General features: G+C 43.1%; 4 protein-coding genes across 7 annotated transcripts; 1 reads left to right on the top strand and 3 right to left on the bottom strand.

Annotated features, from left to right (window-relative positions):
- Window positions 1-6,259: 6,259 nt before the first annotated feature.
- Cstl1 (cystatin like 1) lies at window positions 6,260-12,165 on the bottom strand. The gene is made up of 3 exons (XM_034496501.2): window positions 11,826-12,165; window positions 6,912-7,022; window positions 6,260-6,374 (listed from the first exon to the last, which is right to left on the bottom strand). The coding sequence occupies exons 1-3, from the start codon at window positions 12,051-12,053 to the stop codon at window positions 6,291-6,293; spliced, it is 423 nt and encodes a 140-aa protein (XP_034352392.1). The 5' UTR covers window positions 12,054-12,165; the 3' UTR covers window positions 6,260-6,290.
- Window positions 12,166-30,571: 18,406 nt separating this feature from the next.
- On the top strand, window positions 30,572-77,648 carry Napb (NSF attachment protein beta). Of its 2 annotated transcripts, XM_034493743.1 has the most exons (11): window positions 30,572-30,813; window positions 51,874-51,953; window positions 55,734-55,850; window positions 57,915-57,961; window positions 58,096-58,173; window positions 67,089-67,144; window positions 67,281-67,365; window positions 70,148-70,252; window positions 71,900-71,968; window positions 72,652-72,702; window positions 74,002-77,648. In XM_034493743.1, exons 1-11 carry the CDS (start codon window positions 30,716-30,718, stop codon window positions 74,110-74,112), a joined length of 897 nt encoding a protein of 298 aa, XP_034349634.1. In that variant the 5' UTR covers window positions 30,572-30,715; the 3' UTR covers window positions 74,113-77,648. The 2 variants fall into 2 exon arrangements, with proteins under 2 accessions (XP_034349634.1, XP_076786039.1); XM_076929924.1 differs by lacking the exons at window positions 30,572-30,813; window positions 57,915-57,961.
- Window positions 77,649-78,691: 1,043 nt separating this feature from the next.
- Gzf1 (GDNF inducible zinc finger protein 1) lies at window positions 78,692-91,170 on the bottom strand. 3 transcript variants are annotated; one of them, XM_034493742.2, is made up of 6 exons: window positions 91,070-91,170; window positions 87,387-88,761; window positions 84,935-85,029; window positions 83,345-83,512; window positions 81,431-81,588; window positions 78,692-80,911 (listed from the first exon to the last, which is right to left on the bottom strand). In XM_034493742.2, exons 2-6 carry the CDS (start codon window positions 88,742-88,744, stop codon window positions 80,570-80,572), a joined length of 2,121 nt encoding a protein of 706 aa, XP_034349633.1. In that variant the 5' UTR covers window positions 88,745-88,761; window positions 91,070-91,170; the 3' UTR covers window positions 78,692-80,569. The 3 variants fall into 3 exon arrangements, with proteins under 3 accessions (XP_034349633.1, XP_076786037.1, XP_076786038.1); XM_076929922.1 differs by lacking the exon at window positions 91,070-91,170 and adding an exon at window positions 90,992-91,067 and having other exon boundaries at window positions 80,433-80,911; XM_076929923.1 differs by lacking the exon at window positions 91,070-91,170 and adding an exon at window positions 90,652-90,765 and having other exon boundaries at window positions 80,433-80,911.
- A 7,303-nt stretch (window positions 91,171-98,473) lies between these two features.
- Window positions 98,474-101,821, bottom strand: Nxt1 (nuclear transport factor 2 like export factor 1). The gene is made up of 2 exons (XM_034495304.2): window positions 101,671-101,821; window positions 98,474-99,210 (listed from the first exon to the last, which is right to left on the bottom strand). The coding sequence occupies exon 2, from the start codon at window positions 99,150-99,152 to the stop codon at window positions 98,727-98,729; it is 426 nt and encodes a 141-aa protein (XP_034351195.1). The 5' UTR covers window positions 99,153-99,210; window positions 101,671-101,821; the 3' UTR covers window positions 98,474-98,726.
- Window positions 101,822-143,592: the final 41,771 nt, after the last annotated feature.

The raw sequence follows: 143,592 nt of genomic DNA, 5'->3' as shown, positions 1-143,592 counted from the left end.
AGAAGACCATTTGTAGGAGGAATCAAGAAATGAGGTTGTTGTTAGCCACTACCTTGTAGAAAAAGGACATTTGGATGGAGACTGTTAAGAGTTACTACATCAGTTTCTTCACTTCTTACTACAAATGACAAAAACTTCTATCAAATTCTAGAATTTCTACTCTAACAAAGGTATTTTCCACTTAAATAGGATTTAAGTGTAGTTTTAAAATACATGTTCATTAATTCTCTGGGAATTTTATACATTCATCCAATATATTTTGGTCATATTCACCTCTCCTCATAACTCCTAAGAACCCACATGCCTTCCCAACATCATGTTCTCTTTATGAGTGTGGCTGTTCTTGGGACCACCACACTCCAGTGGATGTTGTCACACCCGTGAGTATATGGCAACAGAAACACAACTGGACTCTGTAGGTTATAAAATAAATAGACTGGTCAATTATAAAGAGAACTTTATTTGGACTCATGGTTCTGGTGTAAGGTTAAAGAGCACCATCTAGTGATATTTTCCTTTTTGACAGAGTCCTGAGGCAGGGAGTGGCAGAACCCTATCTAAATTGGCTTTTATAACTGACCAGCTCTCAAGATAATGCAGTAAGTCATTTAACCCATTAACTTATTTCTCACACAAGTTCATTCACTGATGTGTACAGAGACTCAGTAACCTCTCAAAAGTCCCCATAGGTCCTACCTTTTTCATGATGTAGATTTATGTCTCCACTGGAGTTTGGAAGCATTTTTCATGGTGGCACATTAACAGTGGAGCCACTACAACTCAGTGTTTCCAGGTTCCTTCCACATAACTTCCTCCTTGTTCTGCCCTAGAGCTACCTCAACTCAGAGGAGCCAGGAAAATCATGATTCTTACAGCCATCCTTAGCAAATCCTAACTGAATACCTCAACTCTATCTGCTGCACCAGCTTCTCTCTCTCTCTCTCTCTCTCTCTCTCTCTCTCTCTCTCTCTCTCTCTCTCCTCTCCTCTCCTCTCCTCTCCCTCCCTCCCTTTCTCTCTCTTTCTGTTTCTCTCCCCCACCTCCTCTGTGTGTATGTGTGTGTGCGTGTGCATGTGCGTGTGTGTGTGTGTTCTACAATATACAATGTCAGCGGGTTCTACTGATGGTATTAAGCCCTGGACTTTTGCTGAAATTTTTTGTTAATTTTAAATAATTTTTGCTTATATGTCTACATTCCCCTGTGTTAAGTATGCATGCCAATGTCCATGAAGCCCAGAAGAGGGTGTTGGATCTCCTGAAGCTAGAGAGTGACTGTTTTGAGCTTGGAATTAAACTCTGGTGCTCTGGAAGAGCACAAATGCACTCATACTCACAGGTTACACACACACACACACACACACACACACACACACACATACCACAACAAATAAAATTAAAATAAAAAGGAATGGTGTCAATATGAAATCACATAAAGTAGAAAACAGAAACTGAACATAAGTTCCACCATGTAAACATGAAATGAGTAAGAAGGTAGCAGCTGAACATGAAAGACCCAGGCCTCAGGTCTTTCACTCTGAGAGACCCCCGTCAAAGACACCGAGACCAGGTATTCGGATGCAACAGCAAGAGGCTTTATTTCTCCAAACGGGTACCGAGCAACAGCGTCTCCCTGGAGGACTGCTGCACCGCACCATGGTCTAGGGGGTTGGGGTTTTTATAGAGGTTCAGAGCAGGAAGCGAGGTTTACAGAAGCGAGAAGCATGGTTACAGGGCTCTAATTGGACAATTCAAATAAGGCCAGGTTCAACCTAGGGTCAACATCCTGTTCCAGGAACGAGGTGCTGGGGGCAGTCTCTATTGTTCTTTGGATCACCTGGTGTTTTTCTGGGGCCAGGTGCACTGCTTTGGCACTATCTTTGACCTGCTCAGGGGCCCAGTATTTTTCCAGCCTTGCAAAACAACTCTGCTGAGCAAAATAACTCTGCTGAACCAAACAACTCTGCTGAACCAAACAACTCTGCTAAGCTGGGGTCTTTCAAACATAGCTCAGATCAATACCATTGTTTATTTACTTAGTATGTATTTATTCATTAATTTTGAGACACACACTCTCTCTATAGCCCAAAGTAGTCTCTCTAACTCATGGCAACTCAACCTTCTGAATGCTGAGATTATCGGTCTGAACTGCCATGCCCATGCCTGAAGTAAGTAACAATAGAAAGTCAGAGTAAGTTGGGAAAAGTGAAAACAAGTTCAGAACCAAAGTAGCTTATGCTGTGCAAAGGCACTCCCCATGGCCTCAGTGAACACCAGACACACATGTGCGTGTCTGCCTTTTAAGTACTGAAAGATATAGAAAACTTATGAAAAGTATAGAAAGTTTTTATGGCCCCTAGACCAAAAATGTAGGCCAGCCGATTCACTAGTTCCACAAAGAAAGCAGAACTAAGCCGGGCAGTGATGGGAGGCAGCACATGGGAGGCAGAGGCAGGCAGATTTCTAAATTCAAGGCCAGCCTGGTCTTCAGAGTGAGTTCCAGGACAGCCAGGGCTACACAGAGTAACCTTGTCTTGGAAAAAAAAAAAAGCAGAACTAAATGTGAGATTTTTAGGTCTTGGAATTCACTGCCTTGGGATACATTCTGTATTCTGGGAGAGTACATTATTCCTGAGTCAGAGGACACACTTGCTGAATTAACGTTTAGGAGAGGAAGGGAGAGGCTGATTAACATTCCTCAGACCTCAAGGACAAGAACCCACCTCCACCTGTGGGTGGGGAAGGCCCAAAGCAGGGAGACACATTCCACAAGGTGAATAGTACAAAGAAAGATGCAAGTCATCTGGGTGGTTCCAGAGACTAGCTTATCACAAGAATGGTTGAACAAGATTGCATTCTTGATGTTCCCTTGGTTACCCCCTCACCCTCCCTGGTTTGTGGTTTTACCCTTTAAAAGTTCCCCTCTCCCAAGCCGCTTTGTCAATTCTTCTGCTCCTGCATGAGTTATGGATTGACCATCAGCCGTTGATCCCAAAATATACCTCTTGCTGACTGCATCTAGATCGGTGTCTTGTGAATTATTGGGTGGCTGTGACATCCTGAGACTTGAGTGAGGGACTCCCCTCTCGGGGGTCTTTCGGTAGGTTCACACATGCTTATTGCTAAAAGATATTATTAGAAACTGAAAACTAGATGGGCATGGTGGTGTGTGCCTGTAATTTCAGTACTCAGGAGACTGGGACAGGAGGATCTCAAATTCAAAACCAACTTGAACCTAGACACTACCTTAAAAAATCAAAATTAAAAAATCCTGAAAACCACTCACAGGTTCATTATTAAAGAGTAGGCAAGAAAGAATGGTGTGTTTAAAGACTAAAGAGCTGAGTCAGTGTACAGGGAGACAGTGGAAGGCTATGTGGGGCTTCAGAGGCCTCTCTGGCACTGGATTTGCATGGTTATGGTGCTTTGGGCTCTCTGTACAAATGTATCATCTTCCACTCTTTCCCTGTGTAGCCTTCTCCAGGCATCTTGGTTAACATGAGGCTCTTACTTAGGGATCTACATTCTTTTACCCTAAGTGTCTCTAGTTGCCCTCTGATTGAGACAGTGCAGATTCAGAGAGGAGGCCAAGCATCACATGGTACACTCAATATGCTCTCAGCTCAAAGCTGTGCTCTCTCTACTGAGCTGTGAGTCATGGGGCTGAGGTAGCTGTAGGGAAGTGAGAATACAAGCTCACTGAATCTGGAGACCTAGAGGGTAACTGTATTCACATTGATGGAATTTCTACCAAAGGGTCTCTGGATGTCCACACTACACACTCTACACAGTCAAGTGAGACCTGTGCCTGGCACCCCTCTCCTTCTAGAGTCTGGAACTTGCCACATGCCAATAGGATCAGCCCCAAACAACATGAGCTCTGAGTCTCTGACATTGGTCCCTGGCAGACAGTGAAGACCCCCAAACTCGGGAGACCCTTACTCAAGTCTCAGGAAGTCAAGACCACCCACAAACTCCAAGACACCATACCTGGATGCAATCAGCAGAGGTTTATTAGGGAAGAGAGCTGGCAGCCAGCGGCCAAACTGCACACTCGCGCAGGAGTAGAGTTTGACAAAGCCAGTCAGTTTGAGGAGGGTTTTTAAAGGAGTAAACCACAAACCAGGGGAGTGGGAAGGAGGGTGAGGGGTTGTCAAGGATATATAACATAAAAATTGTGGAACATTTCAGAGGAACTCACTCTAAATGATTTAGAGTCATGTGAAAATCACTCTACACACTCATTCTTCTCAAAAATGTAGTTTTACCATGTCACTGTGCCCTACCCTGTCATTACCAACTATTTCAGGTTAACTATTTTTCACTTGTTCCAGCTATAGCCCCACCTAGATGACTTGCATCTTTCTGTCTGGTCAGGAATGTGTCTTCTTGCTTTGGGCTTTCCCCACCCTGAGGCTTAAGAATGTTAATCCAGCAAGTGTCCTCTGATTCAGGGATAATGTCCTCCACCCGGAATGTGTCCTGGAGCAGTGAAGGCTTGAAATCTTACATTCAGTTCCGTGTTCTGGAACCTGCACTTTTTCTGCTCAGGTCTAAGGGTAAAGAGAAAGTCTACATATATTTCATTAAATGGTTTTATAATTTTTCACTCTACAACAATATGTCATAGATGCCCTCATAGCTTGATGCTGGGGATTAAATGCACCCTGTGGCTGCAATGACAAGGACTCTGAGAGTTTCTGTCTTACCTTGGACTCCATTCTATACCTTTTTGTGGTGGTTTGAATGAAAAGTCTGCATAGGATCATAGGGAGTAGCACTCTTAGGAGGTGCGGCCTTGTTGGAGTAGGAGTGGCCTAGTTGGAGAAAGTGCGTCTCTGGGGGTGCGATTTGAGGTTTCAGATGCTTGGGCCAGGCTTTGTTGCCTGAGGATCTGGGTGTAGAAGTCTAAGCTACTTCTCCAGCACCATGTCTGCCTGCGTGTCGCCATGCTTTCTGCCATAACAATTGTCAGAACACAGTCAAAAGAATGTGAATGATGCCTTAGGGAGCTGTGAGAGGGACTCCAGAAAAAAGGCAGCAGGTCTTCTAGCTCAAGTGCATTTTGTTCCCTGAATTGTTCTTGGATGTGATTCCATGCCTCCTGCAACAAACATTTGCATTCAATTTATAAGACATGCTTATCCCTATTGAATATTGGAGCATAGTTGTAGAACCCGATCAGGTGAAAGGGAATGCTGAGGGCTGTTCACAGTGTGACCTAAATCTGGAAATGGCCTCCTACTTTGCTTTCATGCTCTCTCAGATAAAATCTATAAAATATATCAGGAGTTGTATTTAAATTGGTCTGTCCTGAGAAAGTTCTGGGAAAGGGCTGTCCTGTTAATATTTAATATGTGCTTACTGGTGTTTATTTACATGTTTTGCTGAACTCAGACAACTTTCCTTGGACTGTTACTTTCTTTGTTACATCCATGTATAAAAGTACACTGAAATAAAGTATAGTTGTCTACAACATTAGACTGTAGTCCACTCCATTCCTTACGGTCTTCAAATCCCAGGACCTGAAGACAGATCTGCACAGGTCGATGAAAGTAGACAGACAAAGGAGTAAACCTCTGAACTGTAAGTCAGCCCGAATTCAATGTTTTCCTTTGTAAGAATTGCTGTGGTCATGGTGTCTCTTCACAGCAATAGAAACCATAACTAAGACACCCCTGCTGCTACTGCTGCTACTACTACTGCCTCTTGTCCTTTTGTCATTTAAGTTACAGCCTTGCTAAAATTGTACTGAATCTATGCTGGCTACTCAGCCTCGTTTGGTCATGGGACTTCAGACATACTCACTGTGACACGTGTGAGTCATAGTGTTGTGTGTGCTGGCAGGGTATAAAGCTCCCCCTCCCAAACCCAGAGAAAGCAGAAGCATGGGGTTGAGGTAGAAAGAACAGTGAGACTCCCTAAAGGGATATCAGCATCCTATTCAAAGTACAGCAGTCCCTGGTGACCACTAAGTTTCTATGAGGTGTGTATGAGCTGCAAGTGGAGGAAGACACAGGGGTTCATGTGTGGGAATGTTTGCGTAAGTTTGTGTGTGGGGGTTCATGTTAAGTATATGATGGCAGGCAGGTGGTGTGTGTGTGTGTGTGTGTGTGTGTGTATAAAGTACAATAAAGGGACTGTTACTATTCATGTTGTTGAGTGTCAGTGTTTTTGTGGGCATGTGTGTGTGTAGAAACATCCCAGCGAGGGACATAAGTCCTCTTACAACTTTACAAAAACCACTACACACACAGGCAACTGGGTGTCAGCAGAGCTCTTTGCATAGACACTCAGATCTCCTGGCAGGAATTGTTCCAGAGCTGGTAGCAGTTTGTCCAGGGTACAGAGTATATCAATGATGTGCAAATCAGGCTCTGTGGAAGAAGAAAAAAAACAAGATAATCAGCTTTGGGGAAAATAGTTTTCCTAAGGTGTGAAAAAGGGCTCCTGCTTCTCAGGTCCTGGGGCAACCAGAAAGGAACTGTCCCTCTGAGACCCAAGGCAGGTGACTCTGGAACCCTCAGTTTCAGGAGGGGGTACTGAGTTTCCTCCTCTCCTCCCACTCCTGCACCTGCACCCTGGGATAGGAAGAGGCCCTCTTTATGTACTATCTGCCCAAAGAAGGACCAGGCAACATAGAAAGGGACAATGAGGGACAGCAGAACTGAGAAGATGCAGGTGAGGAGACAGTCCTTAGTGAGCTAGACCTAGAGAAAAAGAGCAAGAGCATAACAAGAGCCCCAATGAGCAGCAAATAACACAGCCTGGGCTCTGTGGGTAGGAACAGATGCACCAGGAAGTGTCAGCTAGCCCTATGGCTGGGCATTTGCTGGCCCCGACTCCCACATTTTGAGAATATTTGCTCCCCATCCTTGGCCTTCAGGCAGTCTCAGAGAACTCCCTCCACATACCTTTTTCAGCTTGCTGCCTTGCAGGGGACAGGAGGCTTTCTTCGTCTCATTTTTCTTACATTTGGTCCTGCCAATCTTCACAGTAACCAAATACTCCACTCCTGTGGTCAACTGCAGAGAAGTAATTAATCTCACTTCTAATTTCCACTTTGAGTGTCTAGTGGCTGACCTTCTCCAGGAGGAACTAAGTCATGACTCCTGTTCCCTGAAATCATGCACCAAAACTCAATTCCTTCCTCCCCTCCCAGTAAGTGAGTCTCAATGGAAATTGGCCACAATCTTGTGCCCTCAACTTTACTGTGGTAGCCACATAGTGCCTCTATTTTGTCTCCCACTCATCCCCATGATAAGAAAAGCTAGGTTGCCTGGTAACTACAAACCACCATGGTTCTCATATTGCAGTGAAGTACATGGCCCTATTTCTTCCCAGTCTGTGCATCATCCACTCCTTCCTTACTCTCCAGGCAATCTAAAGGAAGACAATTTAGCAACACATATAAATATGGATCAGAGAGATGATGGCTCAGCAGTTAAAAGCACTTGTAGCTCTTGCAGAGGACTGAGTTTTGGTTCCCAGAACCCACATAGCAGTTCACAACCATCTGTAACTCCAGTTCCTGGGGATCCAATGCCCTCTATCAGTCTGTGCAAGCACTGTGTGGATGTGCTGCACTTCTATACAAACACTTGAAGGCAGAACACTGACACACAAAAAAATATAAGTCTTTAAAAATTGATAGTTTAGGAGTCAAATTGACTCTAGGCATTCACTCTCCATGTATTAGCTCTAAAACCTTGAGAAAATAACCTAGCAGCCTCCATTTGCAGGGCCCACATAAGCATTCAAGCTGTTTGTGGAGTCTGTGGGCAAAACAGAAGCACTTCCACTAATGCATTAAAAAACAATCTATTGTGTAGATATTTCCTCTCATTTGAAACATTCCCTCCAGAGAGTGGAGGCTGGCTTATAAGATTCAGGAATCTAATGAAACAAGATCATAAGACCTCCTACCCAAGATGGTTAAGGAGAGTTTTGGGCTAGGTGAGTCACCTTGGCCACCTGCAGGAACTTCTGAGATACCACTATCATCCAGAGCCATCACTCTTACTGGAGTAGGCTTTTTGGTGATACAGCTGCTATTGAGTCAGCCATTTTCCATTTAAGCATACCCCATAAACTCACTGGTAAACTATGCTAGACTTGCTTGGAATCCTTGCTTTAGTCTGTTGTTGCTGCCCTAGCTGTAGTAAGTAGACATTTGTTGTTCTGGTTTCCCCAGAAAAGCCACACCAGGGCATCCTAAGGATTTTTAAGTTATTAAATGTTTCTGCCACAGTGTGGAGCAGCTATGACACCAGGAGAGCCAAGGACAGAAGAATGGCCTGGGCTGAAGACCTTGCTTTCTCTCCCAGGAGCTTTCCCTTGTTCCCTGAATCTGTTTCCTCCTGGGGCAGTGGACAGTGCAAGATGATGAAGTGCTGACCAGGTAAGGCAGAGAGAACACCAGCCAGGGCCAGCTCCCAGGGGTACATCTGTCTTCTCTTACTCATGGCCAGACCTAAGGCTGTGAAGACTAAGAAGGGAGTGAGGAGGAAGAGGAGGAGGTGGTGGTGAAGGAGGGACTGGGAAAGCTTTTGTGGAAAAGAAACCCTACACATGGAGTGTCGGGAGCCATAATGGGACAAGCTAATAATGAGCAGATGATCATCCTGAAATGCTTGCCTCGGATTATTATATAATCTGCGACGAGTGTGCCCCATTAGCAAGGCTGTGGTGGACGTGATTTTAGGAAAGATTCCTGCTATTAATATGCTTTTCCCATTATTATTATTATTAAACATATACAACTATCACTAAGCAATAGCACACCCCTTTGTAGCAGATCTCTGCAGATCCACGAAGATGTACTGTCTTGTAGTGATACTATATAGACAAATAGATGACTTCTTAAGTCTTAATGATGATCCTATAAGAATTCCTAAAATTATATCAGTGATTATTAAGTTCTTTTATATCAGGACTGCTATTAAGTCCCTTAGGCATAGTCAAACTGCATGAGAACTCTGCCAGTCTCCTGAGTGTTATCAGTTAATTGCCCCAAGAGTGATAGTAACTGGATCTTCTCCTGCTCAGAGCACATTCCAAGAGGTCATAAAACCATTAGCCTAGGTTACTAGAGGGAATCCAAAATTTATTATAGGTACCAGGACAGAAGAGAAAATATTGCCTGGGTTTATCTATACAAAACTTCACTAATTTCTTAAGTTATAGTTTCAAACTTTCTGCGAACCTGTGGAGCTAGACAGGTGATGAATGTCTAGCTAGATAATTACTCCTAATGGATATTCATGTAAACATTCTGTGTTGTAAACTTCTATTTCAATTTATGAGTTGAAATTTGGTGTGAACTTGTGATGAACCTTGTAACATGTGACCATGTACTCTGAAAGATGTATAAGTTCTGAGGACAAAGAGATGAGAGGGCAGTTAGAATGGTGAGTTAGAATAGTCAGTTAGTTAGACCCCATCGCCCTTTCCTTTCCCCCTGCCTAGAATTTTTCTCCCTTAGAATTTTACTTTGTTAGAATCTTTTCTTCTTCCCCACTCAGGACCTTTCCACGCTTCCTCTCAGATAGCTTTCATAGGATACTTTTTACACTTAATAAACTCTATAGTAACTTTTCTAAAGTATCTTTTCTTCCTGCAAGTTAGAGCCCAGCAGTTCCTGCTGAGATAGAACAAAGGCCAAGTTGCCTAATCCTCTGCTGTTAGGCTACAGGTGTTAATCACCCTAGCCTGCAGTCCCATTACCCTCAGAAGAAGTTTTTAGGATAACACAGGGCTATTTACTTAACACCTTGCTGGTCTTAGGGCCAGGATGCTGACTGCAGGTCAGCTACAGTAGCATAGGGGCTGCCTGGAGAAGAACCAGACGGTGGGAGGAGGAGAAGAAAGAAGCAGCTGCATCTCTCTCTCCCCTTCTCTCACCCCCAAGCCGGGGGCGAGGGGGTTGGCTCCCGGCAATGGAGTAAAACACTAAGGAAATATGGTGGCTATTGACCTAGGTCTGGCTCCGCAGAAGAATGTGTGGATTAGAGAGATATACATGTAGTGGAAAGAAGCTCTTGGGAGCCTTCTGATTCTTGTGCCCAAATGCCTGTGGTTCAATCTAATGAGCTAGTAAGTCTGTCTAGGAGTGATGCAGGCAGAAAATTCACCTCCATCCTGGTTGAATGATTCCCATAAAAAAATGTAAGGCCAGGCTCCAGGGCAATTACTCCTGGCTGCACTGCTAAGACAATCTCAGTACTAGCCTGGCATTCCCTAGAGTGCAGGTGCTCCTCTGCTATCATCAAGGGGCCATTCTACTTATGCACCGGGATGTTGTAGAACTGTGCCAACCACTGTCACACTGCCTGGTCATCGTAAGGTTGTATGTAGGAGAAAACTAAAACATGCATGCACATTAAACTCCTTACTCACTATTAATCTCCATTGTTCACTATACAGCCATATTAGTAAATGTTTCGACAAGTTCAACTAGGTGGCAGCATTGTGCTGAATTGTTACTGTTCTGACTCATTTTTGCCACTGAAGAAGCAGCCCCGAAAGAGTCTAGATAACGCCTAGCCACGATCCCATAGCTGGGAACAGCTGAAAGGTGTAACCAGGCCCACAACTTACCATGCTTGTCTACTACCCACTCTTCGCAGTATTGAGACTTTTGAAGTCACATTGAGATATTATGTCTGGAAATCTGCGTCCATGAGCATCCCTTTCCAACTGGCAGGCCCATATTGTCCGCTTATCACTTTAAATAACTTCACCTTTGCACATAACATTTTAAAAGCTATTGCCTAGTTAACGGTTCACGGTAGAAAGTTGATTTCACAGGTTATCTTGGGATCTCAACTGTAGCTTAAGGAAACTGATCAAGAGAAGACAAATGAGAACAGCACCACCTTGTGGTCATAGTACAAAATACCAAAGAATCCTCTGGAATGTCTGTGTCAGGATTAAGGAATCCATTGACCTGGTTATCAAACATACATTGCCCACCTCGCCCCATGCTTCGCCCTTTTGCTGTTAACTCCTATTCCATCTGTCTCCCATCCTTTCTGACTAGTAGTCTTTTCTCATAGAGAACTATTCTCAAACCTGTCTTGCTAGGATACAGTATTGTTTCTGACAGATTTACATAGTTTACTATCTGACCTTGAGGAAACTTTGGATCAACAGTTTTCAAGCAAATGCTTTCCTCTACCACCTTTCAACTGATAGGATTCACAAGATTGTTGTGTGTAAAACAAAAGAGAAGGCGCAATGACACACATGTGGGATCCTAGCACTCACATGACAAGAGGGACTCTGCCTCAACACGGGTAGAACTGATCTGACTGAAGCTGCTCGCCCATTCCCTGTCCCCACCGCTCTCACCAAAGACTTCATGTCTCCCACACAAAATTCAATCCTAATTTACAGTCCTGAACACTGAAGAAAAAAATGCTGTTGGAAGTAAGGAATCTACATATTGGAAGAGCATGTTCATGGTTTTTCCAGATAATATCATTTAGAAACAAAAAAAAAAAAAAAAAAAAAAAAAAGCAAAGACAACCCCATGCTGCTCTTTGGCAGGCAGAACAAAATGCAATTTCTCCCACAGAACAATGGAGAATGGCTCCATATCAGCTTTTGGGCAAGGAGAAGGGAGTTAAGGATTAGCTTCCAGCCTGAGGCCGCTTAGGTCATGTGACTGTGGTGACCAAATGAGCTGCTTAACTCAGAGATATCATGTGCACCCATTGCACGTGAAGCTACCCGGGGAGTTTCCAGTTCTTGATTATAGAAAATCCCCATATATCTCAAGAAACAGGATGGGGCTTGTGTTGATGTCTGGGAAACAAAACACAAACCTGCATCTGACTTTGGATTAGCTTCTGAACTCGAAACAAGTAGGTGTCGTTGCTTGCATTGTTGTAAGACTGGATGAAGAAATGGAGTGTAGAGTTGATGTTTTTCTTGCTCGTGGCCTTCTCCTTGAAACCCCCCCATCTCTGGATGTGATTCACCTTAGCCATTACAACCACAGTCACCAGCAGTAGCAGCAAGGGGGTCTTCAAGCCTCTCGCCTTCATCTCCATGGCTTCAGAAGGCGCTTATCTGTAGTGTTCTGAGCTTGAGAGTACAGCAACAGTCTCTCAGTCTTCCACAGCAGTCTTTCTGGCATTGGCTTCCTGGGAGACAGCTTCATGCACACTAAAGCAGAGATTAAGACACCAAGTTCATTCTTCCAAAGCGCTAAGGACACTATCCATGGAAAGCTTCCCAAGGGCCGCAGCAGTGTTCTTCCCACTTGCAATGGCCATTCCGTTCTTTAGCAATCCAGGTTAAAGAATTTTCTCCGCATACATGCTAAGCCACAAGAGAGTTCCTAGCCTTGCCTGCACATGTAGTGTGATCCCAAGAACAGACTTCAGAGCTACACACACACAAATGCTGTAGCAGACAGAGGACACTATGTATGGGAGTGGATGAAAGTCGATGGAATAAATCATATTTAAAGTGAGACAAAGGAATCGACCATGTGGAACCTGGAGTCATACATTCCAACTGCCCTACCAAGCCACCAGCATCCCCTGTGCTTCCTCATCAAGTCCCCTTACTCACCTACCTTCACCTGCCACAGATTTCTCCCTGCTGTTTGCCACTGTGCTGGCTGGTTCCCAGGCTATCCCTTGTAATCCTGTTGTGACCCAGCAGAGCTTTGTGAGGTAACCCCAAGCTCCCCATGTGAAATCAGCCAGGAGTCTTACTCAGAAATTATCGCTGCAGGGTGCAACCTGTATGTAGAAACTCATTCCAGTACCCTAATTTTTGCCCCATAAAAAGAATTAATAGTAAAAGAATCAACAAAATCTTGGACTAGAGAGGTGGTTCAGTGCCAGCATAAAGATCTGAGCATAGATCCTAAGCGCTCACATAAAAGTCAGATTTGGCAGCGAACACTAGTAGCCATGGTGCTGGAAAGCAAATACAAATACGGGTGGGTCCCAGGGCCTCACCTGTCAATCATTGTAGCCAAAATGCTAAGTCTAGGTTCAATGAGAAACCTAGTCTCAAAAATAAGACAGAGAGTAAGGCCATAAGACATTCTAATGGCAACCTCTTGCCTTCATACACACCTACCTGCACACACACACACACACACGCACGCACGCACGCACGCACGCACAGCATGCATGCATGCACACACATGCACATACACCAGGATCTGAATGTAGTGCAGTGATTGTACTGTAAAATGCTAAGTTCTTAAGTGTTTTAGTTAGGATAGATGACAGAGGTTCTGGTTAGTCAACAAAATGATGGACTGGGTATTAGGACTATCTTGTACCTCACTGGTCCAAATTGGCATAATTATGCTCTAATTGTATTTTGAGAGAAAAGTTTAATTTTAACAGGAAGGGTGATATGTAGGAGGAGCTAAGGAGTACTGAGAGGAAGAGAAGGAGTAAGGAGAGGAGGAGAAGGAGAGGAGAAGCTAGGTGATGAGAGAGAGAAAGAGGGGGGAGACAGGGAGGCAGACGTTCATGTATCTCCACCAGTCAAAGATCGTTGATATATTTAGGTTGGGTAGTGGGTTACACCTCTGATTGAACAATACCAAACTTATAAAGCCTTTGATTAACATTTTTTTTAAATGTAAGTGCAAAAAGGAAAAGGGGGCATGGGATAGGGGTTTTCTAGGGGGGGGGGGAATGGGGAAAGGGGATGGCATCTGAAGTGTAAATAAAATATCCAATAAAAAATGGAAAAAAACACTAAGTTCTTAGTTTTACACTTATACTGGGTTTATGTCAATGCTTCAGGATGTTAAAAGCCTAGGAGAGGTTATGTGAGCTTTTTGTTTGTTTGGGATCTTTTCAGCCTTTTCGTAAGTCTCATATTATTTCAAAATTAAAGTGTTAAAAACTAAAACTAGTCATTCAGAAGCAGAATGATATGGCAAACAACACACATGTCTTATTATCCAGCTGTATTCTGGAGATTCTGGGCTAGTTAATCTCCCTGAGCCTAGATTTTTCATCTCCCTTTTTGAAGCAGAGTCTCATTGTTTGGCTGGAACTCACAGAGATCTGCCTGGAACTCACAGAGATCTGCCTCCTTCATACAGGGATTAAAGGTGCATTCCCCACCTCTAACATCTCTATATATGAAAATGGATAGAGGCAAAGAATTTGCTCCTGTGTCTAACACTGGAGATTTCTCAAAACCATCTGTGTGATTTTTCCCTGATTCCCAGTCTGATTCACATGCTGGATCCACTGTCTGATGAGCCACTAGCCCTAGTCCAAGCTCCGTTGTGTCCCTCTATTGTGACAGTTTTTAGTACTGTTAGGATACATCACAGCATCCATATTGTGCTCCAGAGAGTACTAGAATCTGTCAGGCTCCAGACATGGGAGCTTTGGAACACTCTAAGTTGGATCAGCGTAGATGTCTCATCTATACCTTAATTCCTACCTTTCAGCTCTGTATTACAAATGACTTGCTAAGTAAACTCTGCTACTTGGGTGGGAGAAGAATTCTGCTTATTGGCAATTCAACAAACTCTATTAATTAAGCTAAATATAACCAATAAAATTGGATTGCTATGTGTCAGCAGAAGAACAGAAGGCGTATGAAACATTCTGTTTAACTGAACTTGGGGTTCAGTTCTTTCTTTCCTTCTTTCTTTCTTCCTTCCGTTCTTTCTTTCTTCCTTTCTTTCTTTCTTTCTTCCTTCCTTCCTTCCTTTCTTTCTTTCTGTTAGATATTTAAATTTTTATTTTATGTATATTAATGTTTTACCTGAATGTACATGTGTATTCCATTTGTGTGCTTGATGTCTGACCAAGTCAGAAAAAAGTTTCAGAGTCCCATGAGCTGGAGTTACAGATGGTTGTGGACCACCAATGTGGGTTCTGGGAGTTGGATACAGGGCTTCTCTGCAAAAGCAACAAGTACTCTTAACTAATGAGCCATCTCTCCAGCCCCAGGGCTCAGCTTTTTAAACAGTCCTCTGCTGAGCCTGTGTGTGTGTCAAAACTGCACAATAAAACTGCTTCCTGCCTCTTGTCAGTGTGAGCAACTTGTTTTCTAAATCAGTTTCCCCCAAACAATACCAGAAAAATCCATGGTATGGAGGAGAAAATAAATATTTATTTAAGCAATGGAATAAAAGAGAAATAACTGGCCTACTTGCATCAATGGAATATAGAATAGATGGGCAGTGTTTTAATGTCCAAGAACTAAGTGGATCCATTGTCTGATGGGCCTCTAGCCCTAGTCCAACCCCTTTGTGGAATAAAGATAAAAATAGAAACCCTGGTCACAATCACAAATATTAGAAATATAGTATCAGGAACCTGCCCTTGAAGTAAAGAAAAAATAAGGAGCCAGGGATACAATGCCATGAGGAATGAGGATGAAAGGAGGAAGTAAAGGGCCTGATTGTGTTCTTAGAACAATGGCACAGAAGGAACTTGCTTATCTTCACAGAATTGGAAAACTGGATTCCTGGTTATAGCTCTGAAATAGGAGGAGTATGACGGCTGGTTCCACTCAGGAATAAAAAGAAACACACAAACTGGTCCAAGCAGTTGCGGAGATTGTTTAAGAAGATTGGCCGTTCACCAAGGAAAGGGAAAAATAAGGCTCTCCTCATGCTGTGAAAATGGAAGTAAAATGCTTTAAAATTTTAGAGGACATAGGGAAGGCAGGGAATTGGGAATTTGATAGACTAAGAAGAACGTAAAGAGTCTCCTTGTCCATAGCAAAGAGAAAATGGACTTTAGCTGGGTCCTGTAAGGAGGCAATTACAGAGACCTCGGTCTTGTCCGTAAAACAAGTGATGGATGAGTCTGCAAGTGAGCACTTAAAATTTCAAATTGTTCACTGTAAAGACATGGGATTATTTGTCAACTGCACTTCACAATGTGGTTTGGATGCATGGATGGGGGTGTATAAATAAATGGGTGCATGATAGATAAATGGATAGATTTGGGGATGCATAGGTAGGTAAATAGCAAGGTGGATAGATAAAAGGCATGGGACACTACCCAGAGTACTTCGTATGAAATAGCCAGTCAGTCCAATGATTTTTCTGTCACCATATGCTCCTAGTCATGACCTGTGCCTATGACACTGAGGGAAAATGGACAGACAGCCCTTGACCAAAGCCACAAGGAACAGGCTGAAACAATGAGCCTTGCACCATAGCCCTTCTTACCTACCTGTACCCAAGACATCTTGCCATTTGCACCATAAGACAGGCAGCTTCTGTGGTGATTCTCTCTCTCTCTCTCTCTCTCTCTCTCTCTCTCTCTCTCTCTCTCTCTCTCTCTCTCATCTTTTCCATGTGCTCAGAAACTCTGGCCTCCTGTTTGATAAACTAAATTTGGTATCCTGGCCCCTGATGGATCAGTCAGGGGCCTGCCCTGCTGGTAGATAGGATTCATCTGAGATCTGCCTACGGCTGAGTGATGTTTGGGTCCCTGGAAGTCCTTGCATGAGCTGCACTACTTCCTGGTTTTTCCTATTGACATCTAGGCCTGAGATTTGCCAGTCCAGCTCTCAGAAGATAGCAGAAAATAGACAGAAAAATAACACGCTTTATCGCCACAGGCAGTATGCTCGCCTGTGTGGACTGAGCAGTCTTTGGGCAAGGATGTTTCCTGGCTGTAACTTCTAGTCATCCCTCCTCTGTCCTTGTCATTGCTGCTCTTCCCTCACTGTGCCCCACTCCTGTAGATAGATCACTCATCGCCTGGTCCAAAGGCATTGCTCACGGTATTCCAGCTTCACTGGAAACCCGAAGTGGAATTGCCCTTGCTCCTGAACGAGGTCACTAGCAAATGTCAAGGATGCTGCCAAGGATGCTGAACATGCTCCAGGCTAGGCAACAGAAAAGACCGTATCCTGACCAGGCAGCCCTTCCTCAATATTCAGGCTTGTTGGTTCTCATGTCAGTTGTGGGGACCCTGGAGTGTGCAGGAAAGCCCCTGAAAATGGCATACAAGTAAGAAAAAAGTAGTCATTTCATTGCTACTTGGCCAGTTGATTCACCTTCATAGCTTAACTTTTCTTTTCTTTTTTCTTTTTCTTTTCTTTTTTCTTTTTTTTTTTTTTTTTTGGTTTTTCGAGACAGGGTTTTTCTGTGTAGCCCTTGGCTGTCCTGGAACTCACTCTGTAGACCAGGCTGGCCTCAAACTTAGAAATCCGCCTGCCTCTGCCTCCCAAGTGTTGGGATTAAAGGCATGCGCCACCACTGCCCGGCATTAGCTTAACTTTTCTTACCTGAAATTCTAGTATATAATCATAAAAATAAACCTTTCATAGGATGCTAGGCAGCTTTTCATTACTATGATTAAATATCTCATGGGAGCCAGAACACAGACAAAGCAGCAGATCAGGTGCCAGGACAAAATATACTCCTCTAGGGGACTCCCCTCCCCCAATCTACTTTCTCTAATTAGACTCCACCTAGTTTCCATCACTTCCCAATCATGCCATCTAGTTATTAGTTCACCCACAGAATACTCTGATGAACTTGCAGCCTTCAAGTCCCATCCGCTGGCAACAAAGCCTTTAACATACAAGCTTTTGCTGGGTTACATTTCATATCCAATGTATTATAGATGCTTGGGAAAATTAAATTATGAATCGCACAGATACCCAGCAGGTGTAGCTTAAAGGACGAGGGTTCATATTGACATTAGTTGTATTGGCTATTTCAATTTAAAAAACAAACAAACAAACTTTCACTGAGGAGTGATAAAGACGGAACTCTTCCAGGGTTCCAAGCTGTTTCCTGAGAACTTAATTCTACCTGTGAGTTTGGCATGTATGGATTCAGCCAACTGTGAATAGACAACTCCTGAAGAACAATTAGGTCTGGACTAAGCTTGTCCCTGAAGAAATAGAGACTAAAGAATGTTTACATAGAGATTTGTATTTTATTAGGTATTTTAAGAGATGCAGGGCCGGTGAAGGGATAGAGGAGAATCGCAGGTCTTATACAAACACTATTCTGTTTTATAAAAAGGCTAGAACATTCACAGATTTTGGTATCTGCGGGAGTCCCAGGAAGCAATCCCCATGGATACCAAGGAACATCTGTTTTTAACTAATAGATACAGTGTCAGAGCTATGAGAAGAGTCACAATGTGCCACTCTTTTAAAAAGCCTATACCTATACCTGATGTCTGAATCTTCTCTTCCCACAGAGTAAAGAAAATGACTCCTTACAGAGAAGGCTGGTATCATTTTGTTTCTTTTCAAGACTTTTGAAAAAGGTATTTCTGTACCCTGAATAGTCCTGCTCTAGGCAGGATTCTGACCTGGATATAGCACAGACATGAAGTAAATCTACTTAAGACCCACCAGGTTGCCAGGCACCCTTCCAAGATGGCTCTGAAAGAAACAGTTGGCAGTCTGCTACCTACTCAAGTCTGCCAGGCTTGACGGTCAAGCAGCTCCACCATGCTGCCATCAGCAATCCCCAAAGCAGCCCTGGACTCTCACCTCTGGAGCTACCACAAATGGAAATGGCTGACCTTGGCTTGGAAATGCCCTGTGGTCCTGAGGAGCAGGCCTGCAGCAGGCACACAGAACGGCAGAGGGACAAGGTGGTGGTACAGATGGCTCAAGTTGGCATTGCCTCAAAAGATCCTGTACATTTTCTCCTCTAGACTAAGAAACCCGAGAAATCACAAGGCCAAGAAGATCATTCTCACAGTTACACAGTGCTTCCCCCCACCCCCACCCTGGGAGCTAAAAGCTGGATAAGGACACTGGAGTGGAATGGCTGGTGGTGCCTGTGCTCTTCACCCAAACCTAAGTCTTTTTTTTTCTTCATGTGTTTTCCATATTAAAAATAATTTATCAGCCCCTAAACAGACTTCCCATCTAAAGAAACAGCAGGCTTCTCCTTTTTATTCTTTTTACATTTTATTTTTGAAATTTTTAACTGACATAATTATACAAATGATATTTTGATACATGTATATAATTTCTACAAATCAGAGTAACTGACATTACCTCTGCGATGACTCCGCTTGGTAGTCAACTTGACTCTATCTAGAATTAACTAAAATCCTAAAATGTAGGGCAGGGCACATCTGTGAGAGATTTTTGCTTAATTTGAAATAGGAAGATCCACTTCTAATCCAGACCTTGAAGAGGGAAGGCATAGTTTTAATCTGGATCACATTTTCCGCTGGAAGTCTATATAAGGACATGGAAGAAGGAAGCTTTTGTTCTTTGCTGCTTGCTTCAGCCTCACTAGCAAGCCCACTCCTTCACTGGCGTTAGAGCCTACTTCTGTGGGATTCCAGTATCTGTTGAAGACCAACTGATACATCCAGACTGTGCACTGAGCAACTTCTGGATTCTTGAACTTTCTGTTCATAACCAACCATTGTGAGATTAGCTGGACCATAGCCTAAGTCTTTCTAATAAATTTCCTTTATAGAGAGAGAAAGAAAGAGTCATTTTCTAAATTCTACTACTCTAGACCCTACAATCTAGGTAATTCTTACTAATACAACCTCAAATTTCATTTCTCTGTGTTGGGAATATTTAGAATTCAGAAAGCAGGGCTGAGGGTATAGTTCAGTGGTAGACACACTTGACAAGCATGTGTGAGGCCTTAGGTTCAATCCCTAGTACAGGCAGAGCCACACACAAAAAAAATCCTGCCTAAACAAACAAACAAACAAACAAACTTTAGATGAAATTCTGTTATGTGAAATAGACCTGGTACAAGCCACAAAGATGCATGATCTTATTTAAATACTAAATTCATATAAGAAGTGGAGTAAGGGCACAAGGGGCTGGGAGTGGGCAGAGGATAGAGCAATAGAGAAAAGTTTGATAACTGACATCAAAATACAGGTAAATTAAACAAATAGCAAGTAGAGCACAGGTGAAACAAAGCAAACTCAGAATGTAAAGCCATGTGGAGAGTGGTGTGAAAGTTTCAGAAAAATAGATCTAGCCTGTTATCCTACTATCCTATCTCTGGGTAGATACAAAAGAAATTAAGTCAACATATGGGAGACATGCCTATGTTCATGTGTGGTACAGCATTATCTTCTAGAGCTCAGATACACAGAGTCAGCCCAGGTGCTCAACTACAAATGGACTGATGTACTAATTAGACTTTTCTGCAGGGACCTAAGACACCATCCATAAATAACATAGAGAGGAAGGATTTATTCTGGTTTAAACTGCAGATAATATGATCCATGGATACCTGAAGTAGAAATTTCTAGTTTTGTTTGAGACTCGGTTTTTGTTGTGTGATGTTTTTCTCGAAACTCTTCTGAGAAGATGTTTTGCTGAGAACAGACACAAGGTGTTTTTCTGGAAACTGCCTGATAAACTCGCATGTGATGTTTTGCTCAAGTGGATGCTTGAGAGGACACATGATGTTTGGAAAGAGTATAAGTATAACCCAACAGACAGACAGTGGATGCTCTGGCATTGGTTCGCCTTGCCACTATTTGGTAGTCTTTGTTGGGCTTCACTGTGAAAGACCCCCGAAAGGGGACCCTCACCCAAGTCCGGACCTGTACGCCCCAAGGACACACGAGAGACCTTCTTGATGCAATTGCAGAGGAGGTTTAATGACGAGGGCCTTCGGGCCGGAACATATCTCACGCAGGAGATAGAGGTTCCGACCCAGAACCCAGGAAACGGGATATTTATGGGTAGGGGTTGGGGAGAGCGGGAAAATTTGGTGCGGTTACATATGATTGGATATTTCAAATATCAGCAACTTGCAGAAGCAGCTATGTGTGAGCTGGCAGGATGACTAGTTACTTTTGACCATGAAACCTTGGACTTCTCAAAAAGGGGGAGAGAAAAGTAAACGCCAGATGGCCCATTACTCACTTGGGCTTGTTTGGACTTGTCTGGGCACGTCCTTGCATGCCTTTTCATTTTTGGTCACCCTGCCCCTGGAGGGACTTAATATTTTATTATGACTATATTTAACAAATTGTTGGTGGTCTTTGCTGACCATGAATTTTTGTTATGGTTACAATGCTGCTTTCAAATTTTGTTCTCACAGCTGATGCTGGTCTTCACTGCAACATGCATGCATTGGTTCACCTTGCTTTCCTCCCTGATCTTCACTTGTCATGACTGTGTAGAGATAAGCACACCAAAAAACTTCCAGTAGTATTCAGGCTGCTTCTTGCCACTTCCACAAACTTGAGCCAATCAGTGAAGCCTCAAAGTTTCTTCTGGATCAAGCTGCTACTACTGATTCATATTTGGTGTCTGCCAAGTGAACTGGACTGCTGCTGGTAGTCTGTGTTTGTTGTTTTGCTAGTGCACTGGACTGCTGACAACAAAGACCAGAAATTGCCCCCAAAGAACTATTTCTAAACAGGTCCATAACCCCCATTTTCTATTAACCTTTCTTTTCCTGTCTGGTGGGTGGTAGGCTAGAAGGAAGATTGAAGTATTAAAGAATCATAATTAAAATAGGTTTTGAAAAATCTAAGTCTACAGTTACCTGATCCTGTGAGTTTGGACAGAACATCATAGTGTAGAGTGAAAAATTATAAAGGCCATTTTATGAAATATATGTAGATTTCTTTGACCTTAGACCTGAGCAGGAAAAGTGCAGATTCCAGAACGAGGAACTGAAAATAAGATTTCAGGCTTTCACTTCCCCGGAGCACATTCCGGGTGGAGGACATTATTCCCTGAATCAAGCCTCAGGCAGTAGGCCCGCCTATGGGTGGAAGAGGCCCAAGGCAGGAAGACACATTCCTGACTACAGATAAAGATGCTGCCACCTAGGTGGGGCTATAGCCGGAAAAAGTAAAGATAGTTAATCTGAAATAGTTGGTAAATGACAGGGTGGGACACAGTGACATGGCTATTAACCTTTCAGGGTGGGTTTCTCTGGAATGTTTCGCTATTCTTATGTATCCTTGGCAACCCCTCCCCCCTCCCCCACTCCCCTGGTTTGTGGTTTTGCTCTTTAAAAGACCCCTTACCCATCACTCTGGGCCAAACCTTGCTCTTCAGGGAGAGAGCTTGTGGTTTGACCGCAGGCCAATTTCCCTAATAAAGCCTCTGCTGATTGCATCCAGGTATGGTTTCTTGTGATCTTTGGGTGGTCGTGATTTCCTGAGACTTGAGGAAGGGTCTCCCGACTATGGGGGTCTTCAATAGCAATGTGTGAGTGTGGGGGGGGGGAAGGTTGAGGGGGGTTGTATAACAGAGGAGCCTCTTCACCTTTTAATACACAGGAAACAGAAGAGTCTGAAAACCAGGTGTTGCCTTTGAAGGCATGTCTCCAGGGACCTACTTCTTCCACCTAGGCCTGACTAGAAGTTTCCAAAATCTTCTAAAATGGTGCTTCTAATTGGGGACCAAACATTGAATATGTGATCCTGTCCTCAAACTATGTGTATAGAGAACCTAGTACATGGAAAGAGAGATGGTTCAACAGGGAAAGCATTTGTCACTCAAATCTAAGGATTTGAGTTCTGATCCCCAAACCCCATGTAAATACCAGACAGTAGCACAAGCATCTGTGATCCCAGTACATCTCCATTAGAGCATGGAATGCAAAACATGAGACTCACAGAAACCTGTGGGCCAGTCAGCCTGGCTCATTTAGTAGAAAAAAGAGAGAAAGATTCTGTTTGAAACAAGGTGAAAGGTGAGGACGAACACTTGAGGTTATCCTCTGACATCCATGTGGACATTCAGGAACACATACAGAGTTAGGGGAGGCATAGAATGTAATATACATATATATGGATATTATTTACCTATTAAAAAGCTTAATATTCTCCCAGGTATAGTAGGGCCCACACTGCCCCAAGCTGCTCTGGTCCACGGGTCGGGGTTCAGCAAGAGAGAGAGTGAGGATGAACGAAAAGAATGGAGACCAGACAGAGTGTGATTCAATCATGTTTATTCTTCAGTCTCTCTTCTTCTCTCCAAGTCCCAAGTCTTGAGTTCCTAGTCCCTAGTGCCTCCAAGTTCTTTCTCCAAGTAATATGCCTATACTCCTAGTAATATGGGCTCTAAGAGTAGGAGAGTCATGAATTCAAGGCCAGTGAAGGAAGCACAATAAGGACCTATCTTGAAATAGAACAAAAGAAATGATATTCAGGCTTGGGGAGATGGCTTAAGAGCACTTGTTGCTCTTCCAGAGCACCAAAGTTCAGTTCCCAGAACCTTCATCAGACAAGTCACAATCATTTGTACCTCCAGCTCTGGGGGATCTGATGCCTCTGGCCTCCTTGAGTACCTGAATTCTTGTGCACAAACCTGCTGCAGCCCGAGCTGCCCCATGGTTGGGGCCAAAATGCCGGGGACCGCTCTATCAGTGTTGGAACCCGCACTGCCAAAAGCCTTGGGGGCTAAATTGTTAGAGCCCACACTGCCCCAAGCTGCTCTGGTCCACGGGTCGGGGTTCAGCAAGAGAGAGAGTGAGGATGAACAAAAAGAATGGAGACCAGACAGAGTGTGATTCAATCATGTTTATTCTTTAGTCTCTCTTCTTCTCTCCAAGTCCCAAGTCTTGAGTTCCTAGTCCCTAGTGCCTCCAAGTTCTTTCTCCAAGTTACTTCTTCCAAGTGCTAAGTGCCTAATTTCTAATAACTAACTCCAAGTTGTTCTGAACTCTTCTGTCTGCCTCTAGCTTTTTATATGTCTCACTTCTAAGCCATGCCTCTAAGTCATGCCTTTAAGTCATGCCCTTAGGCCTTGTCTCTAAATCTGATCTCTAAGTTACACCCTTAAGTCACACACCTTTAAGTCTCACACACCCAAGGGAAAATCCTGGGTATCTAAACCAAGATGTTATCAGAGTGTGCTCAGCTGTTGTAGGCTATTGTAATCAAATTTCTTGTCAGGGTATATGGCTCAAGATGACTGCAAGGATGATAGCTGCTTTCTGACGGCTCCCCACCAAACCCCCACCTCACACCTGCACAATTAAAAATAATAAAAAATAATAAAATTATATCCTACCATATACATCAAAACTACTAGAAGACAACACAACAAATGAAATAAGCCAAACACAAAGGAGCAGGTATCTTGTATTCTTCCTCATGCATTGATTCATTTTTTAATTAAAAATCCTGAGGCTGAGGAGAGAGCTCACTGGCTACAGTGTTTGCTGTATAAGCATCAGAACTCAAGTTGGATCCCATTACCTACCTAAAGCTGGGCATGACGTTACACACACATAGGATAAAGGAGACAGGCAGATAGCAAGGACTCAGTCCCATCAGTATTGGTAAAACAGCAATTTACAGATTTAGTAACATCTTTTCTCCAAAATTAAGATGAAAAATAATAGAAGAGTATGCTGACCTCTGGCTTCCATACATGCATGCACAGGCATGCACAGCCGATGCACAAATACAGACATATGCATCCCATGCACACGCACACGCACACGCACACCACTTAACCTCAGTGTGGAATAGTAATAAAGGAAAAGTGAGAAATGGATAGCAAGCACTAAAACACCAGGAGTGAAAAATAGTAAATCGATAACACAGTGGGTGTCTGTAGTCACAATAACCTATTATACATTTTATAAATAAATCTGAGAGGAATTTAACACAATGATAAGGGGACTGAAATTCACTGCCATGGATTAACCATCACATGTCATATACATGTATTGAATTATCACACTGTGTGCATTAAATATGTACAATTAAAATGATGATCAACCAAAACTTTCTTACTGGGTGTGGTAACACATGCCTGTAATCACAGCATTCAGAAGGCTGAGGCGGGACTGGGAGTTAAAGGCTAACCTAGCTTCACAGTGAGATCTTGTCTCAAAACACAAAACAAAACCTAAAAAAAACAAAACCAAGTAAAGTTCTGTAGCTGAATAGTAGGGTGAGTGCAGCTTACCACAGCGTGTTGTAGAGTCCACAATAGTTCCTATCAGGTCCTACTCTGAAATTAGATGAAAACCAAATAGCTTCTGGAGCCTGCTTCTGCTTTCTGCCTTCCTGCTTTTCTATAAGCAGCCAACAAGCTCCCCACCATAAAAACACCAAGTTAAAGATGGCAATGCATGTGTTGAAGTTCTCTAAATCTGAAACTTCAAGGCCTCTGCCCCACTGTCTATTTGGTTGTTTGTGCCCACTGATTTGGAAGCTTTCCTTACCCTTCATAATTCTTTTCTTTACTTTGATTTGGGTATACATGTCGCAAATATCTTTTTCTGGGTTGTGGCTTGCCTTTCCATTTTATTTATGGTACATTGGAGGAGAGAAATTCTTAACCTTAATGGGGTGAATGTATTGATTTTTTTTTTCTCTTCTGGTTTGCATTTTTGATGTCTTACTTAGGAAGTCAAGGTCAGAAAGCTACTTGAACATTTTAATAATGCTACTTTCTTCCATGTTCTCCCAAACATTTTAAATTTCAACATTTCCATTTATGTCAGCAATCCACCTGGATTTGGTTCTTGGTATGTTTGCCAGTGCTTGGTTCATACTCTGTGTCTACACTCATTAATGAGACTGCCCTGTGTTTCTCCCTTTCCATAATGTCCTCTTCTGGTTTGGGGTTCAGGATCATACTGGCCTTATACATTGAGTTGTGAACAAGTCAGTCAGGGTCTTTACAGTGAACAGAGGCATGAGATCAATTAAAATTTTAAAAAAGCTGGGTAGTGGTGGTGCATGCCTTTAATCTCAACACTAGGGGAAGCAAGGGAGGGCAGATCTCTGAGCTCAAGGTCATCCTTGTCCACAGATTTCTGGTGGTGAGCTTGTCCTAGTGAGTGAGTTCTAGGATAGCCAGGGCTACACAGACAAACCTTGTCTTGAAAATAAAAGAAAGGAAAGAAATAAAATTCAAGAAGATTGATCTATGCATAATGTCTACACATTGATGAAGATGCAAAGAACCATGGTACATAGTGGGGGTGGGGCAAGAGGGAGGGACAGTGACAAGGAAGTCTTCTGCAGGTAACAGTACCCATGTCAGCACTTATAAGCAAGAACAATGAGAAGGGAACAATCCAGAAAGAGCAGGGAGTGTCAAGTGGCCACTTTGTGAAGGAACTTTGAAACAATGCTATAGTCTCACTCATCCCTTGATCTCTACTTTATGATTGATTGGCTACATTCAAGCAGAAGCCACAGGTACAGGACCCTCATTGATGGAATCCCTGCAGGCCTCTAAGAAAGGGAAGCAAAAAGTAGGTGGATTGGAAGATACAGAATCATAAGAACATAAATATACATACATACACATATTTATATATACATATAGAGAGATTCGTTATGCAAGATTGGCTCATGTAGTTACAGAGGCTGGAAGTCAACAACCTGCCATTTGCAAGTTGGAGATCCATAAAAATCTCTCAACATAAAGATGACTAAAATGAAAAGCTATGGGACTACAGAGGGTATGAAAAGGAAGCTTATTGATAGAGATGGACCCAGAAGTCAGAGGTCACTGTATTTAACCCTAGCTGGAATATATATGTCAGTCCATTTTCATTTTTCACCAATCTCAATGTGTTCAGAATGGCTGCAGAAACATCATATGTTAACAAGTAAGTGAATTTATAAAGATGGAATCCAGGCTGCATCTTCAAAGCCAATTACTATAATGCAGAGCAAGTCCGTGAAAACTCAGCTCTTCCCCACTGATAATAAAATACTGCTAGCATTCTCTTAATTCAGCTGGGTGCAGGTTGTTCCATATAAAAGCAATTTCCTTCATTTGCAAGACAGATGTGAATATTTTCACAAGAGCCCAATTTCATATAACTCAACTATGCTCCATGGGAAAGAGTTATATAAATCTAATGTGCTCAACTATTGGTAGTTAACAATTACAGTCATGCCTCCTGAGTGCTTTGCATCAGAAATGTTCTCTCTAAGTTGATGTCTTAAAAGCTTAGCACAATATGTATATCAAATCTACACCTTGAAGACGTCTATTTAGACTAGAATGCATACGTTAAAAGTGAAAGAGGAATTGGGGGATGTCTCTATGGATCAGAAGCTTGTGATAGAAGCAGAAGGATAAGTTTGGATCTGCAGAACCCATATCAAAGTCAGGCACAATGCTGTGTATATTGTCTTGGTGCTATGGAGAGAGAGAGTAAGGGATAGACAGGACAGGCATATCCCAGCAGCTCATTGGCCAGCCAGCCTACATTCTAGCTTAAACCATGGGTTCTAGATCAATGAGATGTTGCCTCAAAAAAATAAGATGAAGAACAACATCTAGTCAGTATCAACTTTTGCCATCCAAATGCACACACACACACACACACACACACACACTCACACACTTAGAGTGAAAACTGTCTTTTCTCCAAATTTATTTTAATGTAATATTATTATATACCATTTCAGAAAGTCAGAGGCTTGGGGAGTGTAAAGCCTTTCCACTCAGTAGTTATGTCTGCAATTCAGAACTGTGATCTTCAGATGTCTTATTTTAAGCAAGGATGATGAGATGGATCTTAGCCTATAACCTATTTTTATTTTTCACATAAATTCATCTGTTTAAATTTATCTGTTTAAATTTTTTGCCTTTGTGTATTAAAGTGCATCACATGTGTGCAGTATTGACAGAGGCCAGAAGGGGCATCAGACCGTCTGGAAACAAAGTTACAGCTGGAATGTGGGTGTTAGAAACTGAACCCAGATTTCTGCAAGGGTAGTGAGTGTTCTCCTAACCACAGAATCTCCTCTCCAGCCCCTCAAGTTGTCGTCTTTGTTGTTTATCCACTTCCCATATTGAAAGCAACAAGTGTGGCTAGGGTTATAGCTCGGTTGCTAGAGTGTGGGCTTAGATTTTTCAAAAACTGGTTTAATAAGGTTTCTTAAATGCTCCAACCTCCCTTCTAGACTATCAGCAGTAGTAGTGTGAAAGAAAGGTCAATAGGAAACAGGGGTTATGGATCTGTTTAGAACAGGGTGATTCTAATCTTCATCGTCATCAGTCCAACCCTCTAGCAAAACACCAACATGAATCAACAACTGCAGTCCAGTCCACTTGGCACTCATGAATCAGCAAAGGCAGTTTGATCCATAAGAAATTTCGAGATTCCACCAATTGTTTCTGAGTCCTCAGAGGCAGCAAAACTGCCAGAATATCACCAGAAGTTTCTTGGCAAGTTATTTTCTATGAAATCATGACAAGCGAAAATCAGCAATGTGATGTAAGGTGAACCAATGCCAGAGCATCCTCAGCATAAGATTAGCAAGGTGGAGCAAGGAGAATTAGTGCCAGAGCTCTCTCCCACTGTCTGAAGGTCATATTTATATTCTTGCTAAACATCATGCATTTATTTATTAAGGAAACTGTTAAATCATATCTATAAAATCCTTTGGGTGGATATTTATAGCATGTGTGACTTAGCAGGAAAAGTTACTTCCTCCCAACACATACACAAACACACACACACAACACACACACACAACACATACATACACACCTCTCCCACAAACTCATGTTGCTTTGAATGTCTTTTGAAAATTAATAAAAAGGCATCATTAATTGATTTCCAGTTATGAGTACATTGCTTTAATGATTAACAGATAAAAAGCTTTCTGAATAGGCTCTGTTTTTTCCTGCCTATTAAAGTAAAACACAATGTTTTAGGAGTGGTGAGACCTAAACGGGGTTATCTTGATCATGCCAATTAAAATGGAAGACTCATCCCTTGTAGGTAGCACCATTCTGCAGATGGGAGAGTGGACTATAGGAGAAGCAGAGGGAGAGGGACAGGGAATGCTGGAGCAGCATATAATTTATTGTCTCTGTTTATTATTATTATTATTATTATTATTATTATTATTATTATTATTATTATTATTGTAGATACTGTGACCAGCTGCTTGGAGCTCCTCCACCCTAGTTTTCCTACTGTGATAGACCAAGACCTTGAACTATGGGGTCAGGATTCTTTTCTCCCTTAAGTTGCTGTTGTCAGAGTATTTTCTCAAAGTAAAAGAGAAATTAAGATAAATGTCCTGGAAGAGGGAGCTGACGCCCCAGCTGACTCCTTAGGGTAGGAAGAAGGGTCACTAGAGATGATTCTATTCCCTAGCCTGGGGCCTCCAGATATACAACATGGTCATCACTACCAGTGTGGACCAAGCTGTAGACTGACTTCCACTAACCTACCTGTGGTGGTTTAAAACTGTCTAAAAGAAATGTTGAGTTCTAAACTGGGCATGGTAGTAAACATCTTTAGTCCCAGCACTTGGAAGGCAGAAACAGAAGGATCTCTGTAAGTTCGAAGCCAGCCTGGCTTATGTAGCAAGCTCTAGGACAACCACGATTACACTGAGAGACCCTATCCCAGAAAAAAAAAAAAGTAAGGTTGAGTCCCTTTCATCAAGAAATATCATCCAATTCCCCTCCCTGTACATAGGCTAGCTTTCCCTCATTGCTTAGGTGTAGAAAAGCATCATATCACACAAAACCAGCCAGTACAAATGGTATGATGCCAACGTTGCTTCAGTTTTTGCAATTTTTCTCTCTTCAATCCAACATCCAGCCACCTCCAATCTCCTACCTCCATCTACCCTCCTGCTCCAAACATGCAAATCAGTTTTCCAAAGAGAGGAAAATGCTCACAGTAGTTGTAAATAAAACTGTGCACCGGGAGCTGATATTCTCCTCTGTCTTGAGAGAATCCTGCTATGGATAGATCCTGTGATACTGTGACATCAGTTTCTGTAACTTGTTTCCAGAAGTTTTAACGCTCTTGCAATGTTCTCTGAAAATAGGCTTCATTTTCTTAGGTAAGTTCTGCTTGCCAGTTCCCACAGCGTATTCATGAAGAGTTTTAAATCATCAGAAACTCTCATTTGGCAGTGATTCTATTTGCCCCACCACCTCTGAGTTAGCACTGCCAAGCATAAATGGTCTAGACATTGTATTAAAAAACACCTCCCTCTGGGACAGGCCTAGAAGTCATTGGCACAGGATTGCATCTATCTATGGATATTAGTAGATTAGAAGTCTTCCTGGCAGACAGGAATTTTGTCAAGATCCACCTACTATAGCCAGCATTATGTAAAGCATAAGAGAGTTCACTGGCTTATAGCCATTTAATAGAATCAGTCAATAAAAAGAGTGGATTGTGTCTACATGAAAGATAGGCAATTCATTTTTAAACAAGAGGACCAAATAGAAAGTTGTAGTTCGGGGACGTTTAAAATCAACCCTGAATTTATATTGGGGATGATGATGCATTTTTAATGTCTTGCTGTCAGAAATTAAAAATAGCTCTTTCGGCCAGCTGTTGCTCCTTTTCTGGGAGAGTTGGGAGGTGGGGCACCACATGATTTGACTAAATTGAGCTGAACTGCTGCATTAGATTCTGTTTTGCAGTATTGCTTGTAGAGTGTCTGTCTCTCTGTCTCTGTCGCCCCCCACCCCCAAACACACACAATGTACATTCCTTAAAACCTTGAGGTCCACCTTGGCCCAAGACCCCTCCAGGAGGTCACGCCCCTTCTCCCTCCTCCCAGGAGTCCGGGAGCATTCGGGGTCTCCCCCAACACACAGAAGCTCTCGCCCAGCCCTGCCCAGCAGCCTTCTGGGAACTGTAGTTGTGGCCTCTGACAAGCTGCCATTAAGGTGGAGTGTAGGACTACAGATCCCGAAAGGCCACGCGTGCAGCGCCTGCGTGTCCGCACCTGCTAGAGGGAGGGCTAAGTCGTCCCGGGAGCCTCGCAAGTCAGCAGAGGAGCCTTTGGCTGCAGCCGGTGACATGGACAACGCAGGGAAGGAGCGAGAAGCTGTCCAGCTTATGGCGGAGGCCGAGAAGCGAGTGAAAGCCTCCCACTCCTTCCTCCGAGGGTTGTTCGGGTGAGCTCCGGAGGTCTTGCCCTTAGGGGTCTTGGTGCCCGATCCCCTGCCCAGCCAGCCGCAGAGTACCCGGCGCAACTGCTTAGGGTTTCGGGATGCCCAGTGGCCCACCCTCTGTTTTGGGTCCCGTCGCACCCAGGGCCTCATCGCATCCCTTGAGCCGTGTCTGGGGTGGTCTCTCCAGTCTGCACACACTGCAAGCCGCAGAACCTTTTTGGGATCCTCAGGGCACCCCTCACCCGGAGAACCTCTATCTCTCAATCCCCAGGCACCCTTAAACAACCCAGAGATCTCAAACACGTCCTCGGAGATCTCTGTGGTTCCCCCATGCTTCTTGCGTCGCCAGCGGTCCCGTGCTGGCGCCAGGGTCCGCGCCGAGCTGCCCCTTCGAGGATGCCACCCCTCCTAGTGGACCAGATTCACTAATTTCCCGTGGTCGAGCTGTAAATCACCGGGGGAGCCAGGACTGTGAGGTTCTGGAATTCAGCCTAGAGCTTGGCATCTGCTGGCGGCTCGTGGGGAGCGGGAAGTCTGCGCCCCTGTATCCCGGGCACTTGCCCAGTGGCCTTGGCCCAAGGGCCTTGAAATCATTTCCTCCTTGATGTATTTTTCATTTGCCAGAGTGACTTGTATCCGTAGTTTGGGCCTCCCGTTTGGTGAACTGTATGCAACATTGCTCCTGTTTAAAGTCAGTATCCTTTGGGAACCCTGTGATTTTGTATAATTCTTACATGCTGTGGTAGGGAAGGATTTACATTCTGAGCTTTCAAAAAGCAGAGCCTGTACTGAGAGCTTGTGGGAGAATTCTGGGCTGTTGATTATGCGAATGATTCAGCTGTTTATGACAGTGGTAGGAATTACGTGTGCCTCTTCTTTTTCCCCCCCGTTTGAAAGTGAAAGATCTGTACCAAGAACAGATTTTAATTATCGGGAAGGACAAGTGTTAAGTACTTGAGTGCTGTAAAAAAAATCAGCTTAGACACTAAGTTCTGAAAACACACCCAGTGAGCTTTGACTTTTATTTTTACTTCATTCATTTGACTACTGATTACACTAATTATTATATAACAGTTTAATTGAACCCCATTGTGTTTCCATCTCCAGGAAATGTTTAGAGTCACTTTGATACAGTTTATAGTAGTACCATGGTCTGCCAAGATAAAGGAGGAGAGCATCCTTGGAGACCTCTAAGGACATTTGTCACTGCTAGGTCTTAAATGTCTCATGTAACATGAAGCTTGACACTGTAGGTGTAAGTTACAGATACTGCTTCCCCTTTAAACCAGGCAAGGAGCATTGCAGGTGCCAAAGACTAATTCTTGTCTGTGAGTCCCAGAACACACAAGATTCATTCAGTTCGTGTGAAATTTAATGGCAGAGTACCTCACCTTGGGAGACGATGCTAATACACATTTCAGATCAGGCTCTGCTTCCTCGAGCCAGTTGTGGACATTTATTTTGATCAAGAGGAACATTGTTTTGAGAAAACTAGGTCAATTCTTGAGACACTCATCAAAAAGGATTTTGAGGAATCCTTTATTTCTGAAGACACATTTTTTTGGCTGTTGCTGTCCTGCCAGTGGCAGGCCATGTAGCAAGACTTTCATTTTTCACCCACACTCTGTGTGGAGTCCCTTAGAAATAGCAGTTCAGATTCTTATCATGGGGTTTGGAACCTGGAAGGGGTTAGCTTTGCCTCTTTGGGCCTCAGCTTCTTCTGCTATAATCCAGTGTGTGTCTCGTGATTAATAATCAATGAGTTTGTCAAAGATAGTTGTTATATCTAGGTTGGTCAGTGGGTTACACCTCTGATTGAACAATTCCAAACTTATAAAGCCTATGATTAACATTATTTTTAAAAAATGTATAAATGCAAAAAGAAAAAGGGGGCATGGGATAGGGGCTTCCTAAGGGGGGGGGGGGGAATGGGGAAAGGGGATGCCATCTGAAGTATAAATAAAATATCTAATAAAAAAAGAAAAAACAAAAAAAAAAAAAAAAAAAAATAAAATAAAATATTTTTAGATTAAAAAAAAAAAAGAAAAAAAAAAAAGCTCAAAGAACTTCCAAGATAATAACTTTGCTTAAGTCAATCTGACTCTTAAATTTTACATCCTTCTCAAGTGATTGTTTTTTTTTAATCTGAGTTCAGTTTCATCATTCAGCTGTTTTTACCTTTTAGGGAAGGAATTCTGGCTATGGACTGTTAACCGACATTTCTTCACAATCTTTATCCTATTAAATTATGTATGTAATTAGAAAAAATAATCAATGAGTTTGTAAAATACTTAGACGTATGGATGTTGGAAATGGCTGTGGGATGGTTATCCACATACACCTCCAAGCTGGCAACCCCTCTTCTCAAGGAAGCAGAACGGCAGATGGATTGAGTTTTGCAGGATTTCAGAGCCAAAAGTGTGGTCGCTAGCCTTAATGAGTAAATACCCTGAAGAGTTTTAGCCAGGTCAAGTATGCTTTGTACTGTGAGGACTGAGAGGTTTCCAGTCATATTGTGTCCTGAAAAGCTTAGAAGAATATGTAGAACTTCATGAGATTCATCATAAGCAAATAAGTATTTGAAACCCCAAACTAGACCTATTTCTCTATTAGTTGCAATGAGAGGACTACAGTTTTGTATCAGTTTTTGATGTTTAAAGTCCTGTGGGTGTGACATTGCGAGCATCTGTCATCACCTTATGTGTTGTCTCGCCCCGCCTCTCTTTGGTTCTGTCCCTCATTTACAGTAGTATTATCCATCCCCATGTGAGACTCTCAAGTTAACAGGCAGTTAATAATGACAAGTATCATCAACGTTCCTGTTTGAAAGATGGACAGGTGATGATTTAAGGATGTGTCAAGACATTTAAAAAGGCATTTGGCTTAGTGCAGATGTTTCACGTCACTACTGTTAATCTCCTAACTGCAGATTAAATTGTAGCTTGACTTCATCTCCTGTATCCCAGACACTGCTTTTGTGATAATACTATGTTCTCAGTATTGTTACATAACTCTGCCGTTCTGTTGCTGCTTTAGATGGAAATATGCATGGAAATTCATAAGAATGGGTCTACTGGATGTTTTTTCAGCCTGGTAGCTGGAGGTTGGGGGATGCATCAGTACAATTTTCCCCCAGCAAGGCCTCTTGCAGCTCCCCTACAAGAAAACATTTTAGAAGGGATGCAGATATGCCTGCAACCAGTGTTCCTTCTGTTTGGTTTCCTATGTTATTCCCAGTTAAAGAGTAACTTTGTTTGTGTTTTGGTTTGTTTTTGTTTGTTTGTTTGTTTTCTTTGTAGCTGTGCAGTCAAATTTTCACTTTTTCTGGAGAGGACAGTGTAAAGCCACCACTGAAAAAGTCAAAGTTTCATTTAGTGCATTGTCAGAACGGAGCTGTGGAAATTTGTAGTTAATTTCAAAGTTTAATTTAGCGTCTCAACGAACCGCTAGAATGATCTTAAGCTGGCCAGACTGACAATAGGATGCTTTCGAAGTGCAACGGCCTCCTCGCTATCTTCATTTGTTGGTAGGGGAATATGCAGTGAGGGTGTGTGGCACAGTGCATATGGAAGAAAGCCATACTTGGGGAATGATAGGAAAATTTTTCTGGGCTTCCTTTGTTCCTTTCTTGTTTGTTTGTTTGTTTGCTTGCAGTGCTGGGGATGCAACCCCAGGCCTTATACATTGTTAGGCAAACACTTATCCTGCCACTGAACTATATTCTCAACCCCCTGATGGTTCCTTTACAATGTTCCTCAATCTCATGGCTAATAAAAGAGGTGATTCAGTGTAAATTTAATAAAGGATCCTTTTGGGTTACTGCAACTAAGATGGGTCTACTTAATAACTGTGAAGATTCAGGTATTTCTTAGATACTATAGACTATATCCATATTGTTCCCTTGTTTTTATTTCAGTGAAGATTGTTTCCGTGTTTAACAGTCATGTGATAAGTTTGAGAGAGAGCATTTACATCTTTCTCAGTTGTGATTAATACTTAGATGTAGATTCAGGTTTTTTTTTTTTAAAGTCATTAATCATTTGGATGTGGTGGCACACACCTTAATATCCAGCATTAGGGAGGCAGAGGCAGGTAGATCTGTGAGTTCAAGGCCAGCCTGGTCTACATAATGAGTGCCAGGACAGCCAGGGCTATGTAGAGAAACATCTCAAAAACAAAACAACAAACAAACAAAAAAGAATAGGAAAAAGCAACAACAACAAAAAAATCATTGATGTGGTCACTTATTTCTGTAATCCTGTAATTGTAATTCCTGCAGTCTAGAGGCTATAAAGCAGGAGGATCTTGAGTTTCCTGTCAGCCTGTCTCAAATACAAGACCGTAAATATAGACAAAGATGTAAGTTACAGTGTAAGACACGTAAGAGTATTTGTGTATATTTCTTATAATGTTAGAAGTAAGATATGGAACATTGTGTACAGAAAAACAATAATACATGCCACTTAAGTCTGTAATTCTGGGATTTTTATACTTCAGATTTTTTTCAAATAGTTCTTATTTCTGAGAATAATTCATGAGTGATTGTAAATAATATTACCCTGTGCTGGCTGATGGTTTATGTCAGCTTGACACAAGCTAGAGTTATCTGGGAAGATGAACTACAGTTGAGAAAATGTCTCCCTAGATTGGTCTGTAGGCAAGTCTGTAGGCATTTTCTTGATTTGATGATTAATGCACAGTGGGAGGATACAGCACACAGGACTCTGTCCTACGTTATGTATGAAAGTGGGCTGAGCATGCCATGGAGAGCAAGCCAGTAAGCAGTGTTCTTCCATGGGTTTTGCTTCAGGTTCTGCCTCCAGGTTCCTGCCTTGGCTTCCTTCCTTCAGTTAACTAGGACTTGGGACATGTAAGCCAAATAAACCATTTCCAGTCTCAAGTTGATTTTGGTCACTGTGTCTTATCACAGCAATAGAAACTCTAACTAAGATATCTAAACTGGCTTTTTTTTTTTTTTTTTTAAATAGCAAGAAAATGGGGTAAACCAAGAGTGTCCATGTCACCAGATCACAGTGCCATCCTAGTCATAGGACTTTATACTCTGTAAGGCCTTCAGAACTGTGTTCATTTGATTTGATGATAAAAAATCAGCATGACATTTTAAAGCATTTCAGCCCCTCAAACAGTTCACAGGAAGTTCAAGGTTGGAATTAGAATTTCAGAATGTTAGCTTTTCTGTTTTCAAGTAGAACTTATCAAAACAATAAAAATCTTACATATAATTAGTCAATATTGTTTGAATTAAGGCATATTTCTCATGGTAGGGAACTCCCGTTTTACTGGGTATTTTTCATCATGGACCATTGTTTTATTTGAAAAACCTTATCAATATCTATGGAGATACAAATTATTTTTCTCCTTCAAATTACTAATATCTTGATTAGTAGGTGGGTTCCTGTTAAATTATCCTTCCATTCTTGGAATAAACTCCTCTTGAGTTGCTTTGAGAGTCTTATTGTAGCCCAAGCTAGTCTCAAGTTTGTGATCAGTCTGCTTGAGCCTCCCAGAGTTACGGTAACAGACTATGTTTGGTTTTACACAGTTTATTTAGAGTTATTTTACGTATGATTCTTTGTGTGTAGCCTGTATCAGGTTGAAATGTTGAGGTTGTAGGTGCCTCAGAAAAGGAGGTTAGATGTTTCTCTGATTTCCTTTTTTTTTTTTTTTTTAATGGGTTGTATAGCTACACTTATAGTGAAACTGTTGGGTTTCTAAGAGTGTATTTTCACTTCTTGGCTTGTTTTCAACATGTGTGGTCTGTGTGCACACACCCAGAAGCCAGAGGAGAATGACATATGTCTGTCCTCTAACACATTCTGCCTTATTTTCTTGAGAAAAGGTATGTATCGTACTGATCCTGGCACAGGCTGAGGGCCGCCGTACACACCAGCAGTACTCCTGTCTCACCCCTGCGCAGTGCTGGGATTACAGGTGTGTGGATTGTCATTCCCAGCACTGAGCATCTCCATAGGTTTTTTCACTAACACTGTTTTTTTCTAATATTTAAATACACTATTTGCACTAACGTCCATTTTAGTACATTATATTTTCTCAGAAAATTACGACTTAATCTGAAGTTTAAAAATTGACTTGCAGAGTTATGCCAGTATCTCTTTTAATTTCTAAAAGTGTTCTCTTTCAGTATTTTGTTTTTTGCTTCTTGGCACTTACTTTTACATTATTATTTCTTCCCTCTTCTCCTTTGATGTTTTATCCTTTATTCTCTAGCAACCGTCAGTAAGTATTCCCATCTGTTCCGCTGTCTGCATGCCTTTTACCTCATTTCTGTTTCTGCCTTTGCTGCTTTTTTATTTTCCTTATCATTTATTTTCCCCTCTGGCTCTTTTTTGCAGGGGTATTAATTTGCTGTCTCCAGTTTGCTTATATGAATCTGATTTAGGTGTGAATTCTTTTTTTTTTTTTTAAAGATTTATTTATTTAATATATGTAAGTACATTGTTGCTGTCTTCAGACACACCAGAAGAGGGCATTGGATCCCATTTCAGATGGTTGTAAGCAACCATGTAGCTGCTGGGAATTGAACTCAGGACCTTTGAAAGAACAGTCAGTGCTCTTAACTACTGAACCATCTCTCCAGATCTTAGGTGTGAATTCTTTTTTTGTTTTGTTTTTGTTTTGTTTTTGTTTTTGTTTTTGTTTTTGTTTTTGTTTTTGTTTTTGTTTTTTCCAGACAGGGGTTTCTCTGTGTAGCCCTGGCTGTCCTGGAATTCACTTTGTAGACCAGGCTGGCCTCGAACATAGAAATCCGCCTGCCTCTGCCTCCCCAAGTGCCGGGATTAAAGGCGTGCGCCACCACCGCCCGGCTTAGGTGTAAATTCTTAAACTGCTTTAACTGTGTGCTGTAGGGCCTGATGCATAGTGCTTTGATCTTGTCTGTTTGCTCTTTGGTTTGGGAGTTGTTGGGGCTATCCTTCTAGACAGAAGAGATGTTTTTAAAATTTCTGTTAAATTTCTGTTAAATTTCTGTTTTATTTCCTTATGATTAGAAAACCAACAGCCATTTCTCTGTTTTCTTTGCTGCCTAATATGTTATCAGTGTTCATGAATGGTCATATATGAAGGTAGATAGATGCTTGCTCCTCAGTTTGATAGAGATCTATACTATCTAACTACTGGGTATATAATTAGGACTGCCTTTTGTGTCTTATTTATTTGATGTGCTTTGGACTGAGAGATACGTGTTAATGTCTCATTTTTGTGTGTTTCTGTGGATCTGTAGTTTCTGCTTTAAGAGGGTCACTATTGCTTTATTCAGTTACTAAAGATAATTCCATTATGATCTTTATCTTTAGTATTATAGAATGTGCTTATTTTACCTTACATGATGTTTTTGAGTCCAGATTCTACCTTGTCCGTTCTAGAAACCAAGATACCCGTACATGTTTTTAAATTGTGTGCATTTCCTATGTTGGGACTATGTGTTATAGAAAAAAGATCACACAGTTATCTTGTGGCCATGTGTCCTGTGTCAGCCAGCTCCCCCTTCCCCACAGGCTGTGATGGCTTTGTGACTGACTCTGGGGAAGTTAAATGGAAAGGACATATACTTCCCCTGGCAAGTGCAGGCCTATCCTGTGTTTCTGTTGAATCTTTATTCTCTTGAGACATTAAGAAGGGGACATCCTGGGGCAGAGTATGAGAGCCCTTAGGAAGGAACCATCACAGCACTCCTGCAGGTGAATTAAGCTAAAGAAGCCTTTGTAGGATGTCAGGGCTATTTGAGCTTGTGACACATATAACAGAGTTCGCTGTTTGTGCTGGTTTTGTTTTATTTTAAAGACAGTGTCTTACTGTTTACCTCTGGCTGGCCTAGAACTCAGATATGTAGACCAAACTGGTCTTAAACTTCTGGTATATGTTTTTTTTTTTCTTTCCATCTTTTAAAAATCTTTTTTATTTATTTTTTATTTTACACATATAGGTATTTAACCTGCATGTATGTCTTCACCACATGTGTGCCTGGTGCCCAAAGAGACCAGAAAAGGGCGTCAGATCTTCTGAAAGTGGACTTACAGACAATTGTGAACTGCCTTATAGGTGCTGGGAATTGAACCTTTGTCCTCTGTGAGAGTAGCTGAGGTGACTCTTCAGCGCTCTGGTGCATTCCTGGCTCTGTATCCTACGCCTTTCAGAAGGGCCTGGCTTTAGCTGTGTCCCTTCTGTGGCTCTGTTTCGGAGCAAATCTGAAAGTGATATTGATGTGACTCTTTCTCAACTGTTGGAGCACTTTGTTGGATTTACTGTATTTTACATTTTATCTGATTCTTTTGCTATCTCTCTCTCTCTTTTTTTTTTTAATTTGGAGATGTTTGTGATTTGTTCGGCTGTTACCTTTATGACATAAAGCTTTTAAAAATAGTTCAGCTCCTGTTCCTTACTTAGGCCTCTGTTCTTTCATTTGTCCTGGAAAACACCTATTCCCCATGTGCTTGAAAGTGCGTGCACCGTCTCATTCCTCCACTGAATGCTTTTGTTGGTTTGGTGTGGGAGTTTTGCTATTTGTATTTAGATAAAAAAAAAATTCCTTTGCAGTTTTATTTTTTTAACCTTTCTCATTGTATGCTTTAGTCTTAGATGTGTAATAAAATGTATCCAGTGCCCACCCACTGACATTCTCTGGTTCTCTCTTAGTCTTCTTGAACTTTTGGGTTCTGTCAATGATGAGTGAGAAATGGCTTGACTAGCTACTTTATAGCAGTGTGACTTTGTTTCCCTCTTGAGTTCTTGGAAAATTCAGCTGTCAGCTGTGTATGCTAGCACTGAAACCTAGCCTAACTTGATTTTTTTTAGGTTTGTAAGCACCTTTGCCTTTTGATAAGGGAGCCCAGAGATTTTCTTTGTTTATAGAACTGGGTAGCTTACCAGGATTTCTCAGTGGACCTTAGTACAAGGTTGGCTGGTTCAGTGTTTGGATTCAGGTATTCTTTGTATCTTGGGAAAATTTGGGGGAATTTTCCGAGATTCTGGGTGAAACATTTGTTTTCTCTTCCCTCTTTGGAGGACTCCTAAGTTCATGGAGTCAGTCAGTCTTCTGGATTGCCTGCCACTGAGTCCTTGACCCTGACAAGGAGCAGCAAGGAGGGAATGAAGAGAGGACAGGCGCATAAACACACCTACAGAAAAGCTGGGGTCAGGTGGGCCTTGCTCTGATGGAGGGTACCAACTATGCAACAGCCCAGAACCTCAGTGTGGTTACTGCATATAGTACATGGGGGAGGGATTTGCTAGTCTTGGTAAGAGCTCTCTGTACAGTTTCAGGCTGTAGGAAGACTTTGCCACTTATTCTGAGGCTGACCCATGTGGGGAAGGCTTTGCCAATTTCTCATGGATCCGAGATGCTGGATCCTAGACATAGCCAAGCTCATGTCAACAATACACATTCATCCAAGACATCCTTGGCTCCCCACAGCCAGCAGCAGTAATGGTAACAGCATGGGCTTCTGTAGTAGGAGAGGAGGGATATGAATCTTTGCCGGCTTCTTAGACTTTGCTGCTGTAGAGTTGGGTACAGTGTCTGGAAGGAGTGGCTCTGTGGAGCACTAGTTAAAGACCGCCTTCCTTAGGCAAGACTGAACTGATCTTTGCTGCTTGCTTGCCTTGCCTTCTTTCTTTGCTCTGCCACCTGGTAAAGAGTTCCCTCGCTCCCAAAGGCAGTCTTCTAGAGACTGTGGCTCTGTCCAAGGCACTCTTTTTCAGTTTCCTGAACTGACCTGACCTGACCTGACCTGACCTGACCTGACCATTCAGGTCTGCCTGGCCTTGGAATTCCTCGGTCAGGGCTCCCTTACTGGGCAGTGGTTCTCCCTAATCGTAGCACGTTGGTCCTCCTGACTTGTACCAGGAGCCATGCACACTGGCTTTGTTTCTCCCCAGCTCCATTTGAGTGGAGGTTTACTATCTGTAGGATGTGTTTGTAAGTTTATATTTAGGCAACATTATCCCTTGGGAATTACAGCAGTGATTAATATTCTATAAAGATTGCAATTCAGTTCAAAGATTACATTGTATAAAGGTACATTTTTTAAGATAAAAATTTCACTATGTAGCTCTGGCTGTAATTCACTATATAGGTGCGGCTGGCATTGAACTCACGCTCAGGCCTCTGCCTCCTGAGTGCTGGGATTAAAGGTGTGTGCCACCATACCTGGAAAATGCGTTTAGAATGTCACTAGCCAGATCTGGTTGTGTAGAACTAGTTTGTAAGTTTATTAAATTGATGCTATTCTTTGCTTTTTTAAGGTATTTACCTATCTTGTTTGTTTTTTTAAAATACCTTCTATTAGTGGCTCTTATTGGCACATTATAGGCACATTGCCTATCAAGGTGGAGCTTCAGAACATTGCCAGAAGTCCAGTTAGCTTTCTCAACTACACATACCTATCCCATTATCTTATTCAGGAAATTAAACTCAACTAATACTTTTGTTAGCCAGTTTGTTAAATGTGGCGTGTTCTTTTTGAGAATCCATGATCCCCCACCCCCTGTCCCCTTAAATAAGCAGAAGTGGTGAAAAGGTCTCAGAAAGGTGAGCCTAAATGTATGGGAATGAGCTTCATTTTGTTGGCATCTGGTTGCTTCTCTTCACCTCCTGGCCTGACTGCCTCTCTGAGCAGGCTGTGAATGGCATTATCTGCAAGTGGTCTGACCCAAGCCCTGGACTTTTATGCTGAACATTGAGCTCTGTCATCAGTTAATAGAAAAATGAAGGAACTTTGATTGCTGCCTCCCCTCTCCCTTGGTCTGGGAGTATCTTAAGAATATCTCCCTTCTACTACCTATTTAATAGACATATTGTTTTCAGTTGCCACATAAATGTACCATAATGTGAAATTTCAGTATTAACTGTATAGTACAGACCAGAGAGAGTAGTTGTCAAAATTAATCATCCAGGTACTTATTATATCTCTTTGTGGAGAAAATTCAGAATCATCTCTACTGGCTATTTTGAAATGTTGTCAACAGTATTTATCCTGTGAGACATTCTTCCATGTGACCACCTATACACCTGTACCTGTTAATCTTCCCCTGCCCCCGCCTTTTCCTACCCCATAACCCTTCCCGAACCTTGGCAACTATAAATCTATTCCATACTTGTGTTTTAGTCAGGTGCTCAGAAGCACCAGAAGCAGGGGATGGAAGAAAGAAAAGCAGAATTAATTAAGTGAACTTTAAGATAGGAACAAGAGCCAAATCACACTGAGATGCTGAGAACCTGGTAGTTACTCAGTCCTCAAGGCAGTTCCTAAACATTAAGAGTAACCCCACAGTAGCTGTCTCAGTTTTCTTGGTGAATAGTCTGTTTCTGGCATCTTCAGTATCCTGAAGTCTTCATTATAACTCAGGTTTCAATTTCATGGTTTTGTGCAATGGCTTCTCAGAACCTTCTTGCAGGGAATCTAGCCACATGCTGCCTTGTTGCAGCATCTTTTAAGACTTTAGAGCAAGCCTCCATGACCCCATTACTTGCATTTTTCATGCCTCTAAAACCATCGCCTGTGTACAGTGCCAGATTCTGCTTGCTTGGGATGTAGCCTGTCCCCTTAGGCCATGGCTGCAGTGGTCTAAGCTTAGAAGAATACTTCTCCAGGTGGATCTGTTAGAGCAAGAGGCTCTCTGTCAAACTTTCTTCCCTCCCCTTTCTTGCTTCTTCTTCCTTCTTTCTAAGCCAAGGTATTATGTAGCCCCCACTGACCTTAAATTCACCAAGTAGCTTAGATTGTGGTAGTATGCATCTGCAATCCCAGCACTCCTGTGAGTTGGAGTGTAGAATAGAGACATAAGAATCAATTGGAAGCTCTCGGGCCAGCAAGTCTGGAGTATGCAACCTAGGAGCAAAATCAAGGGAGACTCCACTTCAAGGAGGCAAAAGGGAGAAACAATTCCTGAAAGTTGTCCTCTGACCACTACATACTCACCTCAAGTCTGATACACACAAATACACATCTAAAGTTATTTTATTAAAGCTTTATTGTAATACACTTGTAGGAGGAAAACAGGCAACAAGATTAATTATATCTAAAGTCTATAAATCTCAGCAAACTTTAATACAGAATAAAAATAGTTTTAAAATACAGGGTTTTCAAACAAGTTCTGGAGTTCTTTGTGTGTGCAGCCATGCTCCCCAGTCACATACACATACACACACACACACACACACAGACTTTTTTCCTATTCTACTCAGTATCTGTGATTTCTCTTTCTTGGCTCTAGTCTCTTTAACATGTGCAGATGCTTTCTCCAAGCCCATGTTACCCACATCTTTTATTCTTTTGGTTTTTTAAGACAAGGTTTCTTTTGTAGCCCTGGCCATCTTGGAACTCTCTTTGTAGGCTGGCCTGGAACTAAAAGATCCAACTGCCTCTGCCTCCCAAGTGGTGGGATTAAAGGTGTGCGCCACCACCACTCACCTGCCCATAGGTTTCAAACTGCTCATATTTCTTTCCTCTAGAAACTATAGTTTTCTGATCTTTCTACTCTACTTGTCCACCTGAATCTGGTTGAGAGCACCAAGCAGTGACCATTCTATAGCCTGGATATTATTGTGTTTTGGAATTCTACAAAATACATAGTCCATTACTTTTTAATTCACCCTCACTCAAGTTTTCAGGACAGGGAAGACCATAGCCAGATTCTTTGCCAGAATGTGCTACAAATGGCCCTGGTCCTGATAGAGTCCCTGTTTCTCTCTGAAACCCAGTGAGTCACACCCTCACTGTTCACATTTATATCAGCATTCTTCTCTACCCCCACTGCAATAGCACATTAATCTCTATTTATAGCACTCCAGGGCTTTGCTAGTCTGTGTCTCCAATCTTCTCCATATTACTCCTGCAAACCAGCCACATGATCAGGTTTATCGTTGCAATAACCCCACTTCTGATACAGACTTTGGATTATTTGCTTTTTGCTGTGACAGGATATCTGACAAAAGCAACTTAAGAATTTATTTGGCTCGAGGTTTGAGAGAAGTCCATCCTGGTAGAGGTGTGATAGGTGGTTTCATGACTACAGGATCATGTGGCTGGAACTCCTCACCTATGGAACAGGAAGCAGAGACCATACAGGAAGCATGGTCCTGCTATAAATATAAATATGTATTTATAAAACGCTTTATAAATATAAATATATAAATATATACATTTATTCTGCTTAGTCTGTATAATGTATGTATGTATGTATGTATGCATGCATGCATGCATGTAGGGCTGACCATTTAAAATTAGATAATCAGTTGGTAGTTCTTCCCTAGAGAAGACTATTTCTCTCCCATTTTTTAGTCACTTGTAGTTCTTTGTGAAGGGTTGAAACTTTGTGGGCTTTATCCCCCCATCTACTTTGGTATGTCTGTTGTTATTTTTGTTCAGCTCATATTTAGGCTGTGATGTTGGTGAGACTTTACAGTTATAGCTTCTGATGTTCCTAGGAGACAGTAATCTCATACAAGCTCCCTGATTGACTCTTAAAATCTTTCTGTTCCCCCTTCCTCAGTATTCCCTGAGCCTTAGAGGAGTTGTTTTGTAGATGTATCCATTGGGACTGGGTTCCGCAGGTCTGTTTTTTATTGGTCATGGCTTTCTATAATGGTCTCCATCTTGTCGCAGAGAGAGGTTTCCTTGAAGAGTGGTGAAGACTAAACTTATCTGTAAGTAGAAGGACAAACATTTAGGATATACAAGTTATGCTTTTGCTGTTTAATAAAGTGGAGGCTGTAGGTGCTTCTATCTGTGACTTCACTAGCCCTGGTTAGTGGCTAGGTTCCCAATATCAGGTAGATACCCTTCTTGTTGATCAGGTCTTAAGGCTAATTAGAGAGCTGTTGTTTACTGCCATGGTATGAGTGCTAGTATTGCACCCCTAGGGTTATAGTGTCACTGGCTCATCTTTTTGGTTCATAGGCATCATAGCTAAGTAGGACTGTTGGTTGCCTGCCTCGTTTGGATGCTTGCTTGGTGCTTTCTGGTGTCATAAACGCTAGTCCTCGGGGAGGAGACATTCAGGTCAGTTCCAGCTCAGGTGTCTTTGGGCCTTGAGTTTGAAGTGTATGGTGTCTTCAGCAATACTTTCCTTTCACCCCTTGGAGGCAATCAGTGGCAATATCAGTAGCCTGTGATATTTGAGACATTAGCCAAGCAACAGCTCAAAAGAGGGCTTTTATGCCTGGGTTTAGATGTTTTGTTATATGGTCTTTGGCTTTTGGAGGGAATATTTTCAACCCAGGTAAGAAAATTTCATGTAAACAATATAAGCATATTTATATAGACTTATGTGCATTATAGGTTATTTAAGGAAGATAGTTACTAGTATAATTTCTTAAGACATTTTCAGAATTTCTTACTGTTATTTTATCCTCTCTCCTTTTTCATATTTATGGCAGAGATACTTTTAAACAGAGAATGAGTGTATTTGTCTCTCCTTTCACAATATTTTCTATTTTTGCTTGCTCCCTTGAGGAGCACATGGACAACTTATTTAAAATTGCTATGGGAAGCCGGGCTCACTACTGCACGTCTGGAATCCCAGGACTGGAGAGGCAGAAGGATCTTGGATTTGAGGCTTGCCTGGATTATATAGAGCAAGACCTTTTGTCAAAACAAACATCAGTAGCAACCCCCCAAAAACAAAACAGAAAACAATCTCATCAACAGTAAAACCACCACCAGCAGCAACAAGAAAAACCAGTGATATGTACGGATTCTTCCATCAACACACTCGGCAGCCATTGCTGTCATTGTAACCTGTGTGCGGGGCCCTGGTCTGATCTCTTGCTGCAGGTTAGGCTAAGGAGATATTCCTGCTAGTAAAGAAGAAGCCTTGTCTTGGGTGACAGCCTTCCCCCTATACACCTCACCATCATCCCAGTAATAAGCACAGTGGGTTTTTTTCTTTCTTTCTTTCTTTCTTTCTTTCTTTCTTTCTTTCTTTCTTTCTTTCTTTCTTTCCCTTTTTTTTTTTTTTTTTTTTTTTTTGACAGGGTTTCCTTGAACTCACTCCGTAGACCAGGCTGGCCTCGAACTCAGAAATCCACCTGCCTCTGCCTCCCAAGTGCTGGGATTAAAGGCCTGCACCACCACTGCCCAACTAAGCACAGTGGTTCTTTGTCTTTGTAGTAGCCCTCAGGGGGTATCCAGATTATAGACCTGAATTCTCTCCGGTTGTGACTGCACACTGATACATTGTCGTAGCTGTAATTATTTGAGATATTTCTACTCTAATATCTTGTGATTTTAGAGGCAGTTTTATTTCTGCCTCTGCAGTTGTCACCTTTTCCTTTTGGGTACACCTCATGATGTGTGTGCCATTAATTCACTCCAGTCTACTTTGATACCTCCCTCCTCCCACCCACTGTTTTAAAATAGTTTGTATTATAGTTGCCACTGAGCTCTGTGCTCCACACAGTGATTATTTGGGGTGGGGAAATACTAGGACCTGAGAGGATTTGAGGATTAATTAACTTCTGACAGTTTTGCTGGCCCCTAGACAGCTGCCTTGGGACTTGGTCTACAGTGGAACAGGGTGGGGCTAGAGGTGCTGTCTCAGGCATCTTCACCCCAAAAGTACAAGGTTTTGTGAGCACTCTGACGTCCCTCCATTGCGTTGTCTGGTACATGCTGACTGGCCTCAGCAGCTGTTTGCTCATTAAGTGGTCACAAAGCTCCAGCCTCTGATATGAAGGGAGTGCCAGGCTGAGGCCTCAGGTGAAGCCTGGTCTTGTACCTGCTGGGAGTTTCCTTTCTTGGTGGAGAATGTGTCTCCTTGTTCAAGGTCAGAAACTCCTGATCTCAAAGGATGCTTAATTTAGCTCCGGGGGGTGGTGGTGGCGCACGCCTTTAATCCCAGCACTCGGGAGGCAGAGGCAGGTGGATTTCTGAGTTCGAGGCCAGCCTGGTCTACAGAGTGAGTTCCAGGACAGCAAGGGCTACACAGAAAAAACCTATCTCGAAAAACCAAAAAAAAAAAAAAAAAAAAAAAAAAAAAAAAATAATAATAATAATAATAATAATAATAATAATAATAATAATAATAAATTTATCTTTTTTCATGCCACTTTGGTGCCACATGCTGGCATCATGTTACCTCATAGCAGAGATTCTTTTCAAACTCTGTTGTGTCTCCAAGAATATTCTGTTCTCTATGGAGCTCAGAGTAGCCATCAGTTGAATTATTTGAATGTAAATACTGAGTATTGGTCTTTAAAACTTGAAATATTTAGTGTTTGTGTACATAAAGTAACTAATTGAGGTACTTTTAAAGACATTTTCCAAAAGGTAGACAGTTTTGTTTGTGGAGTCTGTTATTTTCCTTCCATCTTTACATGCTTTGGAAATTGAATTTAGATTGACAGACAAGAATCTTTTCCCTATCAGCAGCCTACTTTTATTTTTATGTGGCTACCCAATGCTTAGCCACCCCACTTGGGGACAAAAGCTCATGTTCCCCAGGCTGGCCTGAGACACATTGTATTGTGGGTAATAACCTTGAACTTCTGATGCCTTTATTTTCCAAGTGCTGATATTACAGATATGGGCCTTCCTGTGCAGTTTAGATGGACTGGATGAGGATCGTAGCCAGGGCTTAGAGCATAGTAGGCAAGCACCCTGCCAGCTGAGCCATATCCCCAGCCTATATTTTGGTTGTTTTGTTTTTTGATGATGAGTCTTCCTTAGATGGTTTGTTGGTTTGTTGTTGTCTATTTGTTTTGAGACAGGTTCTCATGTAGCACAGACTGGCCTCACACTCACTGAGGATGACCTTAAATTTCTGATCGTCATGCCACTACCTTCTAAGTTTGGGAGCTTCAGGTACATCCTTGACTTTCTTCATTTTTTGTTTGTTTGTTTGTTTTTTAAGATTGATTTTTGTGTGTCTGTATGAGTTCTGTGCACATGAGTGCAGGTACCTTTTGAGGTCAGAGACCATGGCATCTGTATCTAGAGTTACGAACTGTTGTGAGCCATGTGATGTGGGTACTTGGAACCAACCTCAGGTCCTCTGCAAAAGAGGTGTGTGTTCTTAACCAGTAAGCCATCCTCTCTAGTATTGAGAATACGCATCGTAATTCTGATCAGAACTGCTGTCTCTTGATCTACTCCAGCTAGCTCATTTCGCCTTCTCACAGAGATCTCTAGATTTGAAGTCAGGAGTCAGCTATACCCCTGTACTGAGTGACCATGGCAAGCTGCTGACCTCTAGATGACAGTGTGTCTTCTGTGAAACGAAGGAAGTATCCTCTCTGGTTATTATAATAATTTTAAAAATGACCTGATGTGGCAACATCTGGATGTGAGCGTAGCACAGCACACAAGTTCTGTTGTTCGCATCTTGAAAGTAGAATAAGGTACATTTTAATTAGGCTAGTTTTATTTAGAAACTTAATAAGAATGACTGCACTGCACTGTAATTACAATTCAAGATTCCGGATACTTGACAGAAAAACAAGACACAGGGAAGGCTAGCTCATGTTAACTGTGACTAAAAGTGAGAAACTTCTCGTGTGAGGAATTTACCACTAGGGAAGCCTATTAGTTCATTGCTTTTTAGAAAAAAATAAGAAAGAAGAAAGAAATGTAGATGGATTGGAGAGTTGGCTCACAGGTTAAGAGCACTGGCTATTCTTCCAGAGGATCTGGGTTCAGTTCCCCGAACCTGCATGGCAGCTCACAGTCATCTGTAATTCCAGATTCAGAGAATCTGACACCCTCTTGTAGCTTCTGCAGTAGACACTCACATACATAAAGGAAGCAAGTCTTTAAAAGAACTTTAATGTAGATTTGAAATAGAAAAAAGGGACCTGAAGGCTGAGGTTGAAAGCTTTCCTTTCCTTTTTGGAACAGCTTGATGACATCCTGTCATTCCTTGTGTGACATGACCCCAGGCCATTTTATTTGGCAGCCAGGAGTAGCAGTGTTATTGAGATATTATTTACCTAGCAAATAATTTACCTGTCTAAAGTGTTCACTGAACTTTTAAAATGTTTGCATATTAGAGTGATGCAACCATGAAAAAAAAAAAAAAAACAACCCCAAATGAAACAACGCACGCTTTGCTTGTGGCACCCCTTCCTGCCTTTCCCCAGAACTCTTGTCTCTAGATGCCTTAAGTCCGGTTTGTGACTTCACAACAGAATGCCTGAGACTGAGTAGTTTAAAGGGGTGGATTTCTCAATTCTGGAGAGCAGAACTTACAAAGTCAAGGTACTAACACCCACTGTGAGCCTTTACTCACATGGCGGAAGTCTGCAGGGAAGGGACAGATGCACAGTTGTTTGTCAGAGGAGCAAAGGAGAGAGATCCTACACAACACACCCTTGCTTTAACTCTCTCAGTTCACTGATGGTGATCTGTGCAAGCTCACTGGACATGTCCTTGTTCACTCCCTGTCAAGTCTGTATTTTCACTCTGAGGTCCTCATTGTATGTGCTGTAGTCAGTCGCTTGGGCCTTGGTTTTCCTCTGTGATTTTATATTTGCAGTGTAGACAGAAAAGATAGATGTCTTGTATGGAAGGGCCTGAGCTAATTAGAAACAGAGTTGAATTTAGAAACTCTAAAAGGTAAACACCAAATTAATTTGGCTTTATGTCTAAAGAAATTGCTGACTGTATAAAGCTATCCCTTAGAGGCTGAAGAGATAGTTCAGAGGTTAAGAGTACTGGCTGCTCTTTCAAAGGACCTGGTTCAAGTCTTGCATCTACATTGTGGCTCGGAACCATCTGTGAGCCCAGTTCAAGGAGTTCTGATGCCCCTTTTTTGCTCTGTAGGCACTTGCACATACTTGATACACAAACATACATGCAAAGAAAACACTTAGATACATAAATTTTTATAATTAAAAATTAAGCTATCAGTCAGTGGAATTAGCTACCCAGTGAAGAACTTTCTAGAACTACATGTATTCTAGCTGCTGTGGAGTGCCCTCTTCTCGAGATGTTACACAGTGATTTTCTGTACCTGGTGAGGCTGTGACTCTAAGGTTCTTCCATATTGGAGACAGGCTGAACTGTGCCAGAGCTGACATGCCACACAGTGGCAGAGCAACAAAATAATGTGATACTTGCTCAGTGCTCTGTTTCTGGGTTTTGTGGCTTTTGAGGCAATTGGGGCATTGCTTTTGAGATAGTTTCACCGTTGAGCTCAGGCTGGCCTGGAGTTCATCCTCCTCTTGCCTTTGTCACTCCAGTGTGGGTGTTACAGGCCTGGGCTGAAGACCCCCAAACTTGGGAGACCCTTCCTCAAGTCTCAGGAAATCACGACCACCCAAAAACCACAAGAAACCATACTTGGACGCAATCAACAGAGGTTTATTGGGGAGAGTTGGCTAGCCAAGGTCAAAACTGCTCGTCCACGCAGGAACAGAATTTTGACAAAGGCCAGCAAGCTGAGTTTTTGGTCTTTTTTTTTTTTTTTTTTTTTTTTGCATGGGGTGGGGAAAGGAAGGAATTTTCACATGGGGTGGGGGTAACCAAGAACAGTGGAACATTTCAGAGGAACCCACCCTAAATGATTTAGAGTCATGTGAAAATCACTCTGCACACTCATTCTTCTCAAGAATGTAGTTTTTCCATGTCACTGTGCCCTACCCTGTCATTACCAACTATTTCAGGTTAACTTTTTCTCACTTGCCATAGCCCCACCCTGAGGTTTGAGGAATGTTAATCCAGCAAGTGTCCTCTGATTCAGGGATAATGCCCTCCACCCGGAAAGTGTCCCAGGGCAGTGAAAGCCTGCTATCTTACATCCAGTTCCGCTTTCTGGAACTTGCATTCTTTTGCTCAGGTTTAGGGTAAAGAAAAAGCATATATATATATATATATATATATATATATATATATATATATATATGTATGTATGTATTTCATAAAATGGTCTTAACTCATCCACCTCTTGCCTTTGTCACTCCAGTATGGGTGTTACAGGCCTGGGCCACCACATCTGGCATTAGGTGTTGTGTAAAACTGTTGAAGAATGCCAAGATAAAGTATCTACACCCTTCAAAATGTAATCTTCTTTAAGAAGTACACTTCTGATATAAAGAAATCTGTTTACCCTTCCTGATAGAAAACTTGCATTAAAAATTTTTTAGATATATTTATTGTTTTGTGTATGAGTATTTTGTCTACATGTATGTTTTCGTACCACATACATGCCTGCTGCCCATTGAGGTGAGGAGAGGGTATCAGATCCTCCTGGAACTAGAGTTACAGGTGTCAGCCTTCATGTGAGAGATAGGAACTGAACGCAGGTCTTCTACAAGAATAAGTGTTCTTAACCACTGAGCCCTCAAACTTGCATTTGTTATCCTCTCCAGTTACATTTGTAGACCTTGTATTTACCAAGTCTTTGTCTGGGTGTCATTTGTATGGTATCTGCTGTGTGGTTCAGTGCAGTAACTTTAGCACTGCATTTCTCAGTCTCCTCTTCTGGAATTTGGGATCAAAAAGAGTCTTTTAGTTTGTGTTTCCATTGTTGTGAAGAAATACCATAACTAGGGCACCGCTTACAAAAGAAAACATTTCACTGGGGCTGGCTTTCAGTGTCAGAGGTTCAGTTCATTATCGTAATGGCGGGAAACATGGCGGAATCTAGACAGACATGGTGCTGCTGCAGGAGCTGAGAGTTCTATGTCTCGATCTGAAGGCAGCAAGAGACTATTTCACACTGGGTGGTGCTTGAGCTTAGGAGACCTCAAAGCCTGCCTCCCACAGTGACATATAAACTTCCTCCAACAAGGCCACACCCATGCCTATAAGGCCACATCTCCTAATAGTGCCACTCCCCAGGGGCCAAGCATTGAGTCTACGGAAGTCATACCTATTCAAACTACCACAAAGAGTATCAGTCTTTTTGAACAGCTGTTAAGATTCTGTAGTTTGTCTTGTGCACAGAAGAGTGTTTCAGAGTTATAATAATATAACAATAATTATATAATAAATAAAATAATCTCCGTATTGCTTCAGTGAGGGAGGAGAGACATGGATAGTTATTAACAAAAACAGAACTGTAACCTTGCGTTTAAATTTCTCTTAGAGGAAACACAAGAATAGAAGAGGCATGTGAAATGTATACCAGAGCTGCAAATATGTTCAAGATGGCCAAGAACTGGAGTGGTATGTACAACATTTTGTTTATTTACCAGGCAAATACTTTAAAAACAATTTGGTAGAAAGACGGGGCTGTGGGCTCCCTTTAAAGAGACAAGCATTGGTGCTGAGAGGATTGTCATCTCGGGTAACTAACCTGGTTTCCAGGTTGAGCACTGGGACATTGTCCCAGCTTCTGCCAGCCACCCAGTACGTAGGCTTCTGGTGTCTGAAAGCAAGATGGGAAGGGTAGGTAGTAATCTTTTGTTTCTTAGAATTTTATTCCAGGGCCTTAATTATAGGAAAAGTCACTGAGAACTAACAAGATAGATGGAAAGCATTCTCTACCCTGAATCCACTGAGTGACAGTGGGAAACCTTTGCCTAGCACATTCCTTAACGTAGCCCTCAGAGGGAGCAGGTTGGTAGGATGCTTCTCCTCATTCAAGGGTATTGCCCTTGCTAACACTAATTAGAGAGAAAATGCATCTTCTTCCCTTGAAGAAAGAGACTTCTGTAGCTCAGATGGTGATGGGGTCGTCATACAAGTGAACATAGAGGCAGCCTTGGGCCAGAGAGAACATAGGTCTCATGCTTGGCAGATAGCTGTTGCAAGGGCTAAGGTGCTCCTGCCTTTTACTAGCTGCTGTTTCCTACTGCCTTGAAGGCAGGTACTTTGATTCAAAGGAGAGGAAGATGCTTTCAAGCTAGGTGGATCTGAAAGACTGCATCTGACTCTGCAGTTCCTTTGTCAGCTTAGTTTGCAATAGAGCTTTAGTTAAAAGGGAAATGGATGGATTTCAAATGCACTTATGGCCACATTGTATTTTACTAAAGTACAAATGGAAGATAAACAGAATCATCCCAGCAGCCAGTCTTTTCTATTCCAGTCCTGTAATCACAGGTGAAAAGTGATCCTCCCCAAGAGTGCTTACCCATCTTTTCTAAAGGTCAGATTCTGGGAGATTCAGTGGAAAGGCCCTTATCCTGTATGTACCTGTGGAGGCCTTCCATGTACCCTGCCTCTGTCTGTTGCCAGGGTGGCATTCTCCAGCTAGTACCCCAGTGTCCCCATGTTCTGCCCTTTCTCAGTTTTGTTTTGAGACAGTGCCTGGCTGACTTTGTTGCCCAGGCTGTCCTGGAACTCATTATAAACCCAGATAGATCTTGTACTTGGAGCCATGATCCTGCCTCAGTCTCCCAGGTGCAGGATAGTAGGCATGTGTCACTATGCTTGACTCCCAGCCTTACTGAGGCCGAGTAAGTCAGGTCACATATTGGGTTAGACCTTCCAGGACTGTCTTCTTTTCTCTCACCTCATCTGTTTGTGCTCTTAGCTGCCACCCAGAGCCTTGGCATGTGGCGTTACCTGTCTGCATACTTTTCCCTTGTTTGTTGCTTTCTTCTGGTCCGTCTCCAGTTGTTATCTTCTCAGCTAGCTCTCTTTTGACTACCTCTTATAAACAATGATCTCTCCCTGGAAACTCTCTACTCCTGCTCATGGCCCACAGTGCCACCTAGGTGTTTTATTTATATTTACATGAATCATCACATAGTGACCCTCACTAGCATGTACCTTGGAAGGCCAGAGTGTTTATGTGCTTGCAATCTGACTCCATCGCCAGGGCCCACACTGTGTCTCTGACGTGGTGGCTAGTCAGTACCGTATTTGTTAATTGAATAAATAAGCAAGGCCCTGAAGTTAAAGCAGGGGTGCACTGATGGCAATCCTGACACCATTTTGTCTGTTTATAATTTTAAAGGTTCTTTTATAATGATCAAGCTAATACTTTTCAGCCACTGTTGAGACTGAAAAGTTGGGTAGCTTCCCAGAGACTATTCTCCTTTAAAGATACTTCCAGGTCACGAGAGACCAAGCTGCTCTTGTTAGCAGTGATTGGAATTTGTGTTCTAAGCAATAAAGTGGCGTCATGGAATTGTATAACCAACACCAACTGTTACCTGGGAGGTAAAAGTAGCTAAAAGGAGGCCAGCTGTTGTGCTGTACCCTTAGCAGGAAAAACACGGGTCATGATTACTTCCTGGACAGTGAACACAGCTGAATGCCAGTGAGACTTGTAAAGAAATGAGAACCGTGCTGGAGTGTGCTGTGGAAAGGTTTGTGTGCAGTGATGAACATGGCCGGCACCAGTGCTTCCAGAGCCAGGCCCTCCCCAGCATGTCACAGCAGGTCCACGTCACTCATTCTCCCAAAGCAGAACCAGGCAAAGCTCCTGATCAGTTGGCTTCTTCCTGCAGTTAGCTTGGCCTTGGTGCTTCTCCAAGTCTTAACGTGGCTTTCCAGCTGCTAGCAGGGATTATTCTGATCCAATTCTAGCCCTAAGGCCAGTTCTCACTGGTTGGTGTTTTTATGCTGCTGGAACAAAATACCTTCATCTGAGGAATTTATAAAATACAGGGGAATTGCTCACAATGTAGGAAACAGAAAAGTCCAAGGTTGAGGTGTCAGCAGACTTTGCATCTGGTGAGGACTCCTCTCCACTTCTGAGATGCCATATTGTTGCTTCATCCCACATGGCAGAGGAAGCAAAGCAGCTTTCTCCTTTCAGTATCTTCTATAAGGATACTGTTTCCACTTATAAGTCTGTGGATTAACTACTTCTTTATAAAGGTCCTAATGGGTAATACTATCCCATTGGGTATTAGATGCTCAAATACCAAGAGTGTGGGATGCCAACATTCAGACTACAGGAGCACCCATGCCGAGCTAGGTAGCCAGTGCTTTCCAAATTTCACATGGACTCTTTTGTCAGAAACAGAAGGACAGACCAAAAATTGAACTGGAGCAGGCTACAGGGTTTATGTGGCTCCCTTTCCTCGGTGATGACCAGAAATCCACGTGGGAATTGGGTTAATGCCTGTGGAGAGGGTGTTTGGGATAAGGGAGACAACTAAAGCTTTCAAAGAATTGGATATTTTATTTCTTAAGAGTAAATTGAAAGCAAGTGGTTACTTAGCAGAGTGCCCTGCTTTGTGACTGTTACTAGTACTGCTCCTCACTCCAGAACAGTCTGAAGGAGGAGAGTCTCACTTAGCTCATGGTTTCAGAGGCTCACTCTGCTTGTTTAACCCAACATGTGGGCAGAATGTCATGCCAGGAGGGGTGGTGGGAGAGGTGCTTCTTCACCTTATTGAGGACAGGAAACAAGAACAAGGAAAGAAAGGTGGCCATGACGAGCCTTAGTTCCCAGACCTCACCTAGGCACACCTCTTTAAGCTTGTAGAACTGACCAGATAGTACCACCAGCTAAAGACCAAGCATTCCGAACAGGAGCCTGGACATGGTGGCACATGACTGTAGTTCTGACACATGGAAGGCTGGGGCAGGATTAGATTGTGAATTCAGCAAGATTCTACCTTAGCAAACCACATCTTTCCCCCAAAACCCACTTTATGCCATTTTATGCCATTCTTAGTCATGTTTTTCCTAGTGGAGCAGATTCAATGACACCTGAGAGCCACGGACGCTGGATTGAGAGATGAGAGCCTTGGCTTCAGTGCTTTGTCCTTTAACTGTGTGAGCTGGGTGCTCCTTGTTGGGCTGATCTCATGGTGTGAACTAGAGTTCAAGAGCATAAATTTTGGCTAACAGTCATTGAGAAAGAAGGCTTCTGTGTTCAGGATGCTTGGCAGGTTCTCTGGAACTGTCAGAGAAAGTGACCACCACCCAGGTGCACTTGTCTCAATGTAATGCCTGTGGTCTCTGCCTGCAAGGCCTCCTTTCAGAGACTTGGACTCTTGTTTGGAAAGGCCATGCCTCACGATTTAACTGTGGCATCTTCTTCAGCTGCAGGAAATGCATTTTGTCAAGCCGCCAAGCTCCACATGCAGCTTCAGAGCAAGCATGACTCTGCTACCAGCTTTGTGGATGCTGGAAATGCTTACAAGAAAGCAGACCCTCAAGGTAAGGCCACTCACTCGCTCTGTGTGTCTGGCTTAGCAGCATTTCTTGTGGCATTGAGGTTGCTATGCCATGCTAAGTCCTGGTAATAAGAATTCTTGCATTATGGGATAAAAAGGAAATTTTGGTAAATAATGTCTACTCGTTAATCATAAAGACATTAATTTGGAAGGGATAAGGGACATCTGAGGCAGTTTTTTATCATGTAGCTAAAACTGTCCTCAAACTCACAGCTCTGCACCCTCTGCCTCTGGTTCCCAGGTTCTGGGATTACAAGCGCCTTATCTCAACTTCCTGAAACATGTTCTTGAAATAAGAAGGAAATTCTGACTTACTGTACTCCTCAGTGTGTTTTACAAAGTGAGGGAGTGGTTAAAAAGGTGTCAAAGGTGTCTGAACCATACAGCACTCTTATTTGTTTTCCTAAGTACTCTTCAAAACCTTTTCTTTAAAACAATGTTGGATTTTAAAAGTAGTAAAGTTTTGCAAATATTGTTTCCTTTTGGAGAAATAGCAAAGTATTAAAATCCTATACATATACATGACTATCTGTAGTCTTTTGTTTGGTTGTTTGGTTAGTTTTTTGAGACAGGGTTTCTCAGTGTAGCCCTGGCTGTCCTGCAACTCCCTTTGTAGGCCTGGCTAGCTTCACTCAAACTCACAGCAATCCACCTGCTTCTGCCCCCCAAGTGCTGGGATTAAAGGTGCACACTGTCACCACCACCCCACTGAGTCTTTTTTCTTTTATAGTCTCTTTCGTTTAACCTACAAATCTAAATTTCTAGAAATGTATCCCAAAGAAAAATGTTGTCCAGCTTTTTTTTTTTTTTTTGTAGAAGGGTTAACTATATTTTTATTTCCTAAGTGAGAAGCTGAACACCTCGGGTATAAGCAGAATAGGGGGCGAGGGCACAGCAGATTTACAGTGTCTTCATATTGTAGAATATCACACAAGCATCCCATTCCCTGGTTTGGGGCTGGTTGTGGTGACATGCACCTATGATCCCAGCACTTGGGGAGACCGAGGCTGAAGGCTTGGGAGTTGTAGACCAGCCTGGGATATATATCAGACCCTACCTCAAAGAAAGCAAAGTTCTGAGTTTCATAGAATGTACTTTGACCTGCTACATCCTCACGTGCTAATTTAAATTAAGGGTCTGAGTGCTGGGTGGCTACAGTTTCAAGCACTGGAAGGACCTTGCTGATGTGGCTGATGTGGGAACACCGGGCCTGAGTGGTGTAATCGATAAGCTCTGTCTGTTTTCCTGTAGTTCATAAGGTGTAGCCGTGAATGGACATCTTAAAATATACTTTAGGGAGCAGTTGCTTCTTGTTTTTGTCCTTCTAATCACTTTTCTGTTTCTCCTGTTAAGCTTCACCTCCTTGCTGCCTCTTTCAGCCACACTTTTCTGTGACAGGAAACTTTCTGGCATGGCTCACTGTTACAGGAAATGATATAATTTATTAGCATTGTCATGAAGTTTTCCCTTTGGAATCCTGAGACCGTTTTGTTAGGTTAGCATACTGAAAGTTGGCGTCTTTGAACAGTGTGCACATTTACATATGACTTAAGAGATGAACAAGTATTTCAAAGTGCTTTAGATGTTGGCCACCTGAAGAGTGGAGACCACTGAAATGGTCTTTTTCTTATAAAGAAGTGATAGTTTCCAAAATTAGTATAGACACACATGATATTAATGAAGACTACATTTACCTTGTATAGTAGCAGGTGTGATGTATCAGTGTTGGTGGCAATCCCTGTGGTCTTGTTTCATTTGTATTACAGTCTGCCGCCTGGATGGACCCCCACCCCCACCCCCCAAGAGTTACTAAGCCAGGATTATTGCGACCACACTGCTTTTAAATACCAGTGCAGCTGCTAGAAACAAAGCTACACTAATGAATCTGTATTGTGCATGATTGTGTCTGTTCCTACTAACCAGCCTGCCCCTCCTCCACTCCAAATTGTACCTCTTAACCATCAGTAGCAGCCAGGAATCAGGCTCAGATGAACCCTCTTTCACTGAATGAATTTTTCATTGTTTTTCTTAAATGCCAACGCTTCAGAGGCTATCAACTGCTTAAACGCAGCCATCGACATTTACACTGACATGGTAAGACGTTGCCTTGCTTGAATGGCTGTGGGGTGGAGTCCTTAAGCTGCTTTAGAGTTGTACTTTTTCTTGTTCCCGAACTGGTTGGTGTTTGTGTAGGTAAAGCAGGTGTGTGACTCTGTTTTCTCCCCTAGGGAAGGTTCACAATCGCAGCCAAGCACCACATCACCATTGCTGAGATCTATGAGACTGAGCTTGTGGACATTGAGAAGGTGAGCACTGGTCACATACTTACATAAGCTCGGTGCAGACTGTAGGTGCGTGGCCTCTTAGCAGACCCCTCCTTCCTTCCCTTTCCCAGATGACGTGGGTGGTTCGGAATCCTTACAGGTGTCCTGGCGGAGACTGCCTAGGCCTGACTAGCCGAGTAAAGGGGCTGCTTACCTGGAGTGCCTGAGATTTACCTTGCTCACCTGTTGTTTCTACTCTGGTTCGTGTCAGAATGGTCAAAAGACTTTGCACCTGTCTAGTGAAGCATTCTGAGGCTCCGGAGAAGCTGAAGGCAAACTGTGCAGCCTCGGTCAGCACTACTCCCTCAGCATTGCTGCTCTCACTGTGTCCTGCTGGCCAGCTTGTCTTCCTGGGTACCAGTCATCTCTGAGGCAGCGTGTCTTAGACTGCTTTCCCTTCTCAAGTGCCACCCCCTTACAATAGTCTCTGGTCAGCAGACTTGCTTACCCATTCTCTAGTTCTATCTAGCTTATAAAGAGTTTCTGTGGGCACTTTTCTCACTACTCCAGTGTCTCATCCCTTCTTGGTACCTTGTCCCCATTTTTATGTGATCGGTAACAGAACTCCCCAGCTGGTCTCCCACATCTACTTCCTTATTCCCTCATCTCAGACGCCCATGATGCAGATCAGCCGCAGTACGCCTTGATACCTGTGTGACATCCTGCCTCCTCTGCTTATAGTCTTTTTTAAATATTCATTTTATATGTATGGGTGTTTTGTCTGCATATATGTGCGCTTGGAGGCCAGAGGAGGGTATCAGAACCCCTGGAATTGTAGTTACAGGTTTGAGACTTCCTGTGCATGCTGGGAAACAGACCTGGGTCCTTGGGAGAATGGTCAGTGCTCTTGACCAGACTCATCTCTCAGCCACTGTGTACAGTCTTTTGTTGGCATACCCTTCAGGAGCTGGAGGTTTTCATGTCCGAATTGCTCCTCTCTCCCAACCCGTGTACCTGAGACCTCAAGTTTCCTTTGTTTTCCTGCTCTGTCTCCCTTACTCTAGCCCCTGAAGCTTCCATGCTGTGCTGTTCCTTCCCTGTACCAAATAAGCCCCTGCCCTTGGACCTGGGTACCAGCCATTCCCTCTGCCTGCCTGCCTCTTCCTCATGCATCCACAAGCTGACTCCTGGTGTTCTTTATCACCCTGTCTAGCTCATTATCCCTTAGTTAAGATTATAGACCTCAGGAATACTTACTAGATGGCACCTCTGCAAATACACACTCTTTCTCATTTTTTCACCTTATTTTACAGCCACATACCACCTCTCATTCTGTGGCATATGCTTGCTCATGGTTCTGATGTTTCTGTCTCCTTCTCACCTCTGATCTTGGTGTCATGTCAGCTGACCAAACCAGCTCAGTCAGCCAACAGGTTCTCCAGCACAGGAGTGAGGATTAAAAAGAAAAAAGATGATTAGACAACATTGTAGTATGACCCCAGCCAGTTCTGAGGCTGAAGGCTGAGGCAGGTTCATTACCCCTACCCTTCCCCCCACTTTTCTTTTAAGCCATTTTCATTTACATGCAAGTATTTAGGTCAGTTCTAGGTTGAGGAATCAACAATACAATAGATGCAAATAGTCAAGGAACAAACAAGGCAATAAACAAAATCCTCTGCAACAGTCTTCACCTGCCTGATTTTTTTTCTTAATTACAAATATGTCTGAGTTAAAATCCCGAACCTGTGATCTAACTGCAAATTGCAGCCAATGGAACACTGGTAATTCAACCACAGTCTTCGAGTTTCCCTTGTAACACCAGAGCACAACCATAACTATGCAAAGTAAAACTCAACCTCCAACAGTCAATCCAATTTCTCCAAAATCAACACCAAGTGCATCACTCCCATACTGCAAAGTTTGGCTGCCAATTCCTGCACACGAATGCAAGACAGTACAGCCTCCAATACCTCAAAGAGACACTGCCCTAAATTTTTATAAGTCTTTATAATACATAAAATATTACCTAGTTTAGACATGTCTTTAAAGGCCTGTTTCCCTGGGTCGGCTCATGCCACGTATTGCTGTTTAGAATGACTCCAACCCTGACTTAACCAGTTTTAAACCAACTTTCTGTTACCAATGTTACAAATTTTTAATCATACCCAATAAACTTATAGGCCAGTAGTCTATAACCAAGACATGCAGAACATATTTATATTTTTAAAACCAGTCAGAAACAAAAATGAAGTGGCTACACACATTTACTTAATTAAACCGGACAAAATTTGTACTTTTTCTAGCTGTAATTTCAAGAGAAGCACCTTGTCACCTGCTGAACCCAATAATCATAGTCACAGATTTTTCTAGGAGAAACAACGGTCAGCTCTTACCATAGAAGCCCCCCCCCCCAAAAAAAAAATGCTGGCCCCTTTAAGAGCAGCTTTTCCAGACGATGCGCCCCTGGCAGGGCTTCTCCAGCTGGACTCCTAACTACAGGTATAGGGCTCCAAAGGCCAATTGAAACTGCTTTTTCTTTTTACCTTAAAAAAAAAAAAAAAAACTAGTTAAAAACCAAATCAAAGGCTGAACAACCAGCAGATAAAGTTTTAACTGTTTTTTTTTTTTCTTTTGAACAGGAAACATGGAACATCCAAGCAACAAAACAAAAACACAGACATAGCACAGACATGGACAGATTGGTACATCAAGAACAGAAAATAGACAAGGAAGAGGACTAGATGTCCCATTAAAGGGACCCAGATATCCTACCTAAGGGATCCCGAACTAAGCATTCCTCCAGTAGGAGCCAGAGAGGGGGCAGGACATCTCCTGACCTCCGCCTGTTCCTAGGAGAGCTCTGAGACAGCTTACGTTCATTTTCCTTCTCTTTCTCCAGAGCATCCCCAGATTGTCAGGGAGGACTGCTTTTCTCAAACCCATGTCTTCCGTGTAAACTATCTCTAGTCAGGGTCCAAAGACTAAAAACATCTATGAGAATTACCTTCGCTTCTCTAGATTTTAGCATAACTCTAAACACGTACAGGAAACACATCTTACCATTATCTTGTCCTTCTACAAGGTTTACTTACTGCTGGCCCTAATCTTCTTTACTTTACTTTGTGCGTGCTTCTAATTTCCGAGGTGTCCTTCACTGTATCCTGCTTACTGGAGCCCCAATGTTGAGGCACCATCTGACCAAGCCAGCTCAGTCAACAGGTTCTCCAGCGCAAGAGTGAGGATTAAAAAAAAAAAAAAAAAAAAAAAAAAAAAAAAAAAAAAAAAAAGACAATTAGACAACATTATAGAATGACCCTAGTTCTGAGGCTCAAGGCTAAGGTGGGTTTATTTCCCCCACCCCCTTTTTCTTTTAAACCATTTTCATTTACCTGCAAGTGTTTAGGTCAGTTCTAGGTTGAGGAACCAGCAGTACAGTAGATGCAAATAGTCATGACCACTCTCATGATCACTGTTTCTGAGGGCTCACCAGGATGACAAAACTATCTGAGCCTACTTCCCTGTCCTAGCTCACAGTCATATTCATGCCTAAGGCCTACTTCCTTGTTCTAGCCTAAGACTTAGATTCCTGACTAAAATTACTTCTCTATTTTAGCCTAAAATTAGATTCCTGCCTGAACTTACTTCCCTGTCAGTGGCCCAATGTCAGATTCCTGCCTAAAGCCCATTTCCTTGTCCTTGGCCAATGTCAGATTCCTGCCAAGCAGCCCCAAAAGCTCTCCACAGTCAGCAGAGTTCTGTCTGCCTTTCTGATAGGTCCCAAAGCCCAGGACATAGTAGGTTCTAAATAAATACTTCTGAGTAAGCATGCACACTGTGCCCCTTTCTGGCATAGTCACAAATCCAGGAAGCATCTGAAACTGATGTCATACCAGCTGCCACATTTGTTGGGCACACAGAATTTGCTTGCATTTGCTATTCACTCCCAATGCACAGACGTGTATGCGCGCGCGCGCGCGCACACACACACACACACACACACACACACACACACACACTATACACACTTTCTACTCCCTTTTCTTAGGAAGCTCTGGTCTTGCTCTAAAGAAGGCTACTCCACATGTGTATGTATGGAAGGGAGGGGCTGAATAGAGTCTGCAGTTGTTCTCTGGTGTAGTATTAATAAAGAAATGGAAGGGGACAGGTCAGCTGTGACTAGGGCTTAATTTTCTCAGCAGTTGGGATGGGCATTGTCTTTTTACTGGGTTGAGTGGATCCTGTGGATGATATGGAATATGGACATCATTATGGGATGCTTCTAGGCCCATGGAAGTCAGAAAGACCACCCTGGCCTGGCAGTCAGAAGAGCACTCTGATCTGGAACCCATTCCTTGTATGACTCGTACTTCTCTGCATGGGCACCACAGGATGGGGTGAATGAAATGGCTTCTAGTGCTGTCATTTTCCTTCTTTTGATTTGTCATCTTGGCCTTTGAGCTTCTATTGCCTGTTCTCTTTCTGTCATTCTGTGAATTAACCAGTAGGTGGCACCTTTTGGCTGATGCCTCTTGTTCTGTTGAAAGCAATTTAAGAAATACAGGCTGGTGTAGTGGTTCACAGGATCCCAGCAGTCAGGAGTTTGGGACTGAAGGATTTTAAGCTCAAGGCCAGTATGGCTCATAGCAAGGGAAAAAATTATGTATATTTTACACATACACACATTCAGACATGGAGAAGAGAGCTAGCTTGTCAAGGCTATTACATCATTAAAAATGTCCTTGTCTTCTCTCCTCCCTGGTTGGACTCACAAGGTTATGGTCAGTGAAGTGTGAAATTTATGTATGAGAAATCAATTACCCTGAAGTACTGGTTTGTTTTAGATATTATTCACTGTCGGTATGACAGATGTCTGTTCATTCTCTTGATTCATTCACAGATTTTATCTATTAGGCAGTGAGATCTGCTGTTATACATCCAAATGACTTCTTGTAGCTTCCTGAGGTAAAATACTCACCAGCATGTAAGCAGATCGGTGATCGTTACGTGGCCCAGGGGAAATATAGCTTGGTTTTGGTTTTGGCGCTTGAAAAACCTGGTTGAGTAGTATTGCTTGTAGCATAGGATGGGCACACACTGTAGCTTTGTCTTTGGCTTGAGGCTGTTCGCTGTAGGGACTTGAACCTCTTTTAAGGTTCATTAACAGTGTTCCATCTGCACAATGACTCCTGAGGTTGAATGGTGAGATACGGTGGGCTTCCTTTCAGCACCAGGGCCCACAAGTGCCTGGAAGTTAAACATGCCACTGGAGGGAAGACCCACTGCTAATTGTGGCAGCTCTCCTTTCCTGAGTCTTTCTGTTAAAACTTGAGAAAACATAGAGTCATTGGTTTGATTAACATTATTAAAAAAAAAAAAACAATAAACTTGATGTAACTTCTGCACATTTCAGAAGAGGTAGAAAGATTTAATCTCTCTCCTCTTCTGAAGATTTACAACAATCAATGGAAAAATAGACCATGAATTTGAAAGGGTAAAGAGGGTCTGGAGAGAGAAAAGGGATGGAGGAAAATGATGTAATTATAATCTCAAAAAATAAATAATAAAAACTTACAGCTGTGACTTTAATCCCAGCATTCAGGAGGCAGAGGCAGTTGGCTGTTTGTGAGTTCAAGGCCAGCACAGTCTACATAGCAAGTTGCAGGCCAGTTCCAATGACACTGTCAACAAAACAAAGCAAAACAAACAAGAAAAACGAAACTTAAAATGCATAATCTCCTAACAAATATTAAGTTAGATCAGATTCCAAATTGACTTTCCCCTCACTTGAGGTAGCAGCTCCATCTCTCATGTCAGCCCTGTTCATTGCTCTCAGTGAAGAACTGGGACAAGGGCACCTCCCCCTCCCTAAGAAGAGGGTCTGTGGTCCAGGTTTTTCCTGCCCTGATCCATTTATTCACAATGGAAACAGTGCTAAGCAGTTCAGAGAATATGAACAGTTCAGACAAAGGGAAGTGCAGGGCCCAGGCATCGACTCCAAGGCCTCGTAGAGGTCAAGCGAGTGCTCGGCCACTTGGCCACACCCCAGCCCCAAGGTTTTTTTTCCCAATCATGAATTTGCTGAAATTGAACAATTGGTTATTGTTCCATTATGTTACTTGGAAAATTGACAGTGGTCTTGTAGGGGCCTTTCTTTTTGCCATCCTTTTGTTCTGTCACTTCTGGGTTTAGGGATGCTATGATGAACAGCAGTCTGGGGCCTTCCCTTGCAGAGCTTGCCTTTCTGTGGGAGACGGAACCACGTGTGTGACAGTTCTGAGAAGCATTCCAATGAGCATTGGAGCTTACTGGGAAAGCTTTGTAAACAATGAAAGGACTGCAAACCTGCTGCGTGCTTCCCTATGTCTGGAAGCCAACAGTGGTGTTCCATTCTTTACTCATGAGAAGCAAAAGCATTGTATTGTATTGTCCCTACTACTTTTGTATGGAATTTTGTATCATCAAGAGGGGGTTCTAGTATACCTATTGGGTTTTGGGGGGTTTTTTGTTGTTGTTGTTGTTGTTGTTTTTTTTTTTTTTTTTTTGTCTTGGTACCTTTAATTGTAGTTTATATGTTTAACATCAAAGTTGTTTTTATTTTTCCCATTATAATACTGCGGAAATCTGCTTGGGGAGATTAGCATATTAGATAGGTGAGCTATGTGGCTAAAATACGCATTAGATGTATCTTATTGAAGAATTGTTCAAGGTCTGTGTTCTTGGGATGCTCCACCATACAGAGACTTGAGTAGTGTCGTCTCTGGCAGCTGTAATCACTACTTTACAAATGGGCAGAGGCCACGGGCTTCCAGAGGCTATTCGGCTATAGTTCCCAAGCTCACTTTGCTCCATTTGTTTCTTATGTCTGTGCCTCGCACTTTTAGTCCCACGGGTTGTGTATTTGGAGCTTACTGGGAAAGCTTTGTAAACGATGGCAAAGGACTGCAAACCTGCTGCGTGCTTCTCTATGTCTGGAAGCCAACAGTGGTGTTCTATTCTTTCCTCACGAGAAGCAAAAGCATTGTGACACATACAGAACATGAAATTGGGTCAGTGAAATAGCTCAGGGGGGGTAAAACACTTGCTGTGCAGCCTGATAAACTAGTCCAGTCCCCAGAAGCCAGACAAAGTGGAAGGAGAAAACCAGCTCCACAAAGTGTCCACTGACTTCCACATGCCTCTAACCTTCCCTCCCAAAATTAACATCTAAAAATGTTTAGCTCATACAAAACTGAAGTTTAATATGAATCTCTGTGATACAATATTTATTCCTGTGTTGTTACAGGATCAGTGAGTACCAGCCACCAGAGCTCAATCAGCTCCTAGACCCCAAAGGACGATTTGAGCCATGGCAGAAAATGCTTGCCTGATCCCTGCTTGAAAGCCTCCTGTAGACCTACCTGTTGCCATTTGGGCTGAAGAGGCCATTGGTTTTTCAGGCCCTTATTTGGTGTTCATCAGGCTTGCTAAAGCAGTATATGTCATCTTGTTCTTTGAGCTGCTTTGCATTGTTTGGGCCTCTGATAGGGTGTGTTTTGCCTTCTGAAGTTCCCTGTGGTCTGATTTCACTAAACTGTCACAGCCTGACGTGAGCTGCTAGCTTTCTGCTCTCTCCATTTTACTATTGTTAGGGTATCACAAATTTTAAGGAGCACCTTTGCTTAGGTGACACTTGTGGCAGTAAGAACAGTCGGAGCTGCTGCTGTAACTTGTAGAGCATAACAGCTTCACAGTGCTCTAAGCAAGCGAACACTCACTTAGCTTAGAGTACATGCAATCCTGGTGGGTGTGCTGGGATAAGGGGGTGGCTAGGAAGCAGCTTGACAGAACTCTGCCATCTTCAGTCTGCGCCTTCAGTCTGCCAGACTTGGCCATGTCTTTTATCTTCTGGAAAGTAAAAAAGATCAAGGGAAGAGTGCAGAATAAGATGGTTGGCTATTCATCTTTCATCGGAGAACTAGCCGTGGCCACCCTGGCTACAGTGGAAGCTGGGCTGTTTGCTGTAAGTGAGGGAAATTGTTGGTTACTTCACTGTTGCTTTTTTAAAAAACAGCATGACCAAAAGCAATTTATGGAGCCAAGAACATAGTTTGACTTAGAGTTCTACTAGATAGAGTTCATTATGACAGGAAGACATGATAGCAAATGACAGGCATTATGGCAGAAGCGGGAAACCAAGAAGATGCAGTAGCACCTTCAACCTCAGAGGAGAGAAGGAACTAAAAATGGGGTGATACTATAAACTCTCAAAGATAACACTCAGTGATGTACTTCGTCCAGCAAGCCTGCAGGTACCCATAATGTTGCCATACAGCACTACCAACTGGGACCAGGTTGTCTAAGCCTTATAGGAACATTCAAGCCACCACAGATAGAGAGTCTGATGATTGTAAGCATTCTGTCTCCAGGAGGCTTTAGGGCTACATGCTTTACTCTGTTGGCTGAGGAGGACAAGTTGCAAAAGATTTGTCACTGAATAAGTTTAATTATCAGAAAAAATATCTGTGTAGATGTAGTTTTAAATTTCTTTTTGATGTATTTATTTTATATATGTGAGTACACTGTTATTGTCTTCAGACACACCAGGAGAGGGCATCAGATCCCATTACAGATGGTTGTGAGTTACCATGTGGTTGCTGGGAATTGAACTCAAGACCTCTGGAAGAGTAATCAGTGTTCTTCACCACTGAGCCATCTCTCCAGCCCCCAAATTTTTTATTACATCATTTCATTTATTTTGTGATTACATATGTTTTCCATGACACACTTGTGTAAGTCAGGAGATATCTTATAGAAATCCCTTCTCTCCTTCCACTATGAGAGTCCCAGGAATCAATCTCAGATTGTCAGGTTTGCTAGCAAATCCCTTTACCTACTGAGCCATCCTACCAGCCCTGACATGTAGTTCTTAATGCAAATCTTTGAGTGAATTGTTGTAAATTAACTCTGTGTACTTTCAGGCTATTGCACATTATGAACAATCTGCTGATTATTACAAAGGAGAAGAATCTAACAGGTAAGTGATTTTCTTCATATCAGTAACGGGCTTTTCATATGTGATAAAGGACATGATATCTTTGTCATCTAAAGCCAGTGTCCTTAGGCCGGGTCTCCTCGGTATTGTCACTTACTCTGCACTATCTTACTTTCAGCTCTGCTAACAAGTGCCTGCTGAAGGTGGCAGCCTATGCCGCACAGCTGGAGCAGTATCAGAAAGCCATCGAGATCTACGAGCAGGTGAGGATACTGGTGTCACCTTGACAAGTCTGTAACCATCACTACTACCTACCACTAGAGCCTTCCCATCCCTTCCAAAAGAAGCTAGGAAAACAGCCTGCTTTCTATTTCCCTGATTTGCCATTCTTGATCCTTCTACGTGTATGGAATACTGCACCGTCTCCTTTCTGTGACTGATTTCATCTTTAAGATTCTTAAGACTGTAACGTGTGTCAGTGTTTCATTGCTTTCCGTGGCTGAGTAATACTCCGGTTTTTATGTTCATCTGTTGATAGGCATTTAGGGAGCTTCTACTTGGGGTCTGTTAAGGATATTCTGCCGGTGAACATCTGCACTTAAGTTGTGTGGGAGCATGTTCTCAGTTGTCTTGACTCCATACTTGGGGATGGAGTCAGACTTGTTGGGCTTCAGGGTACATCAGTGCCTACCTTGCTGAGGAGCTACCAGACACTCACAGAGGACTGGATCATTGAGCACTCCCAGCCCAGTGTCCAGAGCTCAGCTTCTCCGGACCTCACCAGCATCTCCGTGATCCCAAATAAATGTGAAGGGTCATCTGTTCTTTCTTTCCTGATGAGTGATATTAATATTCATGTGCTCACTGGCCATTTTTCATCTTTGGTGAGAGATTTAGGAGTAATTTAATCCTAGATATTAGGATACAAGTCCTTTATAATTGGTAGTAAACTTACAAGCATTTTTTCCCCCATTCTATGGATTTCATTTTTGTTCTGTTGTTTGTGACTCTTGGTCTAATTTCTTAGTCTTTAAAATAAGCTTGTAGGAGGTGGAGAGATGGCTCAGCAGCTAAGAGCACTAGCTGCTCTTCCAGAAGTTCTGAGTTCAATTCCCAGCAACGACACGGTAGGTCATAACCATCTATAATGGAATCTGATGCCCTCTTCTGCCATGCAAGTATATATGCAGATAGAGTAGTCATATACATAAAATAAATAAATTTAAACATAAATAAATAAAATGTTACATTTATTTATTTTGTATGTGGAGAGTATAAGTAGCACCTGTGGCAAATAGAGGACAACTTTCAGGAATTGAAAATTGACCTTCTTTTATGATAAATGGCAGCTATGTTAGGGTTTGAGGCCAGGAGACAGTATCAGATCACCTAGATTAGAAGGGGTTGCTACAGTTACCATGGTTATGAGCCACCTGATGTGAGTGCTGGGAGCTGAACTTGGGTCCTCTGGGTGAACAGCAAGTGCTCTTAGCTAATGAGTCATCTCTCTAACTCCAAGTGGTTCTTTTTTTTTAAGTATTTATTTATTTTATGTGTATGAGTATACTGTCTTCATGCTCACCAGAAGAGGCATCAGATCCCATTACAGATGGTTGGGAGCCACCATGTGGTTGCTGGGAATTGAACTCAGGACCTCTGGAAGAGCAGTCAGTGCTCCTAACCACTGAGCCATCTCTCCAGCCCCTCCAAGTGTTTCTTTATTGATGTTTTGGGGGTTTTTTGGTTTTGGTTTTGGTTTTGGTTTTAGTTTTGTTTTTGTTTTGTTTTGTTTTTGCTTTACTTTGTGATTCTGGGGATTGAACCCAGAACCTTAAACACAGCACTCAGGTGCTCTGCCACTAAGCTCCGGAACTAAGCTCCATCCCTGGCCCTGGTTTTTAGTTTCTTTAGTTTGTTAGTCTGAAGCATTTTTGTATGCTTATTGAGGAATTTGTTCTGAGAGCTCTTTTAAGCAAACTTAGATGGGTCTAACATTTCTGTTACCTGAAATTGTCTGCTACTTCTGTAGTAAGGTCTTGCTATAATCAGTGACTTTCTCATTGTGCTCTCCTGTGATTGGTGGACTTCACATTGTGCTCTGCTGTGATTGGTGGACTTCACATTGTGCTCAGCTGTGATTGGTGACCTTCACATTGTGCTCAGCTGTGATTGGTGACCTTCACATTGTGCTCAGCTGTGACTGGTGACCTTCACATTGTGCTCTGCTGTGACTGGTGACCTTCACATCGTGCTCTACTGTGACTGGTGACCTTCACATCGTGCCCTGCTGTGATTAGTGACCTGTACATTGTGCTCTGTTGTGATTGGTGGACTTCACATTGTGCTCTGCTATGATTGGTGACCTTCACATTGTGCTCTGCTGTGATTGGTGACCTTCACATTGTGCTCTGCTGTGATTGGTGACCTTCACATTGTGCTCTGCTGTGACTGGTGGCCTTCACATTGTGCTCTGCTGTGACTGGTGGACTTCACATTGTGCTCTGCTGATTGGTGACCTTCTCAGTGCTCTGAGGCTGCATCTGGTTTACATCATCCTTCTCTACAATGGCCCTCTTTAACTCTGACTGGAGATATAGGTGTTTTGGTGGAGGCAGAAGCTCAGACTTTCATTTTTGGAAGTCCAACCCCTGTTAGCCTTGTCTGGTCTTTGCCTCTTTTGATTGGTGCCTCCTGGAACTTCTGGAAGCTGGGTTCTTTATTTTCATGTTGGGACTGTAATAAAGAAGAGCAGAGCTCAGTAGCCCCCACCCCAGCCCAGGGGATTTTCCTTGATGTCATGTGCCTGGCTGGTTGGCTCATGTTGTATTTATAGGAAGAACCAGGGAAAGCTTAGATCTCTCCATCATCTTCCAGGCATTTGTAACCATTCATGTGCATCATAATTATTTCTTATCTAGTAAAACTTTGTATTCCGTGGTATTGAGTATCTAAGTATAAGATAGTGAAAGGTATTTTTTAAAGGAAAACAGATGAGTAAGCAATGGATTCTTTGCCTATAATAGTGCCTTGCTGTCTTCTGCCTAGGTGGGAGCAAACACTATGGATAACCCCTTGTTGAAGTACAGTGCGAAGGATTACTTCTTCAAGGCAGCACTCTGTCACTTTATAGTGGATGAGCTGAATGCAAAGGTGAGAACATGCTCCTTTCTGATGACTTTACCCTTGAGGACAGACGCTTTGTCATCCTTGATGTCTTTTCCTACAGGTGTTAAGAGCTGTGGCGAGGGCTCAGTTGATAAAGCACCTAACTCACAAACCTACAGGCCCAAGTTCAGATGCCCAACGTCCATGTAAAAGCCAGGTATACTGGCTCACATCTGTAAGTCCAGCATTGAGGAACAGAGCAGAGATAAGCAGATCCCTAAAGCGTGCTGGCTGGCCAGTCTAGCCAAGTGATGAGCTTCAGGTTCAGGAAGAGGCCCCATCTCAAAAATAAGGTGGAGGATGATTGAGAGAAACACTTGACATTGACCTCTGGCTGCCACATACACATGCTCTAACATGCTTGGGCACACAGCCACATGAACACATACTTATTTCCTGTCTCCTGATACACACAAAGTAAAAGTAATAGTTCTTCCTTGCAGGTGAGTTTGAATCTTTCAGCAGCTGCAGTGCTGTCCTCTTCAGGTTTCCTTCAGTGGTTAATTTAGATAGATTAGGGAACTAAGACAGTAAAATTAGTGCACTCTGTTGTTCTTTTTACATATGTTGGCTTATTTATTTACTTATGGGCAGCAGTAAACATGTGGAAATTAGACAACACTTTTTAGGAGTTAGTCTTCTCTTTCCACCATATTGGATCCAGGAATCAAACTCAAGTCAGGCATGGTGACAAATCCTGTTAAAAACTTCATTGACCCTGATGGATGGATGGATGGATGGCTGGCTGGATGGATGGATTGATTGGGGGGGGGGGGGGGTTTGTTGGCACATTTGTTTGTTTGTTTGTTTGTTTGTTTGCGATAGGTCTCACTATATAACCCTGGCTGTCCTGGAACTCATTATGTAGTTCCAGGGTAACCTCAAACACACAGAGATCTGCCTGCCTCTGCCTCCTAAATTCAGGGATTAAAGATGTGGACTACCACACCCAGCTTCTAAGTCCTCATTTTAAAAAAGAAAAGCACAAACAACCCTCAGAAGTAGAGTTAGGATAGGATGAAGGTCGGAGAAAGCTGCAAAGCAAGAAGACAGCTGGACTGTAAGATGGGGCTTAAGTGATAGCACTGGTCATCAGAGAGCCACAGAGAACACTACTCTAGAGTGTTTGGAAGGTGTGAAGGTCTTCTCTGTGTAGCACACATACATAGATCCTGGCAGTGAATTAGATTTTATTTTGTTTCTTCTCTTCAGCAGCCCAACTAAAATCTAAAAATTATTTTAGAAATCTTATTATCAATCAAAATTGAATGTTCAAAATAAATAGGTTTCCTATGTTTTGATGTAGAGTTTAAAATTATATTTCTTTCTTTTTTTTTTTTTTTTTTTTTTTTTTTTTTTGGTTTTTTTTTTTTTTGATTTTTCGAGACAGGGTTTCTCTGTGTAGCCCTGGCTGTCCTGGAACTCACTCTGTAGACCAGGCTGGCCTCAAACTCAGAAATCTGCCTGCCTCTGCCTCCCAAGTGCTGGGATTAAAGGTGTGTGCCACCACCGCCTGGCTAACATTATATTTCTTAAACAGTTAAATGAGATGGAAATAAAATTTTTGAACTGATACAGCATTGACAACTTCCCTAGTTCACTGTCGGTGACTGGTTGTTTTCCTCTCCTCAGCTTGCTCTTGAGAAATATGAGGAAATGTTTCCAGCATTTACTGACTCCAGAGAATGTAAATTATTGAAAGTAAGTACTGAAACAACTTTAAAGACAGAAACCTTTACTGTTGGTTGATGGCACGGAAGTGGGACTGGTGCTGCGTGGAGTTTTACTAAGTCTTCTGAGGGGTGTTGGTTACTGGATTCATTGCTATAACAAAAGAATCCAACATTAGGCAACTTAATAAAGGAAGTTGCTTTAGCTACAGTTTCATTGGACAGTCCTTTCTGGCACCAGGGGCATGAGGCATCTGGTCACACCAAGTCTACAGTGAGTAAGCAGAAAGAAAGGAGTGCTGGTGCCCTACTTGCTTTTTCCTTTAATTCAATCCAGGGCCCAAGAAATGGTGGCTCTTTCTTCTTTAGTTCTTCCTTCTTCTCTTAAACCTGTCTGAAAACACCCCGAGGAGTGACTGAATAGTGATTCTAAATTTAGCCATCACTTGGGTACCTCAGACTTGGCTGCTTTTTCACTGTAGATATTCACATGCCAAATGAGTTAGGATGCTTAACATTGTTCTGAAGTATGCAGCCTTGATAATACAAAGCCAGAGCCTTTTCTTGGGTAATTCTTATTGGCTATGTCCCATTTTATGGAGATACTAGGAATATCAGTTCATGGGATACTAAGGTGGTTTCTGTTTAAAGTATTCCTTCAGAAACAAGACTTTCTAGCCTAAAGTATTTTCTTGATTTTTTTAATGCCATCAGAAACTTCTAGAAGCTCATGAAGAACAGAACAGTGAAGCTTACACTGAAGCAGTAAGTTAAACCTTCAGGATATGTTGCAGTTTTAAAGGCTTACATATAAAAATTAATTTTTCTTTGAATTGTGTAAATTCTGAACATTTATTTGAATGTGGTTCAACTTGCTGGTATTTTCCAAAGATCATGTCTTGCATGTTCCACAAATTAGTTAAGCATTGGAGACCATGGCACTGGAGTTTGGAACATTTGTTTCTCTTGTAGAGGACTAGAATTGGGTTCCCAGCACTCCACAGCTCACAACCATCTGTAACTCCAGTTCCAGAGGATCTGTGCCATCTTCTGATGTCTAAGAGCACCAGGCACACACACTCATAACTGCATATACATTTACACAGCTAAAATAAATCAGCTTAATTTTTTTAAAAATTTAGTTTCATTAACCAGTTACCATGCAGAAATTGAGCTATATTAAGCCCTGATTCTTTATTTCCTCTGAGAAGCTGCCGAGCTGGGATGCTTATTTAGAAGTTGTAATAAGCTGTCTTGGTGTTTTGACAACAGGCTGATCCATAAATATAAAGGAGGGTTTATAGTGAAAATCCAAGTATCAAAACTGGGTGATGGGTGTATTTGTGATATAGGTTACTTTCTTCATACTTGTCTTATTTCAGTTTTTTTTCTTTCCTAATTTTGTTTGTTTGTTTGTTTGTTTTTCAAGACAGGGCTTCTCTGTGTAGCCCTGGCTGTCCTAGAACTCACTTTGTAGACCAGGCTAGCCTCGAACTCAGAAATCCACCTGCCTCTGCCTCCCAAGTGCTGGGATTAAAGGCATGCGCCACCACTGCCTGGCTTTCTTTCCTAATCTCGTGTTTGGAGTCAAGCAGATTTAGGAGTTGCCTAGAATGAGTTCAACTACAGTCCTAAAGTGTCAGTGAAAAGGACTAAGACAGTCCTTTTATCCTCAAAACTGCTTTCACTGTCTTTCTTTGCATGTGCTGACATCCATCAAGGGGCTTCTCTTTTACATTCTCTAGCTATCTGATTGTATTTTTTCATGGTTAGTAAATAGTACTTACATTTTTCTGATTCTTTTGCCATGCCCACTTGTCTTCTGTCACATAGAATTTGTTTTTCCATTCATAATAGATTTTCAGGACTTCTGCCATACATGTGTTTACATATAGAGAAAAGTTAAATGCACAGGCTTATAAGATAAAGGAAAAGAAGAACTGTTTTTAGTGAGAGAACTTATAAATGATTGAGTGACTTCCAATCAAAGTCAGTGGGTTATTACAGTAACACAGCTTAGGCCAGTTTTCGGGTCTAATTCCTGTTCTTTATTTCTTAAACCAGGTGAAGGAGTTTGACTCAATATCACGTTTGGATCAGTGGCTGACCACCATGCTGCTTCGTATCAAGAAGTCCATCCAAGGGGATGGAGAAGGAGATGGAGACCTCAAGTGAAGCGCTGACATCTTTGTGGCATGCAGCTCATTCCTTTTTAGTTTGTCTTTGGGCAGAGCTGTCTTTCTGAGATGCCCATTTACTGACTTACTTTTGTTGTAAATAAGCCAGGCACACAGTTTATGTATTGTTTTAGCTCACCATGTCTGTGTAATGTGAGAATCGGAGGCTTCTATTCAGTTTGTGGTCATGACAACCAAAGTACATCATGCTTATCCGAGTCCTCATAGTTTCCTGAGAAGTACTGCCAAATCTTTTTCCTGTTCATTTGATATTTTCAGGGCCCATGGTTAATGTTGCCACACGTTTTGTGGTTTTTTTTTTTTTTTTTTTTTTTTTCCTTGAACTCTGGTCCTCAACCTAGTTTTACAGATGCTTTGCAAAGCCCCTGTGCATTGGTATCCGGATGCAACCTTTATACAAATGGCTTAGTTTAGGGCAGTTATTAGGAATAAGTTTGTAATTCAGTAGAAACTGTTTGGCTTTCTGTTACAGGTGTTAGTGATGGTTTTTGTTTTGCTCCACTTGCTCACATGTGCATGACAAACACTGAGAACAGCTAGGCTCTGTTGACACCACTGCATCAGCAGGGGAAGGAACTTGTTGGCTGGTCCTGAGGTCCTATTTGTTATGTGGATGGATGTCAAGGTAGATTTCATTGTTTTTGTTTTTACTCACACACACATAACTCACACAAAACCTATGAGATGGAATTTTCTCTTTCTCAGTTTCAACTTTTAGTTGGAATGGAAATCCCTTCATATTTGCCTTGAACCATCTTTAGCTGGCATCTCCTTTATTCACACATTCATACACTCCTCACATTGTCTTCTGGGCCACAGTCATGCCAAGCTTGAGCAGAGCTAGCCAGAAGATTCCAGCTGAATATATGTGCTGAAGTGTCCATTTGTTGGACATGGTGGTTAAATGTTACCAGTGTGGCATAAGAGTTTATATTATACCTGGTTAGATAAAAACGTCACCTGTGTTTGATGGTCCATGGTTTATTTCTTAACTGATGGAGGGGTTTCATTTGCGTGTATGAGCTTTGATGTCCTATTTGGCTTACCTAAGATGTTTGCTCTGTTATTTCAGATTTTTATGCTCCCTGGTACTTTATATGCTGATAGAGTACTGGAGACATGACCTTGCTTCTTGAGTCTCCTGTGCCAAGATATTTTGATGCTGGGATGATTTGTGCTTGAAGAGCCTGTGTTACTAGACATATCTCATTGTCCTACTGTGCTGCTATTGTGGGACAATGAAACTCCTGATTAACCAGGTAAAAATGGCACTGGAATGGTGCTTTTGTCTTTGGATGGCCCTAGACTGGGGTTGGAGGCGCTTACCATGCGGTAGAGTACGAGCTCTGCCCAGGCCCAGGGCTCAATGAGGAGAGGTTGAGAACTGATGAGAAAGTCGGTTCTTTCAAAAGAGATAGAAAGTAGTGAAAGGAGGCTAGAGAGCTGGTTATTCTTCCAGAGGACCCAAGTTTGATTTCCAGCACCCATGCTGGGTGGCTCAAAACCACCTGTAACTCCAGTTCCCACAGGAGTTCCAGTGGCCTCTTTTGCCCTCCACAAGCATGTGAATACAGATAAACACATAGAGGTAAATGAAATCTACACTTATATGCAAGCAAAACTCTCATTTGTAAAGTAATAAGTTTTTTATTACTATTTTAAAAAGAAAAAAGGAGACGAAGCTGAAACTCGTCCCATGAAAAGAGGTGGTAGGTGTCTGTCAGTCCCCTGTCGTGGTGGTAACAGGGTGTAAATGCAGGAAGCTTAGAGGCCTCTGCATGTCTGTAAAAGAGGGAATGTGCCCTAGAATCTGATGAGGATTCCTTTTCCCTTCAATGCCTTTAGGGGTTTCTGAATGTTAGCTGGCTGTACCAAAGGTAAAACTTGCAATGGAGCCTAGTTGATACTTCTTGACTCCATTAGAATCTCTAATGTAAAGACAAAAAGTGAGTTATTGAGGCTGGAGAGATGCCTCATTTGCTCTTCCAGAGGACCCAGGGTTAAAGTCCCAGCACTCATGTGGGGGCTCACAGCTGTCTATAACTCCAGTCCTAAGGGATCCACCATACTCTTCTTGCCTCCAGTGGCACCAGGCATGCATGTGGTGCACACGCATACACGCAAACAAAACATGCAAACACTTAAAAATCAAATTTTTTAAAATTCTAGTATATAGAAAAGTGAGTTACTGCTTCATTCACAGCCAGCCGCAGGCAGCCTTGGAAATAAGGTGTGGAACTGTCTCGAAGTCAGTCCCAGCAGAAGAGCATCTGAACACTGGCCAGCCTCTGTACTCTGCCTCCCTAGTTCAGTTCTGATGTGACCCTTTAAAATGAGACCACATAGTATCTTATGGAACACTGGTTTACCTTTCATCACAGATCCCTAACACACCTCCATGAAGAAGTGTTGGGTTGTTAAGGTACTGTTTGTATCACTTTGCTGTTTCTTTAATTCACTTATTTGCTTTCAATTTTGGCAGAAGATAAAAGAATGAGGAAAATGTCCAGACAGTAGAATGCAAGTTAGATGCTGGGGCAGGCGTCATGAACACTTGTAATCCTGTAGTATCTAGAAGGTTAAGAGAGGAGGATTGCTGTGAATTTGAGGCCAGCCTGGACTACCTAGTGAATTTCAAGCCAGCCTAGGTTACAACGTGAGACTCCATCTCAGCCAACCAACCAACCAACCAACCAACCAACCAACCAACCAACCAGCCAACCAAGAATAAAAAGGAATGAAAGGCCCAGATCAGTCCCTGTTGGGTTTATTTTTGTCCCAGCACTTGGGAGGCTGAGGCAGGAGGAACATGAACAGAGTAGACTAAGCTACAGAGTAGCAAGACCATCATCTAAAAAAAAAATACTAAGAACACACTTTTGGCAGAAGATAAAAAGATGAGGAAAATGTCCAGACAGTAGGATGCAAGCTTACTCCCTTCAAATGTCCCGCAGACACCGGGCAGTGCATTCTCTCAAGATGCTTAGGCTTAAGGCTTTCATGGTCTCTAGAATATTATGAACCAAACAGTGATCATTTGTTATAGTTCTCATACTTGAGTGCATCTGGAGATAGTTCATACTTATGGCAGTCAATATTTCTTATGGAAAGGCTTTCCTTTTGTGGCAACATTTTTATAGCTTGTGTGAATTCCTTTTTTTTTAATGACATAAAACAGTATTTTTGCACAGTTGTAACCATGTGTGATGGTGTCACTATAACCAAAGTACATGCACCAGCCCTTGTGCATTTATTGTTCCCTCTAGTATTGTGCACTTAAAATGTCCAAATACAAACCTTTGTGACTGTGGAGACTAGCAGCACAGCATGCCCGTGACCTGCCTGCTGCAGTGTGAGCTGTGACCAGTAAGCAGGCCCTGTAAAGTTCTAAGTTGCTCTCAGGCAAGGGAGTACATTATAAAAACAAATCGTGTTAACAATAAATCTACCTTAGCTGAAAGAACGTTTGTTTTATGTGAACTTGTACAGTAAATAAAGTGGAGTTATCAGTAACATTTTGACTGGTTTTTGCTAGCAAAATTGATTCAGGTCAGAACTAGTAGTTCCCCTGAAGCTTGCAGCACTATTGCTAGTATACTCACCTGACGGATCTGCTGGCTGAGGTTTAGAAGTTATAATGGTGTAACATTTAACAAGTTAAAAGTTGTTGACTGGAGGCAAGGCTTGGTGATCAAGAGGACTGGCTCCTCTTCTGGAGGCCCCTGATTGAATTCCTAGCATCCACTTGGTGACTCAACTTCCAACTCCAGCTCCAGGGCATCTGATGTCTCCTTGGGCACCAAGCATGCGTGTTACACAGACAGAAACGTGCAGTGAAAAAGTTCCATACACATAAAATCTTTGGAAAGTTAAACTATAATCTATACTTCTGATTAGATAATTACCAACAGCAAAAATCTAAAGGTTCTAATTCCTGGATCACTTTTTAAACTGCTACAGAAAACCTTGATAAAACCAAAGACTATAGAGCCCTCCAGTGTTTGCACTATGTTGTGACATAAAATGGCACAGGTCGACTCTTCAATAACCCTTATGGATGCTCTGAGAGTAGTATGCTGTCAGAGCACACTTGGAACAAAGTCACTAAAGGCAGTCTTGCTTTCTCATAGCATAAAACTGTGTTTGGATGAGAAATACGGGAGACAGCACAAAGTGGATCAACTCTAGGGCTTATGTCCTTAAAGATCACCTTCTTCTATTGGGAAGAGACAAAAATGTATATAGCAGAGTGTTCACTGATGCCTGCTGTGACTTTGCATTGCAGAAGGGTGGAGAGCCCTCATGCTATACACTCCCCAGATCAACACTGACCACTGCTGAGCAGAGGCCATTCTCCTCTATGTGCCACTGGAGTTCAAGAACGTAGGTTATCAACTGTGGTGATAAATAGGAGTTTATAGACCCTGACTTGAAGTTTTAATGTTCATGCTATTAAACAAATGAGATTAAAAGAATCTATTTCTATGGATCCTACCCTAAGTTATAATGTAAATAAATCTAGAAGGACTTTTACAAAGCAGACATTTATTAACACATTAAACAATTTTATTTAGAACTTCTAAAGAAACAAATTCAAGACAGTTCTTCCAGTGGGTAACAAAATAATCTATTGTGTAAATTCCTTCTCATCAAGATGACTTTATTCCATAACACAGTATATCAGCTGGGCAGGCTTGCTGTTAGCAGATAAAATGGTCATGTGCCAGTCACTAGTCTTCTGTCTGTTTTTGTCTGTAAACACAACTAGATTGCCAGGTCACAACCAAATGTGAAATAACTCAGCCCTGAACTTTTCAAGAGCAAGTGGGAAATATTACCACCACCGGGAACACCTTTTGGTGGCTTCACCAGCTACTTAGGGTGTTACCACAAAGTGAGCACTGGGTAAGAACTCTCAGTTTCTATCATAGTGTGACCTATCTTCACCCTTGCATACATTAGGTGTCTTTCCCTTAGAAACCAGAGTGTTCTCATGGCAAGTTTAGTAAGTTAAAAACAGAGGAAAAGCAACTAGAAAGCCTAAGAATTCCCCCTTTTAAGGCGCTCTTAAAATTAATGCTTAAGGGTCACAGGTGGCACAGAGTTTACATATCCAAGGCCCTGCAACCACGAATCAGGAGTAGCAAGTACCATAAAATGCATTTTTCATACAAAATTTGTTAAACAATTATTAAATTCAGCATGAGAAAGCCAAAGGAACATTTGAAACAACATTCCTGGTTCTTTATGATCCACTTGTTAAGGCATAGAAGTTGAGCATGCCAAGGTTTCTGGTCCCATCTAGATCAAGGGTTCTCAACTTTTCCCAATGCTGTGACCCTTTGATACAGTTCCTCATGTTGTAGTGACCCCCAACCATACAGTTATTTCCTTTGCTACTTCATAACTCATTTTGCTACTGTTAAGAAACATAATTAACTATCTTGGGCTGTCTGATAGTTTAGGACAACCCTGTGAAAGGGTCATTGAGAACCACTGCTCTAGATTCTTGCATGCTCCTAGAGAGATGGGTTTGTAGCATTTTCTGCTGTGAAAATGGGTGTTTTGGGGGGCTCTGGACATGATAAAAAAGCCTGTAAAAGGACTCAGGATTTTCCAAGCTCACTCACCGTGCTATTTGTGAAACGTGCCTAGCTAAATGCTGACACCTAGGCTGCATTTCTCACACTTCCGAAGAGAGACAACTGTCTGCTGGATTCTTTGGTAGGACAGCTTTGACTTAATCTGATTTAGGGAATGAAACTGAACAGCTCATCCAAGTTGAATGTTATGACAGACTCCTTACCTGCACACATGCTAAGGTACTACACTGAACATGTTCCACCTGCCAATCATCTTTTTGTACCTTCAAAAAGGGGGTTGGAGAGAAACAAATGGAATCATCTACTTCTTCAATCACATTCTAGGGTCCCCAGATTAAATCTTACTTGCTTTTATCTCAGGAAGAAACAGCTGAAAATAAATGGCCCCAGTTCTACTTTAACTCTGTAGAAAAATGCCCTAAAGGGATCAGAATGAAGTAAACACACATGGAAGTATAAGGCAGGGTGAGACCAGGAGACCACGAACTGCACGCTCCCAAGTTGGGTCAATACTATGTACTCTGTGATTAAGACAAGCAGTGGTTTAAACATCAAGAGAATCGAGCATTAGTGTGATTGACAAGTACAGCTACACCAGGGTTAAGTGAGCTATGCTAACTGCCATGTTTGCTGATGAAATGTAACTGAGATCATGCAGATCAGAATGTTAACGGGAAAGCTTCAAGTGTGATAGACGTGCAAGGTCATGGAAGGTTGGGAAATCTGCAAGGCCAGTCTTGCCTACATCTTTGCACAGACTTTTTCCTCAGCCCCTGGCATCACCTGGAATACAGCAATTACACAGACTGCTTGGCACACAACTTCAAGTTCTCACTCCATATTGGCCAGTGAGGGAAGGTGTGCAGGCATGGAGACTGTCTGCGGCGTCAGCTCACCAAGTGCACTGATAGAAGTGGTAAGCAGAGTATCCTGAGACACTACTGCTTTGCAAGCAGTGTCTGTAGAACTGTTCTCCTGCACAGCAGGCACACTGCCTTGGACTTCCAATAAGTTGTTAAAATGGCTATTTTCACCAAAAGATAGTAATCTATCTGAAAGTTTGGGTGATGCATATTCATCATCGGGTTGTTCTGTCTTATGCCCTTCATCATTCTTGGGCGAGCCATCTACAATGACAAGGAAAGACTTCCACGGTGTATTCTTATCATGTATCTACAAATAAAACAAAACAAAAGTCACTGCATGTGTCTCTACATTTCCCAATTGTCAGGTACTTATTAATAACACACGCATATTTTAAAACAACAGGCTCTCTTTAGGGGCAGACACTGTGGCACACAACCATTAATAAAACCCATAATCCTAGCACATGGAAGGCAGAGATGGGAGGTTATACGTCCAAGGTCAGCCTGGAAAACAGCTGGACTGTTTATCAATCAAAAAGTTAATATTAAAAAAAAAAATGAAACAAAAGATCTCCCTGACTTTTAAATCTGTGTACTAATTACCAAATATTTGCCCTGTTCAGCAGCCACTATTTAGAAGTGTTTAGCACAGGCTAATAGGCTAATAGGGGTCCTTCACCTTATTAGCTAGGTGTCACTGCAGGGCACCCAAGGAGAGAACCTGCTACCACCTCTGACCCTGTGGACTGAAATGATGACAGGTATTTGGGGTTAACAACCTACGGACCAGAGGGCTTTGTTTTCAAGCAGGCTACCCATCACTTACTGAGGTGTGCCTCCGGAGAGTAGACTTGTCAGTAAACGTCCGTCCACACGCATTGCACATGTACGGTTTCTCTCCCGTGTGAATGCGATGGTGGCGCTGGAGGGCATTTACCTGGGTGAACTGCTTCCCACACTGGTCACAGCAATACGGCCGCTCTCCTGAACAAAGGAAGAAGGAACTTATTCAATGGCATCTTTGGTCCACGTTAACTCTGGATACACATCTGCACACCCCGATAGTCTGAGCACTCCCCACAGGGCAGAGTTACATCACAATGACTTGAGGACTGCCTGGCAGAGGCACCAGTTTACTATACTATAATCCCAAGAGCTTACAACTGTACCAGAATTAGGTCAGTTCTGTGTATACAGCTGACACTGTATTGGTGAAATACAAACTTACTATCCATTTTAATGGACTGCCCTAATAACAAATAGCATGTGTGTGTGCACATGTGTACACTAACATTTTTTTTTTTTTTTTTGAGACAGGGTTTCTCTGTGTAGCTCTGGCTGTCCTAGAACTCACTCTGTAGACCAGGCTAGCCTCGAACTCAGAAATCCGCCTGCCTCTGCCTCCCAAGTGCTGGGATTAAAGGCGTGCGCCGCCCGGCTAACTAACATTCTTTACCCTGTGTAATATCTAAAAGTTGTGGATCATACAAGCAACCATACTCAAGCTGTCAGGCCCCGGAAAGCTATGTGCCCTTTCAATAAACTCCATGCTGCAAACACTGTCCCCATTTGCATACTAAAGTGTTCTCACTTTCACTTTATCAGAACCAGAAACTGGGCCTACATGGCAGCTCAGCAAGTAAAGGCACCTGCCACCAAGCCTGAGGATCTGAATTTAATCCTCCAAGGCCCACATGGGAGAAGCAAGAACCAACTCCCACAAGTTGTCCTCTGACCTCCACACATGTCAGGGTACTTAAGTCACCCATACACATACAGACACAAAATAAACTTAATTAAAATATATGTAATTAGCCTGGCAGTAGTGGTGTAAGCCTTTAGTTCCAGTTCAAGTTCAGCCTGGTCTACAGAGTAAGTTCCAGGACTGTCACGGTTACACAAATCCTGTCTCAAAAAAACAAACAAACAAAAAAAACAAACAAAAACAAAAAAAAAACTAGAAAGAAAGAAAGAGAGAAAGAAAGAAAGAAAGAAGGAAGGAAAGAAAGAAAGAAAAAAGGAAGGAAGACAAGAAGCCAAATAAATAAATAAATAAATAAATAAATAAATAAATAAATAAATACTAAGTGAAGCCAGGCCAGTAACCCTAGCACTTGAGGGGTAGAGAAAGGAGGATCAGGAATTAAAGGTCATCCTGGGCTACATAGCAGCTTCAAGAGCTATAAGAAAATCTGTCTCAAAAAGAAAACATAAAAATAGGGTCCACAAATTAACATAGTGGTACAGCATTCAGATAGCACATACAAGTTTAATCAAAAGCCCCAGAGTGGGTAAAAGGGTCTAAAAATACTACTTTCACAAAGTTTGGCCAGTGTTCTCCTACAGCTTTTGATTGAAAGGAATGACTCTGAACCATGCCTCACAGGGCCCCATTCCAAATGCTCAGACTGCTCACCACTGTGAAGGCTGTGGCGGCTTTGTGGCTACTTCCTGGTGGCCTAGAAGTAGGTTAAGATCATACCGCCCCTGGTTCCTACTAGCCTTCTCTGGTTTAGCATAATGTGAGGAACCTTTCTAAGTTCCTGCTGCCATGAACCTACCTGGCCATGCTTTCTCTACCCTGAGAAAATGATACCTAGAAAACTCTGAGCCACTATCAACCCTCCCTATGAAGTTATTATGGCCACAGTACATTCTCCAAATATCTTTCTAATAAATCTACCACTTGTGAACTATTTTCTTGCCAGACTGTACTCTCTCTGGTAGTACACAACCATACCTGTGTGGACTTTAATATGCTGGTAAAGGGAATTCCGCTGGGCAAAGGTCCGCAAACACACTTCACATTTAAAGGGTTTAGATCCAGTGTGGATTCTATTATGATGTTTTAAGTACTCCTTAGAAGCAAAACTTTTGCCACATGTCTCACACATAAAAGGCCTTTCACCTACAGAAAAAGATGAGACAAAAATACCAACACCAGAGGCATTAAAATCAGCCAGATAAGGAAGAGCTAGTCTTTTCTTTATACCCTGGCAAGCAGCAGCTAACACTTTCTAATTAAACATCAAACATACTTCTCTTACTATTTGCTAAAAGTGTGAATATCCTGGGAAATCCAAACAGCATTCTATTGGACAAGAATCAACTATTACTGTTTAGCCAGCTAAGATTTAAGAAATTCTGTTACTGCAAATAAGAAAATTTTACAGCTTTGGGGGTCTGTTGGATCATTCTCAAACAAGTGTTTCTGTAGCTCTTCATGAGAATAAACGTCCCTCTGTTAAAATGAAAGGAAGTTCACAATGGATTATCAAGGCTAGCGACACCAGCCAACTTGACTGGGCTGCATGGCAATTTCAATGCCTCACTTTTTGTTGTTTTACGTTCTTATACCATCAACTGGTGTGCCCCTGATTTTACAAACATTAAAACACTGGCTCCATAAAGTTTTAATACATTAATAATCATACACTAACTCTAAACCTATGGTATGACACTGTCTCTCCCACAGCTTCCAATGGAATTCTGCATTCCAGTAACAAACGGTTCACACCTCCTTTGTCTGGACTGTGCTTCAACCTGAGGCCTGTATTGAGTGCTTACAGGTAAAAGTGTAAGCAAAGAAGACCTGGGTGAGGGAATACAGTACAGAGGGATAGACTAGGCTCTTTGTCCTGAATAGTTTACATCAAAAATTTCAACCACAGGAGTGCAATGCTGAACCAGAATAAAAACAACTTTCCCTCTCATAGTAAACTATCACAAAGATTTTTAGGAATAGAGATAATGTCATATCTAAATAAAATTATTTATCAGGTAAGTATTTGCTCCTGGTTTCTGTCCAGGTCTTCAACAGTTGGCACTGTGACCATTCATAATTGTTCATAAAAGCACAGATGTGCCCATGCAAGTCAGGAGTCCGCCCTCTGAAGAGCCATATCTTGAGCTGGGGCATGGATTTCCAGCCCATGGAAACACTTCCTTACGGCTGGCCCATTATGTTGCTCCTAGTTCTGTTATTAAACATAGCAAGAAGAGAGCCGATCACACAGTTTTCTCAGATGTCAGAGATTCTTTAGGACAAAATCCTGAAAATAGACCTAAATTAGGGTTACAACTGTTAGGTACCTCTTAGACATCAAAGACCTGTGTGCTCCATTTTAGTGCCTACTGGCCCAGACCATGGCCACATGTACAGCAGCACTGCAGGCAGCAGGTGCATCTGTAATCCTCTCTTACTAGATGGAAAAGCTGAAGCCTACCTGTAATCTGCACTGCTGTGATGAATGCCAACTTCTAATTAAGCAACTGCAGTTTTCTTCTATAGCTAGGAAAGATAGTCAATCACAAGAATGTGGGTATTTACCTGTGTGGCACCTTTTATGATAAATCAGCATGTGGTTCTGAGTGAATCTTGCACCACATTCATCACAGACAAAAGGTCTTTCCCCTGTATGAACTCTGAAAGTACAACATTCAGATGATAACTCAGGGTATATTTCAAAGGTCACTTTGCAATACAATTTTCAAATTCCTCTGTACTATGCAAAAACCATTTCCTCCAAGAGTGCTGAGAAAAATGACTAATGGAACAGATCGAGAATTCACCATATATCAAGCAATGGTGACACGCACCTTTAATCCCAGTACTTGGGAGGCAGAAGCAGATGTGAAATCTCTAATTTCGAGGCCAACTTGGTTTGCAGAGCAAGTTCTAGAATGGCCAGGCTATACACAAAAACCCCGGCTCAGGGGCGGGGATTTACCATTCATCCCAACACAAATGAAGTTTCTGAGCAAGACCCAAGGATTGATATCTCCACTTAGTTCCACATACCAGAGTGGAATTTCCCACTGAGAGCCCCTACATCTTTCCTGGGCCTTATTTATGCTGTGAGGCACTGGAAGGCAGAGACTGCCCTCACATATTTCAATATTGAAGAGTATCACTTAATATTTTAAAAGGTTCCTCATTTGAAATAACCTTAGGAATTACTGTTGACAAAGTAGCATGTGACCAAATATTTTACTGTCATTTCCTAACATGACCAGTCAGTCTAAAGAGAAAAATCTGTTCTTACGTTGCTGAGACCCACACAGAAGTATTTCAGTTTCACAACCAGCATGACGGAGCAATCAGCCATGATCTACTGAGTGCTTCCTACACAAGTACTTTGAACTCAGGCACACTGAGAGAACACAACCACCATGCTCTCGCCCCCACGGTTTTGGAGGGCAAAGGTAGAATACAGTAGAAAATTCAACTGCTTGCCTGGAATGAGAAGATATGTACTAAGAACTACAGTGTGGCACATGCCTTTGATGCCAGCATTCGGGAGGCAGAGGCAGGCACAAACTATACTGCTAAGTTCCAGAGCAACAAAGGACCATAAAGTGAGACACTGTCTAAAGCAGTGGCTCTCAGCCTTCCTTTTTTTTTTTTTTTTCTTTTTGGTTTTTCGAGGCAGGGTTTCTCTGTGTAGTCCTGGCTGTCCTGGAACTCACTCTGTAGACCAGGCTGGCCTCGAACTCAGAAATCCACCTGCCTCTGCCTCCCAAGTGCTGGGATTAAAGGCGTGCGCCACCACCGCCCGGTGCTCTCAGCCTTCCTAATGCTGCAACCCTTTAACACAGTTCCTCATGTTGTGGTGAGCCCCAACCATAATATTAATTTTGATGCTACTTCATAATTGTACTTTTGCTACTTTTATGAATTGTAATGTAAATATCTGATAAGCAGGATATCTGATATGTGACCCCTATGAAAGGGTCCCTCAATCTCAAGGAGTTTCAACTCACAGGTTGAGAAACCCTGGTCTAAAACAATGACAAAGAAAAAAAACTATAAGGAAATTTGAATATAAGAACCCACTATCCAAGCCAGATGGCTGCGGCACAAGCTTTTAATCCTAGCACTCAGGAAGCAGAGGCAGGCAGATTTCTCTGAGTTCAAGGATAGTCTGCTCTACAGAGTGGGTTCCAGGAAAGCCACAGCTACACAAAGAAACCCTGTCTTGAAAACCAAGACAAAACAAAACTTATTATCTACCTACAGTCTGCTAACAATTAGAAAGCATCATTCAAAGGCGAAAGAGATGGCTCAGTAGTTAAGAGTACTTGCTGCTTTTGCAGAGGACTAGCACCCACATGTGGCTCACAACCATTGGCTACTTCGGTTCCTGGGTATTGACATTTGCCTTCTAATATCTTAGTCCACCAGGCACTTGCATGGTACACATACATATATTCAGGCAAAACACCATATACATAAAATAAAAATAAATACATATTTCTTAAAAAGTTAGAAACTGCGCGATTCTTAGATCCTAATTCTTAGGTCAACCATTGAATGGCACTCCACTCTCCAAGCCCCGAGAACTAAAAGACCACTAGGGAAGTGTCCTACAGCACTACGTATCATTTCATAGAACGTCAATAGAACTGAGTGAAGAAAAGGCCCAGCCTTTTCAAGTACACGGTGCCTTGAGACCTCAGGCCACCTCAAGGCCAGGCATACAGCACTCAGAATTCTGGATGGCTCTGCTGTACCCTGGCCTCTAGACACGGGAGGAGGGGCCAAAGGTTCTCTGAGAAGTTGAAGACCCATTTCCCTTACTTCCACCTCCAAAGAAGATTAAGAGTTGCCTCAATTTCCCAAGATGGCACCAGTGGGGAAATGAAGATCTACAGAGACAGACATGTTGATTCAAGTCCTAAAGCCATCTCCTACTGCCCAGTGCATGCTGGCACTTGGGAACCCACATCCCTGCATGCAGGCCAGCCCTGCTCCACATAGCAACATCCCCAGGTGGCCGCACCTCAGGTGGGTCTTAAGCGCTGAGGGCTGTGAGAACTTGGCATCACACTTGGTACAGCCGTAGGGCTTGTCGCCCGTGTGTGTGCGCTCATGCAGCCGCAGAGCAGTCTTGGAGCTCAGGCCTTTGCCACACTGGCCACAGCGGTGCCGCTCACCGCCGCCCTCATGCACCTGCAGCACATGCCGTTTCACATCCTTCTTGCGCTTGAACTTCTTTGCACACATTTCGCACGGGAAGTGGCGCTCGCTGCTGTGGACGTGGCGCTGGTGGCTCTTCAGGTTGCAGCGATTGGCAAAGGTCTGGCCACAGGTGTCACATCGGTACACCACTTCGGTGGCCACACCATGGTGGTACCTGATATGTTTCAGAAAACTCTTTTCATACAGGAAGGCCTTGTCACAGACTGTGCACTGGAAGTTACTCTTCTTCTTCTCCTCCCCATCTTTCCCTTCTTCCTCTTCCTTCTCCCCCTCCACTTTCTGCAAGCTTTCCTCCAGTTCCACAGTAGCAGGGCAAGGCTCACTTTTGGAAGCTGGCTCGGTCTCCATCCTCTCACTGTCTGGGCTTTGGTCCTGAGGACACTTGTCATTCTCTGCAGCTTCCTCAGCACTTTTCTGCTGTTCTCGGAGCCTTCTTGTATATTTCTTTTTAGGGATTTCCACAAACACCTTTTTTCCAGCCAGTCTCCCACTCGCTCTTCTGATTTTAGGGAAGGGAGGCTTAGCCACATCTTTCTTCTTGTCCAGTTTTTCCTTGCACTTCTTGGATGGTGTTTCTGGTGAGAGGCCATTGCCCAATCTCTCTATTGGGTAGTCAGAGGAATCTACAAGGCCATTGGAGTGAGCATCTTCTCCTGGTACACTTGTTTTGGAGCTGGGGGTCACACTCACCTGGGGGCCACCGCTGGCCTCCACCTCCTGAGACTCAGAGAAATTCTGCAATTCCAAAAGGACAGATTCCAGCATCTGTTTCTTTAGCTGCAAGCATGTTTCAGACAGGTCCAAGCACTTTAGCTTCTCAGCTACTTCTAGCATCTGCTGCACACGGTCTTCTTCTACCCGCACTCTGGCAGTATAGACAAACTCCAGAAATGAAGCAAAGTCAACAACTTGAACCTCATTCAAGTAAACATTAGTCCTGGTACCGTCTGTACTCTTCTCGTTCAGGAACACCTCCTTAAAAAACTTGCTGGTGGCTGCCAGCACTGCTTTATGGGCCATGAAGTCTTCCCGGACACCCTGATTCTCAACGCTAACAGTGACATCACACAGGTGGCCCAGAAGGCGGAGCTCATGCATCTCATGCAAAAGGTTCAGTGGTGAAGATTTGGATTCCAGCAACACTGTGCCACTTTCCATCTTCCTTCTAAAAGCAGCTTTAAAAACAAAAACAAGAATCAGTTAGCTCAAGCATGAAGAATCCCTAAAGAAAAAAAAAAAAGGGGGGGGTTTGAAATTATGAGGCTTACATTAGTTCTTGAGAATATAAATAATAACAAACTCAATTTTTCTCATTCAAAGATTCAAATCACAGCTGGATGTGGTGGCATCCATCTATAACCAACATTGCCAGGTACAATCCTAGCATTTAGAAGGAAGAGACAGGAAGACAAGAGTTCAAAACCAATCTTAGCAACTTTGAGGCCAGCCATAACTATATGAGACCCTCTCTCAAAACAACAACAACCAAAACACAAACACAGGGTGGGAGAGGTGGCTCAGCAGTTAAGAGCACGTATGTCCACAAAGACATATGAATATTATTAAAAACAAAATTAATCTTAAAAAAAAAAAAAACACACATAGAACAGAGAATCCAATTACACTTCACTTCTAAGCAGCTTCTAAAGCTCCAGAAAGGCTTTCATGAGAAATATTCTCCTAAAAACATTACTGGCAAGCCTTCTCCCAGTGATAGGCACAAATGACTAGTTCACCTTTAGTGAAATTCATTAAGGCAGGAATTTGCCTATTAAAATTATTTTCTAATCCACTCAAAGATATATTCCAAAGATATAGGACAATTTACATCTAGGGTTTTTTTTTTTTTTTTTTTTTTTGAGCAAGTTATTTGAATCATCACTTTTACCACTGAAAACAGTGAGTACTTCCTAGAAAAATAGCTCAAAACCCATCCTCATTTGCAATGTCCTCAAACACCTGGTAAACTGAGTTGCTCTCCTGAAATAATTCAAGTTCCAGAGCTTTTACAAACTGTGTTACTTTGAGCAAGTTAGAAGCTTCTCTGAACATTTACTTCTTCCTCTTGGAAGACCCAGCTATCCTGAGACTTTATGAAGCACAACATAGCAAACACTTCCAACTTGCCTGATATTTGCTGGTTCATGGTGGGCTTCCTACCCATCCGTAAAGGACATGTGACAAGCTAGTAAGATTAACTGGCTGCTGGGCATCTTGAACCTGAGCCTCATGACCCTGTCTTGGTTCAACTATAGCTTGTCAACACTCCCCTCAACCCCAGCTTCACCAAATGAAAAACATTCCCCAGCAGTTGCCATATTCCCCAAGATTCCTGTCCTGAACTCCAAAATGTTAGCCCAACTTCCTGTCTTCTGCTTTGTGGACTCTCCTCAGAGTCCTCTGACACTGAATCTAACTTCCCTTTCCAGGTTCTCGTGGGTTTCCAAGTCTCCACCCTCCAGAGCACTCCTGGATCGCCTTCACCAGACCCTGGACATCACCTTGGATATGTGTCTACCAGAACCTGCCATTGGCAACTCCATTTCATTCAACAGACCACTACCCACAGTCTCCAATCTCAAACACAGAAAAGACTTCTAAGGAGCGCAACTGTAAGTTCTGGCACCTGTGGAATGTCATGTCGACTAAAAGGGACCCTACATGAAACCCTACCTACCTACCTACCTACCTACCTACCGAGGAAGCTTAAATAAAGGAAATACTGGTATGAGAGCCACAAGAGGCAGTACTCGTGGCCCAATGTTCTTCACGATCCCCTGTTCCAGCCTGAGAACTAAGGCTGCAGACCCCTCTCAGCCTGATGATCATATGGCCAGCCTGATTACCTAACACCTCGATCTGGCCCCTCAAGGGAACTCGAAGTCCATCCAGGAGATCTGGTAGCAACTTCACCACCAAAAAGGCCCTAAGCAGATTTCCTCGTTTACCTCCCCTGGGGGCATACACGGGTCGTAGCAAGTGGCTATTTGAGGTCTGGTGACAGCTGTGTTCCACTGTAACTCATTGGCATTCTGCCGGTCTCTGGGTGGGCCTAGCCTCCTCACCAAGGTCGCCGAGTAGTCCCGGGGTCGGGACTCCCGGGCCAGGCCTCCAGGAGACGCTGCTCTCCGCAGCTTGTCCACCCTACAAGGATCCTGGCTCTCAGGCAGGGAATAAAGGCCGGTGTCCATGGCCTCTCTGACGACACCACCTCTGTCTCCACCTTGGTCACCCGAATCCCGGACCACCGATGATCTTCCAAAGCCGCAGGGAGAATGAACTCTTGCGGCCAAGGTCCAGCCCTTCCTCCGGCCTCCAGAGCCAAAAGGGTCCAGCCTGCCTGGACATTTCGGCCTGTCTCACCGCCACCCTCCCACCCCACCCCACCCCCCGCCCTTTGCCTACATCTCCACAGCCCGCCACTCCAAGGGACAGAAGACACGGGACATCCTAAGAAACAGAGCACGTCGGCAACACGCTCACCTCTCAGCCAGTGCCTCCACGGGACCCGTACCCTGGCCCAGGCCCGCAGGAACAGTGGACCGCAGAGTCAGCGGATTGGTCCCCACGAGCGCGCCCCGCCCCCGAGTGGCCCCGCCCCTCGTAGGCTGGAAGGTGCTGCGCGCGCACCTCCAGCTGCAAAGGCGGTTCCGGCCGTTGAATTACGTGGTCTTACGTGAGTTTAGGCCAGGCGACTAGCGAGCAGATCCCGGATTTACCACCGGCGTCTATCCAATGCCGCGCCTGCGCAGAAGACAGCAATGGTTGGAGGCGGAGCTATTTAGTGGAGTTGGGACAAGCTCCAGCTGCGCAGCTACATTTTGGACTTCAGGTTGTCAGAAACTGAATTTTCAAGCTATCCCGGGTGCTCCTTCAACTTTACAAATGCCTTGCTCTTACTTTTAACTAGTTCCTGCAAAGAGGCGATCGAGTCCACTGAATTAAGCCAATTACCTGAAATAAAAGTTCACTTCAGTTACAAGGTGAAGCTAATTTAAACTATGTATGACTTCAATATATATTAACATTATATCTTGAAATATATATATATTGTGTGTGTGTGTGATAAGCCATAACTGCTTGGCTACACAAAAGAATGAATTCGTGATTTACAACCCAATTCGGGTTGTAACATAAGTAAAACCATTTTGTGTGCTTTGGAATAATGTACTACTTGCAGGATGTGCTAAGGAGCCAACCACACGGCCGCTCCCATGAGCCAAGAAGGCCTTGGTATGCTGATGAACCAACTGTGAGCCCCTCAATCTTTATAATAGCATGGTATTATAGGGAATGCTTGTGTGAATAAACTGAGCATATTCAGAAGGTAAATCTATGTGTAAGAAAACTGAGACAGAGAAGCGTTTAAACTCCAGTTCAACAGGCTGAGACTACTTTATTGGACCAGCAAGAGACCCCAACATTTCTATGGGATGAAAGTTGAGTGCATTTAGTGCGGCTGGTGGAGAGGTATATATTGTATTCCCTAAAAGGGGGGTGGAGGGAATCACCTCAGGAGTTGCCCTGCACCTCCTCTTCAGCCTGTCCCTACTGGCTTCTGGGAGATGTCGCCTCAGCCAAAGCTGCCTAAGGCCTGGATAGTCTTTCTATCCTGATCCATAACCCCAGTGCAGAAAAGGGGTGTGGGGGGAAAAAAAACCCCACCCATCCCTGTTGGGAGCCGACCCCTAGCAGAAAGCGCGGCTATCATCTTTGTAGTCATCTCAGGCCATATACCCTGACAAGAGACTTCGTTTTCAACATGCTGATAAATATCTTGTTTTGCTCACATGTTTTATTGTTTAATGCCCCCAGCTGCAAGGCGCACGTGGTAAAGTGTCTTCAGCTGCATTCCCCTGCTTGTCCACGGCTACAAGGCACGTGGTAAAGTGTATATATACCCATGATTTCCTTTTAGTTAAGGGGACTTGATCACACACCCTGTCTTGTCTCCATTCTTCGCATCTCTTGCCCTTCCATCCCCACTCTCTCTCTTGCTAGACCCTTTGACTGACCCAGACCTGGTCACTTGGTCCCCAAACGTGGGGCAGCGTGGAGTAGTACAGACCGGGTCACTTAGCCCCCAAGCGTGGGGCAGTGTGGGCTGGGACACATCCCTGAGCACAAAAACCCACCAATCACTGAGCTCCCTAAGCTCAGGACTTGAAATCTCAGTAATCCTGACCCTGGAAGTCTCTGCCCTGAAAAGCTCCTCCCCCAAGGAATTGTGTATAAACCCTGTCTGTGGTTCAGTTCACTGTGGTCGCTTCTCCCCGGAGCAGATGCAGCTTTACTCCTGGAGTCTTCCCTCCCAATAAGATCTACGTGAGGTTTGCGGTGCAGTGAGCTGTAACACTTTCCCTAGAGCAGAGAAGAACAGAGCTGTTACACGCTCAGTTTCCCCACCAGAGCAGAGCTGTGAGAATTGTGTAGGGCAAGTCTTTCACTTCAGAGCTGCAACACTTACATATATATCTACACACATCGGTGGGTAGCTAGCAGGAACTGGGTGTACTAACGCTTCCCCCAACCCTCTGTGTGTGTGAGGGGTTAACTTGAATCAGGGTGAGTCTTTTGGTACCCAGGTGTATTGATTCTGCAGGTAGAGCTGAAAGATCTGGAAGGAACCACGCAATACTTTTGTGGCTAGGGGCTATTACTCAGTATTGCCTGACTCAGTTTCTCAGGATTTGAAGCTATTACCCAATAGTATGTACATCTTAATTGCCAAGTACCTCACAGCCCACAATCACAACTTTTTTTTTATTTTATTTTTTTATTTTTTTTATTTTTTTGGTTTTTCGAGACAAGGCTTCTCTGTGTAGCCCTGGCTGTCCTGGAACTCACTCTGTAGACCAGGCTGGCCTCGAACTCAGAAATCTGCCTGCCTCTGCCTCTGCCTCCCAAGTGCTGGGATTAAAGGCATGCACCACCACTGCCCAACAATCACACAACTCTTAATGGATTTGTATCTTAAAGTACTTTTGCTAGAAAACACTGACTTTTTAGGCCCACAAAAATGTTATAGAAATATGCCTTTCCTTCATTAATCTCTAAGTGTGCAGAAATCAGTCTGCATACTTAGAGATGAAGGAAAGGCTCTTTATTAAAGTGCCTGGCCAACTGGGGCTACGGCCCCAGCCCAAGCAAAGGAAGGTTTTATTAGCTTACCTTAGGTATATGCATTTTACATATGCTTTCATCCTTAAGTCCCTTTTGGGTTCTGGCCCCAGGTTACACTTTGAACAATTTAAACAGAGAAAGAAGAAAAAGTCTGGCTGCTTAGGCAAATAGTAGATTTACACAGCAAAGATATAACATTTTGTCAGAATTATGCACAACAGTTTTGTTATAGGGTTGTTTTTTGTTTAGTTTGGTTTTTTGTTTTGTTTTTTTTGTTTTGAATGGTTGCTACCCAGGGTCATTACAGGGGACTTAAGAGCAGACCTGGATTTAATGATGGTTGTAACCTTGCACTGCCCCCACCCTTGACACACACAACACACCTTGAGCTGCCTGTTAGAGGAATGTCTTTGGGGATGAACCTAATGGGTGGCTAATTGTGGTGAATACACATTTGCATCCTACCATCCTAAATTTTTCTTCTAACAGGCCTGGTTACTATACTACTACTTATCTTTGGGGTGTTTTGGAGGTAGGTCCTTTAGCTAAATTCCACTTGTGTGACTTAATGTCTTCTTTGAAAATTTATTAGTAAATCTTTCATAATAGCAATTCTATCACATAGTTTCTTCTACACCAAAGTAACTAAAGTCTGGATTAAATCCTGGTCACCGCCTTTATTTGTGTCCCCTGTACTTCCTGCTTGACTCTGCTAACCTAATTTCATTCCCCCTCAGTAAATCATTGCCTTAAGTTTTCTTCAGAGTATCCCGGATTTTAGAACTACGGATCTGACTCAAACCCATCCTTGTGCCAAGGGACTGAAACTATCCCCAAGCAAAGGTAAGAAAACAAGACAGAACTCAAAGAACCTCTCCACATCAACAAGAAATCACCAGCTGATAAAGAATGCTACTAGATAATTTTCATTAAAATGAGTAAGGTCAAATTCTGGAACACTAAACAAGCTGGGCCACGTCCTCCACTGTTAATTAGTATCCTGCAGCGCTTTGTCTCTCATACAAGAAGCCTCAGGCAGCAGCTGATCACTTGGCTTGCGCTGAGTTTCCCGGGGAACCGTCTTGCAATTGGTTCTGGGTGGTCGCGGGGTAATGACGTTTGCAGCCCCCCCCTCCCCCGTCCTGCAGGTATGGCACTATTGTGGTCTCAGCATAAGTGAGTGGCTGTTTGGCCCTGTGACATCTCTTCCAAGCTAAGCAGCCATCTCTATCACGCGGCCGCGCTCGAGCCTCCCGGTAGCACAAAAAATGAGCAAGGCGGGCGTGGGTGTTGACAGAGGAACCACGCAGCGTTGTCGAGGGGGACTTTTCTTGTGCAGTTCCAAGGCCCCAAAATCCAGCCAGTGAGGTTACTTTCCAGTGCGTCAATTATGGGTCAGAGAGTTTTAACAAGCCACAAGTCTTTACCTGCTCTAAATTTGGGCACATTATCACTTAACCGCTCCCCTCCCCCATATACACTCCATCTTTAGCCATTTCTCTCAAATGCATTTGGTAATCACGGGGGGGGGGGGGGGGGGGGACCGGGGGACGATTGATGCTCTTTTGTAAAGCTATTTCCATTCCTACTTTGGAAAATTCTTACAGATTCCAAAAGCCAAACGCGACATCTCTGACTCTTTAAACACATTAGAGGACTCTTTTTTTTTTTTTTTTTTTCCTTTAATTACATTGGTAGGGGATCGTCGTATGTTGGGAAGATCAGAGGACAACTTGTAAGAGTCAGTTCTTTCCACTACATTGGTTCAGGTAATTAAACATTAAAATCCTAGAAGCCAATGTGAGAGAAACATCTGTCTTTAATTTTTGATCTATGTTTCTAGATTTTTCGTACCCACTGTAATTTCATTTTATATTCACAAATCAATTACCTTGTCAGTAATAAGTTGAAAATAGTGCAGCATGCCTTGAATGGTCCTTGGAATGCTTGTACATTCTCCAAAGTCAGAGGACATTTAGACTTGTCATTCTTCATATCACAAAAGATGCTTGTCAGTAATAAGTTGAAAATAGTGCAGCATGCCTTGAATGGTCCTTGGAATGCTTGTACATTCTCCAAAGTCAGAGGACATTTAGACTTGTCATTCTTCATATCACAAAAGATGCTTGTGGTAACGATTTTATTAGCCAGGGGTGGTGGCGTATGCTAATCTCAGCACTTTCAATGGAAGAACTTTATTTTAAAAGACTGAAATATGCATGCGGAAGGAAATAATAAAGAGCAGAAGCCAACAAAACTGAAAACAGAAAAAAAAAAAAAATCAATGACACAAGCTGTTTATATGAAAACTCAGTAAAATTGGTAATTCCCTAAGAGAAGACAAACATTACTGCTGACAAGAAGACACTTTTCTTCCAAGACCATGGGTGCAGTTGCATGTGTCAACAGGCTCCAGTTATTTCATGGGCAGAATCATATGATGCTGAGTTTTGGAACAGCCAGGGCAATGGTGTGAGCCCCTGTCTCAGAAGCATCACTTGCTGTACTTACTGTTTCTATTCCCTGTACTGTGATCAGCAAAACATGACCCCACTGGTCAAGGTCTTGTGTTGTTTCCTCACAAATCTTAGTGAGCTTTGGATGCTAGATCCTCACTAGTCCTGAGGTGGACCAGATGATGCCCAGACAGTAGGATTCCTCCCTAATGACTCCATGCCCCATATTATCCTGGTTGCCCCTGAGTGGCCAGGCCTATGCTACTAGCTTTCTTCTGACCAAGGTCCACCAGATCCACAGCCTCTGGATCAGGATCAAGCTTGTTCACTTTCAACAAAAATTAACTTTCCCGTATGATGTTTTGCCTGCACGTTTGTGTCCCACTTGTGGGCCTGGTAGACATGGGAGACTAGAGGACATCAGATCACCTGGAACTTGAGTTACAAACAACTGTGAACCACCAAGTAGATGCAAAGAACTGAACCCAGGTTCTCTGCAAGAGCAGCAAGAGCTCTTATGAGCTAAGGCACCTCTAGCCCCTAAGTCTGTCCACCCTAGTCCCCAAGGTCCAGCTGTACAGTGCAAATCCTGAAATGTTTCTCACAGTTCTTTCTGGGGAATCCATCTCATCAGGGCATAGGGCCTGGGGAGGCAAAAATCAAACAGATGTTTATCTAGAGACTTAGGAGTTTGAAAATAAGACTTTTCTGTCCTTAATATGTCTCTATCACTGCTGAAAGTAAACTTGGCAACGAATTAACTAATTTTACCCTCACTGTAAAGACAGTTTTCACTTTTCCAACAAGACATCACCAAAAACATTAAAATCTTGTCTTTGTTAAAGCAAAATAAAGGTTAAAGCAGAACCCAGACCTCTCAATGTAGCAGACACTTTAGCAAGGACCTTGAAATAGACTACAAATGAGGATGTGTGGTTGAAGCAAACTTTGCCTTTACTGTTCCAAAACCAACCAAATGTGGCTGTCACAGAAAAAGTCACCTCTTTAGAGTGCTTTCTCCAGGTCCTTATGTGTGCTAGGTCCAACAGGAGACAGCCTAGTGTTGACAGCAGTGTTTGCCTTTGGCCTATGTGTGGAGTGCATTCTGGTGGGGCAGGGGTAGGCAAGAACAGCAAAGGAAAAGGTAGGTTGATGTGGGGGGTTGAAGGGGAGAGGGAACCCTGACAGGGCAGGGTATAAGGAAGAAGAACCTGGGAGAGAGAAGGGTTGACTTGGAGGACTTGAGCAGGAGAGAAATGAGCGTAGGATGTGGAATGGACATTGAACAAAGCTTTGAGAACCATGTCAATTCAAACATTCCTAGAGTGGCAGGAAATCAGGAACCTGGAGGTCAACATCATTCTGTTTTTGCTATTCTGGACAATTACAGTGGAGCTTAATGAATTTAATCTTGACTCCAGGGTGTTTGTATCAAGGACACCCTTGGGTGACTGTGTGATATTTAAAGCTCAGATACTGTTTATTCTTCTTCCCTGTGTCTTCCTAAGGGGCTGTGTTTAGTGTTCCAGGATCTTGGTCAATTTAGCATGGTGGAAACTTTGCTCACTTTGCTATTTCATCAATTTTAGTAGCATCTCAGCTTGAATGTCTGAGTTTCATCTTGTCACCAAGTCTATAGAACTGGTTTGACTGCTCTAGATGTGGCTTTGGGGCTGTTATTTCATGGGTGTGACAGGCCAAGACATAGGTGATATCATAGGTGGACAAGGGCTACCCTAGAGTACTACACAAGGACTCTTAACTCTAGGGCAAGGCCAGATTGTCTTGTAGCCCAAGATGAAGGCATGACCAGTTGGTCTAGCAGCCAGAGAGAAGAAGTGAGGGTTTATTGGTGCAAAATTCCCCATTTCAACCAGTCAGCTTCTGCTTCATTGGCCAGAACCTAATCAAGTGACAGGTGCTTCTGGTAGGAGCAGTACTTAGCTGTCAGCTAACTCTTTACATTTATCACTAACTCCCATCTCAGGTTTAAAGGGCAAAGCCAACCATCAGGTACATGCACACATGCACACACATGCACACACATGCACACACACACACACACACACACTCATTCATATATATACATATGCACACACACTACACATTAAGGGTGAGCCTGGGACCGGTAATTTCCAATGTTTCAAGGATTCTAGTATGGGTAGGGTTGCCACCCACAGTTCTGGATCCCCCAAGTTCACACTGGGGTAGGAGCTGGGCCTCCTACCTCTGTAGGTGCATCCTAACAGTAGTCTGCCTTTCACACTCCTCCACCCCTGTCAAGATTTAGACTTATTAGGCAGAGAAGCAACATATTTATTTGTCAATTTCCAGAAACAGGGTGTCTACTGAGTAAGTAGAAAAATAGAAAGTTTACTACTTTTAAAAGGCAACTATGACAAACCAGTATATAACCAGGAACGGGGGGTGTCTAGGAGTCAAACATCCAGTTTGCAGTGCTGCTATAACAAAAATGAACTTGTGTTCTCCACATCCTGAGATTTGAGACTGGCATTTCTCTGCAGAGCTGGGCTAAAGCCAAGAAGCCTTTGTCACCCCCACTAGCTGCTGGCCCAGTCCTGGAACCGGAAGCAGTCACTTGCTATCTTCCACACTGTGTTATTGGGTGACGCCTGAGCAGTCAAGATGAAGTTCTGGTTGAAGTCCCGCTGTTTGTTGCCCTCAAACTTCACTGTTCCACAGATGACCACAAGGACTGTGGTCTGGCTTGGTGTAGCATCATCATGGACAGGTTGGCAGTCTACCACGTTGATTTGGAACTCACTGGAAGGCAACATCTCAAAAAACTCACTCAAGGATTCTTGTCCTGAAACAGCATTTCCATTCCATACTAAAGTGGCTGTGCCCATGTAGAGGCGGGATAGCAGTCGCCGCCGCTTATCCATAGTAGTGTAGTAGACGTTGACAAATTCCTCTGCAGCTCTGCAGGCCTGGTCCACATAGGTCTTGAAATCTACTGATGCCATCTCTGGTTCTGCTGACAGAGGCCTTTTCCAGAGTGCCACCTCCTCAAGGATCCAGGGACTACAGACCGCAAAGTGAACACAAGTGAGTATCAAGATCTATTCTGCCCTGACCAAAGTTTTTTTTCTTCAATTTTTAACTTTTAAAATAGTATTTGTGCGCATATGAGTTGGTACATGCCATGGCTCATTGGAGGTCAAAGGAGACCAGGCAAGAGTCCTCTCTGCCTACCATGTGGGTCCTAGGAATCAAAAACTCAGGTCGTTAGGTTTAGCAGAAAGCACCTTTACCTACTGACTCATCTAGCTCCCAAGCCTATTTTTCCACAGGTAACAGAGCATTTACATACTACAGGCAGATGACTTCAGGCTCAGACTCTTGTCTATTTATTTTAAAGGCAGGGTCATGATATATATAGACCTGGGATCAAAGGCATTCAGCCAGGAAAGGTTGCCTATTTAATCTTTCTAATTCTTGGCTTCCTCAATTAAAAAAAAAAGGGGGGGGGGGCGCAGAAAATTAAACTAGACCGTGCACATCCAGCACTGAGTTAGGAAGTTTAAGCCAGGAGTGGACACACTGGAGGAGCTGAGACAGGAATTCTAGGCCAGTCTGGGCTAAATAGTAAGCTTGGTCTAAAACAAAAGTCTGATGTGTTCACCTTACAATGGGCTTTAAATCCCATTTTATTATTATTAGAGTGCATTTGATATCTGCCTGCATAGGTGTGACTGCCTTTGGCAATCAGGGTGTGGCTCATCTTAGTAAAACCAGTGGCTCAAGCTATAGAAATGAGTGGTTACTGACCCAACAAAGGAGAGCAGGTGCCTGTCTGGGAAAAGACTACCATGAACTAACCCAACAAGGACCCAGAAGATGCAGGACCCGCACGTTTCTCAGGAGAGTGGAGGGCAGTGGTTACAATTCCCGTAAGAAGTAAACCCAAGACTGACTAGAATTTACATCTTCAGCATTAATGCCCACCATGTAAGTCCAGTGGGTCCATGACACCATAGCAAAAAGGTGCTATAGAATTCACACAGATTTTCAGGTAGAATCTGAAAGATCACAGTTCCCTAAAAACAAAGTTCCAACACATAAGCAGCACGTTTTCGTTTTTTGTTGTTTTTTTGTTTTGTTTTGTTCACAACAGGTACATACGGCTATTAATTTTTTCTATGATTAATAATTTCCACTTAGCCTGGCAGTGGTGGCACACGCCTTTAATCCCAGCACTTGGGAGGCAGAGGCAGGTGAATTTCTGAGTTCAAGGCCAGCCTGGTCTACAGAGTGAGTTCCAGGACAGCCAGGGCTACATGGAGAAACCCTGTCTCGAAAAAAACTAAAAAATTCCACTTAAAAGAACCCAGTATTGTCCAATATTACTGAAAACAGTGGGCACAAGTAATTTATATTTTTTGCCAATTTCCAGAAACAGGCTCTCTACAGAGTAAGCTAAAAACTTTAAGTTGTGAACACATTTTTTTTTTTCCATTTCAAGGAGCCTTTATTATTTTATTGAGACAGGATCGCTCTTCTACGTAGATCAGGCTGACCTTGAACTCAGAGAGATCTGCTTGCCTCTGCCTCCCCTCCCGTGCTGGGAGTAAAGGTGTGCGCGATCATGCCTGGCTGGCCCAACTTCTTTAAACAATAAGTTTATGAACCATGACTCCACACAGAGCAAGGAGGAAGCTCGTCCTATAGATGAATTCGGAGCCAGCTTGATACTGCTCTTCCTACGCTCTCTCTCCAAGGTCCTCAGACTCAACAATCAATCTGAAGTGCTTTTTGCTTAGTTTAGGTACATTCCCTCAATCATCATTGCAAGAATCACTGTAACAACTTTAGAAAAAGAGGTTACAGCATGGTTGATTCATTCTATAGGGAAGCAAGGGAATCAGCGCCGTGTTTACTAAGTTCCAGGATGTTTTAAAAACAGTTCTATATGAAAACAGCTCTAGGGATGCTGGCTTAGCAATGTTCTCCCAGGTAACCATATTCTCTGTCCAAACAACTCCTCTCTGCTTCTTTAGGCCACGATCCAAACGCAGTCTAAAATTGGTCACGCCCCCAAAGATGATCACCCCTATTTCTGTCCTCAGCTACGCGCAGAACCCGGTCATCTTTCTTAGGAGAGAGCAGTAAGACCGAAACATAGAGTGAGAGCCAGAAAGATGCTCCACTCCCGTTCGTTGTTCATACTGTAGTTTCCTGGAGCTGGACCCCAGAAAAGGCAGCCGTGCCCGGGGCCTCATTTCCAGTTGGGAGTCGCTTCTTTCATCCCCCGGCCCCAAACTGCTGCTTTCCTCCAGGAATGGCAAACTCACCGCCACCGTTTTGCATATATATATATATTTAAAAAAAAAAAAAAAAAAAGCCTGATGCCAGACTGTAAGACACCACGTGGGGGAAAGGACAACACCCGTGTCTTATTGAGCCTAAAAGAAAGGAAGAGGTCCCTGGTCCCTCCGCGTCGCCCGACGGCCAGTGCACAGCTAGGCAGGAGCGCCCACTTACCTGCTCGGTCTCGGTCAGCCCCGCCAAGGCGACTCGGTCCCGGGTCCCGCCCCGGCTGCGGTCCCGGGACAGAAGAGGTTCTCTCCTGTTCTCCTCTTCCTCCCAGAGGCTCCGCCTGAGAAGCCGACGTCCAGGAGGCGAGGAACGGTTAAGCGCCGGTAGCGGCTTCCCGCGCGCCACGAGCTGCACTCTGCGCAGGCGTTTGTGTCCCGGTTCCAGCTGGCTCCCGCCTCCCCGCGACAGGCAGCTACTTAAGCCAATAGAAAGCCTAGCTCCGCCCAGGTGTGGCTGCAAAGACAGTGTGACTTCCGGAGTAGGCACTATTCTAGAAGATCCGGTTGAGGGAGCTCTGATTGGATGGCGTGGAAGGGGTGGAGTTAACTCTCTTAGCTGTGGAAGGCTTGGCTCATGAGAAATTTACCTCTCTGCTGGATCTGGCTCCCTTCCTCGGTGTTGAGTTGATATCCTGTTGAGACTCGTGGAGCTTTAACGTGGAGCTTCACTGGTTGGCGCTATCTAGAGAGACAGCACCATGGCTTCAGTAAGGCTCTGGACTGAACTCAGCACATAGACGTCGCAGTGTGGGAGCCCGAGTGGAAGGCTAAGTCTGAGAGAGTCTGTGCAAGTCCTGTGGTCAAACATCTTAGCTGATCAGGCGCACACTTTCTAAGGTGAAGCTACTTTGAGTTAACAGATAGATAAACTTATAAGAAGGAACAAATTCTAGTCAAGTGAGAATTGAGGTCAAAGATGCTGGTGAGGGGACAAACAATGGCAGTTGACTTTCTGAGCCTCGCAAATTGAGTTCCCTGCTGGCTCCAGGTGTGGCACAGTTCTATCTCTTCTAATGCGCGGAAGTTTAGTTAATCTGGAGCAGTCTAGATACTTAGCATAAGAATGGAACCATTCCGAGTGGGAACTTGCGAAAACAGCCCTGTGTAACAAAACCCAAAACGCTAACTTTCCTGAGACCCCCGACTCAGCTTCATCTGCCCTGCTAGGAGAGCCATTTAGAAGTGGCTAGGTTCAATTAAGTATTTTAATCTGTATTTTGTTAGTAACCTCTTGGTTCCTTTTGCTCAAGTTACTATGGGAACATTTGTTTTTAGATGTAAGAAACCAGAATGGCTGTTCAATATAGGTCACTTCTCACTGGAGTTAAGTGAGTGAAAAGTTTTCATTATTGAAAGAAGTAAGTTGGAGGCTTGAGTTTCGAGGATGAAAAAGTGCTTTGGGAGCAGTAGTTACACAAAAATGCTTTGTAAACCTGGGGGTAAGGCAGCGGTAGGTCCCAGGACTTTTTCTTGCGAGAGAACTTGACCTTTATTCTTTTGGTAGCCCTTGAATTTGGGAAGATTAGAAATAACTCTGATGCTAAGGGAAAGGCCACCGACACAGTATTAGTCAAGGTTCTCTATCTAGAGAATAGAATGAATCTCACTCTCCTCTTATCTCTCCTCCCCAACCACCCCGTGTTAGTCGGGGTTCTCTAAAGTCACAGAGAACAGAATGTCTCTTTATATTGAGAGACTCTACTGTGATTATTTACAATCTGTAGTACAATGGGCAGCTGTGGATGGGAAGTCCAAGAGTCTAGTATTGCTCAGTCCCATGAGGCGATTTGTTTCAGCTGGTCTTCTGTAGAAAAAGGTTCTAACAAATGTGCTGGCAAGTAAATGCAAGCAGTCAAAGGAGAGTTAATCTTCCTTCTTCCAGTGTCCTTATATAGGCCTCCAGCAGAAGGTTTGGCTTAGATTAAAGTTGTATACCACCATGCCTGAATCTAGGATTTGCATTGTCCCAGGCTGACCTTGAACTCAGAGATCTCCTTGCCTCAGTCTCCTGGGATTAAAGGTGTGTACGACCTTGCTTGAGCCTAAGCTTTTCTTGGCCACTATGCCCCAAGATCTCCATGACAAGATCCAGGTCAGAAACTTGTGTCTTCCAGCCTCAAGATCTGGATCACATGTGTGTCCTCCAATTCTGGATTGTAGTTCATTCCAGATATAGCCAAGTTGACAACCAGGAGTAACCATTACAATTCACCCCTTGTCAACTTGACATAAATAATATCTCACGTCCAAATGAAACAATAACCAGGTCATAAATGTACCTAACATGATATAACTATTCCTCGTACAATTGCAAACACATTTGTAAATTTAAAATACTTCAATGTCCCTTGTGAACATTCTTTTAGTATCTCAATTTAAATACTAATTGATGTTAAAGAAATTAGAAGAAAGTGCAAATATCTTATACAAATGTGTTCTTAACAAAACAAAATAGAAGCATTCATATTACTTTATAATCCTCGTTTCTGCAACTGGCCATGTGGCCTTAGATGGTATTTATAACTACCTTCCTCTACTACCCAGTCTTCATTTCCTCCACCCTCTGCAAGCACCTCAGCAGGTCTTGGATCTTTTCCTGGAGTGACCCACACCTTCGTTCCTAATGGGTCTGTGCCGTTTGTCATCCCTGCTTTGATTAGGGTGTTGTAGTTTCCCATTGACTTTAATCACAGGACATGGTAGTACTAAGAGATGCCCTAAAGGATCTCCTGCACTCCAAAGGTAATCCTTCTTACCCTCCATTGTGGAGAGACAACCCAATTTCTCCATGGTAATCTGGATCTATCACCTCCCTCCCTACTCCAACACTGTTATTCTTTTCTTAGCCTGTTGGTTTAAGGGCATAGAAGCCCAAAATGGCCAGGAGGAAGTCTGAGCTTCCAGTTCAATGGAATGCTGTTGTGACTCCTGTTAGGAGCACTCCCACCTCTGGAACCAAAACTTCTAGGCCAGTAGAACCTAGAATTGTCTGTGGAGAGCTTTTGGGGCTGCTTGGCAGGACCCCGACATTGGCCAAGGACAAGGAAATAGGCGTTAGGCATAAATCTGACATTGGGCCATGACAAGGAAGTAAGTTCTGGCAGGAATCTAATTTTAGGCTAAAACAGAGAAGTAATTTTAGTCAGGAATCCAAGTCTTAGGCTAGAATAAAGAAGTAGGCCTCAGGCATGGATATGACTGTGGGCTAGTGTGGGAAGCCATGACAAGGCCTTACTCTTGGCAAACACTCACCCTTGGCTTTCCTATCTACTATTCTTTCTGCTTACCTTCCATGATTCACTTGTCAGTTCTCAGAACTTTGAACAAGGCCTCATAGCAACCCAACTTAGTAACCCTTCCTCTTGATCTCTAGATTTAGCCAACATCCTGCCAGATAGATGTTTTTAGAACCGCTGGTAATGACAAGGCTTTGTAAGAATAACTTAGTTAGACCCCACAGCTGCAGCTAGCTTCCTCCACCTGCAAAGGCCTCTTTCCTTCCCTACCCCTCCTCATATCCTGTTTTTGGAGTATATAACCTGTGTAAACAATAAAAATTTTGCCAGCTTGATCAGACTTCTTGACTTGCTGTGCCTCCTTATTTTCTCGAGCATCTCAGTCCTCTCCACAGGGCCTAAGGGTCCCACTTGATTGTCCAGCTGACCTGGACAGGCTAGGACAGAGAAGTAAGCTCAGATATTTTTGTCATCCCAATGAGCCCTTAGAAACAGCAAGAGTGATCACGGGACTTTGTATTTTGCCTTGTTTGTTCCTTGACTGTATCTATTGTATTGTTGGTTCCTCAACCTAGAACTGACCTAAATACTTGCATGTAATTAAAAGGGTTTAAAAGAAAAGTGGGAATAAACAAACTTACCTTCAGACTCAGAACTGGCTCGGGTCATGCTGCAATTTTGTCTAATCGTCTCTTTTCTTTTAATCCTCCCTCTTGTGCTGGAAAACCTGTTGACTGACTGAGCAGGCTTGGTCAGTTGTCTGAACAGAAAGCAAAAATTTTCCTAGAGGGTCACTAGGAGTGATACTGTGATGGTTTGTATATGCTCAGCCCAGGTAATGGCACTATTAGAAGGTGTGGCCCTGTTGGAGTAGGTGTGTCACAGTGGTTGTGGGCTTTAAGTACCTCCTCCTAGCTGCCTAGAAGGCAGTATTCTGCTGGCAGCCTTCAGATGAAGATGTAGAACCTTCAGCACTGCTGGCCTCATGCCTGCCTAGATGCTACCACACTCCCACCTTGATGATAATGGACTGAACCTTTGAACCTGTAAGCCAGCCCCAATTAAATGTCCTTTATAAGACTTGCCTTGGTCATGGTGAATGCTTACAGTAGCAAACCCCTAACTAAGACAGAAGTTGGTACCAGGGACTAGGGTACTGCTGTGATAAGCCTGATCATGCTTTTGTTTGGAAGAATGTGGATTTGTGGACTTTGGATTTGGAAAGCAGTGGAATGCTTTAAATCAGGCTTAATGGGTTGTCCTAGTAGGAATATGAAAAAACTTTGTTGCTGAGAGTAATTTGAACCATGCAGACCTGGCCCAAGAGGTTTCAAAAAAAAAAAAAAAAAAAAAAAAAAGAAGAAGAAGAAGAAGAATATTAGTCTATGGCATAGAGACTTTTTGTGGTATTTTGGTGAAGAATGTGGCTGCTTTTTGCCCTTGTCTGAAGAGTCTACCTGAGGCTAAGGTAAAGAGATTTTTCTTAATTGCATTGACAAAGTCTCAAAAAAGCCTAGCAGAGACTTTGTTCTCTGGTTAAGTCTTGAAGAGCAATTTAAACAATCATACAAAGCTTAGAAAGAAAAAATTATAAAATATATGGTTCAAGTATTACGAGGGCACCAGGAAGTGAAATGGAACTGAACCCTGTGTTCTAGAAGATAGCAGATTAAGGGAGTGGGACTTTGGGGCAAGATTCTATCCAGCTAAATTTAGATGCAGGCATGGTGTACACATCCTTAGTCCCAGGAGATAAAGCCAAGCAGATCTCTGAGCTCGAGACCAGCCTGGGACAGAGCAAATTCTAGGTGAAGAAAAGCCTAAATCCAGGCATGGTGGTACACACTTTTAATCCCAGAAGACAGGCATGCTGATCTCTGAATTCAAGGTCAATCTACAGAGCAGGATCCAAGAAAGCCAAGCTTAGGCAGTGAAGGAGTTGGAAAACAGAAAGCTGGTGATGATGTAATAGAACAAGAGGGGGCCATGTTCCAGCCCCAGCAAGCAGCAAAACTTGCCAGCTTTGGCCACGTGGTTCTGGCTTTAGAGTCCAGAATAGAAGAAACTACTGGGACAATTGATTTTAGTTAGCTGGAGCTAAGAAAATAGTGGTGATTAAGAAGAGACCATCATCGTTGGGGTTAAATCTTCTGGTAAGTGTTTCTGAGAGCACAAAGAAGCTGTGTTTCAGAGACAGCCAAGGTTGTAACTCGTGCTGCAGCTGCACTTGATAATGTGTGAGGGTCACCCAGATGGTACTGGTTTTAAAGGCATGAAGGGGTCATGAAGAACAACTGAAGTTTGATACTGTGAGAGGCCAGGGAAGGCCATTGGTGAAGCTGCAGCCTCACTTGCAGTTGATGGCCCAGGACTCCAAAGGAGTTGAGGCTTGGCACCATGAAGAGAGCCTATGAGAGGCTATTTGGTGAAGCCTAGTTGCAGGGAAGACCCAGTGTATTGGAGATGCCAGTACCATGGGATGATCACCAAGAACAGCAGCAGCAGTGGAGTGGATCAACCTCAGCTTAGAGTGCTACAGAGGGCAGAGATGGAGAAGTGATGCAAGCCCTTTGAAGGAGCCTAGAAGATTGTGTGTGGATCCCAGACATTGAAACAAAAAGCTGTAACAAGATGTTCAAGATGCCAGAGCTGCGGGCTATCTGCTGGGGAAAGCTGCTAACAGGGAGTGGAACCAGCCCAGGAGAAAGAAGTTTGTTGCAGTCAACAAAGATGAAAAAAAGAGTGCTTTGACATCAGACATGGAGATGCAGAGTTTGGAGTCTGCCCAGCTTATTCCATGTCTTGCTTTGGGGATTACAGTTAAGTGATTGGATGAAGATCAGAAGAGACGCTGAACTTTGGACTTTTAACATTGTTGAGACTGCTATAGACTGTGGGTTCTTTTGAAGTTGGACTAAATGTAGTTTGCATAATGCTCTGTTTAGATATGGCCCCCATGGGCTCATATGTTTGAACAAGCCTATGGGGGCCAGGGAGTAGAATTTGACGGTTTGTACATGCTCAGCCCAGGGAGTGGCACCTTTAGAAGGTGTGGCCCTGTTGGAGTAGGTGTGTCACAGTGGGTGTGGGCTTTAAGTCCCTCCTCCTAGCTGCCTGGAAGCCAGTATTCTGCTATCACCTTTTAGATCAAGATGTAGAACTTTCAGCTCTACCTGCACTATGCCTGCCTGGATGCTTCCATGTTCCCGCCTTGATGATAATGGACTGAACCTCTGAACCTGTAAGCCAGCCCCAATTAAATGTCCATATAAGAGTTGCCTTAGTCATGGTTTCTGTTCAAAGCAGTAAACCCCTAACTAAGACAGAAGTTGGTACCTGGGACTGGGGTATTGCTGTGATAGGTCTGGCCATGCTTTAATGCTTCTGCCAAAACCACCATCTGTGGACTTACAGAATGCCTTATCCATCCTTATATTATTCCACACAGTATTTCTTCTGACCATGGTACTCATTTCACAGCCAGAGAAGTGCGACAGTGGGCCCATGATCATGGAACATGTTCCCCACCATCCCGAAGCAGCTGGTCTGATAGAAAGATGGATAGTCTACAGAACAAGTTCCAGGATGCCCAAGGCTACAGTGAAACATTATCAAAAAAAAAAAAAAAAAAAAAAAAAAAAAAAAAAAAAAAAAAAAAGAGGAAAAAAAGTTTATGAAAAAAATCCTTCATTTGGGTTTTAGTTAATTCCAGATGTAATCAAAAGGGCTGGAGGGATAGCTCATCAGTTAAGAATACTGGCTGCTCCTCCATAGGATCACAGTTCAATTCCCAAGCACCCACGTAGCAGCTGGAACTGTCTAGTTCCAGGGCATCTGGCATCTTCACACAGACATAAATGCAGGCAAAACACCAATGCACAATTGAAAAATCAAAGAACAGAAGAAAGAAAAAAATGACAACCAAAGATAGCAACCACAGGGTGTTAGGGCCCCCAGTTACTGTTATTGGACTGGGAGAGGAGATTGATGGGACATTTTGAGAAAGGAGCATTTTCTCTCTGTCCTTTCTGAATATGAGTGTGGACACCAGTGAGTGCTCAGTCTTCTTGCTCCCCAGAGGAAACTGACCCCTCAGTGATGAGGCCACCAGGAAGGGTGAGAAGAAACCAAGCCACAGTGAGTATTAGGACTATCATCTTCAGTGTGTGTGTGTGTGTGTGTGTGTGTGTTTGTGTGTGTGTGTGTCTGTCTGTCTGTCTGTCTGTCTGTCTGTGTGATGGTGGTTGAACACAAGGCCTCAACATGCTAAACAAAAGCTTTGTCCACTCCTCAATTTTGGACTTGGCAGTTTCTAGAGTCAGTATCGAAAGCTGGGCATAAGCATTGTTACTTGCAGCTTCAACGTTGTGTCTTTTGGGTATCATCAGTGTGATTGTGACATGTGAGTTTGCCTATCTGGTAACCAGCTGCCTCCTCTGTAAAGCACCGACACTAATATTCTTGGGAAGAGCTTCACATGGGTCTCAGTCCAAATTAGCATCCAGAAAACATTAATAGGATTGAATTATGTTTTATACTTTATGTCAACAGTAGCTTCGTTTGTCACCAGTCCTAAGGAAATGACTGGCTTTTACATTTGGGACAAGCATAGGCCAAATTGGTGGGATTTGTTACCCAATCACATGAGCGCTTTTGGTAAATGAGCCCGGCCTATGCAGCTGTGGAGTCAGTGTTCCCATTTGCTACATGGAAACTGTCCAGGAGAAAGAGGGACACCATCTGGTCCACACACAGAGTCGGGCCTGACTTATAGATCTTAAAATCTGTCAACACACTTGCTCTCCTCCCCTACTGTTAGTGTTGTTCCCTGGGATAGAATTTTAGCAGCATATTTTCAAAGCAGCTGTGTGACTGCCACCTGTTTCTTCTTGTCTCTTGACCTTGGCAGGCCCATTTTAGTTCTAGTGGGCCAGGGTGATCTTGGGCTGTGTTTGTGAGTTCATTTAAAAACTAGAGTGTGGGGAGAATGTGGTGGGCCATGGAAGATGTACAGTCAATAAAGCCAGATACTGCTTTATAAAATCCATCCTCTGCCTTCTCAATTGCCAAGGAAAAGAATGTAGACACCTGAGAATGTTGCTTCTGTAGACATTACATGGAAATGCTCCCTGTGATGGTGCTGTTTGCCTGAGAAGGTTGTAATGACTGCTGTTGACTAAGTCTCGGGTGCACCTTTTCCTAAGTCTGGTACCAGCCACCTGAAATGGTGGAACAGGTCACACGTGGCTACAGAGCCTCTTTGTGTGGTCAAAATGGGATATCTATATCAGTATTTGCAAAGTACAAGAAGCTAGTTTTGGCTAATTTAAGCTAAAAGGTCTTTATGGAAAAGTTGCTAGTAAACAACAGGGGCTGTGAAGGTGATTCCTAGGGTCTAGGAACAAGAACTGAATAGTAATCAATTCAAGAGCTGTGCACTGTCTATGGTTTTTTCTTCTTTCTTTCTTGTCAGCTTGACATAAACTAGGGTCCATGCTCAACTGAGAAATATCTTCATAAGATTGTTCTGTAGAGGGCAAAACACTCACACACATACAATGAAATAAAATATAACATTGAGTTAAAGAATATATTGGCATGTAGGCAAGTCTGTGAGGGCGTTTTTTTCTTTCTTTTTTTTTTTTGGTTTTCCGAGACAGGGTTTCTCTGTGTAGTCCTGGCTGTCCTGGAACTCGCTCTGTAGACCAGGCTGGCCTCGAACTCAGAAACCTGCCTGCCTCTGCCTCCCAAGTGCTGGGATTAAAGGCGTGCGCCACCACTGCCCAGCGAGGGCATTTTCTTGATGATTAAGAAGAGATGGTCTAGCATAGATAACATTACTCCAGGGCAAGTGGTCCTGAGTTGTCTAAAAGAGCAAGCTGAACAAGCCATAGAGAACAATCTAGTAAGCATGTGCTTCCACGTGTTGCTTTTGGTCATGATGCTTATCACAGCAATAGAAAGGAAGCTAGAACTGAAATAGGATGATGGCTCTGGGAGGAGTTTCTACCCTCTGGGATTCACTACTCAAATTAGGTCTCTAGGAAATGGAGTTAGGTTGCCCCAACTCCAGCCATGTGTCACTCACCTGCTATATAGTCCCACTGAAACCACTTGAGGGAGAAAGTCTTGCAGAAGAAGGCAGAGGGGCTCTCCCACCAGGAAAGGGTAAGGGATTTGGGGAAGTGACAGCCATCTAGGAAAGACTATGGCAAGCAAGTGAGTTTTCTGGAGATGGTCCACCATTTTGCATGACTGCAGTGGGTGCAGTCTGGAAAGACACAGCCCCAAAGACTTCATCCCAGGATTGTTTCTCACTGCTGAGCTGATGTGCCTTTCCTACCATTATTGCATAGTCTAATGATTCCTGGACATCAGTCCACTTTATTGAGAATTTTTTGCAGATCAACATGAAGATGAACTTTCATAAATTCATGCTGTTTAGATAAATTAATGAATTTATATAATGTCTGATTTGATTCAAATAATTTTAGGAAGAAAGTTTAAGGAGATAGTTTTAGTTGTTTTGCCAGAAAGATGTAATAAAGTTAGAATCAAGAATAGAATGTGCCTCCTCCTCATAGAATAGTAAGTAAAGACTGCATAATAAGGAACACAATGAACTTTCATAAATTACACTAAGAAGAGAAATAGGCTTGGGACAGATTTGTTATCAAGGAAAAACATTCATTCTAGGTCAGGTCCAAGGATGGAGCCACAGGTGTGCACTATGATAAAGCAAGGCCATATGAGACTGTTGCTTTGAATTATAATGAGCTTATAGAATCAAACACTGCTTTGAACTTACTATCAACATTCATTTGTAACTCCCCTTTTGTATAACATTTTATTTATAAGGTAATTTTATTTAAAAAATTGTCTAAGGTAAAAAAATAGGCTAAATGAAGAAATTAAGTGTGGCTTTTGGAGCTCTGCTTCATTCACCAAATGCATATATGTCTGTCTGTCTCATACATATGTAGGTGTATGTGTATGTATATAAATATGCATGTGCACTTGTGAAACTGTTGAAACAGGTGGTCAGTCTCAGCCAGTGTGTGTGTGCCTGACTTCCTTCCTTTCTTTTTTTTTTTTTTTTTTTTTCTCTCTCTGGCTCACGAAGAGTTAAACTCTGAGCCTCTTGCCTGGCCAAGGGCCCTTGAGCCAAGAGAAAACGGCCCAAGTAACTAAGCTTGTCTTCTTAATCCCATGCTGCCATCAGCAGGAGTAAAATTGCCAGAAGCTAGTGCCTCTTGGACCCGGAATAGTAAAGAGTTAAAGAAAGAGTTAAATTGCCAGAAACCAGTGGCTTTTTGGCCCCTGAATAGCAAAGAGTTAAAGAAAGAATTAAATTGCCAAAAGTAAGCCAGAGCTGCATGATGAGAACACGTCTCAAATGAATAATGTCATTGGCATTTTAATAGATATTGTGGACTTTGTGAATCACTTTTAGTAAAGTAGCCATGTCTGTAATACTTCTTCTGCTGATCTGTGAGTATGGGAGGCAGGTACGGGGTGAGGGGGATCTTTATGGTTTTGGGGTGAGGGGGGGATCTCTATGTTTTTTAGTTCCTTGGTTTGCTTAAAGTCTTGATTGTAAAACTCTTTCACTTCTATGGACTTTTAGAAGTTTTTACTCAGCATATTACTTTTTAACATATGGATTTTGATATGTTGACTTTATTTGCTGCTACTTTACTGGCGTTCTCTTGTAGACTCTTTAGCTTTTTGTTTGAGCTCCATGGACATGGAGAGATGAGATAGCTCAGTGGTTAAGAGCTCTGGGTACTTTTATAGAGGACATGTTGGATTCATTATATTGAATTGAATGAACAAAGTGGCCACCCTTGTCCCTTGTCCCGTTATTACTTTAAATATACTCAGATGTGCATAAGTAAAAATTATAAAAATTAATCTTTAAAAAATAGTTTATATCAAGGTGCTGGGGACACCTTAAATCCAAGCACTTGTGAGACAGACATTTTATCTTTATGTATTGTCCTCTATCCACCCAAAGGGTGAGGTGGAACCAGGTCAAACAGGTTCCATGGGTCTCCGTCAAGCTGGAAACCAGATCATGGATGTCCTTCCAGGGGATCTTGTTCCTTTGGGAGTGGAATCTCCTCTGTCCTTGATCTGTCAGCAAGGGGTAGTTCATCTTCTTGACTGGTGGGGTGATGTTGTATATTTCTGGTGGGAATCCAGATAGGCCTAGGCTGTGGGAAACACAAGCAAAAGCCCATTGTAAGGAGGTGCTCTGGTCCCTTCCAAACCCCATCCAAGGGATTACACCACTGCAATAGGATAGGATGGGTTATTTCTGATGTGGGCCAATGCAGGGAGATAGGTTTTTTGGAGCGCTTGTAGATGTTAAATATATTTAGGGTTGTTAGAGCTGTCATTAATTGTATGTTAGGTGGGTAGGTGGTTGTCCTTTGATTTAGAAGTTGAGTTTTTAGGGTTTGGTGTGTTCTTTCTATTATTCCTTATCCCTGAGGGTTGTGGGGAGTCCCTATATGGTGGACAATTTCTTATTGTGATCAGAAAGTTTTGGATTGAGAGCTAGTAAAGGCAAGATCATTGTCAGTTTTTAATTTGTTGAAGAATGTCCATGATAGCAAAAGTGGAGAGCATGTGGTGAATTAAACTTTTTAAATTTTCTCTTGCTTGGCCTCTAACTTATATAAAATGTGAGTATGTAGCTATGGTAACAAAGACATATTTATGTCTGCTGAATTGGAGAATGTGGGTAACATCAATTTGCCATATAGCATTGGATTTGAGACCTCAGGAGTTGGTGCCCATAGTTTGTAAATCTGGGATAGTAATAAGGGTTGCACAAGAGGACCACATTTTTATTATCTACTGGAGTTAAGCAAGAGGGATATGGGGGAAGTGGGCATGAAGCTCCTTTATATTTGTGTGTCTGCGTGACTAGAATTGGTCTGCTTGCTCAGTGGATGCTCTGAATGTTCCTGTAGAAGTGGTTTGATCAGCAAGGGCATTTCCCTTGGATATTGGACCTGGCAGGACTGTGAGATCTGACTTGCCAGATATAGAGTGGAGAAGTTCTTTCTGGTAAGAGGATGGAAACATGTATGAGTAAAAGGGGAAGTGGGATGGCATCTAATTTGACACAGTATCTTGGTAGCTAGGGGGGGCAGGTTGACAGCATATACACTGTCTGAAAAGAAGTTAAAGGGTATATTGATTTCCTTTAGGGCTAACTTGATAGCATATTGTTCTTTATATTGGGGGGGAGAGACAGGGCAGCTCTTTGAATCAGACAATGGAGGGTTTATCCTCAGGGGAGTAGTACATTATTGCTGCAGCTCCCCTCTTTATGAGGGTCTCTTTTGAATCCTAGAGAGGATAGGGTATTAAGTGATCTTTAATTTGTGAAGGGAGGTGGAAGAATCTCCCCACTAAGATGTCATCCATATAATGATATATGTTGAATTCATTTTCTAAATAAGGTTTTAATGCAGTGTCCACAGCCTCCTAACAAATGGATGGGCAGTTAGCCATTCCCTGAGCAAGAATGGTCCATTCATATCATGAGGCTGGACCACAGTTGTTAATGGGAGATACTGAAAATACAAAGCATTCACAGTCTCAGGGGTGGGGAGGGTTGAACAAAAGCAGTCTTTTATGTCTATTGTCAATAGGGGGACATTGGCAGGGATGACTGAGACATGGGGCAGCACCCTTTGGGAAGAGCCCTAGACTTGCATGGTTTTATTAATTGTCCTTAAATCTTGTATTAGTCTCTATCCCCTTAGGTTCTTTTTTATATTGAACACAGGGGTGTTCCATGGACTGCAGGAAGGATGGATGTGTTGTAGAAGAAGCTGCTCGTTTACCAGTTGTAGGGCTACATGTTTCACCCTTTATAGAGGCCACTGCTCAACCCAATGGCCTCATTGGAAAGGCAATCAAGGCAAGGAGTATTAAATTTAACAGTAGTCCTTAGAATTGGGGGTGATTTGTAGGGGAGGAGGTTGGGGTCTTCTTGGGTATAGTTTTAGATATAATTTTGGGGGTACAGTTTTGGGTCTACTTGCTCCACATTTATGAGTTTGAGGCAGCCTATTCTACATAGGGAAGTCCAGGTCAGCCTATAGCTTTATAGTGAGACCTATCTTGGAAAAACACAAAACAAAATAAAACAAAATTCACAGTAGGGATCCAGGGCAAAGCACTGATTGGGGATGTATAGGAGAGCAGATAACTCAAATGGGAGTGTATGTGTGTGTGTGTGTGTGTGGGAGGGTTGGATCATTCAGGTAATTGCCACTCAGGAATGACACTATGGAACCCAATATACACCAGCATAAACCAGCTCTGAGCACAAGCTTTAGAGTTCTCACTGAAGGTGCTTCAGGAGGGGGTGGGGAGGCTGAGGAGTGGGATGGGAGGGTGGATTTACACAGCTCTCTTGACAGTGGAGACTGTTGGAAAGTTCTTACTTTACTGGTACTTTGGTCTGCCTAGCAAGAGATGTACGGAAGCTACCCTATCAGAGATAGGTTACCTCCAAATGGTGACTAGGCTTTGAGAAATCTGCTGAGTCCACTGATAAGGGAAGTCACAGGCTTCAGTACAATGCAGGGATTCTAAGTAGTTTTACAAGTGGCCTTGGATGATCCATGCTTCATAGACATCTTCTTGGCGACATTGAACAGGGCCTTTGAAGAGGTTGTTGCCTTCAGACATCCAACCATGTGGATCAGCTGCCAGTCTGTATGAGGAGGGACTAGGTGCCACCTGAAGCAAAGGGTACAGTGAGCTGAGGATATAGAGGATACAGTATTACCTCTGCTGTCAGTGAGCCAATTTGTGCTGAGGGAATGACACCTGTGAACTGAGGAAACTTGTAGCCTTGCTTGTTTTGGTACTAGCAATTAAACCCCTGGCCTGTGCATGGCACTTAAGCAATTTACCATTCGGCTCTATCTCTGGTGGTCTTTGTACTTTTAAAGTTACATTTTGTTTACGTGTGTGTGTGTGTGTGTGTGTGTGTGTGTGTGTGTGTGTGTTTGTGTATTTGTGTGGGTTGCCTGTCAGTGCACATGTGGAGATCAGGGAACAACTTTTGAGCTTCAATTCTCTTTTTGTAGGTTCCAGGGATTAAACTCAGGTTGTCAGGCTTGGTGGCAAGGGCTGTTACTTTCTGAGCCATCTCAACCAGCTCTCTTGGTAGTTTTTATTTTGAGACTGGGCCTGCTGCTAAATTGCTCAATCTGGATTCAGGGGCTGGTTGAATCAGGGCTGGCCTTGAGCTCACTCTGATTGGCTTGGAATTTGATTATCTTGTCTCAGTCTCTCAAGTAATAGGAAATGCAGGCCCATTCATTACCTGGTTAGTCGGGAACTGTGGCATTGTAAGATGGCCTGAGTGACCTTCTCTGTGCATGCAAATCAAAACCCCAGTGAGGTGTCACTGGAAATAATGCTAATGGGGTTATGCACTGTGGGACTGTACAATGGTCACCATGGAAAGTGGCATGGTATTGCTTCCCCTGCCCCAAATTAAACTGATTTACCACATGACCCAGCAAGTCTAATCTTCGATATGTATGTACTCTAAAGAATTGAAAACAGGTGCTCAAGCAAACATTTGAATATGAATATTTATAATAGCCCAAAGCAGGAAACAACTCAAATGTCCATCTATGGATGAGTGAATAAGCAAAATGTGGTCTGATTGTATTATGGAATTTAATTCAGCCATGAAAGATGAATGAAGTATTGCTACATGCTACAGTGTAGATGAACCTTGAACGCACACTACATGAAGAAAGCCAGACACAAAAGGTCACCTAGGATATGTTTCCTCTTGTGTGAAATATCCAGATTAAGTAAGTCTATAGAATCTGAATGCAGACTGGCATTATCTAGGGATTAGGGGCAGAGAGGAGTTGGGGAAGAAGCAGTGTAAGAGAGTACGGGTTCCATTGTCCAGCTGTGGGAACACTGGAGTTAGATAGAAGTCGAAGAACACTGAATGTACCAAATTCCATCAAATGATCCACTTGAAAATGGTCATTCTATGTTGTGTGACTCTTATTTCAAGTATTAAACAGAGGGAAAAGAAGAAATCCCTTCTTTCAAGACTTCAAATGCCATGTGTTCTCTGGTACCTCCACTGGTCTCTCAGGTACAGTTATTCTCAGAGGATTTCTTTTCCTACCCTTGGCCATCTGTTTGTACCTCTGACTCTGTGAGCAGAGGGTCAGAGTCTGGGCCATGTTCCCCTCTCCCTGTGAGAGCCGTACTGCATCAGCCTTACCAGATCCTCTCATGCTCCACAGTTCCTACTAGCTAGAGCAAGAGCCTCATTAGCTTTTGAGATCATTAGACAAATCCAGGCAGATCAAGCAGGAAGAAATGGGGGCCATAGAGCCAGGTAGACCTGCAAGGTCAAGTGTGAATTGTCTAATCCATGCAGACTCAGTTTTCCAATCTGCCCTGCTGTTGCTGACACAGGGATAGTGACTTGATGCCCAGGTGGTGGGTACAGCTCTGGCAGGTACCCTTCCCACAAATTCTGTCTCTGCCTTCCTTTCTTCTCCGAATTGGTTTACTGGCTCTTCTAAGCTGAGTCTAAACAGCTTTCAAAGGGGTTTTCCTGGGGACAGAGGGCTCACCCAGTGACTTCCTGTTCACAGCTCCCTTCTGCTATACTAGTACACCAGTTGCCATCTGTATACTAAGCTAGTATAGAGATTGTCAACTGTATACTAGACTTGCATATTAACTGCTCACAGTCTACTAGACTAGCATGCCAACTGTTTACTTTATTAGTATGCCACCCGACAACTGAATAGTAGACCTGCATCCCCATTGTTTACTTTATACTAAACTAGCATACCAACCACACAACTGTGTACTAGACTAGTACGACAGTTGATAAAGTACTTGCTTGTGCAATGATATGGACCTAAGTTTGGATACCCAGATCCTACATAAAAAGCTAGATGCTGCAGCATATCACTACATAGTTAAATATATAATTCTAGCTCTGTGGACTGAGATAGGAAGATCCTGGAGCTCACTACCAGCTAGTCTACATGAATTGATGAGTCCAGATTTAATAAGACCTTATCTCAAAGATAAGGTTGGGGCATGGTCAGCTCTTCTAGTTAGGGTATCCTTATGGTCCCCAGTAGCTATGGGACTTCCTGCTGCCCCGAGCAATCTACCCTCCACAGTTAGAAGTGAAAAAAGAAACCTAGAATGTTCTAACCTGCTTTCTCATGGATAGAAGCTAAGGCTCCTTTGTGAAAGTGGTATCTCTGAGGCGGCTCATTCTTAGTGAGTAAGCATCTGACCAACGACCTGGCTGCCTGGGGGCCACCAGGCCTGGTTCTTTCATCATTCATGTGTTACCACTTTGCTCCAGCTGGAGAAAGTTTCCCCAGTGAAAGTGTTACAGCTTTGCTCCAGCTGGGGGAGGTTTCTCCAGTGAAAGTGTTACAGTTTTGTTCCAGCTAAAGGAGATTTCTCCAGTGAAAGTGTTACAGCTTTGCTCCAGCTGGAGGAGGTTTCTCCAGTGAAAGTGTCACAGTTTTGTTCCAGCTGGGGGAGGTTTCTCCAGTGAAAGTGTTGCAGCTTTGCTCTGAGAGGTATCCTAGCAATCCATCATGAGCCAAAGAATACCACAAAGTCACTGCGTAACAACCTCACAGAAGGGGTTTATTGGGAAGGAAAAAGCAAGAAGGGTGGCTGAGCAGATGGCAGACTTTATATAGGGTATCTTCAGAGAGGCGCAGAGCTTTCTAGGGTGGCCTAGGATTGGTAGAAGTTTTGTGATGTGATCTTGAAGCAAGCTTGGTGAGATTGGTAAAATTTCTTACTTAGGGATTTATAAGATTTTGTGCTCAGGGATTGATAAGATTCTTTGGCTTGATTTTGAGGCAAGCACAGGGATTGGTGGGATTCTGTTTCTTGGCTCTGGTCTTGACCTATGGGTCAAGTTAGAGTCAGGGTGTTTTCTCATTTGGCCGTGATCTTTTTACCCTATAATTCATCCTCCAGACTGGTGAGGACTCCATGCCTAGTACAAAGTTCCAAGTTTGTCTATTAATCTCATATACACTTGGCACTTGCAGGTGGCATGGGTATGATGACTAATTAGATAAAGGCATCTGCTGTCTAGCCTGATGACCAGGGTTCAATCTCTGGAATCTATATGGTGGAAAGAGAGAACTGACTCTCACATGCTGTTCTTTTGTGCTGATGACCCTGTCTTGCCTCAGTCCATGAACCCCACTAATCGTACTTCTTACACTTCTGTGATCATGTCATGGTTTCTTCTGAGCTCTCTCTCTCTCTCTCTCTCTCTCTCTCTCTCTCTCTCTCTCTCTCTCTCTCTGTGTGTGTGTGTGTGTGTGTGGTATGTGTGTATTGTGTGTGTGTAGGATTGGGTGTGGGTTAAGGCTAGGGTTTCTTTGGAAGACTGAGTCAGGAGGATGCCTAGCCAACTTGGCTTGATGAGCTCCAGATTCAGTGAGAGCCTATACCTCAAAAAATAAGGTGAAAAGCTTGAAGAGTCTGCACTGAGCTGGAGTTACAGGTGCACATGGGAGCATACCTGCATGCACACATACAAACACAAGAAATATAAATAAAATTAATATGAATGGCCATTAAAGAAAACATCCAATATTGATGTATGACTTCTACACACTTGCACATCATATGTGCCTACACACCCCACACCTGTACATACATACACGAACACATATACAACATGTGAGCACATATATAAACAAACTTCAGAATTTAAAGAAGGCATACTGATATTCGTAGGCTAGACTTCAGCATCAGAGTTTCTATAAAGCAGCAGCAATGTGTATTTCTAACCACTTCCCAGAGATGCTACTGCTGTTATCATGGATAATACAGTAGGGCCATTGTGCTGACTATAGTATAAAAACTCAGAAATGCTACAAGCTCATCCAGTAAAAGGATTTTACACTACGTAACTGTTGACTCAGGCTCAAAGGTTGAGCCTCCATTTCCCTTCTTTGGAAGCTGCTTGCATCTGCCTCCATCTTGGATTCTAGGTTGACATTTAAAGTGTCTGCCACACGAGGGTGCTCTTGCCTATGCTAAGCACACTGCTAGGCTATGGTATTATATTGAGTTCCTGTTATCTCTTAGAAGTCATCTATTTCTCCCCTATCTCAAACATTTGACAAACAGAAAATTCTAAGGATACCGCTTATGTCTGAATAGATGGTGGTCCATAAGGGCTTTATTATTCTGGTTTCATTCCTTAGAAGGAAGTTGTAAAAACTTTGGGTTTGTATGTCTGCTATTTAAAGGCTCAAACTTGGGTTGTTTCTGTCTCTGAAGTTCTTGCTAAACATGCTTCTTGGTTAGGATTTTAGGTATAGGGTCAGCACTTAAAACTTTGTACTAGGCATGGTTCCAGGTGGGTAGTACATACAAGGCAAAGAGGACCAGCCTTGAAGGACCCCAGGCAGCCATTTCTTGTTAGCCGTATGCCCACTGACTGTGAGCTGCCCACTTCCACAGAGGACCCAGGTGCTATCCATGAAAAAGCAGGTTATCAGAGAACATTCTAGGTTTTCTCTTCCTAGTTCCGGCTGTGAAAGGTACTTACGGAATCAGAAAGTCCCATCTCTATTGGTGGCCATAAAGATACCCTGAGAAGGTGAGCTAGCCATGATCCAAGCTCATGGAACTAGCTAAGATTTTTTTTCAGTTTCCCTCATAAGAGTCAATAATGAATGACTGGAGTTGATAAATCAAACAATTGAAATATACATTCACTTAGAATTTAGAGGTTGCTAGTAGAAAAACAGAAAAGGTTGTAGCGATTGCACGGACATGTTAGTTACACTGGCATAGCATTGCCCCAAGTACCTGCCAGAAAACTTACAGGGAAGAGGGGTTTGTTTTAGAGCTTGTTGGATTGAATTTCATAATGATTGGGATGTGGCACACAAGGTTCTCTTCATTGCAGCAGGAAGTAGGGACAGGCAGGAATACGCTGAAACAAGATATTTCCCACCACACACCCTTTGTGGCCTACTTCCTTTAACAACATCCCACATTTTAAAATCTCCAGGACCTCTCCAGATAATGCAACCAGCTAGGGATCAAGTCCTTAATGAATGGGTTTTTTTTTTTTTGGGGGGGGGTGTTGATATTTACTATAATTAGTTAATTCTTGTTGCTGTGAAAAAAATGTTTAAGAAAAGTAACCTAGAGAAGGAAAAGTATATGGTGCCTTGAACATCTTGAAATCAGGTAGTGGGACCGTGAGGCAGCTGGTCACGTGTCCACAGTCAGGAAGCAAAGGGAGATGACTGTTAGTGCTCACAACACTTCCTCCCCCTTTCCCTTTCATTTCATCCGAGCCTCCTTCCCATGGGAAGGTGCTGCCCACGTGTAGGAAAGACCTTCCCTCCACAATGTAGCCTCTCTGGAAATATCCACGTAGGCACACCCAGAGGAGTAGCTTCTAATTCATTCTGAATCCAGTCAAGATAGCCATGAGGATTAACCAGCTTTTCCTATCCAAACTTCAGCATTGGAGGACATGGAGTAGAAGGGAGGAAAAGACCAGGGACAACAAGCTTCTTCCCAGAGCCTTCCTCTGTTCCTTGATAATTACACTACAGCTACAACACTGGCTTACACACTTCATCAAGTTAAAGGCAGCATCTGCTTAGAAAAACGTCCCAGCAAGATGGTAGAGTCACCTGGCTAGGAGTTGACAGCTCCTCTTCCCGACTCCATGAAGCCAGGTGTATTTAAGTGAGAAAGAATTACAGATACATTTTGTCTGCAGAATTCTGGTCTCATTTGTTAGAGGTCATCTAAGTACTGCAGTCAGGCCCATCTGCATTTACAGTATGACAGCTGACAGCCTGGCTTCTGCCTACAACAGTGACTAGAGCTATCTTGTAAGCAGTTGTTCACGTGACCCCACTTTGCTCTTTCTTCTTATAGATCATGCAGCATGTAAGGACATAGCCATGCTTGAATGGCACCCTTGCCTTGGTCCTGAGGTGAGGCTGTGGGAATATGTTGGGGAACAGATTAGGTCACTCCATGGTGACCAGGAAACAAAGACAGGGGACTGAGAAGATAAATCCTTAGTGACCCATTTCCTTCAGTTAGGCCCCATCTCTTACCTTACAACGTATCCCAATAATGCTTTTATATTGTGAATCCATCAAGGGATTAATACAAAAATACAAAATCAAGTCAGAGCCCAAGCCATGCTATGCCCCATAAAGATGGAAAGCTTGGGCATTTTCTCAAAGACACCCAGAAAGTAGACTAAATCATGCCCAGAACTATACTGAGAGACAGGAATCATTGCTGTAGAAAGCTCGAGTGAGGTAATGTGGTTTGAATGAGACCTGTTCTTTATATGTATTAACCAAGAATTTGAATATTTGGTCCCCAGTTGGTGGCATTGTCTGGGAGGTGGTAGAACCATTAAGAGGTGCAGCTTTCTGGAGGAAGTATGCCATTGGGAATGATCTTCGAGAGTTTATACCTCTAACCTATTTCCAGTTCACTTTCTGCTTGGCTGTTAAAGGTGTGCCTCAGTTTCCTGTTCCTGTCACCTAATGTGATGCCTCCCCTGCCATTGTAGACTCCCTATGAAGCCATAAGCTAAAATCAACTCTTTTCTTTTATAAGTAGCTTTTGGTCATGGTATTTTATCACAACAACAGAAAAATAGCTAATACAGGTGGTTAGGCCTTTCATGCACGAGTCATGAGGGAATATGTCATATTCAGACCGTAACAATCTGGCCTAGAGGCATTTCATCATAAAGAGTAGCCGTGGCATTCATATCATATTATATGCTCTCCTGAGGGTGACTTGGTTTTATAGCTACTAAAATGCGAGCTGTATTTCTCTTTCTCTGTAGGTTCTTCTGTCTGTTGACTATTAGAATTTATTGTACTTCCAGTAGGAGGGGAAAGTGGAAATGGCACGTAACAATGAAAAGGCACAGCTATTTTCAGAACTAAATTGAGTGCAAGGAGCTTGCAGAGATGTAATGAATCAGCTTATGCAGTCACCAGGGACACTTAAATGATTTAAGTACCTGGAAATAAAATCATATGGTTGACTTTATAGAGACAAATCTCCATAGGGAATCAGAGATATTCTGATTCTGAAAGATTAAAGATGGAGAATTTTGTCATAGGCCCAGAAAAGGGAGTCATTAAGATATTTTCCTATTCAGATTCCCAACACACTAAGAATGGAGGCCTGTAGCCTCTTGAAAGAAGGGAATGAGGCACTGAGCTGGTCACTATAGCAACTAAGTGGTCAGCCTCAGGCTTGGCACTCAGGAAAAACCTAGTGGGGCCACCCAAGTTTGCTTGGATGGCAAGAGACTTTTTAGTCACTCTAGGGAGTTCCAGAGCCCTTGGTAAGTATTAAGAACCTTGCCCTGAAACATCTCAGTGTATGATCATTAATCATACACAGCCTGAATTCTCATTAAGCAACAAAGAAAGTATGTATACAAAGGCAATCTGGTCACATCTGAGACCCCCAACATGTACTCCCCTCCCAGGATGGTTGGTGAGCATAGCAAGTCATCTCCTGGGTGGAGACTGGAAAAAGAATGCAGGACTGGTGCTAATGTTATTTAACCAGAGATTGACAGAAAACAAAAGAGGACTTTGGTTCCCTGAGGGGGAGGACAAATGAGATGGGAGACTGAATTATTCATTTTTATTTACCTCTCTGGATCAGGCTGAAAAAGCTTATTTAGTAGAGGAATGAAAATGAGAGAAACCCAGGGACCCAGCTGGCTCTGGAGAGAGGAGAGAGGCAAAGGCAGATGACATCTGGGTTCTGAATTATTTATTTGTCTCTATTCATCTGTTGGTTGTTTTTCATTCATTATAGCTCTGTAGCCATGATTGATAGTAGAAGGCTTTGCAAAAAAAAAAAAAAAAAAAAAAAAAAAAAAAAAAAAATAATAATAGTAATAACAAAAATATAAAGTAAAGACCCAGAGTTACAAACAGCATTTATTCAAGGAACGCTGTTTTACTATAGTAAATAGTAATTAACTTTAATGAGAGTCCTCAAGATTAGCTTAGATAATGATAGGGTTGATGATGTTCTCTTCAACAACCAAACACTGGTCACATCTGAGAAGGACCTTGCTTGCAAGTGGCAGTGCAGGTGAGGAGTAGGGGTGGCATGGAGGTGAGGCTCCTGAGGCAGCGTGATATCTGTGAAGTATCTTTTAAAAAAAAAATAAATAAATAAAAAACTTTGGCAGCAGCAGGTTCTATGACCTGCTGTCTTCCTTGTGCCCTAGAGTTGATTCACCAGGGATAATGTTCCAAGCCCTTTGTGTCACATACCTACTTTCTAGTCATCAGAAACAATCTCTCATGCTTTCACATTGTACACTTAATTGGGTCCAAAGCAAGAAAGGATGTGTGTGGAAAGGACAGGTGTGGAAGGGTGGTTAAGGGAGATGTTACTGATACCATGGGAAAAATGATTCCTTCTTCCCAGGTTTAGTGTTTTCTTTGAAAATTTACAAGAAGAAAAGAAAAAGCATTAATAAAAAGAGGAAAGAAAATGATTCCTTAAGTAATTCTTTTATTTTTTTTCTTTTTCTGGGGCCCAAGAGATGGCTCAGTAGGCAAGAGTGCATATTGCGTTTGTGGAGGACCTTCATTTGGTTTCTAGCAGTCATATCATCTGGCTCACAGCACTCTCTGCATCTCCAGAGGATCTGTGACCCTCTTTTGGTATCTGTGGGTACCTGAATTGATATGCAAATTCCCACTCCCAAGCCTACACCCATGCCTGCTCTCTCTCTCTCTCTCTCTCTCTCTCTCTCTCTCTCTCTCTCTCACACACACACACACACACACACACACACACACACACACACACAAATAAATTCTTCAGAAAGAGATTTTTTTGCCAAGCAAAAGTATGTGTGGAGGTCAACAAATAACTCAAACTACTCAGGATGAGACTTAAGGACTGAAAGTTTCTATGGGGAGATGAAGAGGTTAAGCCTTACATTTTTGAGATTTATAGTAAGATAGAGTGAGTGATTCACCCAGATTCCAGTATGGAAGTTATTAATGAAGCTCTTGGGAGGAAAAGACGAGCTGATGCTTCTGGTCTCTGGGGAATATCTGATAAACAGAGGAAAAGTTGAGGATGGTAGTATCTGTTAACCATGTCATTGTCTTCCTAGTCAGTCACTGGTCACCTTATCCTTCTTTCTTTCCTGAACCCCTGCTATGGGTCTCTTATAGAATTTTCTAATAAACCTTGCTTAAGAAAAACTACCAAAGAAAACTCATGCAACTAGACCTCCCAGTTCTTAGAGAACCTATGTCTTCCCAGAGATCAAGTCTTCTCATGGCTATAACACCTTCTTGGCAAACACCAGTAACCTCGTGTGCAGAAGAGAGCATAAACATTTTGGCTTGAAGCCAGGTCTATCTGTGATTCTTAAGACTCTTTTTGTTAAAGGGATTGTGTGGGCTGTGTAGGTGCTCTGCTTCAATTGCCGTTACTAGACACTGTACCAACCTAGTGTGTTGACTGATCATAACCAACACTACCAACTTAACATCTCCAAATCAAAGTGGGACCCACTCTGTGTTATAGTTCTTGTTCTCAAACTCCTGTGGGTTTCACTGAGGCTTGACACCATTGAGTCAAGACCCTTGCGTATTGTTCTTTCCTCCCTCTGCCTTGTTCTGTCTCCTTTTTATATTTGTCCAGAACCACCCCTCTACTCCTAGATACTCATATCACACCCTGGCTCTGGTTCTAAGAGAGTTAACTTAGCCTTTCTGAATTTCCCTGTATGTTCCCTATTTTTTCTTATTTGCTTTTTTTCTTTTTCTTTAAAGATTTGTTTATTTATTTTTATTGTCTGTATATTATTGCTTTGCCTACATGTATGTAAATATACTATATGTATACCTGGTGCCTACCTGGGCACCTTGTAACATAGTAGTCAAGCTGACATATAAAATGACATTCACACTTGGTCATGTTTCATTGTATCCTTGCCCTGGATGTCTCAGGCTGTGGATAATGGAATACATTCATGCCAAAGCAGGCAGAGTGCCAGAGATGGTGTTTAATGGAGAAATTCTTCCAATTTCATCCATTGGTTTTGGCAACAAAGAATAAATCCAAGCTGAATCATGAGCCAAGAGTGGTAGCTCACTTTGTTGGATAAATGTTTAAGCATAGGTAGAAATGTCAGCTTCTAAGGACCTTAATTTTTTTGTCTGTGTGATGCACATGTGTATATGCATGTTTTTATATGTGTGTGTGTGTGGGGGGGAGAACAGATATGTGTAGGTGCATGTGTGTATGTGCTTGCATGGACCTGGAGGCCCAAGATGGATGTCAGGAATTATCCTCAATTATACTTCCACTTCCTCTTGTGAGTGATGTGATCTGGGGATTTTTTTTTTTTTTTTTTGCCTTTTCCTTCTGAACCTAGAATTATAGTTGGGCAGCTATACTCACATGACATTTATGTGAGCCCTGGGGCTCTGAACATCAGTCTTCATGCTTTTGAGGCAAGCACTTTAGCCATTAAGCCATCTCCTGAAATGCGTGTGGTAGGGTAGCAGAGAAAAGATAACCATCTAATCCAAGGAAACGGCCCCCTTCAGTTCATCTCATTAACAACAACAACACAAAAAACCTTGATAGACCTTGCTGTTGACTTGAGCAGCAAATGGCCCCATAAATAACTGAGAAGGTACTGGTGAGAACTAACTGAATGGAGACCTACTGGCAACCTTGGAGAAAGAGTGGTACTCTCAAGGCATGGTGTGGGAATACAAAATACCTAATAAAACCAAGACTCATTTGATTACCAGGTCTCTGGAAGCAGCTTGGTTTTGGTTCAGGGATGGGCCCAGGTACTTGGAGACCCACAGGATCTAGATTGAGGAACCTACAGAGCCCAGTAGGAGTCATCCTACTCATGTGTATGAAGAACATGGGCCCAGGAAACAAGAGATCACTTGTACTGTGTTGCTCTAGAAGCCCACAGAAACTATAGAACTTCCAAACTTCCAGAACTGAAGTCTGGACTTTTGGTCTTAGAGCAGGAGCAATGACTGATAGCTAGCTGCAATGCCATGTGAGACCTAGGATAGTGCAAAACCAGGCCAGTCTGTGGGCTAGACACATTGAGGCATAACATAACATTCTACTAGAGCTACAATATTATGCATATAGCTCAACAAGGTTGAAGCCTGCCTTAAGGGTCTTCAGTCTCTTTTAAGCCACTTTTCCCTTGATATCTCTGAGGCTGGATCATGGTAATAGCAAGAGGCAGATACATTCCCCTCAGCTGCTTCTCACCCATCACAAGTGGTGCTAAGAAAAGACCTGGTTCCCTTTGTTCTTGTCAATATTTCTAAATGAATCTGCATGTTGCTAAGGAACGAACCCTGCAATTTGGAAATCAGATCAGACGTGTTTTATTTTAAAGAACACGTGTCAGAGAACTGCAAACGTATCATTATTCATTATCAGGATTCATGATTGGCAGCAGCTCCCAAACAGCAGATTCTTTTATTTTAGAAAGCAAATCCGTTCTCTAAACTGTTGCTGGAGTATGCTTCCATTGCCTGACTGTTAATGACTATGTGGCCTTGTTTCTAGGCCTCTTTACAACAGCACATTGGGTGGAATTTGTGATGGTGACCACTGTAGTTAGGAAGACAGGGGTGAGCAGCCTCAGTTCCAATGAAGCAGGACTGCAGGGAGGGACTGAAGCACAGCAGGAGGCCAGTTGGTAAGGACAGACCTGGCATGCCCACACTCTGAGGCCTATACTCTTTTCTACTCAGCTTCTCCATGTCTTTCCTCTGTCAGATCTACCCCCAATCTCCCTCTGGCCTTTGTCTTAACACACTCTGAAACTTCTGCTAAAGGAAGGAAGGAAGAAAGAAAGGAAAGAAGGGTGAGTGAGTGAGTGAATGAATGAAGCATATGCAGGAGGGAGTTCAGAAGATGGTGCTTGGTAGTCAACACTTTCCCCTGTGGCTTTTTCCATGCCCCTTTGTTTAATTAAAGCTCAGTTCTCTTGTTTGGGGGTGGGGGGGACCAAATCAAAGTATCCAATGAGTCCCAGGTCTATCTTTCTGATTGGACTCTGCTAAAAACAAATAATCAGAGCCATACAATTATTTGATAATTTTGTCTATACTGGTTCTGATGAATAAGGCCTAAGTTTGAATGAGAGCAAAGAGTTATGAAACTCAAACTGGCAGGGATCAGATGAAGAAGAGGCTGTGAGGTTCAGTCCAGCACAGCAAATCCCTCCTGGGATTTCTTTGAAGGGTCATCTTCAGCATCCCAGGGATAAGCCAGAATTCTAGTCTCTCTGTGCACTTAGTAAAATCTAGTCACTGGGTCTGTGTTCATGTATATATACATGGCAGACAGAGGTCAGCCTTGGGTGTCATTCTTCAGAAGTTATTCACTTTTTTACTTGAAAAAAGTATGTCTCTCTCTCTCTCTCTCTCTCTCTCTCTCTCTCTCTCTCTCTCTCTCTCTCTCTGTGTGTGTGTGTGTGTGTGTGTGTGAGTGTTACTTTCTTTGGATCCCTGGCTAGCTTGACAGACAGTTGTGAGCTGATGACATGGGTCCTCTGCAAGAGTCCTATCTCCTCTTCACTCCTGAGCCATCTTTCTTGCTCTTACTTTGTTTGCCCCCAACCTTTTTTTTTTTTTAATTATTATTTCTTAAGACTGTATTTCTTAGTGGAACCTGGAGCTTGGTAATTAGGTAAGATTGGTTGCTGAGGAAGCACCAGAGATCTACAAGCTCTGGGACTGTGAACTCATGCCAGATTTTATTGGTATAACTCTATGCCCAGATCTTACCACTGGAATATTTTTAAAGACTATTTAATCTCTCTTGCTTTCTTCTATACTTTTAACATATGCAGTGCATCTCCACCACATCTTAAGAATGACAATGTCTGAAGTTAGCAGGGAAGAACACATCCATGTGGTGATATGAGCCTAAATGTAATGAAAACCAGATTCTCTAGCTCTGGCATCATACAGCTGTGTGTGGGCTTCTCACATCACCCTCTGGTCCATTTACAACATCTGCTCCTTACTTTGGGGGTTTCGGGATCCTGCTGGCAAGACTGAAGAACAGAAAGAACAGGCACAGTTACTCCATGCAAGATCTGGATGCAACAGGAGCACAGGGAAGATTATTTCAGTTTTATTCTCTCACTGTTAGCTTAATTGCTGTTTATTTGGAATAACGAAGCAGACAAAAAAAAAAAAAAAAAGAAAAGACTAGGAATGATTTTGTTTTCTTTTTCAAATGCAAGCAGTTGACAAATCAAGCCCATTAGCTAGGGTAGGAGTGGGGGGAGGGGCTTTGTACCAGTGTGCTTGCTCTAAGATCCCAGTGGATGGAAACATAGTGCCATAGTGTCACAAACAGAAATACTGTAGGAAATTATTGGGCCTTTCCCCAAAGGGAAGGCTGGTGGGTGGTTTCGTTTTGTGTTTGTTGTGATTTAGATGGCAATCGTCTCCCACAGGCTTATTTATATAAAGTCTCAGCTAATGGCTGTTTTAAGAGGTTGTGGGGACTTTTAGGAGGTGGAAGTCGTTAGAGGAAGTAGGTAACTTGGGTGTGGGTCCCTGGGGGGCATAGTGTCATTGATGAGTTTCTGCCATACTCTATATTTTCTTTGCTTTGAAAGCACTTCTCCCAACCACACACTCTGGCCATTACGTGGCCAAATGCATACAGCCTACAACTGTGGACTGAATGCTCTGAGACCATGAGGCAAATAAGTCTTTTCTTTTAAGTTTTACTCTCTGGTACTTTGCTCACAGCAACACAAAATCCTAATACAATGATCTACTTCCGTGTCTTTCTCTTGAGAAATAATGTTGACATGGCAGGCTGAGATCCCGGGTAGGGGTGAAAAGGACAAGGATGGTCACTCTGACCCAGTTATACAATGAAAATAACAACTTCCTTCAAGCAAGTGACTCCCACAGCATACTTTTGACAGTCAGGAAGGGTGGGAACCCCAAAAGTGCCAGAAACCTCACATGGTCCTCGCTGCTTCCTCCTAGGTTTCTTTTCTCCTTCCTTCTGTCTTAAAATTACTGGACTGACTTGCCGAGCACCATCTCTAGGCTTTAGTTTTTTTCAAATGGATTCATAAGAATTCCACATGTTTATGAGTCCACAAAAATGCCACTGACTTCATTTTGGGTTAGCCCAATATTCCCATATATTAGGGCTTGCCCAGGAGTGTGGTTGATATAATCAGTGATACTCCACTGGAGAAAACTGATTTTCCTTTTGCCAGTTGATATCAATTGCAGACAGCTTTTTTGTTAGGGGTAGGACTCTATGTCTACTTCCTTCTCTCTTTGTCCTTGGGGGCATGTTGTCATTGGTGAATTCCTGGCATACTCTGTATTCTCTCTGCTATGAAAGCACTTGTTCCAACCACACACGCTGGCCGTTATGTGGCCAAACGCATACAGCCTACAACTCTGGACTGAATACTCTGAGGCCATGAGGCAAATAAGTCCTTCTTTCTTTTAACTTTGTCTGTCAGGTACTTAGCTCACAGCAACACAAAACCCTAATTACAATGGTCTACTTCAGTGATGATGAGAGTTAGCCTATTGAGTAGTAGAACATGAGAACTTGGTTATACTCATTAACCAATTGAACCACCAACTCCTTTTAAGTCAGCCAGCTTCAGATAGTGTTGCTTGTGAACAAGATTGCTGGCTCTTCTGTGTAGTCTTGCATGGTACATGTGTAGATGGGTGTTTTACCAAAATCGACTGTATAAGTCAGGGATGATCTTGCTAGGTTGGGGCCTATAGCTGGTCAGAGTGCACTGAAATCTTGTCAGATATGGTGGTATAAAAGTAGAAGACACTTACTCATTGTGACTTGGCAGGACACTGGTGTGCTTGTTTAGAAAGTTGGGCTGCTACTCCTGAGCTAAAAGAATTGGCTGTCAGAAGATGGTACTGAAGTTGCTTCTCAGCCAGTTTCACCTACCACCCTGTGAACTTCTGTTCCTTTGAGTTGTGGTTTGTACTGAGCAGCACTCTGGCTATTCTGAGAGTTTGTTCAATGGCTGGAAGAGGTATGACATGCTCCAGCAGTCAGGGAACAGAACTCCTGAGCTGAAGTACTCAGTCCACAAGCAACTCATGTTTGCTTGGGATAGTAAGAGTCTAAAAGAGACCTTCTGTCTTGGACCAACTTCTGTCTTGGAATGAGAGTGAATAATTCACCTTTGGTCCAAAGTGAGGCCAGGAAAACTCATTTCCTCATGGGAATGTTTGCTGAGTGAGCAACTGACCTGTGTTGGCTGTGTTGTAGCCCAGATGATTGTTAACTATAGGCATTTCTGTGTGGGAAGCCTCTTGGGTAAAGGGCACAGGAAGATGCTCCTCATGTCCATTTTCTGAGAAAGCAATATGTCAATACTTCAGTGAGACATGTGCCAAAGGGACAATTTTGACACTGGGGCTATCCTTCTATGTCTGACAGCCTGGCCCTTCGATGACAGGATCTCTGGGAGATACCTGCAGAAGTTAACATGTGACATAAAACTGGGTATGGTGGGTCATGCATGTATCCTCAGAAGCTGGGGTCAGCCTTGGCTACATAAAAACTTCCAGGGTAGCCTATGCCAGAGTGAGCCCATATCTCAACATCCCCCTTCCATATCCCCAAATGAAGGAAGTTATCATGTTGCATGTTCTTAAGTCTACTTGTACTTTGGCAGACACTGTGATGGAGCTTATCACAATCACCCATAAGGTCCCATCTCTTCTTTTTCCTCTCCGTGTGATGCACCTGTCAATCTCATCAAGTGGTAGAATCTGATTCTCTGTTCCTTGAATTTGGGTTGGCTGTAATTGCTTTGATGAAAAGAATAGAAAATCCTACAGGTCAAGTTCTGCAGCCTCAGGAGCCCTCATAACCTCCATTCTACTTCCTAAGGTTCTGAGACTTCTATGGTAAGTGAAAATCTGGAGCAAACTACAGAGGGCCTGAGGTTTCCCAAGATAATGTCCATCACTGGTCGCCAGCCAGTCATGGGGTTAAGGCTATCCTAAATCAGCCAACCCAACCCAGCCATCAAATGCACTCAGAGAATGTGAGAGAACTGCCCAGACATCCCAAACTATTGAGTTGCTATTCAAACTATTGAATTTCTATTCAAACTATTGAAGTCACAAACTATTGGATTGCTTTGTTATACAGAAATCCAATCCTGAAGTGGGCACACTTGGATCTTTCTGGAAAGAACTCTACTAGTCTCTCTCCTATCATATCATATCTAACACCTGAGATAATCAACTTATGAAGAGAAAAGGTTTATGGAGTAGGCCCATTGCTTTTAGGCCTCTAGTGGGTGTGATAGATAGATAGAGGGCCTGGTAGAGCAACTGATCACTCTTAGCCTGCACATATTGTCAAGCCATGGTGATTACTATTAAGTAAGTCTGAGGTTTACTATTAGCTCAGTAAGTCTGGAGGAGCCATAGAACAGTAAGTGTGTTTATGTGAGGCAGTTAAAGCCACTTAGCCTTCAGTGTAAGAAATGGCTTCTCCCCTGCTGTCTCTTCTAGAAATAAATCACGTCACCCTTGATATACTCGGCAGCAGTCTGAGTTGACCTGATGTATCAGCACTTTATGGGCGGATTTGGAGTACGCCCCTTCCTTGAGTCTGTGGGTAAAGGTGCCTCCTTCCTGTCATTAACAAGTTTCTGGAATTTTGTCATGTTTTTTCAGTGTTCCTGAGAGTTCATAGACAACAGCAGATCATAATCAACTGCAGATCTAGTCCATCTCAGATAGTGTCACTTCTGGGTGACTAAACATTCCAACATATGAGCCTATGGAGGTGATTCTTATTCAAACCACCACAGTATCATTTCTCATCTTTTAGGATTAAGAGTTATGAATGAAATCCCTGCAAGCGGCCCTGGTGTTGCTCCATGATGCAAATCACTCAGTCACTCCCTCTCATTCTTTTACTTAGTCATTCACTCATTCATTTATTTGCTGCCTGTAAGTAATTCACATACTTGTTTACTTACTCATTCACACACTTGTTCATTCACTCACTCACTGAACTTAGAGCCAAGTGTGTTCTTTTCTGTTTGACATGCAGCAAAGTATAAGAGTCTAACCCCAACCCCAATCCTTGTCTTTGAGTGTTTAAAGCAGACATCATGCACATGTGTGTGCACATACACATACAGAAATTGGTGAAGAAGGCTGGAACACACTGGTGTGTTAATGAAGGAAAGAAATAGAAAAGATAGACCCTGCCTGGCCCATTTGTAAATAAATGTAAGAGAGTAAGAGACTAGAAAGTATGAGAATCATGCTTAGTTTTAGATCATTGGTAGAAGGCTCATCAGAGAGCAGATATTTACACCAAATCCTCAAAGAAGAAGAACAAAAATAATTTTTTTTTTTTTTTTTTTTTGGCAAAGGAGGCAGCTAGAACAGGGGCTCTGAAATGGGTAGGAGTTGGGAATGCTCAAACTAGGCAAAAAGATGGCTTCAATGGAGGGTGCTCCATGTTGATGTTAGAAAATGCCGGGGGACAAGAAGTCCCTGAATATAGATCATACCTAGCCTCATGTAGCAAGAGATAGAAGGGGATGCTGTTCTTATCTAATAGGAGGCCAGTGGGACCTGGGCAGAGTAATGATGTCATTGGCACATATAAAGGGTATGTTTCTTATGGTCCTGGGGAAAATGAGGTAGAGAGAGGAAGTGAAGGAGATTGGGAGGTAAAAGAGGGAGGGGAGGTGGAGCTTTTGAAGTGGTTTGGAAAAGAGGCAACAGTGTCTGGGGATGTAATGGGACCAATGAATGGAAAAGATAGACTGCTGCAGGGGAGGTTCATTTTGGAGGCAGTATTCAAATTCTGCTGATGTGATTAAGAAAAAAGAAGAGTCAAGGTGTCTGCTTGGAACCATTATGCAGAAGAAGCAGATGCATATGAATCCTTTCAGTGTGATGTCTATTAGTTCCATGTGTGTGTCCTGTGGTCACCGGAAACCCAATTCTAGCAGTCAGGAAGTTACCTGTATGGGGTTACAATGGAGGATCATTGTGATCAATAGTGTTAATTAGATTTTAGGAAGCAGAGAAACTTATTCACAGTAAGAATTCTGTGACTCTTAAGAGTCTAAACTCTGGAGATATGGCACACATGGTAAAACTGCTTGCTTTACAAACGTGAGAACCTGAGTTTAATCTCCATAATGTGTGTAAAAAAGCTAGGTGTGGTGGTGCACACTTCTAATTCCAGCACTGTGGAGATGGATACAGATAGATGCCTGGAGCTCAATGGCCAGCTAGCCTCATCTATGTAACAAGTCTCCGACTTTAGTGAGCATCTTGTCTAAGTCACACAGGGTTCTTTTTGATGTTCTCAGAACACCAAGGATGGTGGCGAGGAATTTCTAGGTTTCCAGGATAGCAAATCTCATGTTATCTGCACCCACAGTGGACAGGGCTCAGTCTGAGGATGCACTGGTGAGCAGAGCCAGAATATGTCACCTCTGAGAGTGAGTTTCCTATTCCTGCGATCATTAAACACAGATGGGCTACTAGCATGAAGGATTCTAAGGTAAAGGTTGGCCAGCACGGGAGCTCTTGTCTCCCAAAGTCTCCGAGTTAATCTGGAGTGTATGTGGGATGAATGCAGTTAAGTGAGAGAGACCTAGACACCTTTCATTATCCTGCCTGCCAGCTCCTGGGAAATCAATGTTGCTGTGAGCATGGGATTGAATACCTGGTTCAAAGTTTCTTTTATATTATTGGCACCAGAGCACGAGTAAGACTGTTTTGTAGATGACAATCCAGGCCTTAGGCATCCATGGCTATCCCACAGAGAAGGAAATAGTTAAGCAGTTAACTCCATGGAGACTTGTTAGGAAAAGATTTTTGTGCATTTCATCTTTTTGAAATTTTATAACTTAACGATGGTAAATTTCCATGGACTCTAGTTCTGGCTTCAGAGCTCTGAGACGGATACTAGTGCTGGGTGCATTGCTGCAGGGCATGCACAAGGTTGGCTCAAGAGGTGAAAACTACTTTTAATCACCAATAGTTCATGGAAGCAAGGAGGTCCTGGAGGTTGTTGCTGAAGGGATCAGTAGCTGTGACTCTGAAGTTCAGAGATCTGGGGGTTGGTAAATATTTCCAATCTACCCAGTGTTTTGTATATAGTGTGTGTGGGTGTGGGGGTGGATGGATGGGTGGGTGTGATAACTTCAAGGTGTGAGGCAAGTATCAAGTGTGTCTGACTTCAGTTATGGTATGTTCCTGTGATGGTTAATATTGGTTGCCAATTTGGCAAGATCCAGAATCACTTTGGAAAGAAATACCTGGGCATTTCTATGACGAAGATTGTAGATAGAGTTAATCAAGGTTGAAAGACAGACCCTCTTTTTATTGGTTATTTTATTTATTTACATTTCAAATGTTATCTCCTTTCCTAATTTCACCTCTACAAACCCCGTATCCCCTACGCACTACCTCCGTCCTCTGTGAGGGTGCTCCCCCACCTGTCCATTCATTCCCGCCTCAGCAACCTAGCGTTCCCCTACCCTGGGTCATCAAGCCTCCACAGGACAAAGTGGCTCCCCTCCCATTGGTGCCAGATAAGGCAATCCTCTGCTACATATCCAGCTGGAGCCAGGGGTTCCCCTCCTCGTGTACTCTTTGGTTGGTGGTTTAGTCTCTGGGAGCTTTGGGGGGGGGGGTCTGGTTGGTTGATATTGTTGTTCTTTCTATGGGGTTGCAAACCCCTTCAGCTCCTTCAGTCCTTACCCTAACTTCTCCATTAGGGTGTCTGTACTCAGACTGATGTTTGGCTACCTGCATCCCCCTCTGTATTGGTCTGACCAATATGGAAGACAGATCTTTAATATAGGTGGCACCATTCCATGGGCTGAGCTCCTGGACTGTATAGAAAGGAGAAAGAAATTTGGGCACCAGCTTTTCTTCATTCTCTGCTTCCAGACTGTGGGTGCCATGTGACCAGCTGCTCCACGCTCCTGCTACCATACCTTTCTTGCCATGGCGAACTGTACCTCTCAAACTACAAGCCAAAAGAAACCCTTGCTCCCTTAAGTTGTTTTTGTTAGGTACTTTTTTGTCAAGCAGTGAGAAAAGTAACCAATACAGTTCTGGGGAGTGTGTCAAACGCGAATCTTAAACTCTTCTTCATGGTGTTTGTTGAGTGGACTCTGAGAACAGGAGGGAGTCTCAAAGCTGAAATATGGAGGTTGGTAGCAGAGAGAATTATGGGAAGATACCGAATAAGAGCAGCAATGTGGGAGATACCCAACAACCCATCAGTGTCATAGGGAAGGACACCGCTGAGTGCATTGTTCAAAGGAGATGCATAAACTTGGCTTGAGTGGTGAAAACATATTAATTACATATATTCCATGGAGACAGACAGGGCCTGGAGGTCTTTGCTGCTGAAATCAAAGTGGCTGTGAGTGGTTTGGAAATAGTTTCAGTCTGCTGAGTGTTTTGTGTCCCCCCCACCCCCGTGTGTGTGATAACTTCTAAATAAGACATTCTCAATAAGATGAATAAAGGCCAAGTCCTTAGAGGCCAGGCGGGAGCAGGGGAAACACCTTTATATGGTGTTGGCCACTAGGTACTATCCAGGTCTTCAGCTTATTTCCCGAGGCAGTTCTTGATGCTAAGTCTTGAGGCCCGCACGGTGGTTGTGGGAGAGAGCTATAATGAGTCTCTTCCACATCTCTCCTTACAAAGGATGGGCTAGCATGACCCTGGGCTTTATATTATCAAGACACACACTGTTGTGATTCAGGCAGGTTACAAGTCTAAGCATTTTTAAGCATCATGCATAAATTATTGAACTATAACTTTGATAGTCGTTGAATGGAAGGCACTTGGTATCCAAAAGCTAGGACTCTTGCCATGTAAAGCTGTCTGAAAAAGACAATAACAAAAACCGTTTGAAAAACTAATCTGGCAGATTTTTTTAAAATATTTAATTCTTTTTAATTTTTGTGTATGTTTGCCTGCATATGTATCATGTATGTGTCTGGTACCTAAGGAGGCTAGAAGAGGGTGTCAGATCCCCTAAAGCTAGAGTTACAGACAGTCATGTGCTGCCATGTAGGTGCTGAGAACTGACTCTGCATCTTTTGCAAGAGCAGCTAGTGCTCTTAACTTCTGAGCCAAGTCTTCAGCTCCTGGAAGATATTTTTTGATCCAGAGAAATGTAATTGACAAAGTTTTTCTTGAAAATAAAACACCATTCCTTCGATCTCTGCTCCATCTTTATCCCTGCTCATCTTGTAGGCAGGCAAATTTTGAGTTGAAGGTTTTGTGGGTAGGTTGCTATCCACTTTCCTCCACTGGAAGTCCCACCTGGCTACATGAGGTGGCCACTTCAGTCTCCATATCCCCTGCTTGAGACCCATCCCATGTGAGAGAGCCAACAGCTGACACTATTAATGATACTCTGCTATGCTTGCAGACAAGAACTTACCATAACTGTCTTCCCCGAGATTCCCCATCCAGCAGTGGATGAAAACACGCAGACACCCACAGCCAAATATCAGGTAGAACGTGGGGAGTCTTGTGGAAGAGTACAGAATACAATTGAGTGAGGTGGAGGGGTCAAGCACATCACAAGAAGACCAACAGAGTCAACTAACCTGGGCTCAAGGGGGCTCACAGAGACTGAACCACCAACCAAAGAGCATGCAGGGGCTGGTCCTAGGCTCCTTACACATTTTGTAGTAGATATACAGCTTGGTCTCCATGGAGGTCCCCTAACAACTGGAGCAGGGGGTGTCTCTGACTCTGTTGCCTGCCATTGGGCTTCAGTGGGAGACAATGTTCTTAGTCCTTCTGGGACTAGATGTCCCAGGGTGAGGTGGTACCCATGGAGGACTTCTCAGAGAATGGGAGAGGGTAATGAGGTGATGGAATTGTGAGGGTGGGCTGCAATCAGGATGTAAAGTGAACAAATAAATGTTATTAAAAATAAATACTCACCTTCCTCCAACTTCCAAGTTGTCAGTAGGTATCTAGCTGTCATTAGAGAGTAGAGCATCTGACAGAAGCTTTAGTGACTTCCACAGAGTGAGCAGAAGGCCAACCTGGAAAAGCTCATCTCTGCTCATGAAGCACACAGATATCCACATACACAGTCACGTGAGCACATGTACACAATGTCAGCTCAGGGCATACCAAAGGCCCATGGATGGCACTGATGGGAGCTGCTGGAACCTTTAAGGAGTGGGACCTGGGGATAGAGCAATGGCTCCACAATTGTGAATGCATAACTGCTCTTGCTGAGGACTTCAGTTCAGTTCCCATCATCCATAGTTGATAGTTGATTATCCATAGTGACTCCTAACTGCTTGTAACTTAGCTCTAGAGAGATCCGACACCTCTGGCTTCCAAAGGAACCTGCACTAATGAGCACATACCCAGTCCCCTAACAAACCAATAATCAAAATAAAACAATTTTTTAAAAAAGAAGTGGGACCAGATAGAAGGAAGTGAGATGGAAGGAAATGACCTAAAAGGGATTTGGGGACCTCTACCCCGTTTCTTTCTTTCTGTCTCCTAGCTGCCATGATGCAAATGACTTGCTCCAATGGCACACGTCCTGCTATGAAATTCTCCACACACAGGCCTAAAAATAACAGAGCCAGTGGCCATGCAGTGGACCCTCTAAACAGTGAGCCAAAACAACTCATTTAAATGTGTTTATCTCCAGTACTTTTGTCACAGAGGCCATGCTGACCAGCACACCTGCTGATGTGTGTACTCGTAGGAGTTTATGCATATACATGTGCTTGCATATGCTTATCAGAACCTGATGTCTAGCACTGAAATTCACTGTAATTTCATATGGTTCAGAGAGGTACCATGTTCCACCTGTCCAAGCCATTCACATCTGCTCAGCTGCTGAGTGAAGTCCCTAAACACCCCACACCCCAGAGAGTCACCAGATGGGTTTTACTGCACATTAGTAATAGTTTTCCACCACCACCACCATCACCACCACCACCACCACCACCACCACCAACCACCATCGTCGTTGTTGTTGTTCCCAAAGGCTACCTGCTCATGAAGGAAGAAATCATTATTTCCCCAGAAGCCTGGCTGACCTCTGGATGCTGTCACCACCACATCATTCTACTGCCAAGAGAGCTCATCTATGTGTTTGCAGCCCTGACATCTGGATCCTTCCTGCACAATTCAAGGATCCACCCCTTCCTCGCTTTGCCTCAGAAACCCAGCTCTCTGTGCCTGTGCAATGATGCAATGCCTCCTGACTGAGACAAGCTGAAACCAAGGGCTGGACATGGCTCACCTGCCCTCAGGGGCACCTTGGCTCTGAGCTCTCTCTTTGCTTCCAAGATCCACATTCTTGGAAGAGTGCCCTTCCCTTTCCTCCATTGCCAGGACTTCCTAGTGTCCCTGCCCACCACGCCCAGCACCTGCCCTAACCATCTACCCTAGACACTTCCCGTATGACTCTATAAGAAAAGTGGGGGCCCTGGGAGCCAGGTGGGGAGAGTGAGTGATGTTATGCGATGGGAATGGTCATACAATGGGTATGGTACATATCCAAGAATGTAGGGTGCCCTTTTAGCCAGGTCCATGATAACTTTATCTGGGGGCTTAATGTCACCTTAATAAAAGCCCCAACTCAAACACAGAGTTGCTAGGGATTTGAGCAAGGACAACTTTGGGGAAGGTGAGTGAGAGAGAAGAAACCCAACTTTCCTCTGGATATAGGCCACTGAGCTTTGCTTCCATATCCTGTGAAGGGAGAAACCAAAGCTGCAGGCCCGCCCAGACCTCCTCCTCTACTGTTTCCGTTTGATCTGCCTCCAGTTTCTGAGCTTGCCTGGTATTTTCTCTGACTAAACCAATATGGTCATTCTTGTTTGTCTGGGAAAGCCAGATCCTAGAAGGGTTGGAGACAGCACATTCCTTAGAGCAGAAGTTGTTGAGAAACCTCTTTGTGGCTCCTGTTTCTCTACAGGTAAGTGACTTGTCCAAATGCATTAAGTTCCCTGGTTGCCAGCAGAGACCAGATCTCTCATTGTCTCCCTTACCTCTGGCAAGTCTCCTGTAACTGTGGGTGAAAGCTGTTTTCAGAATCTTTTAGGAAAAGAGAACTTTATCTGTTGAGAAAGTGTTTGAGATCAAGGCTGAGCCTACCTCTGACCCTCTCCTCTTAGGGTTCAAGTTCTGATAGTTCAAGAGCTCCTAAACAGTAAGTTTGGAAGTGTTATTTAGAGGAGCTGATGAAACCAGCATGTAAGCCCCAAACTTTCCAAAGGTTTTTGAGAGTACTTCCAAGCCCCCAGGGGATGGTCAGTGAACATACAAAAAGGGGTATGCAACACTTGTAGTAATTGGTGTATCAACAGGTGTCAAGGAGATGCAGAATAACATTGCACTGAACATCACTGCAAACCCACCAGGATGACCAAGTTGAATAGAATGAACAAACCACAGCAAGTTTTGGGGAAACTGTGGGGTCCCTGGAGTTCTTGTACCTTGCTGGAGGGGAAGGCAAGGTGCTACTGTCACCTTCAAAAACTCTTTATTAGTTTTTTTAGCCAGTTGAATGTTTAGTGTCTTTTACCACTGTACAATGCTATCCTGAGATGTTTATTTTGGAAAAATGAAATGGTGTATCTGTGAAAAGATTATGCACAGTGGTTTATGACACACTTATTCACAGTAGTTCTTATAGGACACAGTCTTATTGTCCAACAGAGGAAAATGGGTAAAGAGTTATGGCATAGTAATCCTGTCTTATTCATGGCTTTCTTTTTTAGTTACCTGCTTCAACTATACCTGAAAAATATCAAATAGAAAATTTTGGAAGCATATAGCTTATAGCCCATAGCTTTTAATGTGTCTGTCACTCCAAGAAGTATGATGGAATTTTATGTCAATCTACTGGGGAGTGTGAATTATCCATGTGTCCAGTATAGCATATGTAGCCAGGGTAGACCATGTCTGCTGTGAGCTTCATGCTGCATATTAACAACATGGTTATGAGAGCCACTGTGTGGCTTCACCACAACTCACATTTTGCCTCAGTACTCTGAGCACAGAGAAATAATAACTTCAATTAACAGCTGAGGGCATTTTTGCCCACAGCTTTGATCATTTGGAAGGTCACCAGGAGAGCAGGAGGAGTCTGGGCTCTAGGGTGGACAGAGAATTAAGGAATGGCTCTTTCCCAGCCTTCAGGATTTCTTAGCAACCCCTGCAGATTCCCTGATCTGCAGAAGAACCAGAAAGTTGCTCTCATCTTGGAAAGTGACAGTCTAGAGTACTGTGGCTTTATAAATGGTTTCCTTCTGCTATCAACCACCAGAAGCATCTCAAAGTACTTCTTTGGCAGTAAGGCCTTTTATCAAAGTGAGGGTGGGAAGTCAAGGCTCTTCTTTTATAAGGGTAGCCTCAGCACCATGCTTCTAGGAATAACTGAATAGCATGCTGGAAAATACAATCCTGAGATATGAAGGGAAAGTCACAGCAGCCCCAGCTTTGTTCCCACTTTAAGAAGTGCACCCTTCAGAGCTTTAGCCAGGAGATCCTGTGATTTTAGGATGTGAAAACCTAGTGGCCTGCTCTCTGGAGTCTCTCACTTACAGCACAAATAGAGCATAGCCCACTAAGACACCATCTACCTGAAAGTTTCCCAAGCCTTGGATGAACCCTAGGCTGTCCATCCATGAGCAATAATCTTGTTTTGTGTAACTTGTCTGTACCACGTCACCTGGTTGATAGAGGAAGCACAAAGGCATCCCAGGCACAAATGGAAGAGACAGGGACCCTCTCCCTTGATTCTCTGCCCCTCTGGGGCTGGTTCTAGTTCTCCTGGAAATAATTGATGCTTAGCTTAGGTGGTTAGGACATAATCCTGGTACACATGGGAGATTCTAGGTGTGTTGGTATCACAGCAGACAGGGAGACAGGATAGGCACTGTTATAAAGAAGGGGATAGTGGAAGCTGGATCAGAACCTCTTGCTCATTTGTCTGTGAGTGCCTAGACACTGAAGATGCCATGCATTCTGTGTTGGGGTTGACAAATACCCTAGATTGGATAGGGCATCTAATTTATTGAATTTCTGGAAAGGTTTCTACTATGGAGGAGACAGGAACAAGTGGTGGCCAGGAAGAGCGCAATGGCTGCTTCTGCTTCACTGGGAAGGGGCTGGAGGTGCAGAAAACAGGTCTTGTTGCTGTTAAAAGATGTGAGCTGTTGATTTGCCCTCAGGATGGCCAAGGACAGTCCAACCCTACCTCTAACATGACAGTGACTAGTGCAAGACTGTTGAGGGCACAACCTCTTTGGATTATACAGAGTCTTCCCACTCCAGTGTTTGTTCCTCCTTAAATATTCTATCCCAGGGACTGACTCACTGTTGCTCTGACCATGATAGTCATTGTTATTAACACCTCAGTCACTCCCCAAACCTTTCTCAGCTTGGGAAAAAAAATAACATGGCATCCTACTCAGAGACCAGTGATGGTTTGACAACTATAGATGCTGATCCTAGGGACCACCGTCCTGGGATGTGGGGAAATGACCATGTCTCACTCTGAAGAGGGCTGTGAGAGCTATTCTGTTCTGATGCTTATGAAATTAATATTGTGAGGAGGCCATGTCACAATGTAACTGGGAGCCAGTGTGGATCTCCTGAACTCTCTTGTGACCACAGGGTAGTGGGTGACCCCTAGTTTAAAAAAAACCGCCATGGCAAAGACCCTATATCAAGCTGATGCTCTGGGTTCTGGGTCTAGAATCACCCTGAGTGGCTCTCCATGGGGGCAACCTGGAAGGATACTGGGGCTTCTTGGCCACAGCCTAAATAAGGGGCATTGGAACCTTTCTATCAAGATATGGATCTGTGCTGTGCCTGGTTATGTCCTAAGGAAATGTTCTCAAGGAATGAGAGGCATTCGTTTCTGTTCCAAGTCATTTGCTCATGGTTCATAATTTTTTTTCCAATTGCTTGGCACAGAGGGGGCACACTGTCACTCAAGTCTTAAGGACTTAAATAGATATTAAAGGAGGGTTAAAGAAGGAGAGTGTCACCTAAGGAGATAAATGTGGGTAGGGGAAAGAGGAAGGTTTAGGCCTAGCAGGCAGGAGCTTGGAACGAGGCCTCAAAACTAGCGTTAGGTATGCACAGGTTGGGCGTGTGGGCACCAGGTTCCAGGTGACTTTGCCTCAGCACTCATGTCTTCCTCTCTCCCACATTCCCTGGATGTTGGCCCAGGAACAGTCTTGCTTTTTTGGTAAAATCTCATCTGATTCCATCTGTGGTTTGGGAACAAGATCCACAGGAGAGAAATGTGCTGAAGATGCAATAACAGACCATGACAAGTGCTTTCCTCTCATCATTCAGAAGACAGGAGGTCAAGTGGCCGGTGAAACTCAGTGGTGTGCTTTCAGAGGCCTTGACTGGGGGCCAGGCTACAGTGGCTTTCATGTTACTGCTGGCCTGAGTCAGGGACAGATGGCTTCCTTAGAGAAACAATAGTTTGCAGTGCAGTTCGGCAAGCCCTGCTGCCTTTGCCAAGAGCTTTCTGGAACCGGATGACCTCCTGTTCTCTTGAGGTCTTGAGTTGCTAGCCCTCCCTTCCTTCCCAGTCCCTTGTTTCCCTCTCCTATGCTATTCAGGTCCCTGGCAACACTCCTGCCATCCAGCAGGATCAGGATCAAC

The sequence above is a fragment of the Arvicanthis niloticus genome, chromosome 2 (assembly GCF_011762505.2).
Source record: "Arvicanthis niloticus isolate mArvNil1 chromosome 2, mArvNil1.pat.X, whole genome shotgun sequence".
Lineage (NCBI taxonomy): Eukaryota > Metazoa > Chordata > Mammalia > Rodentia > Muridae > Arvicanthis > Arvicanthis niloticus.
The sequence above is the reverse complement of the archived record's forward strand: the minus strand, read 5'-3'. Positions and strand labels throughout refer to the sequence as shown.

Bases quoted from the DNA above. Each gene is read 5' to 3' on its own strand.
- Napb (XM_034493743.1), top strand. From the start codon at position 30,716: ATGGACAACGCAGGGAAGGAGCGAGAAGCTGTCCAGCTTATGGCGGAG. The intron at 51,954-55,733 runs GTATGTACAACA...CATCTTCTTCAG, and splicing joins GATGGCCAAGAACTGGAGTG to CTGCAGGAAATGCATTTTGT. The intron at 70,253-71,899 runs GTGAGAACATGC...TCCTCTCCTCAG, and splicing joins TGGATGAGCTGAATGCAAAG to CTTGCTCTTGAGAAATATGA.
- Gzf1 (XM_034493742.2), bottom strand. From the start codon at position 88,744: ATGGAAAGTGGCACAGTGTTGCTGGAATCCAAATCTTCACCACTGAAC. The intron at 83,513-84,934 runs GTAAATACCCAC...CTTTTTCTGTAG, and splicing joins TCATAAAAGGTGCCACACAG to GTGAAAGGCCTTTTATGTGT. The intron at 81,589-83,344 runs GTATGGTTGTGT...TCCTTTGTTCAG, and splicing joins GCATATTAAAGTCCACACAG to GAGAGCGGCCGTATTGCTGT.
- Nxt1 (XM_034495304.2), bottom strand. From the start codon at position 99,152: ATGGCATCAGTAGATTTCAAGACCTATGTGGACCAGGCCTGCAGAGCT.
- Cstl1 (XM_034496501.2), bottom strand. From the start codon at position 12,053: ATGGAGATGAAGGCGAGAGGCTTGAAGACCCCCTTGCTGCTACTGCTG. The intron at 7,023-11,825 runs GTTTGTGTTTTG...ACTTCTCTGCAG, and splicing joins TAATCCAAAGTCAGATGCAG to TTGACCACAGGAGTGGAGTA. The intron at 6,375-6,911 runs GTATGTGGAGGG...CTTCTTCCACAG, and splicing joins AAGGCAGCAAGCTGAAAAAG to AGCCTGATTTGCACATCATT.